This window comes from Diuraphis noxia, unplaced genomic scaffold (assembly GCF_037042655.1).
Source record: "Diuraphis noxia isolate RWA-SAM2 unplaced genomic scaffold, SU_Dnox_SAM2 contig0002, whole genome shotgun sequence".
NCBI lineage: Eukaryota > Metazoa > Arthropoda > Insecta > Hemiptera > Aphididae > Diuraphis > Diuraphis noxia.
The window spans coordinates 10,926,038-11,057,193 of NW_028301712.1; the positions used below are offsets into that span (position 1 = coordinate 10,926,038).

Below are 131,156 nucleotides of genomic sequence, written 5' to 3' on the forward strand. Positions count from 1 at the left end.
TTAATTAATATGCAAGCTACAAATATTTGTAATACGATGTGTTTACTGCTATAGTGGACTAGTTAATGCAGATAATTGACCTGAGTTAAGTAAAGAGAACACAAGATCGATAAGTTAGAAATAATAGAAGTTAACTGTTAACAAATCATAAATTTAATAGACTAGTTTAATTAGCTATAAATGTCATAAATATATATTTTACTGCAGCCAATTAAAAGGTCTATTATATATTTTTTACGGGATATCTTTTAATCTTTTTTATTGTTACAGCATCGACATCATTATGATTATTAACTTACAATTATATTAAATAGTTATTTACATAAGCAATTTTTACAATGAAGTTTAAAAATAATGTAAGTTAAGTTAAATTAAGTTGTACATTTTAATTTTTTTTTTTAATGTGATTAGGTACTTTTTCTGTTTCAGCATAGGGTACCATAGCTTCGTATAGATTGTCTGGTATTTCGAATTTTTTTCTGGCCTCCGTGAAGATTTGGCAGATTTGGATGATGATGTGTTTGACTGTAATGATAGAATTTCAAAAGTGGCATGAGCAGCATGAGGTTCGGTCTTATATCTGTAAATTATATTAATGTAATAGGTATGGTGAATTATTTTTTTTTAATTTGTATTAGAGAACATACAATCTATATTCTGTACATAAAGACCTAATGTGAATATGTGATATAATATAATTTAAGGAATACACGAACAGGGTGAAGAAAGAAACCATCGAGTGATCGCACTCCCTTTTGCTTAAATATACCTATAATTTATATGCATATATTATTTTTTATGATGCATTTTTAATAACAAAAATATAAACGTATTATAGTAAATTATATTTTTTAAATGTTTCTACTCGCGATAGCTGCTGGTAAATGTATTGCTTATATATATGAATCTAATGGCTATAACACAACTTTATACTTATAACCACAGATTTAAAAATCATAATGTATGTAAAATATACATTTAGCTGCGCATTAGATATTGGGTATTAGATATGTTAAATGCGACGTATACGACATAGTAATATTATTCGACATAGATATACAATTGTATACAACGTATAATATATATTTTTATGTTTATATAGAACCACACTAAACCCCGATTTTTATCCGTCACCTGCAAAATAGAGGCGGGACTACGGTAGAGTAGCAGCTGCAACTACATATTATAATAATGCAGCCTCTTCTTCCATTTCCGAGAGGGCCGGTCGAACGTAGAGAAAAAAACGTTAGACATATACTTAATGTTTTTAAACCTATGGTATTTGGGCGCTACGGTCTGTTGATTTATTTTCGTATAACATTTTATGTAATATTGTATTATGGTACCCCATCATATTGTATAAACCAGCGATCGGCCATTACAACGAGCCGATAAAAGATTTTTGTTCCGATAGTTACATACAACTTTTACCAGTCACTGTGTATTATTATTGTTGTTATTATTATTATTTTTACTTATATGATAGAACAATAATTTCACAAGTTTACTGCATAGTGCATACTATACGCAAATGTCACCAACAGAGATATAAATTATTGTGATCGGTATACCAGTATTTACCAGACATATTATTGTTATTTTGACTAACGGCATGTGGTGCATATTTAAGTTCCTACCTACCATTTTTATTGGAGCAGCAAATTTATAGTTATGCTACCCTACCAACCAGTACGAAGTACGAGAAATATATGAAAAAAATACAATTTTCTTGTTTTTTTCTTCAGTAAATCACTATTTTTATATTACTACTTTAAAAAAAAAAAACTAGTTCTACAATAGAACAAAATGGTTATGACTAATTTATTGATTTATTAGTTTAATTGTTGTCTTGATTAATTTAATGTTGAAAAGTTTTTTTAGATTTCACATGGATAATGGGGAGAGGGGTAAAGCTCATTAGCTCTTCCGCTCTGATGGTTTTCTACTGTTGCTACCCCATGACTTTACTCCAAATTACGCCCCTGATTAAGCTTACATTTTTCTATGTGGTAAATTGGTCACGGGTACTTATTACGTTTTTGGTGGTATTGGTAAAACCACGTAAAACGAAGAATTTTCGTCTTAACATCTCTGGATATAGCTCGGATAGCCCTCTATTATACGCCTGTCGGTTTAAGTAACCGTTGTACTCATACATAACTAAGGTGTGTAATATAAATTATGTTATACATGAAAACAACTGTAGGTACTTAAATTTTTCTAATAGATCCATCTAAATATTTTAGTTATCGGCCCATACCATTAATTTATAAATTAATCAATAAAAAATATCAATGTTATCTAAACTACAGTTTACACAGAGAGTTGAAAATATTTCAATACACCTGATTTGTTTATAATGTTTGATTTGAGTCTGTACATATAAGTTCAAACTTTAATATTTATTACTTATTAGTGTTAATACAATTGTCAATAGAAAATAATAGACGCATTACGCAATGAATTAATTCAATCGATTAGAAAAATTACATGAAAAATTAATAGTTAATAGCCAATTGTTAAGATTAGTATACCTATACACAATTTAGATACCTTTAGTATTTTTTAGATTCAGAAATGATTTTTAAAACAATTGAAACAAATTTGTTTAACGTTTTATCCAAAATATATCGATTATCATTAATTAATAGTATTTATACGTTGATACAAAATTGTAGCTTCTTAGATAATAATTGTTATTTAAAACTTAATCATATAGGAACCTTCTGACTTATAAGTTGTGTAGACTCAGATAAATAATTTATTAAATTTTTCAAAACTGTTATGGTTTTTTCCGAGTGTCTGATATTAAATGTAATTCACCGACCGTGATGTACGGTAGTCAATATCAAATATTTTAATAAACACGAAACATGAATAATAAAATCGATTTTTAAAAACATTTTAGGACGTACGTTATATATATATATATATATATAGTTAGAGCAATGTTAACATTTGAATAAAGTCGACATTATCCATTCGTTTTGGCTAATGTATAATTTTTCGTTTATAAACATGAAATATCAACATTATCCAAACGATGTTAACTTTATCCAAAAGTTATATATTAAATAGAGTTGTTAGCATTATATACAACAATCTATAATATCTTGATTAACCTATAATCGAGTTTAGTCGGTTATCTTACCCATAAAGTGAAAAATATAATATAACATAATACATATGGGTTTAATATTTTTTTTATCTGAAGAGGACGCCTACACCCGCGGGTGTGGTTTCCATCATACAAATGTAAAACATTGCGAAAAATATTTTGCGTGGAAAAGAACCACTCAAGCTGTAATCCAAGCTAAGTAACCAAATTTTAACACTATAAAGAGGAGAATGTTTACTGTGCAACGATATTTTTAATTTTTTGATATAACAAATACGAAAAAAGTTATTCAAGTTTGAAACACTCAAAAATAATGAATTCTTAAACAAGAACTTTTTTTTTAGTTCTGATATCAAAATATTAAAACAGTGTTGTACTGTACAAATTCTTCTCTTTATGGTGTGAACATTTGGTTGCTTCACTCGGATTGCAGCTTGAGTGGTTCTTTCCCGCACAAAACAGTTTTCGCAATGCTTTGCATTTGTAAGACAGAGACAACACTACATACGAATAGTGTAGCCATTTCCTCTAAATTGCACGACGCTTTCGTTATAATTTTACATGCTATACAAAACGCTATAAAAAAAGAAAAATAAACTCATATTAATAATTTATGCATTTTATGGTGATTACTAATTGTGTTTTAAATATATTAAATATTGTTAATAATTTAAAATAATTTTATGCATTTGTATGGTTGTTAAGACATTATCCAAAAGTTCTTGGATGATATCATATTATCTGGTTAATGTCAACAATAGCATTTAATAGCATTTATTAGCATTTAATAATATCTATGACGGGTAATGTTAACGGTTGGCTGATGTTGTATTATCCGGTTAATGTCAACTTTATCCAAATGTTAACATTACCAGTATCAAATATATTTATATAGGTACATAGCCTTCGATTGTTTTTCAATTAAGCAAGTACTTTTCACACATTATTAGTTATTACACACAAAACATGAACTTTTAAATATAACTCTGACGTCTGAACTCATAAATATAAACGTAGTATAATAATAATATTATAATGCTCGTTAATTGTTGAAAGTTACAAATGCCTTTTTATTAAACACATAAATAATATATAAATGTCTTATGGTATAGATTATAGGTATTTAGTCAAATTATTATTAAATGCATAAATTATATACAATTAAAAAAACAATAAACAATGCATTTATTATATTATATTAATCATTAATAATGTATTGATTTTTCTGACTTATTTATTTTTTGTTCGTTCCATAGTCTGGGGCCTATTCTTGAAGTAGTATAATTATATTTTGTATAAGAGAACCGTTCTACTGATTCGAATGGTTGGATGGGCAAAAATTCATATTATGTGCACACATAGTGAAAATTCAAAATATATTATAATCATTTCCTGCTCTTATAGTATTTTTACTACGGTTGGTATTTAGTATTCAACATTCAATATAAAATATTGTAATATATAATATTTAAATATAATATTAAAATATATTTTTTCTGTGTTCTCTTATTCCCATTGTCTTTGAGATTAAATATCATTTGTAACGAAGAGAACGTAAATTAAATCGTCACAAAAAGAAACTTTGGTGGAATTTATGAAAAACTACTCCGATCATATGAAAACCAAGTTTTCCACGCATTTGACTACGACCATTTCGAAACAAATATATGTGGAAAAAATGTCGATAATTTTTTAACAATATTATCCCTAGACTGACCAAATAACGGCACGAATGGCCAAAAGTAATAATTAATAGTTAATATTTCAAGTTTATGTTATAAAAGAATAAAATTAAAATATTGATGAAACAAACAGAAATTTTAAAATAACATGTAAAGAGAACATCTGAAATAAAATAAAAATTATGTATCCCTATACAATTCAAATTATTCTAGACATGTTTAAGAAAATAAGTATCAACACTATAGTGTTAATTTCAATAAAATTAAATAAACAACTGCCCAAAACAATATTTACATTTATTCTGTATTGGAATAGTTACCTATTTAGCGAATTAAATCATAATAAGTTTCAAAAGTCATAGCCATAGTCATAGTCGTACCTTGATGTCTGCAATAACTAGTTCATTCACCGGTACTATTGTAGAGACTTTGGCTTTATAAATATTAATAACTATAAAAATGTACTATGAATATTTGTATTTAATTGTCTTATAAAAAATGCATTAAATAATGAGTAAATGTTTTTGCAGGTTAAGTGAGATATCTATTATACATATAAGATATAAAATCCAAATATCACTGACTCACTGATCAGTGATCACTGTATCTCAAAAACTACTCAACGTACGAACTTGAGAATTGGAATAGTGGTTTCTCTAATACTTTATTCTGCAATAAGAAGGTATTTTTCAAAATTTTGATTTAATGGGATTGAAATCGGCATAAATAAATTTATACCTGTGAATTTTATATTTATATACATATTGTGTATTTATATAACAAGTTATTAAATATTAATATTAATTGGCTGATAACGGTTGGTGCACGTCGGAACTCGGAACACAGAATTGTCAACTATTATTTTACATATTATTTTTCATATAATTATTGTTTTTTCGGTTTAATCTCTGGAACTACTTACATTTTTATTTACAATCAAAAAGCTACAATAAGCTACACGCCTACACTATCCCATTGATCTATTGGCTATATTTTATCTTGATAAGTGGTCTTTAATTTTACTATCGCAAACTTGAGTTTTTTTTATAGAAATAATAGATATATTTATAATAATAATAAATTTAAATATAATTTTGTTTATTATAGGGTGCTATTGGTTTTAAAATTCAGTATGCATGGATGAATAAGAAATTATCAATTCGTTATTAATTACCAATTTTAAAAATTGTTTCACCTTTACAAAGCAACAAATGTGATAAAATATTATGATCACGGGTAGTTACGCCGGGTATTAATCGACGAATGAAACACAAATTTTGAATCATATAGATATATATCATATCGTATTTTTAAAGTGGCAACGAAGTGCAAGAGGATCAGCTAATAATATATATTATATATATATATATACTTACATGTAGTGTATCATTCATTTTATAAAAAAATTTAAAAAAAAATTATAGTTTAAACCAAGAACATTTAGTTATATTATTAAAACGGTGAACTAAATAACATTTTATGAAACATACATTTATGATACATTGAATCGTAACTTTTCTGATACAGGAATCACGACCTGAAATAAAACCTCGGAGTCAATATGCTAAATTTATGAGAAGACCATTCCTAGTTAAAACCAACTCTGTGTAAATATATAATCAGCACACTCTTCTCAAAGAAAAATCCTGGATACGCCACTGATTTAAATATAATTATTTATATTTGGTACTTATAAAATAATAAATAACGAATTTCATATAATAAATATCGGTCACCGTTGCAGTACGTTTATTCGTGATTGGATGGTATAGGATTCTTCTACAACCCCTAAGTCGCGCGCGTAGAAACTAGCTTTCCAATCTTGCAATTTATCTGCATTCTTATCTCTAGTGGACAAGAAAAAAGCATTATTCGAATTAAATATCGTGGGCTCGTGTTCCATGAGATATTCAAATATTTATTTAGTTTTAACAACCACTGAAAACCGAAATTCCTACCTGTTTAATAGTTTGAAAGGGTCGTTTTTCAGGACATTAATTTAGTTTAATATCCATTGAAAACAGTATTTCATACCTGCGTTGTAAGTAATCGAGTCGGTATTTGACAAAGGGAAAAAAGGTCACTTTGGGACGCATTCCAGTGAATATGACGAAACCCATTTACAAAACACAATGGAGCTGGCAGGTGCAGTCACGATGACAGTGATGTGGGTCCCGGATGTGCCTTGGGGTAGGTACTTTTAGTAAATCCCATGAGTTAGGTACTCGATCCTTATCTTTTGTTACCGACAGCGCACGTTTACTGAAAATAAAGAAGATATTTTATAGTAAGAACATTCCATTGTCCAGACTTCCAGAGTTATTATTTGTTTATTTTCACAGGTATAGCAATATAGGTATACCATTGGAATTCACTAGATTTATAAATCTGACCATGAAATTTACGACTAACTACCTTGAAATTGGTGAAATTCATATGCTCCCAAATTCGGTTACGGTGTTTTCTTTGTAGTCCTAAACGATATACTATTATAATATAGGATAGTTTAATATACTATAATATCGATATTATAACGAAGTGGGTTAAGTTGTATAAATAATTATCCCTGTAATATAAATATATAACGCGTGTTATAATCTATTATCTAATCATTATTACTGCAATCGTCTATTATATTGTTTGTATTTGAGACCCATGTATTAGCTCGTGTATATAATTAACATGAAAGCAGACCGATCAAAGCATAATTATTAATGCACACTAGCACGCTTTTTAATATGTATTATTAGCATTGTATAATATCTATATATGCGTGTGTGCGTTTATGTACTTACAATGCAATTAATGAAGCACGTTAATTGGGTCAAAGTCAAAATATAGTTATGATACAATGTATATTGTTAACTGTATTTAAATCAAATATACGTGCTCTTGGCGTGGGAGGCAAAGACTGCTAGTCGTTCAATTAAAAGTTATAGTTGTATTATAATTTATAGTTATAAGAAGATGTGTTCTCGAGTCATTAACTTTCCGTTAAACGGAATAAGTATAGACAGTATCATCTCAACACGATGATCAGAGTCCAAATTCATTTGATTTACATTATTTACATTTAGAAGTACTTACTTTTATACATGTAGGTACCTACAATTTACTTTCTTAAAAATATCACATTATGCACAATCATAATTAATTAACACGTACACATACAAGTATACACACTTGGACTTTGGTCCATCCTTCCCCAACCCTCCAAATGACCTACTGATAAGTTCATTCATTGATTGTACTTCGTGTTTTCAATTCTACCTAGTATATATTTTAATATTATTCAACGGTTGCATAATATACGCTTTCGCTTTATAATATTATGTATTTTTGATTTTTTTCTTCAAAAAGTAATTACAAACAGAATACGTCAGTTTATTTTATGTATATATGTATATTATTATTATATATAAACATGATTTGTAACCATCACCGATAAATATGATAACCTTACGTGCAAAAAAATATTTTAGCCGATTAAAAATAGTAGGTAAATTCTTATTATATTCTGTTAATTGTTATAAGTCATCATCATTCATCTTGTATGAATAAAAAAAAAAAAGTGAAATTGATGACATTTTATTTTTTATTCACATTTTAATCAGTACAGCAAACTAATGTGTACATTTGAGTAGGTTCATATATTATGATAATATATTAAATAACGTTGTTTACCATACTACCTGTAGTTATATTTTTAAATGTCACTGTATTGACTATAAAATTAACAAATCTGCATTATGTATTAAATATTTACAATTCGATCATTTTATATTTCAAGTCATTGACTGCATATTTTTTTTGCAATGAAGTGCAATGGTTTGCGAATTTTTTTTATAAATATTAAATACATTGGAGTTTAATATCTGTATATATTTACATAATATATAGGTACCTAAGTAACTGAAATATTGAATTAATGTAAGCTACATCCTATTATATTTCAAAAGCATTATTTTATATAACAACGCAAAAAAACCGTGTTTTTATAAATAAAACATTGTAAACATTGTATTTTAATATTTTCTAATTAAAAATTCGGTTTCAGATTTTTTACATAAAAAAAAATTTGTAGAAATGTAATATGGCTTGCATTTATTCGTTATTGCAACTACTTACCTAGATACACGGTTATTCAAACTGCGATTTTCTATTTTTTTATTTATTTATTTAATCAGCGGTTCCCAGACTGTGGTCCGCAATGGCTTACCAGGGCTCCCTTCGTTACACCAAAAAAAATTTAAAAATTGTTCGTTATTTAAAATGAATATATTTGTATATTTTATTAAGACTTGAATGCCATAATTCACAGATATCTACACTGCGTAAAATATCGGTACTAATACTATTGATTCATCTTTATTCATAATTCATAAATATCATTTTATTTTGGCTGCGGCCGTATGTATACAATTCAGATTTATTATATTTCATAGGACATAAAACTATTAAATCTAAGACAGATATGAGATAATAATTGACGTTAAATATTTCTTGAGGACTCCGTGAGAAACTTCTACTTAAAAAAAGGCTCCGGCTGTCCGGTTCTCAGGCTGAGAAAATTTGAGAACCACTGCTTGATAGTTTTCAAGTGATAAAAATAATACGGACACTTTTTAATATCTATTGTTTGTGATGCATACCGTGGACTTTTTTTACAGTGAAAATAAATTCGTAAAATTCGATCGCGGACACTTTGTACGGTATAAATAAAACGGGAAATTATTTTACAAGATGAGATAAAATCAAATTGCTCAAAACTTTAGATTGCAAATCATGATCGCGTTTGGTAACACAATAGATCCGTAGAACATAATCTATACACTCTAAAATACACCAGCAAAAACAAACTACAAAACTAAATCAAAAAATGTTAAAATAATAGTATGACTATGCCATTTTGAGAATAAATAAATCAACTATTCGTTGTAAGTGTTCAAAAATGACTTTAACGAGTAAAGTTATAGGTACTACAAACCATGAACCGATAAGTTATAAATAATATTATTTTAAAATATTTTAAAATATTTTAATTTATATTATAATATGAATTATTTTGTAATGGACTGATTATAACTACGATTTGAGTGAAAAAATATTAAGGCTGAAAAACCTTGCACTAACCAATACAAAAAGTCAAGTTATTAATTGTAGAGGATCAAAAAATAATATTTTTCTGTCTGTAACTCATGAAAAGAGTTCGAGCCGGATTTGAAGAAAATTTACGAAACATAAATGTATTAAAATAACTATTATTAATAATTTTATTTATGTCTCGTAACTGTAACCTGTGTTTTTTAATAACAAATTATGTGGTATGCATAATTTTTTTTCTACCTGAAATAGTACAAACTGTCTGGAATTTTAACTTTTCATAGGTGACCGTACAAAGTGTCCTAAAACCAAAAAAATAATACACAATATATAGTACCTAAATAGTGCACTGCTCAATGCTCAACGCATGCCCATAAATGATAACCTCTTGTCATTAACCGATATTAACTATCGAATTCGATTATTACATACTAATTATATTGTATAGAGTGAAAAAAACTTGCAGGCGAGAAACTGCCGTTTATATTTTCTTCCCACAAATGTCTATAATTAAAATACCTTAGGTTTTAACATTCGTCCAGCCTTATAATCCTATTATAGGTAGTACGCGAGTTGGGGCAATTGTATAAGTATAATATTCACCAACTGCAGTTGATCAGGAATGCAGTGTGCTTGGGGCTAGTTCAACGTCTGCATCGGGTTATTAATAATAAGTACATAATTCAGATAAATCTCTATCATATTTTGTTAGTGATTATTTACGAAACCGTTTTCTTATAATTGAAGAAGGCTTTTCTAAAAGAAAATATATCATTTTATTTAAAAAAAATTACTTTATTAATTTTTTTGTTGAGTTGGAGTTGGAATAGGGTTGAAATATGATTTATAATGACGATTAGTCGTCGTGCAATGTCCCATTTCTAATTCTGCTTTGGGGTATCTTGGCGGCTGGGTCTTTGTTAATTTCAATTTAAAATGTATTAGTTTGTTTATATAAAGCATAATTATATATTTATATATTTCAAATAACCATAAAGTACAAAATAAAAAAAAATAAAAAAATATATAGTGTTAGAGAATGCTATAAAAAGTTATAAAAATGGATTTATATTAGATTTAAAAGTTAGTAAAAAATATACTACATTTTAGTTCACAGTTCTGAATCTTATAACGTACTTACCTTAGACACTATTTAATGATTATTAAAATTATTGATTATGATAATACACTTTAAAATTTGAATGATTTATTTGGACAATTATTATTTTTATTTTTAAGTTTTAGTATTTTACGGGTAACTTTAAGGAGAACGGTTATTATCATAAAAGTTAATATGAATTTTTTCCTTTATTAATAATAGATTTATTAATTTTATACTGTTAGCTGATGTTTTTCACAAGCGGAGTTGACATAAACCAAATTTTACCTCTTTTTTTCGTCTTGTAGTTTACACTAAAAAAAGGTACATATGGCGCCATGGCGGAGTTAACATGTGTCCTATATGTTCAATGTACATCATATGAAAGTAAATGGTTTCAATTATTTTTTTGAGTACAATATATATGGTATCATAATTCACAACGCATAATAATACGACAAAGAATTGCTATGCAATATGGTATAGGGATTAACAACTGTGAATAACATATAAATCATTTTAGATGACAAAACGATTCTGAGTTGAGAATGTGTCAGCTACAATTTCAATGGATATATTGTATTTATATTATTTTATTTTTTTACCCCTCTAGCCGCTTGCCTGCTCACAAAACCACCCGTGTGTCAAGACCACCTGGTCGGCGCATACCAAACCTTGCGGGGTTTCTATTCAACGACCCAAAAGACAGGAAATTCAACATAAAACCAGTTTTCAATTGATATTATGTTTTGTTGAAATTCAAAAACCAATAATCGTCTTAGATATTATAAATTTGCATATTAACCTTTTTGTTTAGAAGGTATGATTTTAAAAGTATTTTCATTATGAGATATTTATAGACATTGCAAAATCGCAGGTAAGAAGCTTGAAAATGAGATTATTTATTGTAAAACTATAACAGTTGTATGAACTTTTAAATTTTGAAAATTTAACGAAATTCGATATTAATATCAAATATTAATTTCTGATCAAACTATTTTAGTTTTAGTTGTTGTAATAAAAACAATTTTAGATAGATAAATAAAAAAGTAGAAACTTGAAAAATTTAATTGCTACATAAATTATCTTTTTTTCTAGATCAATTACATTTTCAAAGCATTTAAATTAATTTAATGTTATCGATAAGCATATGCAATTTTTGAGTTTTTAGATTTTTTTATTAAATTGCAGATAAAAATGCTTTAGCTCAATAAAAAGTTTAAGCTATGAATACAATAAATCTCATAAGTTATTCGTTTTTTTTTATTTAAAAAAAGTAACAAATATTAAATCCCATTTTTTAAATTATTATTTATGTTATTGCATTATTGAAATAACAATATATTTAACCATATAAATTAATTGATTACGAAAAATAACAATTTTAGTTTTTTTTGGTTATAATAAAAAAGGTTGTGGGAATTTGAACTTTAACGCATAACATTATATTTTATAATACACACAATGATATTTTCAAAAGATTTCGATCAGTTTTTAGATTTAGAACGATATTTATATATATACGATACAATAAATAAATAATTATATATATATATATATATACTATTATAATAATTTATTATAAAATAAACACAATGTTTTAATAAAACAAAATATAATTCGACTCATCATATTAATAAATAATAGTAGTGATTTTAATAGTGACTTTACTCGATGACATGATGCAATCGACACCTACATTATAGCCGAGTTAGCGGTCAGTATAAGCGGGCAAATACCGCTTTTAATTTTTTTTTTCAAATAATAATTATTATTAATTTTGGAATATTTATATAATTCGTACAATATGTGTACAATAAGCATTATTAAGATTTTTGCGTAATTAAAGAAGAACTAAGAAACGGCCCGCATCGAAGTCACTTCTTATATTTTTTACTTCCGTAAATGGAATAGAATACTTTTTTAAATGGCCGAGTATAACACAGTGTTTCATCTGAGCATTTGTAGAGAATTAAAAGTGGGTATGTGTTTCTACGAAGCATGTAATATGTTACTAACTATAGTTAATAATTTATTTTTATATCCTCAAATTAGTAAAATATGCAGTCTTAGCGCATAGCTTACTAAACGAAAAACATGAACAAACGTGAAAGCATCGAATTCAAAACTATTATTATTACTAATCACTTAAACTGCATTATCTTAAAAATAATTTTCTTTAACAAACAGACCTTGAAAATTGAGTTAGAGTTGCCATTAACGTATTAGTAATTATTTTGAAATTAGAAGTTTTAAATAAACCATTAAGATAATCAATCTATTAATGTAAATTCAATGTTATGTAATATAATATATACTAGGGGCAATAAAATAATATTTATAAAATGTTCGGTTGCAACAGGTGGTATTCTTCAAAAAACTACGGATTTTCAATGGTTATATACTATATGTATATAAAAAACTGAATATTATTAACTTATCTTTGCCATAATTTATTGGTGTAATAGCGTTAGATATTAACATATTTTATTTTATCAAAAATGTAAGTAATGATAAAACAGTGTTGTGTTTAATTTTATTATACATTTGAAAATAATCTGACGACAATACTGTATTACTGTACACTATATTTATAAACATTTTCAAAATTCAGCACAATACACATTATTGTATATGCTTGATATCATTTATAATTGGGAGAAATAATGTTCTCACAATCTCATCGGTGTTCTGAAAGAACACGTTTGTTGTATTACATTATTATATTTATTAACCATTGTAATATATTAATGCAATATGTTCTTTGTATAATTTTTACGTATATTAAAGTATAAACATCATTATTTTAATTTTTAAACAGTGGCGAACTATACCAGTGGCCGGTGGGATATCGGAATTTTTTCCAGTGGGCCGCGGCTGGTAGTGGGCTGTTCATACAAATAATAATTAGAAGCATTACCATTTATGGCTCCCGAGAAAAAATATATTGATTAATATCGATATTAAAGGCATAATTTTTAAAAATAAAAGCGATTTATTAAATAAATAAATTATGCACATTTTTATTAAATTTAATATTATACACAGTTTATTATAGAGAGCAAAATATGAGTAATTTTGTTTAGTACCTAATTATTAATTTGAAGACATGAAGACAACAAGATCTATGAAACCTCAAAAAATCATGCATTTATACCACACAAAAATCACTAAATATAATAATATGCAAAACTAACAAATTTTAAGGTCGGTAAAATAGTTTTTCCGGGTCAAATATTTTTCAACGTCTACTACTGTGTAATGTATGAAAGCATTATCTAACGAGTGTTGTACTACATAATTAAAAAAAATAATTTATCTTGTATTTTTTTTCACAAATATTTTACTTATTTTAAACTTAATACGTCGCATATGTTTTTATATTTTTAATTACAAATTAGTTGTAAGCATAATGTAAAAATTGTTCATTTATTAGTAATAAATCTCGTGTGCATACATATAAGTATAAAACATAACATCATACATAATATGTTTTTAAAATTTTAAATAATAATATTAATATATATACATTTAATGTTTGCATAGTTTCTTATTAAGATTTGACTATTCATAGTTTTGCTATGGAGCGGTCTTTCATTTACTTCTTGTAGTCAGATAAGTGTTGCTTATCAGTATAGGTACATTTCTCGATTTCACCTTTCTATCAAATTAAATAGATAGAACTATTATTATCAAATTTTTATTTTTATTTTTTTTTTTGTTAAGAAGTACTAGGTCTAATTAATGGCATAATGATTTAGAAATTACATATTGGTGCTATCTATTTTTTTTTTTTTTTTTTTTTTTGTAATCAATTCATGAACGTAACTATAACATCAAAATTATAAGTATAAGCAGGATATAAATTATAATGTCTTAATTAAGGACCATTTTATCAAATTCAAATAAATGGAAGCAATAAATTAAAATAAATACCTACACGGTGTCGAAAATGATGCCGAATAGAGTTTTAGAATACGAATTTATTGAATTTTCAAAAGTGATTATTACTCGCCATTTTAATAATTTTCTCACATGTTCTCTCACAGCAAAAAAAAAATTTCTATTTTTGTTTTTATTAAAATATTTACAATTAATTGTCAAAAACACAAATTTAAAATCTTTAGATGCATTATGTTCAAATGACGCTACATATCCATTTGTTGTCTCCGTCTGACAAGTGCATAACATACCAAATTTACGCTCAGCAGATCACGTTTAGCTCCGTTAGTTTAAAAACTAGAGTAAATCGACTTATTATGAAACTTGATGTTAAGAACATTATTTGTATTTGTATGTGGTCTTTCTACGATAGTTCAATTTTGTAGCAATAGTTATGCGTGTATAAAAAAGTATAAATTAAAAACGCTCATAACTCACTTAAAAACTAAGTTATCGTAAAAAACCCATATAATGTTGTTACCGTCAAGTTTCATAATAGGTAAATTTACTATAATTTTTAAACTAACGTGATCTGCTAAATTTAAATTTGCTAAGTCACGCATTTGTTGAGACGGAAACAAGTATGTGTGCACTGTGCAGAGCCGTCGTTTTAAGTTTCTAAATACTTAATACATTATCTACATAATAACATACTTAAAGTTAACATAACATAAAGTTTATAAAATAAAACATTAAAATAATATTTATTCAAGAATATTTCATGACTTACCAATTAAAACCAAAAATATTTAAGCCATCTAGCTATTATCAACTAGAAATGACACCTTATTCAAACCACAATTTATATGTATACTAAGAAAGAATTTTTTAAAATTAGCATTTTAAAGACGTGTTCTTCAATCCACAATGATTTTGTTTCGGCTCAAAATAATCAAATATATTTTTGTTTACATATTGAGTTTTCATTAAACATTATATTTTATATAAATACAGATGATAAAATAGTTATTATGATTGGATATAATAGTCTGTATCATTTTTTTCTATTTAGGTTAATAGTTGTTCTGTGTAAATGTAAAATTAAAGATAACAACTTTTTTATTCGGTATTAGAGTCAAAGTGTATGGTGTTAAAGTTAAAATAGTAAAAAATCGAACGATTTTGATAAAAAAAAAAAAGATTAATTGAGAACATTTAAACTGAAGCAAAACGGTTTATGATGGATGGTTTATTATTGGAAGTCAGCTAATTTAGATATTACAAATCACGACTCTCGGGTTATATCTAAATGTTATGTATGCAAATACACAGTTTTTGAACAATTACCACAACATTTTGCACACATATTCTTTTGGATTCCGGTAGTAAAAACAATATCATAGAAAATGCAAAGTGAAGTTAATAGAAACAAAAACATATTTTTGATGGTGTGCACTCCAACGATTTTGGCGATACAAAGGAGCTTTAGATAAAATAATTAATAGATAAATGGATTGAACCATTTATGGATTATAATGTTATGCATTTGGGTTTTTGAGATTTTTAAGTTAATTAAATAGTTTTAAAATGTTCATGATTTTGATCAATTGTATTTACATATTTTTAACCAGAAAAACTTATGGAAAAAATTGTCCGAAATACGAATCTGGAGTACAGATTCTGGACCGCGGAAGGCACAAAAGCTGGACCGTCAACATGTCTTTATATATATTTTTGTCTTCATGTTACTATTATAAAAATACACAGATTTGACAAAAACATTTTTCATTGGACCTCATTTATTTATTATTTTAAACTTACGGACCTCATTAGAAATTACTTGCTGACCCCTGATTTATACAGTACATCAATGGCTGAAAAATTACCTATTCTTATAACTACTGCATAGGTATTCCAATTATTCACTTGAATTAATTTTTATATTTACAGTTTAAATATAATTATTAAATAGATAAATTATTATTACTATAATTATTATTGGTACCTACTTTATTCTATGTTATGGCCTACAATCTACATGGTAAGTTATTGTCATTATTAATAATAATTATATATAAATACCATACTTTATGATAAGCAAATCACCAATGTGTTGTAAGACCTATTCACAGCATTAATACTTATGTCCAATGATCCAAGGTATTAAAAAAACATTAGAAATCTGTGAATTGTGATGTTGGGGATCGCCGATTGTGTCCCAAAGTGACCATTTATTTTCCTTTTTCGTATCCCTACAGTGCGGCCCGTATATAATAGGTAAAAAATACAATGCGTAATAACGTTTTCCGACTTCTATTGTATAGTTTAAAAATAAAAATATATTGTTTTGAAGTTATGAAAATCAACCGATTGATATAACATCGAAAAATTAATTATAGCCTGTATGTACATATTATAGGTATCGCGTTTTTTAAAAATTAAGTATTACACTGTAACATTGTAGATAGACGTAACAACGATATAAAAGTAACATTTTTTTTTTTAAATATTTCAAATTTATAATTTTTTACAATAGTTCCCTATTCTGATGCAGGTGATTGCGAGTCTTGTTGTTGGTTGAAATTAGTAGGAGTGCAATTTTTAAATTTTTTTGAGTTTATTAGATGTTGGTATTGAATTCCAATAATTTTACGGAGATGAGAGAATATTTCATTCATATAATTTTTAATGTCGTTAGTGTATTTTATTTATTTTGAGATTTACATAGGTAGGTACGTTTTATTTGATTATACGAACACAATAATATAAGGATGCTATTCGAAGAATTTTCTTCGATGTCCAACAGGTATTAATAATTATATTAAAACAATTTGGATGGCTTATATAAATAATAAAACGGAAAATGAGTTTACCACTATCGTAGATGATGAGTATATGATGTATACCCAAAACGTGTCTTGTTTTTGTCGCGAGTTTGGATAATACCGAATACTACTCTCAGCCCTCGGGTAAAGAATATTCGTGTGTCTATTGATCGACTTCCGGTTAAACGCTCTAAGTGGACTTGTAGATGACTCATGGAGTGCATTTTCATTTTAACGCAAGCACGTGGTCACGTAACAACGGCATAATAATACCTATATAGAAGAGAATAACACACCTGTTGGGTGCATATTATTATATAGTTATGTACTTATGTGTAACATTATGCAGTTTCACTCCGTACAATTTGACTACCTACAATATTTCTATACAATTCAGTAGGTATAGACATTGTTTAATTGTATTTACTGAATAGTCCCATATAGGTTTAACAATGATCATCATTCTTGTCTTCGACTATTTTTTTTTTTTTTATTATTAAACACACGCCCGTATATTTGTCTTCTGAAAATTGCTTAGAAAATAACCACATAGATATATGACAAAAAATGTTGATACATCAACACGCAGGTATATTTTAATATGCAATATATTTACCCATAAAATCACAAATGTCCTGAATCGATGAGAACGTCCACAATAAAAGTATAAAAATATGTTAAATGTGTTAAAATATTATGTCTATTGATATTAATATTGTTTCCCTGTGTTTCATAAATGCTGATTCAAAAATCAAGAGATCTCATCAAATCGAATCAGTATTTTAGAGATATTTTGTATAATATGTAGATTTATTACATACACATAACGTCATGATATTTAATATTTTCATAACACGTAAACAATATTAAATATTTTATTATTATACCCACTTGGTGTTACATACACTTATTATTGGTATCATGCACCAAGACTGTTAAAAGTTAAAGACATATTAGTTGTATAATACCTCAATAATACAGTATAATTAATATTCTTCTAATAAGTAATATAACATTAATAACATTAATAACTACGAATATTTATAGTTATACTCACATAATATTAAGTTAGTAATATTTTTATAAATTAAGGATGGTTCAATACCTACGACCTACCTAATTTATTTATTAGTATGGGAAAAAATATTTATAATATAACGAATATTAAAATCAGTGCTTGTTAAATGCAAAAATATGTCTTTCAAAAATAAAAATCTAATTCCCTGTAAAATCGTCGAATTTCGTTATAGGTCAAATCAAAGCCCGATTTTCAAAATTATAAATATAGATTCTAAAACATATTGCATTTGAATGATGTACAATACTAGTAATTTTTCAAACATATTTTTCTAGTGGGTACTTCTTTAAGTAAATTGAAAATGCAGGTTTAGATCTGACATGAAAAAAATTATAATTTTTCAAATAAAAAATTTATTAAAATCCGAAATATCGATGAAGCTTGAGAATTTTTCCTGCAAATAGTCATTATTGCTAATATAGTACAGTTCAACCCTCCCTTAATAGGTAAATAGATTAATGGAGAAATATTTTAATTAAAATAGTAACTAAAGTTTTAACTAGTTAAAATGTATCCACTAAATAATGTACAGTAAAAGTGGGAAGGGAGTATCATTTAAAAAAACAGAAGTTTGTATTGCCACAGGTAACTTCAACAATTAAAAAAAAGTCCAAGTATATTTGAAAATTCTAAAAATCAGAAAGGAAAAAGTTGGATTGATTATGTTTGTGTGAATCACTCTGTATATAGACATATTTTTTTATGTTTGGTTTAAGCTGAAACAGTCAATGAAATGTTTTAAACCTTTTTAATGAAAGCTATGATTTTTTTTTACTCCATACAATACATACATTAAAAATAAATATGTGTATGGTTTAATTCATGATATGTGCCTATAACCTATGCGAGTATCATTAATTATTATTAAATAAAAATAGAAACTCATATAGGTGGTTTTATCATAAGGGTAATATACAGGTATCATTGACCATTGAGTTTGTGATGTTTGTATATGGGATAGATATTTAATATGTTCTCTATAATATATTTATTGATTTGGTACATAGTCATAATCTTTTTTGTTACTCAGATAAAACCAGTGCTCAATTATTCTATTTAACAAATATACTGTAAGTAATTCAAGATAAGTCAAGATTATTAAGGCGAAAAAAAGATTCTTAACCGTTAAAAAATATAAACCGGTTCTGTGGTAACCAGTGTCAAGGTCCAGTATGAAAAAAAGTAAAAGTATAATAAATTACAAATTACATCAAACGTTTATAATAAAATTCATTCAATAAATGTTTAATGAATGAATCGGAAGTAAAATTTTATGTTTTATATGAAACGATAAAATGGCAAAGAGGCTATAAACGCAGTTTATAATAGTTCTTATATACCTATATAACTGAACAAGTTAATTAATTTTAAGCTGAATGACAAACGTGCTTTTTCTAATTTTATATTTGAATATATCTATTTTCAACCACTATAGATGTTTGAATATGGTAAAAATGTCTATATGGGAATAGTTATTGCCAGTTTATTTTTTTAAATTCATAATATAAAACAATAACTTCTACTGATCGTATCGAACTCAGTGGCTGTTGTCACAAAATGTGTATTTTTATTACCAGTTCTAGGATGATAATATATATTATGTTGATCAATTAAACAATTTTTTTTATACTTACATTTTAATTTCACAATCTATCGCAATAATATAAAAATATTAATTGAATGTGATATCTACGAAGAAAAAATATATATTTTATACAGAATAATGAACTGTCATTCTGGAAGAACTTTGAATATTATATTGAATTTAAAATAAAACCGTTCAATTTTTTGACAGCTTATTGATTCTAATGGACACGATCATTATTGAATGTGAGGTGTGAAGTGTTATCTTTGAACAAAAATTATACATTGGAAAAATATTAATTTAATTGTTTTGCGAGTAATAAATAGGTAATTATAATTCATGAAAACAAATTCTATAGGTTAGGTATTAGTTTGGTATAACTTAAAAATCGCGTCTGCATGCGAACTATTCGCCTGGTGTGCAAGGGCCTTAATACTATATTTTTATACCACAATATGATAAAATAACGAATCGTATTCATTTGAATGTATAATATAATTTTAAGATAACGATTTATTTTGTAACTAAATAATAATTGGTTATATATTTTCAAATTAATTTAACACGAATTATTTGATTATTGATTCAGAAATTGATAGACATGTATAATGAATATAAAATAATTTCCGCAACTGTGATATTGTTAAAATATTAACCTTATTAAAATTTCACTTTGATTATATAATTATTAATGGTATATTGTGTATTAAATAGATGATTATAAATGTCTTTCAGACATTTTGAATGACTTTGTATTTAATCAAAAATAATAATAATTATAATAAGGTATAGATAAATGACAATATTTATTTAAGATATTGAATGAAATTATACAATATCTTATATTTAATTAAGTGACAGAAAATACATTTTTTCAGTATAATATGAGTAGCACATCTATAAGGCGCTAAGTCATTATTTTAATTCTTAATCTAATACCTACTATGTAATTTAAAACAAATATTTAAAAAAGTATTAAATTAAGATGTATTAAAAAATAATGTATAAAACGTAATCAGGATTTTAACCGAAATAGCATGCTACAATATATTTTTCTATACCCTTTTTAAAGTCTGGTAAATTATTAAGAATTTATTTTTTTTATTTTTTTTTATTGGTACCAAATTTCTTATTTTTTCGTTGGGTAAAAGTGCTTGAAAATGTAAAACAAGTTTTCTCTTGAGTTATTAAAATAGCTGTTTACAATAAAAAGTTAATTTTTTTTTTACTCAACTATTAAGAATAATCCATCAAGTTAAAAAAATTTTAAAATTTTTCGTTTATACGTAAATATTAATGTAAAATATAATAATTATCCAATACTATAATAACACAATAAACTCTGGTATTTTTCTTGATAAAATAATTTTGTATACTGGCTTATTTTATCATAGATTAGACAGACTACATGATCACTCTTTAAGTGTTTTACAATATTTACATACCTACTAATTTTAAAAAACAGATTAACTTTTTTTAAACTGAATTAAGTAATAGTTTCTTCCATATTAACTAAAAACTCATCGAATTAAATTCATATAATTTGTTAAATGTTAACTTTTAAGTATTTTTAACTTAACTATCATCATGTGTCCTCTTAACTTAACTTGAGTTAATTGCTTTCATTAACTTGCCCGCCTTTGAAGAAGACTGCGCAAATTATATGCACACAATATACACGCTCAAGGCGCGCGAACACACACTCATACACACGCGTAATAGAGTACATAATATGGTATGTATATGCTACACACGCACATACGCACGTAGTGTAGTATACAATATATATAATATTATATACCTATAATAACACCTAAGTGACAAATGTAAGTATATCACGACGCCACGTGCGGTCATTCAGGTATATTTCTTTTTACACACATATACATATATAATATAATGAATCCTGGTGGAATACGTGATGGTGACCACGTGAACAAACTTTACGCTGGCATAAAAATAATATTACATGTCGTACACGCGTCGTGCCGCATGCGGTGTACGACGTTGTCCCCGACTTATTAACGCATTATGTTACAACACGTGGAAAACTTTAAGTTCAGAACAATTTATTTTACCAACCGTGTTATTTTTTTTTTTATACTGCAGACCTACGAGGAAATATTTAATGGCAACGATATTTATACGATCTGACACACCACTACCAGCCGTCCTGCATGATTTCGCGATATTTTAATTCTGAAGGGAATTATAAAACGAGCTTTTTTTTTTTTAATTGTCTATATTTGATTATAATTGAAATTCCCACAACTCGTTCCATCGTCACAACTGAAACATCATAACAAATCTACGCAGTGCAAGTGCTCTTATATTCGTAGCTTTAGATTTGATGATAAGTTTATTCTCACTCCAATACGTTACAATATCGACAGTGTGAAGTAGATTGAAACTGAGCGTAAAGTTTGCTATTCGTTGGTAAGACAGAGACAGCGCCGCGTCGTCCTCTTAAAAATCCTATATATACTTACCTAATCGTCGCCTCAAACGCACTTACACACGCAAAAACGATCTCTCTCTCTCACACACACACACACACGGCTCATGAGCTGTTTATTTGGATTCGCTGAATGTTTGAATGTTTCGCCGCGCGTAGTATAATAATATGCAGTGCGTAAAGTGCTGGTTCATCGGCGCCTCTCGCACTCTCTCCGTCGATTCCATTCATTGACCGCTTAGAAATATTTTACCGACTTACTACGTCGTAGTAAATATCGCTGGCACGGCGAACGAGTTTTTCGTCGTTATTATTATTATTATAAATTAATATATAATGGTACGATATATATTTTTATTTTTTTGTTTTCCTGACCGCCGTACGCTGGTCTGGCCTGGTGTCGGTCAGTCGCGGGCCAGCGATACAGGGGAAGAGCGCGGTAGTGGTGCGCCGTCGCGGCCGCGGCGGACGGCGGGCAGGAAGCCGACGAATAAAATATGACCGTAAATTACGCGTCGCGCGCACGCTCGGATCGCATGCCAACAAATTGTGTCGCGCCCGACATCATAACACCGACCCACCATAATGTACGTAATACGGCGCAATATTAATTAGGTGCCGGACCATCACGGCGACGATATTATAATGAGCACGCCGAAGACAAATCAGCGACGAAAACGCGCGAATACTATTATTATGATATTATAATATAATTGTGATAAAACTGTACGCACGTCGTCGTCGTTTACGTGACATCATAACTGTTATTTTCTCTAAAAGTAGACCGTACTATACCTATACGTATAAAAATTATTATTATTTCATCGCCAAGTGGTCGTAATAATCATTTTTATTACTACTTTATTATATTTTGAAAACCGGACGTTATAATAACTTACATGATTATACAATATAATATATTATATATACATAGTTTTCAACAATGTTTTGACTTGCCAGAAACCTAAACAACAAAAGCCGTATTATTTTGATTGCCACACAAAAGTCCGTGTAAGTCTGCGTCACGCAGTATATGTATCGCCAGTACAAACGCATATATTTCTATAATCGGTAAAATTTTTTACAACAATAATTACCGAAATCACATAAAAAGGTACATTTTATTATGCGTATTTATGTCATATAATATTATTTTAAGAATGGCTAACAAAAAGTCCGAGGTACCTACATAAAGTACAGTACATAATATATAATTAGGTAAAAGGAAAAATATTCCAATGAGTATTAATATACATTTTATTATTAATATTTATTATATATAATTATACACCGGACTTTTTATGTTTCGAACATTATTTTCTAGAACTTTTTTATCACAACTCATTATTTAAAAAGTACAAAATAGTTACTTGCAATGTACACTATCTATGAATGTATGAATATATAATAAAATATGTATTCAATATAATAAATAACGGACGTGTGCACGGTGTGTATTAGCCTAATGCAAAACCCATACAAATTTTTAGATTTTTTCCTAAAACTGTGTAATGTAATTTATTTTTAAGTATTACTATTTAGTATTTTTTGTTGATATCACAACCATAAAAAATAACGCACTTGATAGTAATAATTTTCAAGCCTGGTCTAGTGGTCTGCTGTTTAACGACTTTAATATAATACAGTATTACTGCAGTATATAATAACAGTATAACGTCAATATTGGACTTTTAAAAATCGTTTTTTCTCTCTTTACATTATAATCATAAGACATAAATATATATACCAACTTAAGTACTAACATAAAAACTCGTGGTGATATAACGTTGATTTTCCGCCAGAATATAATATTATATTTGTGCGTTTGTGTGATGATTGAATAATGACGATAATATAAGTGTCTTCGGCCACAGTTGTGCTTGCTTTGGACCTTGACAGTTGATAAACTCCCTATTCCAAAATAATATATATATTATATTGTATGTATATACATATACACAACGTTTAAACGTCATCTCATTCGTTACCCATTATATTATATTCTAGCCATTATATTATATTGGTTATTATATGCCTTGCAGTATAATGCAGTAATATATAGGCCATGCGTATATTCATCATTTTATTATCACTTTTTTTTTCGTCATAGATATTTCAACCTTTTGAAAACCGTTTGACGTTCTTTTCAAGTCCTTCTATAACACGTGTTTAAAAATAAACGACCATCAAACTTGATTCTTTGCTATATCTACAGTTCGAAAACGTCAATTAATATAATTGTCAACTATACATATTATAATATATATATATATATATATATATATATATATATATATATATTATAATTTGTAGGATTAAATAAACCTTGTACCTATGTACATTTCAGTTCTTATATATACTGCCTACTGCTACGAGTGCAACACGCCATGTACCTATCTACTTGGTTATCTAAATAATATAATATTGAAATCACAAAAAAAAGCGATCGTGATGATTTCATGAACAAATTTTTTTTTTTTATTGATCTTAAGACCATAAACGTATTGTTGCCTCGCATATAATGTTTTATAGGATCAATCATTTTTTCCATACGATTGCAACATACCACAATCGTGTCCGTTAATCCTGTAAATTTTTAAACGGACGCATGTTTAATTTTGAGACGAAATTTTCGTTTTATTCGCATATTATTTTTACATAGTTTTGTCTCTATTCTTTTGTCTATATATTAATGTTTTTTATTAATCAATTAGCAATACTCATTTTGCAGATTTTACGCCACGACATTATAATGTTTATGTTTCATTTCAATTAATATTCTATATGTTCCAATGTTCTATATATTCGCACAATTAAACTGTAATTTAAGTAATTTAACTGATTATTCGATAGTTATCGCTGTATCAATACATATTTTTTTAAATTTTAATTGTATAAGTCATTTTTGAATGTAAGTTGATTACACAGTTATTGTCATTATTCTATTTTAACACACAAGTATACGAAAGTTAGTCTAGTAAACTAAAATGGTCATGCAATTACTTATTAAATAATATGTATTATAATTATCACAAAATATCTATACTATTATAGTGTCATAGGATAATGCCTAAAGTACATTATTGGTAGTCGGTAATAGTGTACTGTGTAATAATTATTCATGTATTGCATGTATTGCATCTTGCATGTATTACGTGTACGAAACGGTTTACCACGTTTAATCATCAAAGTATGCAAATAATAAATGATTTATAAATAAAATTAACATAATATGATTCATCAGTTTAAAGTACTTATTACTATTGCGACTTGTGTCGAATATTTTAAAGACATGCATACAATACCAATATTACACCATTATAGTTTTGTGCTTTTATAAGATTTTCTTAAAAAAAAACTTTGGTTTACAACGTTAGGACATTATACCAAATCAATATATTTAATATTTTGGAAATCGTGTTGTAACTTTTAAGTTGCTAGTTTGTTAACATGCAAGTTATTTTCAACTACTCCATAATACTGTAGGTAAACATTTTCCGGGCGTTAGTTGAACATCATCCGTTGTGTTATAGTTTAGCTGTACTATATAGATATTATATTATACGCGATGTCGTTTGACTTTGATATTATAACAGTAAATATGCGACACAAGGATAATTATATTCGTTTATACTGCGTGTGTGATACAAAAAAAGGGAAAATTTCATCATGCTCTGGCCGGAAGTCGTTACTCGTTTGATATATACATGGTTTATACGTATATTTTATATTATACACGTCTACACAATGTATATATATATATATATATATTGTATATAGACCTGACACCATTATGATATACACATGTTCTCCAACCAAACCGCTGCGTATATACGGCGGCCTTACACATTATTATTATTATATTTTACCGTGAAGGGGAGTGAGCGTGATGTGCGTGTAGGAACGAGGGAGTACGCGTCAAGAAGAAGCAAAGCGCTATATCGTTGTGATCCTTAAACAAGGGGTGCGTGCTATATATATAATATTGTACCTACTTTTTCTATATAGTACCTAAATTATATAGCCTATAGACATGTAGTCGAGGCATGGTCGACGTCATTGAAGACTTAAAATAATAAATCATGTGATGCATATATAGTCGTGTGTGTGAACAAAATATGTGTAGGTACTTATATACTATATATAATATATAGTAGTATATGATATTCTACATAATATAATATATTTCTATATGTACATATGTAATACATGCTCGTATGTGTAGACGGTAAGAGGACACGGCCGAAGAGATGCGACCTGCAAGAATGTGGCGTCTAAAAATAATACGCTCAGACATACACAGACAAAAAAAAAAAAATTGTGACCCGTCGTCGCGCGAGCTAGTGCCACACATCGGGATTTGTCCGTCGTCACCAGGTAGCCTATATTTAAAGAGAGGGAGCGAGAGGGGGTGGCAGGGAGACAGAGAGAGGAAGAGAGAAAAAAAAGTGGCTGATGAAACACCTTCGGAACGTTGCACGAGATGCAACCCGCGGTGCATTTGTATACTCATTCACTTGGCGACGACCGCGTCTCGGAGGCGGTGCCGCACGCCGCGTTCAAGGGCCCCCAACGTGGTTCACCCCTTGTATACTACCTATGCTATAATATATTTTATTATAAAACGACGCCAACCAATAAATAAATTCCATTCTCTATAGATGTATAGTGGGAACCGAATACAAACGTACTATTATATTATACATTAGAATACCCATTATTATGTATTATATAGGCATAATATTACATGGGTTTATTATATAGGCACCTACCATTTTATATTGGATGCCTCATCGAATATAATAATTGTAGGCGCGGCGAAAACGGTTAGTTGAAATTATTTATTATATTGTTCTCACGAAACCCACCCACCCTTTTGTAATTAATTATTATACCTGCATATAATGTGTACCTATACGGCTATATATTTATTATGAGAAAGTGTGTTTTCTACACCCTCTTTTCCTTTCCCGAATTCAATTCTATTCATTTATAGGCATTGTCGTATCTTGTGTCCAAGTGTATGTTCTTGTATCAAATTAGTATCTTTGTTTAACCGATCCAATTTATTTAGAAGAGAGATTCACTTGATACATTTCAGAACACTATCACTATAATAATATGTTGCTATATATGCATTTTAGAAATTAATAAATAATAACTATATAGATATTACTTACGGCTCGAGTAGTTACGAGTGTTATAAATGCATATAGGCAAGTGCGTAATAATATTATGACAATGATTGACCCTTTCATGACTGCAGAATATCCATCTATATACTAGATACCTACAACGAAATTCACAACATTTCTTTCTGATCTTCTAAACACACTGTCATTTATCACACTGATGAATTAGTCATAAAACAACTAAATCTACACTTACACCTAATAATAATTAAATATAGGTAATATCTATTTGTGTGGCTATCACTGTACATTATTGTTGAAAACACATATGGCGTACACCTAATATATATTTAGTACGCATAGATTGCCATTAAACTATTTTATTAATAAAAAAGCTAAGACAAAAGTGAAATACGGTTAGGTATTATATAGACCTGCTCTGCATTTCAAACTTTCGGAGTTCATATAATAATAATATATGTGTAGGTATCTATATAAATATAAACAGTTAATAATGTTTTTATTGAGACATATTATGTAAATAAGTTATAATCTTATAAAAAATTAGTCAAGTATTCTTCTTGGAAATGATAAAACATTAATTTATAAATACACATATATTGTGAATATTTGTATATTATAATGTCAGGTTAATGTTGCATTATAATTATTCTGTTAATTTAATAAATAATATTAAAAATTAAATTAATATATATTCTATATCAATATCGAAATTATGATTCTATACTTGCGTAGTTTTATTAAAACTACGCAATTAACTTAATTATTCCAATTAATAATAAGAAAACGGTTTATGAACACAATTGATTAAAATAAATATCTACTTCTGAAATTCCGAGTATTAGCCAAAATAAATGCTAAAGACCTTTACCATCAACTTTTATATCGCAATATTTAATATACGTTATTTGTAGTTTCCGGCTAAGATAATAATATATAATTATAATTATTATATTCGTATAGATATCATATATCTATAAAACATTATAATGGTGTTAAAACATTATAAGTTTAATCGTACATATTGTACGTATGAACGTGTTATAAAAAACCTTTACTCTAGCTGGTATTCATATTTAACTGAAAGTTTTCAAATTAAATACAAAACTTAACCTACAAAAATAATGTAAATATACTAACATACTAAATAAGTTTTATTAAGTCGTATTTGATATTACACGAGCTTGTAACGAGTTGTAAATTATACCGATGATCATATTATATTATTACACCTATATTTTTTTTAACACAATACATAAATTATACTCCTTCACATTTTTTTTTTTATTAAGATACTAGTGAATTCTTCTAGTATAGTTTAATTGTTGATCTGTAAAAATAAACAAATACTCTACCAACATGTGAGCCTAAATAAATTATTACCTACTTATTTGTTTATTTCATGATATTACTGCTATTAAGCGATTTACTGATATTTATAAAAAAAATCTAGTTTCAGATATCTAATTAATAGCTAAAAAAAAATTCAAAATATTTTGAAAATGATAAAATAAACATTTGTTTAAAAAAGTTTCAAGTACTTACGGATATTTGTTACAATAAAGTCATAAAATTAGATGAGAAATCCGGTAAATGTAAAATTATACTCTCGTACAAAATTAATGTGACTTTCCGGTCATTTTTATTTTTTTATTTTTTTTTTTTGTATTTTAGGCAGAAGTAAGTATGTAAAATCTTGTATCTCATTTTCAAATATTAGTAAGTTAATAAAAAATATTTTTATATAATTATTTTAACTTAAAACTTCAAACACTCTTAAAAAATTATTGTGGATTTACGCTCGACTTATTATTTTAATAATTATATACTAATAATATTTCACGTATAAAGAACATCGTATTTATTTAAATTGCCAGTTTTATTTTTGTTTTCCCATTATTCTTAAAAATTACATACATAGATTTACTAATCACTTATACCTACCTACCAGATACCACATTCAAAATTTATAGTTAAAACTCAAAAAGATAATGACTAATAACACACACACAAAAAAACACAGATCATTATCATGACCATGTAGCAATATGCTGGTGCATTCAAAGCTTGACTCATAAAAGTTATTTTCAAAAATATAAAGTTTTTAGATAATTCTTATTGTCCTAGTAAAAAAGTGAGTTACAAGTGGGTTACTGTAACGGATGGAATTAAATTTGAATCCAATATGATATTATAATATAATTATATCAGTGTATAAGAAAAACGATTCTGAGCGGAGGCGGTTTATCTGTCTAGGATATATTATAGATTATTAAAAATGTTCAAATCTTAGATTTAAAAAGAAAAATTTTTATGAATTTCTACCTTAAAATAGTTTGTGAATTTTCGTGATTTTTACGTGTGTTGTAAAAATTCAAACTTTGAATGCTTATAAAAAAAAATTGTGGCAATATATTCCTTTTAATTTTCAACTTCTATTGTAACAATATGTTAGGAACCTTGAATTAAATTTTCAAGCTTTTCTACCCTACAAATACATTTTTATCGATATTAATTTAAAAAAAAACTAATAATGATCGAAAATTTCATATGCCTACAAATAGTTCAACTTCAGTCGACATTTTTTGAAAATTGCATGACGGATAGAATATACTTATATAAACATTCTTTGAAAATTTCATGTATATATGGTCATTTGTTTTATAGTTACATCAAAAACCAAAATCGATTTTGTCGAAAACTGATTGTGCGTAAAATTTCCCGTTTTTCCCTTAATTTTTAGTTTGTTTATCCCGATCAGAAAAATATTGAGAATATTTTACTTTTGACCCCTCAAAGTATCAACTAGATTCACTTTCTGATCGAACGAGGTACTGAAGTCAAAAATCGAAGCACTTTTACTGCCCCAAAAAGTGATGACAGACACAAAAAAAACACACACATCATCTCGCTCCGCTCAGAATCTAAAATATGGAATTAGGCTAAAAAAAATATGTGTTAAAAAAATAATAATTTTATATTCGATGAAAACTAATATAATATTAGTTATAATAGTAAGTAATAATTTTAAGTAGTAAACTTTAAAAAAAAAAATGGGAGAAATGTCCTACTATTATACGAAAACGGTCAGGGGCGAATGTTTATTTATAACAACAAAAACTTATTAGTAATAATATAATAATTGTATTATATTTTTAAGCTTTTCGACCGAACGATTAATTAATTATTGACAATTTTAGAAAAAAAACTAATATTAATCAAATATAATCCAAACGAAAACCATCTAACGGTTACTAAATATTTTTAAAAAGTTGCAATTTATCGATTTTTTTTTCCCAATTATTTTAAAACTTAGATACTGATAATTTATAATTTTGACCTCCAAAAGTACAAACTAATAAAATTGTATTTTTCAAGTCTCCTACCCGTCCCTCTCCCAACTGGTAACTCTAACAACTGGTACTTCAGTACCATATGGTATAGTATACGTATAGGTGTTATATTTTTTAATAGTACTAATAACTACTGTGTTTAATTTTCATACATATACTATAAATTATTGTAAACAAACATTTTAGAGAATTATTCCTTTCAAAAATTAAAATTCTAGCACTGTAAAAGTTTTAGTTAAAGATATTCCACCACTTTTCCACATTCAGCCTTCTATATTACATTTTTCAAATGAAATAGAAACTTAATAATGACTCCTGCAAGTATAGCAGTTAGGTATATATATTATATTTATTCAATGAATATATTTAATTCCTTTAAAATTTGCTACAGTACGGAATGTGGTAGACTATCTGTATTATTAAATAATCAAAATTAAGTAGATTATTAAGGAAAACACATGTTTTAAATTTAAGTACCACTTTATGCATGTTCTTGATTAGAAAAATATGTTAATTTGGTTTTTTAATCAAGTATAAACTCACGTAGTATTAATCGTATAAATAATATACTCAAGTACTATTATTTTTTGATTTATGACTTAATATATTACGATTATGAATGTGTATACAAATGATTGTACAATAATAATTATTATTTGCGAACCACAACAATTGTCAATATTACATTTTAATTGAAGGAACGTTTCAAATGCAAATTTCGTAATATAATTTCATAATTAATTTTATAATTTGTATCGTACATATACCTAAAATCTAAATGCAGATTCATTTTTTTGGTAGAATGAATTTACTAGTATGATTATTATACATACGTAAGCATTGCGCTTTAAATATTAACTATTTTTTTTTTAAATTCTTTGTCATTTTAATTTAAATAACTATTCTATAAGTTATGAATAATTTTTTAGATTCTGAGCGAAGCAAGGAATGTATTGATTTTACTATGTGTGTTTTTTTATTTAATTTTTTTTTTGTATGTCATCACGTTTTGGGGCAGTAAAAATGCTTCGATTTTCGACTTCAGTACCTTGTTAGATCAGATAGTGAATCTAGTTGGTACTTAGGGGGGCCAAAAATTATAAGTAAATATTTTTCTAAACAATCGGGATAAAAAAACTAAAAGTTAAGGAAAGAACGGGAATTTTTACGCACAATCAGTTTTCGACAAAATCAATTTTGGTTTTTGATGTAACTATATAAAACAAATGACCATAGATATATGAAATTGTCAACGAATGTTTATATAGGTAAGTATATTCTATCCGCCATGCCATTTTCAAAAAATGTCGACTTAAGTTGAACTATTTACTAAATACTTAAAAATTACGGCAATGTTCAAATTATCTTAGATAGAACATAAAAGTTTTTGTTTTTAAATCTAAGATTTGAAAATTTAATACAAGACTCCTAAAATATTTTTACAATAGCAGTTGAAAAATACATTGACAAAATTTTTTTTTACAAGCATTCAAAGTTTGAATTTTGACAGCATAATGTAAAAATCACGAAAATTCGCAAATTATTTTAAAATAGAACTCACTTGTATAGCCTTAAACTCCAAGAATAACTATTGAAAACTTACCTATAACTTTACGGACTTCAATAAAATTGTTCGTATTGAGATATACAACGAGAAAGTGTGAAATCAATATTACACATACATACAATGACATTTTCAAATGTCACTTGCGAAAATAAGTTTAACCTACCTACTGTAGTACTACTATAGTAAATTAAATAACTTTAACAACAATAAAATCATCAAAAATACTAAGTTACATTACAGGCTGACAATCATTTTTTGTGTACAATGATTTTATATATTTGTATTTAAATTTAATACATTAATTATAGGGTAACTTACTCGACAGCTGATAAATAGGTACAGCAGATCGGTACTCACTTTTCGAGGTATAGTGCTCGTCTGCGCCTAATATACTGCAAAGTGATTTCCCCGGTTTTTTTTAAATATTAAACATTGTCACATAAATCATAATGTAAAATTATTTTAAGTTTAAACTTAAAGTTTAACACAAAGTTCAGCATATTATATAAATTCTAATACTTATTTATAATTTATTACACGTTTATTTAAAACACAAATTTTCTTTCTAAAATATGGAATTTATTTAAGTGTTATAATTTTATCAGAGCAAATATAGATATCGGCAGAAACAGGAATAAATCGGATAAACGGAAAAGAGCGATGGTGGAAACGGTACTTGCCCGATATTTCATTACCCAGAGTGTTAGATCGGGTCAAGTTTTACGGTCTAGTAAAATTCAATATTTAAACACTAGTTTAATCATAGATCTGTAATAATTAATGACAAACAAAATTTTTTAAGAATTTCAATTTTATTTTTTGAGATTGCACGTATATACATGAAACATAGATATTATATACATTTCATTAATAAACAATAATATTATGTATATAATAACTATAACAAGTATATTATGATTATTATGTATTACCTCGAAAACTATCAGATGATATTATTATGATATTTGAATAGTTGAATACTTTCTGTATTATATTATAATTTAGCTCATATATTAAGTAGACGGAAATACCACTTAAGGATTTAAGAGGATGTCAGTGCACGTTTTCTCTTCAGTCCACGCGCACATGAACAATGTATTTTGTACATTTGCACAAAATCACGTTTTTTACTCTAAATAATTTTTTAGAGTAAAATCACTAATAACAAAATTATGGAGGATAATATTTATGATGGTACAACGTATGGTGCAACGATTTGTCTAAATATTGTCTTAAAACAATTCAATATCCATTTAAATGTAGGTATAACATTTATATTTTAAAACTGAATATAAAGTAAAATAATAACGACTATTAAAACCAATAATATGTCAAACCCTCAATAATATTATCTTCTATGCTCTTGGTGATAAATTATTTTATTTTAAGGTAACTCGAAAATTTCAAAAAACAGTTTAAAATGTACCAAAAATTTTTCATTTGAAAAACGAAAAAGTAGCTTTTGAGTACCGCTCTGATACGCCTGTACAGTATGCGTGTCGATTATCGAGCATAGGTATATCACGTCATTGAGTAATTCATTGTAATCTATTTGAATTAGATAAAAAAATCGTTTGCATTAAAAACGATTCTAATTTTTAAGAGAGAACGGTCTATCTGAAATCTGCAGTCTGTAGTTAAAACTAAGTATGTTTAATGATTTATTTATATTTGTATTAGATTAAGTTGTTTTATGACCATGGTAATAGGGTTGGTTAAATTTGTTTTTATCGACATTTTTAAATAATATTGTTAAAAATACAGTAAAATATAAAAATAAATACTACTTAGGTACCTACATAATTAAGAAGACTACATTTACTGGATATATTGATCAAATTATGTTGATTGAAATTTATAAAATATATAGAATTTTATGCGCTCTACAATAATAACTTTTGTTTGTTTCAAACTTTTAAATAGTGTTTTATGATTAACAATATGCTAAAATGATTTCTATAATATATAATTAGTAATCCATTCTAAATGCAATTTTAATTATATATTTAATTGAATTTTAATTTAATTATAATTAATTGTACCTACCTATTAATTGTTATAGGTATAGAATATCGATTGTGTATACAGTATATATACTAAATTAGTAATTAGTTAATAATAACTTCTGAATGATATCATAATTCTTTTTTTCAATAGGAAAATGATATCATATTTATTTAAGATACTTTCACAGGATAATAATTTATGATTCATCATATAATGATATGGAATCCTTTAGACAGTTTCCAGGAACGGAACCAACAAACCGAATTGCAGTTGTCGGGTCTTTGTTCGATAACAATCTTTTGTTGTGGAAAAGGAATTCAAGAGTTTAATAGAACAAGTTATTAGGAATTGGGTTGTATAAGGTTACCTTCCCATTAATAATGTAACATGTTTCATCCTGTTCGTCCTGAGTGGATAGAATATCAAAAAAAAAAAATAATAAAAAAATAGCTAGACCGCAATATACTTTTATGGGCTTGTTCGAGTATTCTGTATTAATCCAACAAACTATACAAACGTTTATAAACGACTAGGAAGGAGTCGAGGGACCAGCTCGTCATACATATAATGTACATACATATTATATATTATAATAATATATATGTATGCTATGCTTGTGTAGCCTGTAGGTTTCTGGCCTTCATTTTTAGAACCGTTTCGATCCCTCGAACCGACGTGTGTGTCATCGGTGTATACATAGTACGGTTTAATGGTCACGCCATGCAGCGATCGATAAATCCACGTGAATATAGGTAAAAAAAAATCAAATAAAAATCCGGATTCCGGACGCCGCGACGCCACTGCGGCGGGGATAATCAATTTGGTGAATCACGCGTAGAAAAAGAACTCTCATCGACGCTGCCGTGTAATATAATTATTACAATAACGTAGCACGTCTGTGCCGGTTTTTTTTTGTAAACGACCGGTCGAAACAGGTATACAACGGTTGTGGCGGCGAACAGGTTGTTTCGTAAGTAATTGATTGAAGAAAAAAATCGTGGAGTCGACCAAACGTGTGTGTAGTGTTATACAGGGGGGTACCTGTGTATACCTACCACGGTTTAGGTAATACGATGTTTTGACAACTGAGTTTGTTGTTCCGTTTTCACCTCGCCTTTAAAAGCTACCCAAGTCGTTTTTCAAAGCGCGTAACCATATTATAATATGCTATAATCGGCTCCCCCGACCGCCCAGTATACCTTTTTTAATCTGTATCTACTAAACGTGTATACGACGCGCGACGTTTCACACAGGTTTTCCATTCCGTCATGACGTCATGATCGTAACAGTGTGTCAATGTATAATGGTGTATACGTGGGTGGTAGGTATATTTGATGCTCGGTATAGACTACCTAAAAGTCCTAGAGAAAAAAATCGGGTACCTAAAGATTATTTAAAAGAAAAACATGATGTGATGCATAATCAACGTTTTAACGTTTCTATTAGAATAAAAAAAAAAAAAAAAAAAAATGGTACTAAGTGACTTGCCTGTTAAAATTAATCAATAATTGTGCCGGTATCAATACCGGAAAGATCTCAAATTGTTAGAAGTAATTTTAATTTAGTATAAGTATAACTACTTTTTTGAACTTTGAACATTGCTCAACTTTTGGAATAATCAAATTCCACATTTTTTTCTACATTATTTATTTTTTCGAGTTTCACTCATATAAATATATAAAATCCTATATATTCGATATAGTTAATTGTATATATAGAGATATTTATAGATATTTGGTAAGTCACATTAAATTTAAGTATAACTGAGCAGTTTTTATCGTTATCAGCATGGTTAGATATTTTTTTAGTAGATTTGTTTCTATTGAAAAAAATGCAGAAATCGTATAAGATTAAATGAAAAAATGACCAAAATAGTTTTGTGGTTAGTAAAAAAAAATAGTATGAAAAATAATTAAAATTTTCCTGGAATACTATCTTCGTCGTCGGAGTTCATTCATTATAATAATATTTATTTTTATGAATCATAACTTCGATTTTTTTACATAGCCAAATATTAATATTATAATATTATTGCATTTTTAATTATGTTGTTATATTATATATATTATATGCCGGAATTAATTTTTTAATGTATTATTTGTATGACGATAGTAAAATAAACTGAGAAATAATTATAATACATTATATTGTTTTTGTATGCCTAATAATTTCGTTTTTTTTTAAATTATAATGATTGTATCTTTTTATTTAAATTACAGTGGAACCTCGATAACTCGAATCAGTTTAGGCCGTTTAGGGCGAAAAAAATAAATAGATTTATGGAAAATTCGACTTATAGAAGTTCGAATTATCGAGTTTCTACTGTATTTTATATATCGTTATATGTGTGGTTTATATACTGGACTTTTTAGACTTTGATCTTATCTACTTCGAACTTTTTTAATGCGATTCATAACATTCAGTCGCCCAGATAAAGTGATCGAAGACCTAGTATAATAATATACTTGCAGCAATTTTGCAATAACGTATCAATTGTTCAACTTTAGTAATTAATATCGTAATATAAAAGTGATTGGCATTTACGCCGTCATGGTATAGTTATTTCAATTTTCCGTGTCCAATAGACCATTTCAATTTTCAGGGTGTCTAGAGACAGATTATGCGAATCTTGCAAACTTCACAAGTTCTTTTCAGATCGGTTCTATTCGTAATTGCCTTGATTCAATCGTCGAATCGAATCTCTTATTTTACGGAGCTAAATCTTCACTCTCCCAATCGTAATATACTCACCAGGTGTTCGAAAAACTGTGATAAATGACTTGAACTCGACCATGGTATGTATAAGTATTATTTTTCTCGCGTATACCTCCTATACGCGATTGGTACACTTCGCAACAATAGCAAGTGATCGACGATCATTGCACAATAGTTTTTAATATATTATGTATTATACGATAATTAGTGTATTACGCGTGTTTGGCGGCGATGGTGATTTCAGTAAAAGTTGAGAAAGTTTCGGACAATAGAACAAAAAGTCCGAAGTAAGTTAATTATTTATCAAACGTAGGTTAGGTTATCTAAAAATATTATTAGGTAATAATAGCTATTAGATATTTTTTGTCTATTGGGGAAATAAATCGGATGTGATCATCGATCATAGTGATTTTTACCCCGAGATCGTGATTTTGTGCGGTGTAAACGTCCGCTATCTCTATATAAATATATAATTAGCGGGTGTGTACGTCATAGATAATATATACATGGATAGGACATACCATGTATTCAAGTGTGATCGAAGAGCATACTAGTTACCAAAATGGTTAATTAAAATTAAGGTGTGGTATCAACCATAGGTGATAACGAAAACGCAATTTTTGGCGCACATCGAAGGGAAAAATCTAGAAAGTGATATTATTTATTATTCGTATTTTGTATTAAGTTGCTTATAAGTTATTACATGTTCGATAGTTTACATTTAATTGGTCAAAGAAATGTTAAAAACCTCAATGGTAAAAAACATTATTGGTGTCTAAATAAAATTAATTTGGTGAACTTTGATCTAATTTTTGATTTTTCGTTCATTTTTTTATTTCGTGAAACATTCTGATGTCCAAGTATTTGTATATCACTAAATTTGTTAACTGGTCTCTATGAGAATTTTAAATAAATAATGGATTAATATGAAATTAATAATTGTATTGATTCAAAAATTGGCACAAATCAGATTGATAAAAATGTTATTTATCATAAACCAGTATCTGTAACCGCATATAACCAATATGGTAACGAGTAGACTCTTCGCTCACAGCATATACCGTGTATAAATGTATAATAGGTATAGGGATGTCCTATCCATGTGTATATTGTCTATGGTGTATGTGCGCGTCGCAGTTATACGCACGTCGCGTTTTTTCTTCTCACATTTTTGGCGGGAAAAGTTCTCAGTTTGGTTGCGTCACGCTGACAAATTCGGCCGATTAAAAACGACCGCGATCGCGGCTGATCAAGAGGAGCGGGACGTACGTGCAACTCGAAATACATCTGTTGGACGGTCGATTGTTGTTATACGGTACTAACACACACATACACACATAACTAACTTACTATATATGTTATGTATACATAATCATATTGTTATTGTTATATGCGTCGTCGTTTATTATACGCTGCAAGTAATAATAACAATAATACATAACGCAGTACAATGGGGCACATGTGGTGTCGGCGTGACGGCGTCGTCTTCGTTGTCGGCGGCGGCGGCGGCGGTGGTGGTCCTCGTTAGAAAGGGGGAGACCCGCGTTCCGAGAAAACGGGACGCCGCGGCCGACTGTAAGGTCTTCTGCTCCGGTGACAGCGGACGGGCCGATAATCTTTTCATTTTTTTTTCCTGGCACGCATTCCGCACGGCGTTAGTCACACATCGCACGCACGCAACTCGTGGACGGTACGTGTGAATCACGTGCACGCGGTGTAGTCGTCGTCGTCGTCGTAGTCGTCGTTCAAAGGGCCCGACGCGTACGCCGACCGACCGACCGACCGGCTTTTCGTGTCGCTGGCACCCGACCCCGATGAGTCGTCGACGCCGCCGGGGTCCTCGACCGAGTGCGAGCGAACAGTCTAGACTATATATGTATATAACAATACTATACCTATATGGTTGTACGTATTATAACGATTTAGTGTTTGGAATATTTTTTCCCCAAGTCAAACACACGCACACACACTCACCAAACAATGGTATTAATATATTTTTATTAATATTATACGTACGTGCGCCGAGCAATCACCCTCGGAGTACACTATATATTATATTATTATTACAACCGCGTGTATACTCGATCGCCGAAGAGTCCATCAGTTTCGTAGAGCGTAATCAAGACACTTACAATAAATACATTAGGTACCGTTTGATCGGTGCTGTGTTTAAATACGAACACAAATCCTCTGAAATCGACTTCGATGATTACTATCGAAATATTCAGCATAGCTACATCACTTCTTCCATAGCCGTCAGGCTTATATAGGTCTTGAGGTTTAACCTCATTTTTATATAATAATATGATTCGGAATTATAAGTATTATGGTCGTCGGTGAATTGGTGACTGCCTATCTCGTATATATTATCTTCGTATAGGTATCTTAATTCGTTAATCTGCAAGACACGGTTTATTGCCAATTTATTTAGCATGCACTGCACATAATATATTATAATAGAAGTGCGTAAGAAAATTAAAATGAAGGTAAAAATAGAATTACAGTAGACATAAACTTCAGCATACCAAATAGATAATGCCAAATGTCAAAAACGAGAAACTAAAAATTTCGTTCAAAAATACCAGGAAGAGTATTTAAGAAACGTCTCACTGCTTGGTCATTTGTAATTTAAGCTTACTCATTACCCTTCAAACTTTTAAAATACTCTCGAGTCTCGAATTCTGAATATTGTTTTATAGAAATATCTAGTCAGAAAACTAATAAAATAATTTAAAATTCAAATACCAACATCACTAGTTTTTTTTTTGTATTTGTTCATTGAAACGACCTCTAGGTCTTCGTCAATGCTTATCACAAGTGGGCTATAGTAGGGAGATCATGTGATCTATTTATCTATCTATTTATCACTATATATATGATACTACCCCCCTTCTTCAATAGGAGACATGTGCGGTCTTCACTACCAGTGGAGTGAGACCTAGTTGGAAACCGGATGACACAATCGGACGACCGTGTGGCGATTTGGTGATCACGTAGAACCACACAAAATTTTTTTTTTGCACTTTGCTATGTATTGAACCGACGAATCTCTATGGTTATAAAAATATTTTAATATAGTATTTTAGTCCACTGCAAATCGAATAACTCAAAGTATTCTGTAATTAGCTAAGATTACGTCTTACCTGTGTTTTGACTCGATCACACTAATAATAACACATGAAATACCATATTGTACTTTAAAAAAAAATCCATTTTACTTTAATACTTTTTAATATTTGAGTAAATGATCTATGTATATAAAAATATTATCCGGGGTCTCAAGTATGATTTTTTAAATATTTTAAATGTTCGTCATGTTGTCTATATTAATTAATAAAAAGTAAGTGACGCACTGCCATACAGTATAGGTTACAAGTGGGTCATTGTAATGGATGGTGTTAAATTTGAATTCAATAATATGATAACATTGTACCTATACGAAAACAAATTCATAGTGGAGACAGTTTGTCGGTCTAGGATACTTTATATTATATATACCTATATATGTTGTTATTATAACTAATGTTACCGGTATAGATGAACTTAATATTATTTGCATACTGTCACATTTGTAGATAATAATATGCTTTAAAAGTTCCAAGTACCCACGAATAATATTTTTTAATTACAACAATATAACTAAAATCGGTTGTCTATTGGTTATTTAATATGCAATCTTGTTGCCGCGACTTACTGTTTATTGCCCTTTTATTGTTATATTCAACATTGTATATTAGAATATAATGTATATTAAACCCTCTATAATTTTAAAAAACATTCATCACTCCGTTCAGAATCTAAAAAATAAAAATAAAGAATAAAGAGTTTTTATGTTTTTTTTTTTTTTAAATATATGGTTTAAAACCTGTATATTGAGGTTTGAACACTATATCTAAAAAACATAATCTTAGCTATGTTAACAATTCATAGTCGTGCAGCAAAAGGTTTAGCTTGAACATATTTCATTTAGGTAATCTTCTAATAAATAAATAAAATGTATCTCAACTAATTTTTTCAATATATAATTTGATGTTTTGTATCATATACATCTATAGTTTACAACAAATAGGTAGGAACCTAGTCAAAATTACCAATTATATATTATTAAACATAGCATTTGACGTATGTTGTAAGAATAACACACAAAATATCCGTGTATCATTAAATAATTAATAAAAATAGAAATAATAATAAATAAATATAATTAAACTTTGCTGTCCAAAATGTAATAGTCCGATTTCCGATTGTAAAAAAAAGTGACACTATTTATTTTGTATAATGCTGCATCTGCGAATTAAATTTTATACACTCCTATGATTTTACTACCTATAAAATAATTACTAATAAATATTTTGATTTCACCGATGTCTATAATTTACAACCTTAAAGGCATGCGCGAATTTATTAATTACTAAAATGTATCACATCGTCATAGGTATTAACGTCCTAATAAATTTACTTAAAAAAATTAAATGTAAGCCCACACATGAATGCATGTTCAAATAATTAATTTACGCGTCGTATACTTTTTTATAAGTGTAAAACGCTTATTAGACACGCAGGTGACTACTTTAATATATTATCAAGAAGTATGTAATTTGTTTTGTATTACGTCTAAATTCAATAATATTAGTTTATTCGATTTAAATTAACTTTAATGCTGAAACGATTTTTTTTTTTACTCATATCCGTTTTAATAATTAACACTAATACATTCATTACATTCCAAGCTTTTTGTATGGACTGCTCTATTTTATATTTTTTACCCAATTGGAAATTAATTATTTTAAAAAATCCAGGTAAAAAATAATAAAATATATTTATGAACGGTAAATTAAATTTTTAGAAATTATTTTTTTAGCAAGAATATAATATTGCTTATATAAATTCTTTAAAAAAATGTATATTTCCTTAACGGATAAGCATTTGAAAAAAACGGTCGAATTGATTTATTTAACATTACGAAACCCGATAATGATGTTTGAAATGATAAAATGTGTAGACACACTACATAGTTGTATATATCTAAGACTAACACACTTAAACACACGTGCACGTACACCGTACACGTGAATATTTAAATCATCAAATTCATTAATAGTTTACCGACTTCATTGAACTTGATCTCATTCATTCATGTACAATTTATTGATAGAGCATGCCACATACGATTATGTGAATGTTATATAGGTACGAGTGTTTATACTATTATATACTATACTTACTGTACACTTGTCTGATAATAATAATAAATACATTATATTATGTATTATGTCACACAATATGTAAATATATATTATGACATAATTACATCAATTACATAACTGTTTTTGACGATTGGGATTTGGAAAACGTGACTGCACACACATACTATAGGCGTCTAATTCTCAGCATATAAATATAGTTTACACTATACATTATATAGATTTCGGCTCTACGCTGGTGGTGAATATTAAAATACCGCGGAAGTCATCGGTGTGAATGAATTGATTCCGGATTTCATTTTTAGAACGTATGAATTGACTCCCATCAATTTGATCCAAAAACTTTAAGACACCATCACTATAGGAGGTTGGCTGAAAGTCTCCCAAGTTATTTTTTAGTTATTAAATTCGGTCATCATAAATACTTTTTTTGCCCTCGTTTTCAACTAGGTAAAAACAAAAAGGAAAACACGCTTTAAATTTCCCCGGAATTAATTATTAAACGGTTTCCTGGTGAAACTCATGTAGGTATCTTCATGAGAATCAATTCGTACGCAGCCGAAGTTACTTGGCCCAGCTTAATCTAAGCGCAGACGGCCGGTGCACGTGAATTGTAACCCCAAAATTGAGAGGCCTTCATTTTTTAAAATTATATGTCTATATTTTCGAATAGATATTAAATTAATTTTTTTTATAATTATTATAGTTATAAGTTAGATAAATGAAAAAAGCATTAATATTATCAGATTATAATTATATCCTATACCTTGGTAACATATGTTTTACATACATTTCGTAACAGTATTATATACGAAATCATGAAAAGTTTCAAGGCCCTACCGTTTTATACATTTTTAATTAGAACAAATCAACGTTCAAATTTTAATAATTTCAAATTATGAGAAATATTGAGTAAAATGTTCAATCCATTGGTATTAAAATTAACAAAAATTTACACATCAAATAATTTGAATAACTTGGTCAAAATTTAGATACTTAAGTACTGTATAAACACTATAAACAACTAACAATAAGGAACCTTGTAATCAAATTTTAAATTTTTGACCCACAACAATTTTTGATTGATATAAATTGAAAAAAAAAACTATGAGAGGATACAATTTCAAATGTCTAAAAATAACACAAAAAGAGATAATATATTTGAAAATTATATCATAATTATATATGTATTTTTTTATTTAGTTAACCCTCTGCAAAATAGGCCATCGGGTGTAGGAAGGGTACTGTAGGGTTTTAAGTTGAATAGGTTTTTGGTACACATGTGTGTGTGTTTTTGGCAGAATTTTTAGTAGGCACCCGCAGGTTTCTACCATGCCCGTGGGAGAGGGCGGCATAATTATATATTATATTATAATAGGTATCTGATAGGTACCTAATAAAGATACGCTTAATTAATTTTCGTTCCAGTTACGATTCGGCGTGTATCGACTGTATGAGTCATCAAAATATTTTGAATAATAAATTGCCGTTTCGTTAATACCTTGTCCGTACCAGCCACTTATGTAAAAAAAAAAAAAAAAACTAAGCACCAGTTTAACTATAATAAAGTCAAATACTTATTAGATTAATACCTCCCAATAATCAACTTGCAGTAAAAATACACCAGCTAATAAAATTGAAATAAAACTAATAAACATTAATGTATGTAATAAACACTTTAATGGACATCATATAATATGACACAATGATTAATCCCAATAAACTTACAGGTAAGTATACATACGACGTGACTACGTGTATTATTGCATGTGAATGTTCGTACGAATAATCAGCTAAGTCTTACTTGTTTTTTTTTTTTCCGTTGAGTATTTGGTTTATCCATTTTATATACCTATACCCAATTATAATTTATGGCTTTCCTATCTTCTACTCATTATAAGTAGGCGTACAGTTGACTTTCGATAAACTCTAAAAGTTCAACAGGAACGATAAAGAATTCAAATTATAGGTAATCTAGAAATGCGAATGAATAGTAACGAAAAACTTAGCGTGTGTTTGTTCAGCGCGAAGGAGATTATTTCCATTATGATATAATCTATCAAGTCGAGTTATAACTTTAAAAGTCATCGAGGTTCGAGTTACCAATAACCGATAATATTTATATTAGATATTTTGGTTTGTGTATATATGAGATTATAAACACTCGTGTTGAGATGTCTATAAACTATGCATAGTTTATTATAGATTTCCGATTTATTGTGTTCCATACACTTCCTGACACGTGCCCGCTTAAGAGGTCAGGACGATAAGAGTGGACAGATTAACTCTGAAATTATCGGTTGTGATTGTGATCATCAATTATTTAATTACCTCCTAATTTTTAAAATCATCCTGCAAGTCATTAATAAACATTAAATATATATTTTGTTTATTTATTTTTAATTTTTTATCATTATATGTTCATAAAATACATTGATAAATAAGCGAATGTACTGATGACATGATGTGTATAAAAAATTTTTTATACACATATTATATTCGCTGAATATAAAGACTCGTTATTATTTTAATACTAATTATTAAATAGGAAAAAATATAACCTCCACCCTATTTCATAATAATATGACTCTAAAGTCATAGATATTATAGGTGGAAATATTGTATTACATCCAGTATTGACTCTAATATAAATTTTTAATTAAACCAACTATAATAAATTATATTCAAAAAAAATAAGGCTGATAAACTTTATTTTAACATGATCCGTGTATCATTTATATTTAAATTAAAATATTACCTACTCTCGTATACGGGTAACATCATATTGAAAAAAAATAGTTTTAATAAAGGAAATTCAAAAAACACGTTTTCATTAGGTACTTTTACTATAGTAAATAGTTTATCAAATATCATAAATCTTTCTTTTTTCTTTACCGACAACATAAAAATTCCAAACATGCTTTCATTCGAAATAATTTTATCTTTTATCAAATGGGTGGGTCAGGAAACGGTGCCCCGGGTAAAAACTTTATTTTCCCATGTCTCTATAATAGGCCTACTCATTATCCATAGGTACATATAAATTATAATAATATACTATGTAGGCATGGTACTTATATAAGTTGTAAATCCATAAGACATTTTTTTTTTTTTTAATGCATAGTTATGTTTTTTTTAAGAAAATAATGTCTGCTGTCTGCTCGCTCAATGGAAAAAACCTAGCGGTCAATAATGTATTCTTTTTTGTATTTAATATATTCAAACTACTAGTGTGATTCCATTGGTGCAGCAGCCATGCAACAAGGATGGAATATAAGTCCTCGTAATGAATTCAGAACCATTAATACAGCTGGAGATCATAAAAATGTATAATAATAAGGAAATGAAATGTGTTTTCAGTTCCATTTTTTATGTGCCCATATTTCATGCAGTAGGTATAGTATACAAAAAATAAATAAATAAATTAGTATTCATGATTACAATCTGATATAGTGACGGGCCTAAGCTGACAGCCAATTTAAAAAAATACAATTTCTTATTAAACCCATTAATTTCCATCGTATGCATTTAACGAGAATAACTAAATACAATATTACATCATCGAATACAAAATATTATACGAATTTGAAACTACGACTGACAATAATTCGTCCATGAATAATTACAATAATACTATTAACCGTGTAGATATATTTTATTTAACATGTCTATAGTGGGTATAAACTCTCAAATATTTCATTGCACAATACACATTACTTAAAGAATATAATATTCTAATATCTAATAGGCTGTATAGTATTCAATATTATATGCTTATCATCCGGCTCAATATATGCTGCACAGAGTTTGTGGTAGGTACCTACCTAATTATAGTGAATTAGAGACTGATACAAAGTATTCGAACGGGAATATATAACGTACCTAATTAATAAGTATATACCTAACCTAATACATAACTAGTGTATTATATAAATACATTAATATAATAGCCATAAGTTTTTAATTTTCCTAATGTTTAGCTTAATATAATATATATATATAGGCAATAGGTATTTGTATGAAATGTTGAGCGCATTAACTAGTTCAAAAGTTATTGTGAATTCTGAGCGGAGCTAATCATTTTACAATGATTTTTTTCTGTTCATCTTTGATTTAAACTTTTAACATAATCTGTTAAAGAATTTATTTTCTTTAATTAGCCTAATAAATGAACTAGGTATTATAATAGTCCGTCGTAAATTGTAATAATTAAAAGCTTATAGCTATTTTTAGTCAAATTTATCTTGTTTATACATACATATTTATTTATGGGTAGGCAACAGTAATTTAGTTGAAAACCAAAAATGCATCTAATACTGTTTAATACGACCACTTACATATTAACTACGATGATTTTAAATAAGAATAAACCAATATTTTTGATTTTTTTTTGATTTATTAATTCAGATTATCAGACACGATGGATAACCCATGTGATAGTATAAAATAACCAACTTTCTATAATCGAGTTAAATTAATATTTGTCTCGATATTAATTCTAAATTCTTAAAGAGTTGAATAAATTATTTGACAAAAATTAACTTTTGATTTAACGTTTTTAACCAAACAACAAAAGTGTAATAGTCGTCGTTTTAAAAAAAATCTAAATTATCAAGACATTTATTATTTTGATTTTCCGTTAGCAAGTTTAGTAAATGTACCCACACTCGATACCAGCTACTACTATATTGGTTTTGGCATAATATCAATTTCCTTGCTGTTAAATAGGCGCAAGCATGTCAAAACCAAATAGTACAACCATGCGCGACCAGATCAATTTAAATAAGGGGCCCAATTTAGGAGTTTAAATTGGAACTATTCTCGTCTTATCGATAATTATTAATTTCATAGTATTACCGAGAAGGTCTTAAGGTCAAACCTTACTGGAAACTACGGAGGTTAATTATTTTTTAGATTACTTAACTGTAATACATATTATTATAATATTATACGGTATAATGCGACTTCCAACTACAAAGTATATTATATATATATATTACACCTATTTGTGATCGATTTATTATATGAATACATTAATATAATTTGCTGCTTAAAGTAATGACTAATGAGTCATTCATGGAAAAAGATTTATAGTTTTTTCAACTTTCTAAAACGATTCAATTTTAAACATTTATTGGAATCATAATAAACTACATCACTATACTATGTAAATATTTGGTAACATTTTCTAACATTTACCTACTATTGTTAATATCATAGGTAGTAAGCATAATAACAGCACAAAGTTAAATATGCAAGTTTATTCACATCTTACCATCTCGGTATGTTTATGCAGAATGTTTTCAAGGTTTTAAATCATATACCTATACATGATGACTACTGGCCACATAATGTTATAATCACGTGGACACATCTAAAGTTGAATGTGTGTAATAATGATAATAATAATAATTGTTATAGGTAATTGGAATAATATGCCGGAAATCGAATCGCCCAGAGGCTGGAGTAGTGGAATGTTTTAGATCCATTTAATATATAATGTCATCATGCGTGTAAAAACTCAAGGTCTTGGAAACGGATTTATGATGTTGTGCCATTTCGAAAAGTCGTTCTCGACCTATCAAAAAATATAAAAATACAATATACATAGACGTATAGTATCAATACACTCAAATTTTAAGTACGAAAAATCCGTGTTTCTATTTAATGCAACAAGTGTCAGTTGTCGGGGTCACGGGGGTAGCGCGTGATAGGTGTGCGGTCGATTAAAAAAAAAAAAACCGACAACGATCAATACGGCAATAATACAATATTAATATGTCATAATAATTACAAATTATAATATGAATTGATATTGTGCGTAATTGCCAATAATTTTATTGTCCCTCCTAAACCGTCGTAAACGACGAGCAGCATCATCGCTAACGTCACGATAGTGCAAACGTTTAAATAAACAACAATATCGCCCACGTGTTGGACGTGCACCGATGCAGTTGCAATTAATTAGTCTATGAAATAATAATGTTTATATACGCGTGCATGGCCAGTGCACGAATCTAAAAGAATTACAACAATATAGATGTGCAATACGATGCAGCGTGACCAGAAAAATCACGATTTATGATGAATTATGATGCACACGGCGACGTGCTGCTGGACCAAAAACCTACTGCGAATGAAAATTGTCACAATTCTTACGTTACCGACGTAGGTAACATAACCTACCGCCAACACATTATTATGTAAAGGCGTGGCGAACTTCATTAAGTTATGACTTATGAGGCACAAATTATATTGTCAGACCGACCACCCACTCCACCCATCACAAAAAAACATTAAAAAAATTTTTTAAGATAAAATATATTTATTCATTTAAATAATAATGCTTTCTTAAACACATCAGATGATCTTTGAGGACACCCACCACCCCTCAAACGGAGGCACGTGCCTCAAATATAGTCCTTCGTCACGCCACTATGTAAAGGTACAATATCCGTATTGGGTGTACATCATATTATTATAATAATATTGTCGTACGTATTTTAATTATTATACCATCACGATAATAATATTGAACACGCTTCATATTTTTATATGCGCACGGTAATCATATAATTATCATTAAAACGATACTATTACTGTATGTAGTTATGTTGTGTACCTAGATTATACGACTCAAAATCGAATAACCTTCTAGTGGTCGTTGAACTAAGAGCTCCATAGTCTTGTTGGCGCGTGTATATGCACCTAATATTGTATGTACATATATAATATATCATCGATGTTTGTCCGTCTCATATTATAATATTATTATGAACGGCCGAATAACATTATTATTATTACGAATTTTGTCGACGAATATGAAATTCTTTAACACACAGCACATATACGCGCGTGAGAGCGCTTTAGTTGCACATATTTATAATGGTTTACGTCCATATAATTTTATGACCGTGTATAGGCCAGCTATTGTGTGACAACAAACCATACACAGGGAAAGGTTCGCATAATATTATGTAGCGTAATGTGCATTAACCGGAGTGATATGGATGAGGTACGCTATATACTACTCTCATTCATGAATTCTAGCCTACAGGCGAACTGAACGCAGCGGCACGTACGTGATTACTAATTATTACTATTCGCGTGTACACGAACGCTTTACGATGACGTCGATGGCATATTATATTATTATAGATACATTTTGATATAATTTCTATATTTTATATTGTATACGTCCTAATAGGATGGCGCCCGAGTATACATACCTATGGGCCGCGCGTTTCAGAAAATGCTGGCAGGCTTGCGTGAGCATTGACGAAAACCGTATAGAGGTACTTATTGCCTTATAGGTAATGGGTACCTACCTACTATTTTATAATATGAAGCGTGTTATAATTTTATAAATACTATTCGTGCGTACCTACTGATGATCATACTAGGTATAATAATGCAGGTATTTATCATTATGGTTAGTGACTTTCGATGTATATAATATAGGTATACTTACGTAATATAAATACGTATACGTGCGCGTTAAATACTACACAGCGTAATGCAATTTATGTTAGCATGTAATCTGGGTGACACTGGTTTCATTATTTTTGAAGTACCTATTACGTTTTTGGGAGTATTTTCAAACATAGGTCTATTATAGTATTAATCAAAACCACATTACTATTCATTACATTTTCTATTACTCTTTGTAAAGACTTAAAAATTAATATTAATATCTTCAAAAACTGTAATCATTTTAAATATACTATATTAACACTACTCTAAGTTCTAACATATAAATTAAATCTATGCATTGTTTTCATTTATTATTATCATATAACTTTTATTTTTTTCTTCCGCTATTACCATATTGTAACTATAATTTTTGTTTTTTCTTTCTCTCTCACATTAATCTATTCTTTTCTGTTTAAATCTACTTATAATTAGTTTAATATTTATAAATTTCTTTATTAAGAACTCATCACCTTCAATACAAGCACAGCTTATAGAAGGGTGAGCAGATGATATATTTTGTAATTATATTTCAAATGTATTAATTGTATTAATTGTTTTGTTTGCAAATCAAATCAATAATAATAAAAAAAAAAAACCATACTGTAACCATCCCCCAAAATGTGTCGGCTGTGGAGGAAACCATCCAGACAGTTATCGATGATCTATTCATAAAGAATTTCAATCGTCGCTTGAATCAAAAAAAAACTTATGATAACCGTAAAAATGTACCCCACCCCACAATCGATGTAAAACGAGACACTACTTCAAAACACAAATCTAAATTCTCAAATACCTAAGTCTTATGCCCAGGCAACAAACTCAAACAATCACTCCTCTATCCCTCCTTCCGACCCACAACTAATTTAAATTAAACTGTCTTCCTTCCTCGATGACTTCAAATCCTTAATAAATCCCTTAATCTCGCTTTTAACCACCGTCATCAACAAACTCATAAAATCTAATGACAAATAGATCAATGATCAAATAACATTCATCGTTCAATTTCAATCCTTCTTTGGAACGCTAATGGACTTATCCATCAAAAACTATAACTTGAAGCATTTATAAGTAAAAATTCTATACACGCCCATTTAACCAAAAATTCACATTGTAACATTCCAATGTAGTCATCCTGATGGGACTGCACATGCAGGCTTACCAATATTAATTAAAAATAACATAATACACACTTCCCTTCCTCCTTACCAAACTGATAGCTTCCAAGCCACAAACATAAGGTTAATTCTAAATAATATTCCAACTACCATATCATCTATCTACTGCCCACCCCGTTCAAAAATAAATACAGCAGACTTCAACAAATACTTTTCGTTTTTAGGCAATAACTTCATTGCCTGCGGCGATTTTAACTCTAAACGCCCATCATGGGGTTCTCGAACAACTAACACTATATGGGTCGTGCACTGAACAACCTCATTCATCAAAACATCAAACAAAGAAAATATTTTATTGTTGTTGATAAAAAGAAATGGACTATCTTCTGAAAAATTTAATGGTTTAAAAGTGCTTTGATTATTTGTGCCTTCATCGCAAACTATAACTTTGGGACACAATCCAACCTCAAATAACTTTTGTAAAATACCAATTATTACATTTTTTTAAATAGTTTTGTTAACTCTAGAATAAGCAAGAAAATATGCAATTGGAAATTTCCGTGGAGAGTAAATACCTCGAGTCATAAACACTAAAACACAGTTAGCACTTTTATTGGTCCTCCCATAATGATCCAAGTCTTCGAAACCTTCAATAAAATCAAATTCTTTGGAATACTCTATAAATTCTTTTATGTAGGTACATTTCATCAAAACAAACAGTGCAAGCTTTTTCTTTGTAATCAGATAACTCAATATTTTTTGTATATGACTGAAAATTAATTTACTAAATCCTGGTAAGAATTTTGATTGACCAATCCAACGACAACTAGTTGATTGATGGCTTGGGGAAATTAACTTTTTATGATTGTAAAAATGTATATGCTGTTAGTGATTTATAATATAAATTTAAAGCTAAATTTTTTTCATTTAATGTCCATGGACGAGACACCTATCTTTTAATTGTATCGTTACCATTACCTTAGAATTAATTGATGGAAAGTTATGCATATTTATTGAGTTCTTAACATAATTATGGGTTTTAAAAGTATCAACTCTTTTTATAATTTTGAAATGTGAGTTATTTTACTATGGATTAATTTTTTGTTGTTGTTTTAAATTGATTTTTCTAGGTGTATCTATTTCTACCAAACCAGATTTCCTTTTTAAATTTGGGCTAGGCAGGTCTATTATATTTGTTATTTTAATTTTTTGAGGTGTAGAAAAAGTTGAAGCGGGGCTCGGAAAAACTAACTCTACAATAGTACCATCATGTCTAATTTTGAATGTGTATATGTTTTAGTTGGTGTTGACATTATAATATTATAGGTACTCCTGTTCAGATTCATTATTTTGGTTAATGCCTGATGATGTAGATGGCAGTGTTTTAGATTGATAATTATAGGGAATAGCGGTATCTATCAAACGATTTTGAGTAAAAGTTTGTACAAAGCTTTCGGGTGGGAAATGTTCTTGACAAATGTAGGTACCTATTATGGAGTTTATCTGGATCGACAGAAAACAAACTTGTTTCCTGTGTACATATAAAAAAACTATAATTATTTGCAATAATATAGAAAAATTTTAATTTTAAATTAATTACTTACCTGAATGTATTATCCATATTTCTTTTCTTTCTTCTTTTGAAAAACGATACGTTTTTAAATTTGGAAACATTTTCTTAGGTTTTCCAGAATTTAAATATGTTGCAGTACTTGTTTCCAGGCATATTTCAGAATTTGTAATTTTTAATGAAACCATAAACTCGAAAAATAAGAAAATTCGGATAGCAGATGATTGCTCCACGGTGAACAAGATAGTAATTAATAACGAATTTAATAAAATAATATTATTAATTCCAATAATTTTAGTATATCTTGAGTTTCTTATATTAGAGCCAAATATTTACATTGTAAGTGCTATCTGTCTATTCTATAATCAATGGTAATACTAGCTAAGATATATTATGTCAATACAGATATGAACACGGTACTTGTACTAATATAAGAAATCATGTAAGAATACATTATAATTTACTTTTGATTTAATCTGTGGTTCATTAACTTTTATATGTTGGAATGCAATCCTATTTTAATGGCGTTACAACGGTAAATAATATGCAGTATCCGACCAGATAAATAGTTTGGACAGTCATCAGTTGAATATAATATATTATCTGAAAGACCACAACATAAAACGTAACTAGATATAATAGATATGTATATACAGATATGTCAGATATACTTTACAGAAATTGAACATTTTTCGTTCGAAATGCACTTTCCATCGTTTGCAGATCTTAATGAAACAAATAATCATTCTAATTACTAATTAGGTGCCTATACAGTATAAAATTGAATGTATAACCTTAGTGAAATCACTAAAATGTTCTTTCATTAACTTGATTCATTTAAGATTAAAATGTTCGTAGGCCATGGATTTGGTCTCAAGTAATTTCAGTAACTACCTACATGCTACATTGAAGTAACTATTAAAAAAATAATTAATTTACTAACATTGGTTAAGTTAAAACATGATGTTGATGAAGCTTTGAACTCAATAGAGCTTTACAATTTACGTAAATTACCATATTTTCAGAACTTTTTATTTTAGCTTCATAAATTAATTAATATACAAGATTTACATATATGTACAGAGGGATTCACTAAGCTAATCCTTATTTATTTTATATTTTAATAATGCAGTTATATTAAAATCTGATACTTGAAATTTTTAACATGTATATTAAAGAAATATTTTAGAAACGCATATTTTCGATTATTTTCTATTCTTTTTTCTAATAAAGGAGTGTCCTGTGGCCCACCTTTATTTATTTTTAATTATTCAGTAGATTTTTGTCAGAATTTGTTTCTTTTAAATTTAATTTAAATAACTATAGTTTCAGACTTATTACACTTTATATATTTAAGGATAATATTCCATGATACTAGGCTGGGCTAGATAACTCAATATAATTGAAAGAATCAAAATGATAATATTATTAATGGGCGATGAGGAAACTTCCCAAATCCTTATTAAATAGGCATTTTTATTTATTACGTTGTCTATTGTCTTACTTTCTATGATTAAATTGGTTCTGAATTTATTTGGGCCTTGTGGCTTTCAAATTTCAATACTATGCAAATGTGAAACATCATTATTTTAATGTGGGCATACGTCATATTAATAATTCACAATATATTAGGAATACATACCGAAAAATTTAAATTATAAAGATAACATAAACAGTGACTTGCTGTATACTCTAAAAAAATAAAAGTAAAGCGCGAGTTAAGTTATTAATATGATATTTTTACAGTTAGAATACAGATTAATTTTTAGTATATTATAGAATTTTATACTCAGATATTGGTAGTGCAAAATGTTCTGATTTCAGATAAATACTTTGCCTAGGTATGTGTTAAATAAACCAGAGTATAATTATATAGACAGTAGTTATAGAACTACTATAGCGATAAATCCACTTGTCATGTTTATAATAGTTTCGAATGGTCCAAATAATTAGTATATAGCCTACAGCAGTGGTCTCAAACACGCGGTCCGCGGAGCACAATTATGTGGCCCGCAAACCCTCCTTTCGATGTTGCCCACAATAGTTCAAAACATTTTAATATTTATTAATATTATTAAACGACAAAAATTTTAGTTTTTATTTAAACATTAATAATTGTCAGTATAATATGACATTCATAATGTTTTATTTTTACATTCCTCGTTAAAAATAATCTTATTGGTAATAAGATTATTTTTATTTTTATCATACGTTGTCATCGAAATGCGCTACAAATCACCGAATTAGATGATTTTTAATCATTGGTTGTATACTAAATGGTAAGAAAAGTCTAAAAAAAAAAAAAAAAAAAATGTTTTGCCAGCGAACTTTTGATGTATATTTATACATATTTATAACCATAAATATATGGTTCGTTTATTATTTTAGTTTGAGACTAATGACTTATATAGTAACGAGGTTTTCATTTAAATCGAAAAAGAAAAAATAACAATTGTTTTTATATCAGATATAGGCAAAACTCACTAATCAAAGACATTCATCCCTTTCTTTTCAGACATAAATGTATAGTCAAAACCTGATGGGTTATTTTATACGGAGTTTGCAAATTTCACCAAAATAAAGATATGTAATTTGTACCACTGCATATAGCCGAAAATAGTGTTTGTAATAATTTATTTTTAGCACATAAAAACATTATTATTACACATATATGGTTACATCTTACAATTTCTATAAGCTCAGCTTGTGTTGAGAAAGTTAAATTCTAAACAGAATCGTGATTATATTATATTTAAAGTATTCTTTGTAATAACTAATAAGCTTCTCAAACTTTAATATAATTTATTCTACTCGTACTATTGAATCCTGTACTATCGATGAAAAATCGATTTGAATTTTAGTGTAAATTATAAATCCTATTCCTTACTGTTTGAGACGGAGAAAATTACACATTTTGCAGGTATATATTTTGGGTGAATTATGATATAAATTAACTGCAACATTTTATATGAAGTACATGCCTACAGCTAAGTATTAAACAAACATGACAACTGTTTGGTTGCTCTATATTGTACGAGTTATAAAATTGATATTTTATCTTTATTTGTATCTCATATTATGTTTATATATGTAAAATACAAAATGCTGAATAGTAATACAGACATTTTATGTTCAATAATAATATTATGGTGTGTGTATATAACGAGAATTATATATTATACGATAACAATACATGTATACTAGTAGATACTAGTAGATATAGGTGCTATATGATGTGTATCGGCTAAATTAAATAAACTACACGAATTACCTTTTTACGTTAAGTATTACACTGACGTAACAATATTCATAAAACTACTCATTATTCTTTAAGAATGAGATAGGTTGGACGAATTATGGATACATAGTACCTAGGTACACAGTAAGAAATATGAATTGGTTGTTACATTATGGTGTATTAATGTAATTATTAGAAATATTGGTTATTAATACAATAAGCTATATACTTAATCAAACCTATATAAACATACTTGTATCAGTTGTATCTAAAAAACCGACTGCGGCATTGATTCATAAATAAACAATAATGTGAACTATTAGGTAAATTTGAAGATAAGGCTCTTTAATTTGAAGCTGATCAATCAATTTTCAGAATACGACAACCGTATAATATAAACAAGAATCTTTTCAAGGTTTGTAAAATACATAATAGTTTATGTACTTATGTATTGACATTTTATTTGTAAAGAATAGATACATTTTATTGAAATTCGAACACATTCGTGGATCGTGCGTCAATTTAACAGATGTTTGGTTCTATATAGTATATACCTATTGTATATATACGTATAGAATACAATAGGTGGGACCAATAGAATTCATGGGAATTGTATTTGCCTACTGGATGAATTTAGTAATTTTTGTAATAAATCATTGGGTTGTTTGACGTATAATCTGATATATAATATTAAACGTGTACTGCGCAGTAAAAATATAAAAGGAAATTATTATGTATAGCCGTATAGGGGACCTACCCTTCGAAAATAACCCATGAGAACGTTTCTTTATTATAGAACTACGACCATGTATGTATATATATAACATTTTACACTCTGTAATAATATATTTCAATACGCATTATATACCTATCTATATTATTTTCATAATACATCCCATCGCAGGTGCTTGAATTATTAAACTTGTTATGTACGCAATACTTATTTTTTAATAACGACCAAACTTCTCTTCTTCAACGTATTTTTTAGGTAGATAAAATATTTATTTGGAAAATTTTGAATGAGGGAAACGACAATCTAGAACATGGTGAATTCACAATTAAAATATGGTTATAACATATTTCACTGTTGGTATTTCGTGCAAGTAATTATTATTGGTACAGTATAATAAAAAAATATGTACTACTATGTAATAGTCGTATAATAGTACTACTATGTAGACAACAAAAAAAGAAAATACAGTTCAACTCAAAGCAGTTTATGTAGTTACCTATCCAAAAAATTTTCACACTGAAGATAAATACAAAAAAAAATGTATGACTAGTTCTATAAAGTGTACGAACTTAAAATAAATTTAGTTGTTATTCAAGCATCATATTATATTTTATTTTTCTTAAGATATCCTTAATAATTTATCTCTACTCACTGTCCTTATCTATTTATATAATTTATTGTGTTGTAAATGTATGATATGCTTGAATTAACCTATCCTCATACAACAAAATTATTTATATTCTATATGGGTAGTAACGTTTGACCATATTTTTCTATTACACGTTGAGACCATCGACGCCATGCGATATTCAAAAAATGTCAAAACAAACAGATATTTTATAAAGATGCAATATTATTGAGTTTTAACAAAAACATCCACTAAATAAATAATACAACATGATTTCACTGATTCTAAGAGGATGTCAGCGCACTATTTGTTTTCTCCCTCTGGCCCACACTCAACATAGATATAAAGAATTTACGCAGAATCATTTTTTCTATGTTTTTAAGTAATCTTAAAATAAAATCACCCATTACAACATTTTATATTCGAGATTCAAAATAAACAACAACATTTTGTTAATTTAAATGATGTTTAAATTATTTTGAGACAATATTTAGACAAATCGATATGTCATTCCCTCATTAATATTATTTACTATCTTTTTTGTAATGGGTGATCTTACTCTAAGATTACTTAAAAACATAGAAAAAATGCGTTTTGTCTATGTTGAGCGTGGTCTAGAGAAAGAAAATAAATAGTGCGCTGATGTCCTATTAAGACTAATTATTATCATAACGATTTAAATTTTATTAAGATAATAAAAATAATAATATCCATTGACCTATAGGTATAATAGTTTTATTTTTATAACATATATACAGTAATCGTATGTTCAGACTATTATGTTGTATAGTATACAAGATTTTATTTTATTGAAATTTGGAATTCGTTGTGAGTAAAATATAGGTATAGTATCTATTTCAATTCCCCCCTTGATTTTGTTGGCTAAGAGCCATACTTTTAAACTCATAAATTGTGATTATCGAGGTTACTTACACAAACATCAAAATAATAATAATTTTTTTTTTGGCTCGATTTAAGAGTAAATTAAACTTCAGCATAAAAATATATAGAATGGTAGGTAACTAATTAGTATATGTTATTCCGAGAGGCAAGAATAAATAATTTTAATCAATTATACCGAATATACGTCAATCATAAAAAAGAATCGTCACAAAAACAATTATATTATGAAACATACAATAATATGCCATGAATTAAAATATTTATTATTTTATTTGTATACGTGTATATAATCATATTTATTTATACTATATAAGTATAATAATATTATATTATAGTAATTAACAAATACGAATAAAAAATCCATTTTTATAATAGTTTTTATACAATGTACCTATATAATAATTAATAACCTTAATAAGCACTATACAAATGTTATAACTATACATAAATCAATGCATCATCGTACAATTTAAAATACGCATTAAGTAATAATTGTTGTGGTATACGTTGTAACTATAAGTTATTACTTATTTCATGATTAATAAATTTACAAATATTTTTTCTATTTAAAGGAAATTCTGAGTACAATAATTAATTAATTTATTATTACATACAGAAATTAATATAAATTGTTTTATTTCTTGTATAGGTACTCGTGTAAATGCTATAAATTTAAAGAAAAACAATGAACGTTTTCTAATGAATTTTGATCTATGAAGTCAATTTCAATTAACCATAATTCTTTAAATGATAGGTCATAGGTACATAAAATACTACTAGAAATGAGACTGTGAAGCAAGCTATCTTAATGTAACACGAGAACTCGCACGAAAAAAGCAAAAACTTATTAATAGCAGGTATATCGTTCATTTGCTCTTTTCTTTTAAGTACCCACCCGACCTCATATTATAAGACATAATCGTTTAAAGCGAAGAAAATATGGATATCGCGTAGGTAGTACCTATTGCCAAATTGAAAGATTCTAACCATCTGGAATTCTGGAAGACGTATATATAATGTGAACGAAAATATAGGTATATAGAGATCGAAAAACGTCATAATAGCTAGTGTTGCACTTACACAATTTATATGAGATATATTTTAAATAAAAACTGCAGCGTGAACAATTGAAGGTTAATAATGAATAATGATTATGTATATTATAGACAAATAGTACACAGTACTATATTATTATGTCCGGTGCCCGTATACAAGGTGTAATTTTTTTCATCGTCTACTAAGGTTTATAGTAATTGTATTTGGATGTCGAAAAATTATTTTTCATAAGGAAAATTTTAATATTCAATTTAAAAAAAATAAAACATACTTGATGTTGGAAAAGTTATAGCTCAGTTTGTGACAAAGAAAATTCGATCACTATGTAGGTATCATTCATTTGAGACGATATACTTTCCGTCTTCTTATTCATACCTACAGTAATTACAATATTTTGTAAAACAAAAATATTCATGAATATCACAATTATTGGATTAAAATATATGTTATCTTTTATTGTAATACTATTGAATGTATAATTTACGTTTTAAATACAGAGCTATCCTACCAGGATTTCCTGCTGTGTACAAAAATGCATACAAAATACACGAATCAAATTTTTTATTAATGAATATTATTTAATAGCAAAAATTTTAAAAATTATCGGCAAATAGATCTAGATGATTATATCAATTTGAATTAGTTAAATATTTATTAATATTATGACAAATTATAACATTATATGAAAAAGTGTTTGTTATAATATTTTCTATATAAATAATAATTAGGTGCCTATTCTATACTTTTGTGTTAATATAAAGACATTTTTAAGGAACATCTCAGTTTCGCAAAGAAAATGGTCGTATTTTATTATTTTAATCCTCGAATATCTGTAATTTTTTAACAAGATTTTCTTTTGAAGAATTTTTTGATACCCATATATTATACAATATATGATTAATATAGTACTGCTATTTTACGATTGTGCTATGAATAAAAAGCACAACTACACGAAAATTATAATCAAAATACTTTTAATGCAATCTATTCTTTATTAACATTAAATTTAAAATTAAATAAGATTTAAATGATGTATCTTAAAAAATATTTTTTTTCCTATTCTAAGCGGGTATTCATTGTGATGGAATAATACGAAAATTATTATATGTTGTATAAACATAATAGGTACAGACTCAGATGATAGATTCGTAAAATAATAGAGACATAAGCACAAATAAGGGAGGGGTTCAGAGGTATTATCAACCACAATTTTAAAATTAGCACCCTTAAATAATGTTAATGCTTATGTATCAAAAACTTCTTACAAATAAGTAAAATTAAATTTAAAAATGCATAGCTCAAGCACCCTTAGTTTTTTTTATTGAAATTGCGCCTATGTATAGAGAAATAGAGATGATGGTTATCGTTCAATGATAAGTTATGATAGTATGATAGTTAACAATAACCGTAATATAATCATAGATATTATTATTATTATTATATGATATTATATCCTGCAAATTCCACGATCGATATAAACAACAAGTATAATGATAATATTGGGCGTTATATACATCACATTTTTTGACGTCTACGGTGTAACGTATAGAATACTAAGAAATTAAGAATGCATGTCGGCCATGAAATTTATAAATATTGTGTTGTTAGTGGAGTACAAATTTTATCGTAAATACATAATATATGTTTATGCTAGTGTGATAATGCTAATCTGATAAAAAAAATGTGCACAGTTTAGATTTTTACTAACTGAAATCTTACTATTTTTTTTCTCGCATAATTTGGTATAAAACTAATTTTTTATTTCTATTTTTAGCCAAAACGGCTCTTAGAATACAGTCATATTAATGAAATATACTTAATAACACATTTATAAATTTATAATATTAACTATTATTCGTAATTATTTCATTTATTGGCTATTATATCTATATGTATCATAAATTGAATTTTAAAAATCCAAAGGTTGTATTGAAAATATGTTTAAAAGAAAAATAGATAATTTATGTGAAAAAAACCAAATGACTAGTTAAAATTATATTAAAATAATTATAGATAATAATATGTATATGTACTTAAATCACTTAATCCATCATGAACATATCGACTGTTGAATCCCTCTACTTGATAAGTGATCAAATAAAAATGTGAAAAAATAAACAAAATAATAGGTATAATAATATGATATAATATAATAGTAATAATATTAACTCCACACCGCCGCTGAGGACATATTATTATGCACCTCGAAAGCTCGAAGAATCTGGGGGCGAACAGGACAGGTTGTGAGTGTGCTAACTGGGCCAGTTTAATTTGTGGGCTAAGCGACTATAGAACATTTAATAATATTAACAATTACTCATTATTGGGTACTATTAGTTTATTATTGTAGAATTCTGGGCCGCATAATTCATTGTCCGTCTCTGTTGGCGGCATTTTATTAATTGGTTTTAAATACTATACTGCACAGTAGAATAATATGATTCATAGAAATGTAATTTGCGTCAATATCGACGACCTCAAGCGTAACCCTAACTTCCAAACACCTCTATATGTGTATTGCATTATTATTACTATGACGTATTTCGTATGTTTGTGTGTATGTCAATGCGTGTGTTATTATGATTTTTAAGTGCGTTTTAGTATACGCCCAATCGGACCGGTTAGGTTATAAAAGGGAGATTGCGAATATTACTACCAACGCAAATACGTAGTTTTGTATGCAGTCAGAACTTTTGATAGTCCCACAACTATAAAAATAATATATAATAATAATAAGAAATCTATATAGGTGGAACCTAAACATACGTGTGCAAAAAAAATCACTGAGCGGAAAACTAGGGATTTTGCATACCAAATAATACATAATATTAAGTAGAAGTATAGACGAAAATGCGTAATACTATTGTCGGTTAGTTACATATTATACAAGGTGTCCCGTGAGAATATACCCATTAGCTGTAGAGGGGGACTGGCTGCCAGAAAAAACCAGTTTTTTGTTGTTTTATCTATAAATTAAAAAAAATATTAAAAATCGTGAGGTTAATGAAAATAAAATGTTGAAAGAAGGTCAACATTTTCAGAAAAATAAACTATATAAAATAGGTATTTTTTTTTTAAGTTAAAAATATTTTTTTAAGCATGTAATTAAATTAAAAAATAAAATAAATGTAGCCCTTGTCTATGTGAGTTTAATAAAAAAAAACCGATTTTAGATGTACTAATTATCTCAGGAAATATTGCAATGGGTTAGGTAAATCCTCGCGGGACACTCTGTATAGTAAAATTCTGTTATTGGAGTTTTACAACAAGTAATTACTACACACACACACACACACACACACACGACATAGCAAATTTCGTTAATAAGTTTCAATAGTGTGCTATTAATTTTAATATTAGAGTGAATTGACCTATTATCAAACTTTTAGGTAAAATCATTATGTGTGATTAAGTGTCGGCTATTATCCTATATTCAAGCGAGAATTGTACAGTTTTAATTTTTGATATTTCACATACCCATCTTAATAGAAAATTAAAATACCAAAAAATCACCGACGTTTAAGCACAAATAATTTTCTTACCTAGTTTGAAATGAGTAAATTTATTCTAAAATCAAAACTAACAGCACTTTATTGAAACCATAGTGAACGAAAAACTGCTATGTTCTACGTTTGAAGGAGACAACAAACGCATGGGCCATGGGAAACATTTATATAATTATAATATATAATAGGATCCTTTTAAAAAAACATTTTTTTTTTAAGTTTCAAAATTTTAATATTAATTAAACTATATATTTCATTCGAACAAGTGCAAAATTTGATCTCAAGATCGAGTAGGTACGTTTTATTTTAATAATGTAATTAATATTGTAACAATGTTTTTACAGTAATTTTTAATAGTTTCATTTAACAACTTATGAAAAGCTTTGTAGATTTCACGCTTTGTTCAAACATTTTTACCCCAAAATTATAAAATCGATACTATAAAATACCTGGGTAAACAGTACAAAAAGGGCCAAAATATTTTGAAAATTATTTCATGTCAAGTAAATACAAATATTAGGTATTTAATAAAAATAATAAATAACTGAAATTTTCAATTTATTCAGTTTTAAGTAACATTATCATCGATCTTACCAACAACTATTTTTGCGTAAAAACTAATGTTTCTCTTTTTTTTACATTGGAAATATTGAACTTTCAGAGTACCAAATAGATACAATTTGAAATCACCTTCAAAATGAAAAACCAAGCTAATAAACTGCTCCAATAGATGATGAAAAACACGCAAAAAAACAAATTATGAAATCAAAACATCCATCACTTTCTCCGTAATTTTAAATGATGCTAAACATTCTTGGAAAATCACCAAGAACGACCAGCAAGTATATATTATAATATTACCTTTATTAAGACTTTTATTCATTTAAATTAAAACTACGTTTACGAAAACATCTTTAATAGCGATATAATATTACTACTAAAGTACCAAGGAAGACTAGTTATCTTATAAAACTGTATTGAACAATCAAAATTTATTGGGGAGGGATATAGCTGAGCCATTATTACTTTTTTCGGCACAATTTAATTATAATGATTATTACAAATAATGTTACGATTATTATAATAGTGTGACGTCAATGAAAATAATCACTCTGATTTTATATAAAATAATATATTGCTCCTTTGGGGTTAGTGGGTTAAGACCAAATAGTTGAAACGATAAAAGATTATTATTTACAAAACTAAAAAGAGAGATGTTACAGTAGGTGTTAGATTATTTGAATCATTATTGTTGTTATAAGAGTTAAAAAAGACGTATTTTATGGACAAATTACCTATAACCATTTTTTTTAGCTATTGTTTCATTTTTTTCAGAAACCATAAATAGAACAAAGTCTAATATTTTTTATAACACATTTCCATTAATAGATGCGATTAAAAAAAAAAAACAGGGAATTTCGACACCTTGTTAACTGCGAAATATGTAATGCTAATAAAGTAGTAATAGTAATACACACACGCTTGCTTGCGTCATCAAACTAATTGGTGGAAAAAGGTGGACAATTTACTGTAGTTGATGAGTGAAATTTGAATTTAAAATCATTGTAGGTATAGTGCAGTAATTTCAAACACGCAGCTCGCAAACCCTCTCGATGTAGCTCAAATAGTTCAAACATTTCTTATATTCATTATTGAACGATAAAAATTTTAATTTTTAATTAAACTTCAATAATTAACAATATAATTTCATTTTATTTTTACATCCCCCATTTGTAATCTTTAATTACCTATAGTTTTTATTGTAATAATCGACTAATCGAATGCGGAAAAATAATCACATTAGATGATTTGTAACAATTGGTGTAGAGATTAGAATCCAAAATAGTAAAAAGTCCACGAAAAATGTTTTGTTCGCATTAACCTTGATATATAAATGATTTAAGACCAGTGGTTATGTGTAGTCTGAGAAGAACTCGGCTTAAAAAAGTTAAACTATTTTTTTAATTACCGTGTATCCACATTAAGAGTAACTGTGTTCTTATTTCCTAAATATAATTAACATTTGCATTGAACTTTTATCATAATGTACACTTTACTGTGAATAAACCTTTTTTTATTTTACATGAATATTAAATATTTAAACTATATCTACACATCTCAATTAATATTTCAACGAATATTAATTTTTTATATCAAGTAGAAAATAGAAGGTCATATAATATTATGTTTAATCTAATCTATTAAAATATATCTAAACACAAAATAATTTTATCAAGAAAAATAACAGAAATGTTTGTATTATTTTAGCATTGGATAATTTTAATTTTTAGTGTAATATTTCAATAGCCAAGAGTCACTAATTCAAAACTTTCATGTCTTTTATTTACTCTCAGCATATAAACTTATTGTGCAAAACTGTATAGATTGCTTATATCGAATAAAAAAAAAAAGTTTAATATAAACATTTACGTAGAAAATATCAAAAAACTAAATGAATTGTTTTCTAAATCAATTGAAAAGTCATTTCAATTATTAATTAAACAAGTTAAGTTAAAAAGTTATTTTACAACTTTTTAACTTTTAACTAGTTAATGCCCACGTAAGTAAAATTGGTTTTCGGTATGCTATAAGTTTATAACTCGATAACAATACAATACACACGTGGGTGTGGATCTTTAAAGGAGATACAGACAATTTTTAAGGAGTTCAGTATAGGCAATATCCTAAATGTGTATGACCGTGTATTTATGTCATATTTCGTAGCATAATACAGTAAATAAGTTATGATTATTTATTATATGACTGTAGCATAAAATAAATAGCGGAATGTTTATGTTCACGTACATATCAATATAGTCAATAGCGCGTAGTTCCCAGCTAATGGAAATTAGTATTGATTTTTATTAAATTTTGGATGTGTAGCTAAAAGTATCAATATTTTGCGAATTTCAATAATCAAGATTTTCTATAAAATTTCTAAAAACGAACTTAAATTTATATTTTTTATTAAATTTCGATATTATTGTGATATGAAACAAGGAACTTGGAAACGGGAAAGTAGGTAACGAATAAATCAAAATAAATTTAATTATATACTAAATACTCGAAATAAAAAAATTCAAATGAGCTTAGAAGGGACTAGGGAAAGCGTCATCAAATTGTGTGAGATAGGGTTTATTAAATAAATTTATGGATGTCGATGATTATCATTAAACAAATACATTTGGTTATTACCTGCTAAATAGTATCCAATAGACAGTCTTCAGCCGCCCGTGAGCTTGTGATGTGTATAATATATAATTATTAACCATCCCCAATGACCGATGAATAAAAATGTGCAAGAAATGTTAATTGTAGCAGTGGTGATTTTCTTAGCGTCGATCAGCCAATATCTTTTTTTCAATTTAATACTTGTGACATGTTGATTTTCTTTTTCTATTCAGTAAGTAAAAACAGTACCGATTCATGATTGTCTAACAGCGACTAATGATTGATATTGTAATTTATACAAAAAAATTGCAAACACAAATAAACAACATGGTTAGGGGTTATGAACTTATGGTTTATTATTAATAATTTGTATTGAAATTATTTCAACATTATTGGTTAATCCAATAATAAACGATGCATCAATCAATGTTTGTCATGTGTTCATTATTAACCAATAGTTACATTAATTGCAATAAATGACTGTCATCTAATATCTGATCAACGTTTTTCAGAATTTGAAACTGAAATTACAGGTAGCAGTTTTAAAATCATAAATTGGTACAGTTTTATCTAGTTGATGGTACACAAAAATAATAATTTTAGATCAAGTTCCCAAATATTAATTGAAACAAGGCTCATCTACGGTAAAAAAATCACCCTGTATGGTTTTTTATTAAATGTATAAGTATGATTAAAACTAATAACTTATAATTAGTATGTTTATTATATTTAATAACTAATGATAATACAATGAAAATACTGTGTTTTCCATGTCTTATTTTTATTAGCTTTTTCAGTGAATATTTATCATTGTTTGGTAGTGGACTCTACATGATTATAAGTTTTATGAAACCAAAATTATTTTTGGGTAGGTACTTCAAATTGTTAACACAAGATAAAATGACAGTCTTCCCTTTTCATATATCTTTTTGTACAAATTTTAAAACAGATCAAAGTTTTGTGTAATATTTTTCTGAAACATGAGCTAAAAAGTCAAATACATTATTCATGTTTCTAGAAAAATGATACTCAATGCAAGAGTTAAAAATTATAATTTTAACATTTGAAGTTATAAATAAATTACTTTTATCTACTTATCATAATGGTTTATGGATCATCATAATGTAATTATTTTACACATTCTGATATAATTCTCAACGCTTAAACAACATTTATTAATTATAATGTTTTAGTAGATTAAACATTAATTTGCAACTTTAAATTAAATAATAAACAGACAGTGCAGTAGTAAGTATATTATGGTATAAATACAACTTTGTCTTTCTAATTATTCTGCAAACTTTTGGTTTATTGTTTATGCCACTTAAAGCACTGTTTATGACCAAGTAAATATGGATCACAAAAAATAAAGTAAGTTTTATGTATGGGGTGGTATTTTGTATAATATTGAATAATATGTGAACATACCATAAAAAAAATAAATGAATAAATAAATTATACAGTCAAAATAAAATTGAGATCAAAATGGTAAAAAATAAATCTGAATTAAACCACAATAAGTAAAAAATTACTGAGCAAAAATATAATGTATAAAAGGTGAAAGAATATTAATTATGGTAGTGATAATTAATGTCTTAATTGAAAATGTAAAACAATAATGAAATATAAAATACACATAATAAACAATATATTTTGTTTCAATATTACTATTTGTAATCACTATGAAATAGTTATATATGTAATAATTTCGATATATTATCTAGAATTTGGACATTATATTTAAAGTAATAATGATATATTAAAAATAGTGTTTTATAGATTATTTAATTTAAAATAAAAATCATTAAGTAACATTTGAAAATAAATTATAAATCCAAGTCATGTTTTTCTTAACATGTGTACTGTAGATGACACCAAATGGCTTCATTTAACATCATTTACATATGGTGAATAATACCAATTGGTGTTGTGTACCTTGTTATAAAATTTGGCCGGTAAAATTAAACTATTAGTATTTGTTAGCATCTCTATAAGCATTAAATAATAAGTACATTCAAATTATACATTTATATTTTGATTTTTTGTTTACAAAGTTTTTTTTTAAACTGCAATTTTTTCATCATAACGAAATAAGTATACTCAAATATGAATATAATATGATAATCAAAAAATATTTTAAATTAGGAATATCTACAGATATTGTTTTACTTTTGATGAATATTAATACTTTCAATTTAGAAGAACCTTTTTATGTATGAAATTTTATTTCTATAGAAATTTAAACAAAATATTTAACATGTTTGCGCCTATAACGTTTAATGGTTGTAGTTTTGAACCGCATAATATCATGAATTCATATTTATAAATATCAATTTAATTATGCTAGGCAATGATCATATACATTTCAGCTACACATACAAAATAATTAACAATTTACATCACATTATGTATGTTTGACGCCAAATGGTGTAGTTGAATGTGTCAATGAACAACTCTATGGATGTCAATATGCATCAAAACAAAGTCAACGTGTTAAGCTGTTTAAGCATATTTAATTTTAATAATAATAATTTTAATTTTAAGTTATTAACGTCCAAATTTCTAGTTACAATTTCTAGTTAACAGTTACGTATGGTGTACTGTTAACAAAAACATTTAAAGTTGATCTATTTATAACACACATTCAGATACAATTAACTATTAATTGTAAAATATAATGTGAGGTTTTCGTGTGATATCACATAATGTTTCATTTAAACTTAATACACACTTAATTGTATAATACATACTAAATAGTTATTCAGACAAGATAAAAACAAAAACATAAAACAAAATGGTAATTTTAGTATGATTCAACTTTCAAATTAAGATGTTTGAGAAAATTTGAAAAAAATTGTGAGAAAATAAAATTTTAAATATTGATAAAATAAAAAAAAGATAATCATCATTCATAACTTTTTTATAGTACTATGGGAAATATCAATTTCGTGGAGTTCAACTGATAATATGTTGGAAAAACATACATGGTCACTTTCTATTGGTTCTCCACAGCATTCACAATTTACTACCTACGAATATATATTGATTAATTCAAGATATATTAGTATAATTTTTTTTTAAATATTTTAGATTACAAGAAATCAAATTTTCTTTTGTAGCTATATTTCAACCCAACTGTCTGGCTAGCTAGCTTTACTAATTTTTAAAAAGTTTGGGTTATACTATTTTTTAAACGATCAATTTCAGATAATGGTATATTTATAACATATAATGAATATCTACAAAATTGTTTCTGTTGAAAACAAATTTATTATGATGTATATTTGTACCTTCCTTTAAGCTTTAAACATTAAAAGGATACCATACCAAATGTGTAGTCAATGTCATACAACATAACAAAATTCAGTAATGTTAATTTAGTATTTTTAGTTTGAATGTATAAGGATGAAATGATCAATCATCAGACTTAAAGGTAAGAACTTAATCGTATTAATCTGTTTTTTCCATTTATAAATAAATATTTTTTTAATTATAACAATATATGAGCATTTTTAAATTTTATTTCATATACTTGTCTAACATCTTGTTTTAAAATTTTGACTACTGCATTAAAATAATTAATATCTGGATGTAGGTACTATATTAAGTTGTATAATTAATTAATCATAATATACTTTAAAATGAAATACTTTTTTTGTGGAAATTTCCATTCTATACTGACTCAAATAAAATCAACCTCAAATTTATAACAGCAATATTTGATGCTGTTGCGTATACCTACATGCCAACACTAGTCAAAGGGTTTAACACTTTATTTAATTTGAAATAAAATGTTTTAATTAACAAACAAAAAAGTATATGTGACAGCAGTAGTCAAAGGATTAAAATTAAAGGTACCAATAAAAAAAACAGATAACGATCTTACCTTTATATTTAATAGTAGGTAAATTCACTACAGTATTAATTACACCACAAAACTGTGGCCGCTGAACTCAAATTTGGTACAACGTAAATTTGCTAGTCTGAAATAACACATGGCATTCTCTTAAAGTGTTAAGGAGACAATTTAAAATAGAAACAAATATTGAGACCTAAAAAGAGTTTGAATATGAGCTAATAGAAAAATTAAGAATATTTTCAATTTACCTAAACTAATCTTCCTTAATTATCCTATTAACATTATAGATTATCAATACTTTTTATACTACTGATATTAAAAAACCAAAATATTGTACCTCCAAAGTATAATAACTTTTTTGTCGAGCAATTCTTTTCAATATTCTATTTCTTGCACGTTCTTTAGCACGGAATTCAGGATCCATTCTTCTTTGACGTTGTCTTTCTTTATCTCTTTCTTTTTTTAATCGATTGAGATCTTTTAAACCTATAATATCTTCGTTATCTAACCTAAAAAATATTATATAATAAGTAAGGTAAAGTTTAAATGTAAAAAAAAAACAACTTATTTATTTATCTTACATTGATGTCATTCTACTACAATCAATATTAGCTTCTGAATATAATTTATTAATGTTATCACCATTAAGCACTTTAGATCTAGATAATCTTTTAGCAATTGTGTTTTTTCCTCGTTCAATTGCTCTCAACTCTGGATCTAAACGTCTTTTTCGTTGTCGTTCACGATCACGTTCTAATCGACGTTTTCTAGATTGTTCTCGTTGTTCATCTGTCAATGGTCTTCTGGGCATTTTTATACTATGTGTGAATATGAAAACTATTTAACTTAAAAATTAATTATTAAGTTAATTCAAACACTTACAATCACATAACTATGTAGATGGATAACTTATATTGTATTAATTGTATATTATTTATAAGGACTAGATTAAAAAGTATTGAATTGAGTTTTTGACATAAAATACAACTCTGGAAACATTGTATTTAATTGCCATGACTAAATTTATTTCAATATTCATACATTTTTGTTCAGTCTTGATTAACATTAATCTGAAAAATATAAAAATTTAAGTTATTAATTTAGAATCAAAATTGTTTGTAGTAACACTTATTGTTTAAAGAGACTAGTAAATAGTTCATGGATGAACTTGAATATAAATAAAAGCTATATTTCATTTAAAATAAGAATGTATCAAATTATGCAGGTGGCAGAGACTAGTTCCACAACCAAGACATATGCACCAAAAGGTACTCAATTTCAATCTAAATGGATTATTATGAGAGCAATACTTCTAGCATAATATGTGTTTCAATAAAAATATAAATATACACATAAACTAGCTGATCCTGCGCAATGTTGCCTGTAAAAAATTAAAGGCTTATGGATTTACCCCTTCATAAACCCCATTAAATGTAGGTAAGTGACACAATCTTTTAACACAATTATTTGAGTTATTTTGACCAAATATTAAATACAGGCCTAAATTAAAATGTATACCCAATCATAATAACTATTCAATTATCTGTAACTAATGGAAACAATAAATAATAAAAAATACATGGTTCTTCACGAGGTTTTTCATGAATTGGCTATACTCAACATTTTTATGCGTTGAAAGGTAAAAATAAGTAATAAATAGTAGACTTATATCAAGGACATTACAACAGATCTAGTAGAGTCTATTGATTAACATTTTAAGAAGTTCTTTCAAAAACTGAGAGTTTGCATGAGGATTAAATATTTTAAGCCTTAAAGTAGTATCATATTGTTATATTCTGTGGTACCTTAAACAATTATTCTACAGTTTTGGATGAAATTGTATTTATTTATTTCAACTTCATCTTACAATATACCACATAGGAACATATTATTATGTAATATTTACATATTGTCTTAGAATTGTCTTGAAAGAAATGCCTTAGAATTATCACAGAATAAAATAGTATAGTAATAAAATAATACAAACATAGAATTAATGTACAGACAAACTAAAAATACATGCCTTCAGTAACAAACAACAACAAATTACAAAACTACAAAACAATCTATTGCATCTACCTAATCTTATAATTTTCTTTGAATCAACGATGGCACAAATTGATGTAACCATAGCAACGAAAGTCAATCATGCACAACCAAAATGCAATAGGTACATAACAATTAAGAAAACGAGACATCATATTTAAGCCTAAATAAAATGAAAAGTTCAAATATTTCGATAAATAAAAATATACTATATAAGTACAAATGTTTGATCTGGATTCTTATCGCTATAACGGCATGTACTCCTCTATTCAGTATTCGTCGAATTGCGTAATAATTAATAACAAACATGCTGATGCGGAAAAAAACAACCTGTCAACCTGACCCAGACGTGGTACACCATTTCGAAATCACGTAGGAGGTGCGAGACGAAACAAATCTAACAAATCAATTTTATGGTATAAACGTTAATTACCTGGCATTCGCCCAACTCGACAATGCGACATCACATATTTTCAAGTTTGACGTCGTCGGAGACCGGATGGCGGCATCCGGCGATAAATTTATCGGGTTACTGCACAGCACATATTACAAAAACGGCTGTAACGCCGACGTTGCGGAGTGTCGGTCGTGTCGGATGTCAGACTACGTCGAAAAATCGAGAGACGAGAAGATACAAGTTAACGACTAACGAGTCACTTGACGATGACAACAGTAATATTTACAGAATTATTGTATGTTGTGCTGTCAATAATGTCATCGTCACTCATTGCTCGATCGCCTGCAGGCTGCCGTTGGGTTGAATTTTACTATTTACATGCTAATCGGTAATAAAAATTGTCAATTACTACACCAATTTCTACGCACAGGCATGCGTAGAAACTAATGTGGTTATAATAATGACATAAAAAATAACAACAATTTAATAAGTTAAATGGTAAATATATAATCTCTATTAACGACTCAGCTGGTTTCAGACTCTCCAAAAATCCAGAATAATTCTGGAATCACAATTCACGGCCGCCTTCGCGGACAACACGATGATCGGATGATGTCGACTCGACAAAGACACCGTACGAGTGCTTGCTGCGTTAATATTTACCACCACGGTTATAGTTTTATAGAACGTCCACCGCAACCATGGCTACCATAGCCGAGGTCTAAGATAACAATCATTTTATCTCTTAAGAACAAAATAAAATGCAGAATAACATTACACTTTATGATAAAATATTACAGACAATGGATAATTTTTTTTACAATTTTTAGGTACTCTTCATAGTTTTAGATGAGTTATTAGGTTAATAGGTCTATTTACTATTTAGTCATGAATCTATGGTCAGTGACGTATTTACAGGACAGGTTGTGGGGGAGGGTTGAACATTTCATAATTTTTTAACATACATTTTATTAAAATTTGAATTTTAAATACCAAAAATAAGCTTTTTGACCAATGATACAATTTAATTGATATTTATAGTATGCAAAACAAAAAAACCAAAAGATTGAAAATGTTTAAAAATAACTTAAAACAATGTCTAGAAGTATCTTAAATATTTAATTGTATTAAATCGTATAGAAACATAAATTAAACATTTGATAAAAATTGCAAGTACCTACGGTTAATAATTTTTGAAATACAATAAAATAGAAAATCGTATGTGAATTTGTAAATTTACGGGTGAACATGCAATGCATTAGTCAAACTTCAAACGCTCGTAAAGAATTAATTTGACTCTAGTAAACTTTTTTTTATTTGTTAAATGCAGAAAAACATCAAAGAAAATAATAAATTTCAAATCTTAAAAAAAATTTACGAATTTTATGATTTTGATGAATTTTATCAAAATTTAACTTCAGATGCTAATAAAAAACTACTGGAGATTTTACTTTTTTTTTTAAATTTCTTCTAATAAATCTTACAAGAAGCGTAAGTATTACAATTTCAAGTTTTTTAACTGAGCAAACGTTTTAGCACCACTCAGCTGTACAATAGTTATCAAGCATGTTATAATAGATATTATGTTATATTTGAATTCAATAATAAATTAATACATACAAAAATCGATTCGGAGCGGAGACTTAGTGTAGGTACTATTTTCAGCCCCTATTATACTATAATAGCACACTTATATAAATAATCAAAATTAATAATTAAAAAAATATCTCTAGGCTAAAAGCCTATAAATAGTGTACCTACCTTTTCACTTTTCCAGTGGTTTTTTACATGATACTTTCTAACATCTATTTCCTCTAAACATTTTTTAGCAAACCCCTTAACTTAGTGGTTGTCAATTCTTTATTTATGGTGATCAACAGTCAACACATGATATTACTTATGTAAGATGTTGAATCATTTAAAAATCTTAATTTTAACTTTTAATGAGCAAGAAGCCTAACATTTCTTATGAAGCAGAATTGTTATTCAGATAAGTGTAGAACAAATACTGCTGGGTGCTAAATAAAACAAGGAATGATATTATATATAACTTTAAATAATTCCCAAACAACCTAATATTTTTGTTAGTAGGCAAATATTTTTAAGACTAACTATAAAAAATTGATTTAATCAGTTGAAAGTTATAAAGAAAGTATTGCACAAAATAAATTTCTATTAATTATCATTTTATTTCATTTCATAAACTACATTAATCTGTTTTTATTTATCAAATAATGACAAATTTAAATTTAAACATACGCAAAAGTATACTTAAAACAATTTCAACATATAACAGTTGACATAAAAATATATAATACAACTAAAATATGAAACCTTATGATATTTAGAAGAATATTTTTGAATACAATCAACAATAAAACTTGTAATGATAATTTTGCACCACCTACAAATGTCCCAATCAAAATATTAACTATAAATAAACCATTAAAAAAATAACTTAATGCAACTGTTACTAAATTAATAAAGAAGAAATAAAAGATATCATAAGATAAAAAATATACAACTATTAACATAATAAAAATAATATATGACTGCTAAATTAAGTACTCGTTTAATATATATATAAATCACATATCTACAACAAACAATAATAACTAAAATTAAAATCACAAGTCACAAATCAAATGCATTTTCACAACACAATAAATATAAAAATGTTTCATTACAAACAATTAATCTCGAAAGAAATTGAAAAACAAAAATTATATCACTTAACAAACTATATATGTAAAACATAAAATATGTATATAGGTACTTAAATAAACTATACCTAATCTAATTATTAGGAAAAGGGGAATTTATTGAAATCACTAATTAAGAAGTTTCAAATAATCTTGGCCTTCTAAACATCTATTTTGAATTAATAAGATTTATTTAAATTATAAATTTTAAACACACTAAAAATCCTAAAAATATAAAATTAAGATTTTTAAAAAGAAAAACTAGATGCTTTGATCACTCTGATATGGATCAGTTTATTTTTCAGGTATATTGCACACTCAATTTCTAGAATCCTCAAGTTTAAACCTATATGGATTGATACCCTCTAATTTCTTCCTTATAAATGTTAAATTGTATGGGTGATTTAAGGTTAAATTCATAATACTTAATAAATATAACAATATCAACATAATATGAATTGTTTAAACATTACAGAATATAATATCCAATAACATATAATATGATCTAATCCCTAACTTATAATATTTTGATTATAATATATAACATATGCTGTATGATTTTTTTAATCATAAAACAAACAAATATTTTATTTTAAATTACATGGAAAGGATTTTATTTTATAAATAAAAATATCTTTTAACTTTTAAACAGTAATGTAAAAAATTTGTTTTAGAGATTTTAGATAGGTATATTTTATCATATACTTAACAGTACAGTAACTATAAATAATTTGTTACATATTAATACTACAAAAATATATTTATGCCAAATGTATAGCTATAATGGTGTGTAGATATATTTTTAATAAAATACAAACAATCATTCATAAAACTATATATTGTTAAATAATGTAATTGAGAAACATTTAAGGTCCTAGATATTTAATGTTATAAGGGTGTCTGTTAGGGGTGGTGGGTGGCTAAGTAGGAGAATTGCCCTTGGCTTTTTTCCTGAGAAAATTATTATAATCAATATAAAATAATATAAAAGTAGTTATATAAAATACATTGATAATTCATTAATAATTTGTATAATCTCTACTTATATTATGAAAGAAAACATGTCACAAGAACCATCCATTATTACTAATCGGATACTGAAAAAAAATATTGAAAAATGAAAATATTATGCACCCTCTTGATATATTTCTACAGACACCCTTGGTATGTTGACTCTTTAATGAAAAAGAAAATATGCTTCACATATCAGAACATAGACTCAATAAATCATTAACTAGTTAACCAGTTGTCTGTTTTAAAATATATATATATATCAATCACATTTTACATTGATATTTTATTAAAAATAAGGTCATCTATAATTATTATAAATGTGTATTTTTTTAATTTTATATTTGCATTAATATTTATTATTTACATTATTTACCACTATAAGATAAAAATAAAATTCTTTATTTTGAAAATTAATTTAGTATCTTAAACATAATACCTATTATTATAATTTTGGTTTAGTTAGTAAGTTAGTTAAAATAATATTTAAATATTGAATGTATATTTTTTTTAAATGTAAAAATGACAAATGTTAAATTAATATTAATTAATATTATCCATATTTTAAGTTTAATGAATCAATATAGACAAAGTTTGAATACTAATTTTCAGCTCAATGCAAGTAAGAAATGATTGTACATTTTGTTTATAAATTGTTGTACACACAATTCGTTTTTAGTAACTAAAATGTATATCAACTTTTAAGTGTATTATTTGGATCTTGATTTCAAGACTTAACTCATTTAAATGGAAGGAGCCATAATAATAATATACTAAACAAATATGACTAGAAAATATCAGTTGATTTTTCACAGAAAAAAAGTAAAGGAAAATATTGAAAAATTTAATTTCACTTTTATACTTTACTACTGTAAAGTTAGTACCTATCTAACTAGGTATATTTAAAGTTATACCTAATGTTTAATAATGAACTCTGAGTGCTTCAAGATTGTCAAAAATATATACTTTTCAAAAGTATATTACAATATATTATAACCTACCATCATGTGCATTTATTTTCTAGAAAAATAATTTTTATCTTATAACTTTTAAATTTAAATACATAAATTAATTTTGATTTGTTTTTCAGCTTTTGTTATAATTATGTGTTCAATTTTAAAATTTCATTTAATTTATACATTTTTAAATAAAATATAGTATACCTACTTCATAAATTTGAAATTTCTAGGGATACAATCGTACAAATGAAAAATTATAATTATACTTCTGATTACATAATATTAATAAACTTTATCTTTATTTAAGATCTTAAAGCGAAAAAAATTTAAGGAAAGTTTGCGGTGGTATGGGTACATACAATGAATTTTTATCAACATCCTCAAGTTTTTCCATAAAATGAGGATCAGTGTCTGCAATACATGGATGGCCAATACTATGCCAGAACAAACATCGACAATTTCGGCATAGTTGTATCATTTCAGCATATTCTTCTCGTAATCCATAACACCTAAATTTATATTTTAGTATTTACATAAATTTAATACTTGAAATATTATTAATAAAAATAATATTATAATATGATAAACTTACTTTCTTAACTTGTGGTATACTAGCTGCCAATCTTTACTGGTATTCGGTGAGCTATCAATCACAGACTGTATTTGACGTGGACTAAAGTGAAACTGACATAGCTCACGCCAAATACGTAATTCATCCACTAAACGTGCCATTACTCCCCATGCATGAGCCGAACGCTCCAGATCACGATGATCAGCTAATCGTAACAATACCTCACGAACACACTCCTCTGGAAGTTGTTCAAATTGTGGTTCTTCATCATCACCAGGCTAAAAATACAATTTAACATTTATAATAAGCGTATTTTTGAAATTAGCATAAAAATAAATTTTACTTGACGAATTTCTATTTGATCAGCTATTTCATGAATACGATTAATAGTAGTCAAGTGTTGTTCCCATAATATAGTTGATCCCAATGGTCTGCCCCAACATGCACATTCAACAACCTCACGAAGTTGTCCTAAAAGGCGGTCTAACATATGTTTGTTTTGTTGACTTTGAGATACTAAAAAGCAGTTACATTATTTAACATAATTACATAGAAACAATAGTTTTTAATAAACTCTCACCTTGGTGAGCGACTTCTTCAATTATATTAAAAAGAACCCTTTGAGCACAACCAGACAATGCATTTAGTCTATGAGAAACTAAGAGATCAAGAAGTTTACAAATATAGTGAAAACGACGAACATCATGTACAGCAGAACGAAAGTCTAATCGTTTGAGTGCCTCACTTAAACCATTAAACCCTGCAATCTAAAACATTCAATAATTTTAAATGCAAAACATGAAAAAAAATATTTTGAAGTATTTAAAAAAAATAAGATAAATGAAATATGAAGTAAATTAGGTAAGTTCTTAATTATTTATACTCCAGTAGGTATATACTGTGTAATGCATTGTTACCTCTTTTGTACATTTTATTGTAATGTGGCAATGAGGCTGGATAACACCATCATCTAAAATACAATTTTAGAAATAATAAATAATACATAGATAAATATTGATATTCTACATGTCTACCCAAGTCCCAAATATTTTTGACTGCCTCCTCCCAAGAGCTGTGCCCTTTCCATCTAGCTTTAGATGATATAGATGCTAAATTATTTACGTAATTTATAGCAAAGATGAAATATTTCCTGTTGCCCTTTTCTTACTCTATCTGAGAAATATTTCTGAGAAGGGAATTTCTTCTTTCTCTTAAGTATAAATGTATAAGTGCATATGATTATATTACATATCTAAACATACATTTAAACACAAATTAAATGTCTATATTCTAAACTCATTATTTTAGTTCTAATTTTTTTGAAAATGTTATCTTTATATAATACAACATCTAAATATATTTTGTTGATTTTGGATTTAGTATTAAGATGAGTAAAGAAAAAAAAAATGTTTTTCCTGTGAACATTTAATGTAAAAACTAAAAATATAATCCGTTGGTGATTTGAGTTTGAGACCACTGCCCAAGGCCCTACATAGCTCACATGCATCACTATAACCACGGGTGATATCAATAGCCAATATTGAAAACCTACTAACTACTGATTCTGTTATACAATGATAGGTGCCTACTACCTTACCTAATATCTACGTTTATATTTATATCTTATGGGGATTAGAAGTGTTGATAGAACTGTCTTTGTCTAATTGTCAACACATGTGCAACAACTAAAATAAATAATTGAAAATATACATCAAAGCTGTTAGGTTTGCTAACATAATATTATTGGGCAATGGCAATTGGCAATATACCTACATAGGTAATGTTATATTTAATATTTTTTTACGAAAACAAAATAAAAAATAATCTATGAATACTATGGTTAGGCCATTCACCCAATGAGTCACTTTAGTAGTTTAATACTCTACTTTGTGATTATAACCTCACGTGGTTAAGGTCAAATTGCTTGAATCTATTTTTTTATTATTTAATATTATTTTATTATGTATCTGAAATATTAAAAATGAATATCTACATTAAGTAATTACTTACTAGTTAATAATTAATAAATGTTCAGAATTATGTACCTACTACAATACCTATTTTAATATAATCAAATATATTTCTAATGTATACATATAATATATTATTTACTTGTCTATAATAAACACTTACACTGGCTTTCACTAGAGTATTTAGTTCTGGGACGTTTGAAATGGTTAATTTTGTTTTCTTTTTCCTCAGAACTATCATTTCCATTCCTAAAACACAATACACCAATATAACAACAACAATAACATATAGGTACATACTTAAGAATAAAAATATGTGTATTTTTAACACCAGTCATAAAAATTTTTATTAATCAATTAAAATAGCCTTGTGCCCTTGTAGAATAGTTGAATCTGTCAAATAGCAATAACTATGACAATGATGAACCAATATAAAAGCCCATTGACCATTGTGGATATTTAATATAACATTTTTTATAATTTATAGGTAATACAATTTATTATAATCACATTCAATAAATAAGCCTAGTATTTAAATAACTTATAAATACCCTTCAATAATGATTTTAAATAATATAATTACCTAATTATAAATCTAGCTGCATCGATTATAATTCAAAAATAAGTAGGTATATCATTTACTCATTTAGTAATTTTTATAATGTCTGTTTTGTTGGATAAAAAAAATGTGTTATATTCTTCTTAATGAATCGTATAAAAACATATTATTATATTTATAAAATAAAATTCATAAATTATTATTCATTCTCAAATAAATATTGGAACCCCAGGGCCCAGACCACTCAAAACACCCACTAGTAAAACGTATAAATAAAGGGTTCTACACCTTGAGAAAGAGGTACTTAAAGTAAAGGTTTGAATTTCAAAGTTAAAAAGTATTACAATATATTCATTACAAAATTAAAGATAATTCTAAAGAAACATTATTAAAAAAATTATTTGTATCTATACAAAAAATAATAATAATAAAGTAAATAGTAATAGTGTAAATGAGCTACCGAAATTGAGTGATATATTTTCAAATAAATTGTCAATTGTAAAATAACATATCGCTATGGCTATGTAGCCATGTAGATTTAACAACATTTTACAAATAATACCTAATAATATTCAAATATTCAATTACTGTTATAATAATATATATTACTTTCATTCGCTGTATTTACAATTTTTATCTTTAACAAGTAAGTACCTAACCAAATAAGTACTAACACAAAAGAAATTAAATATATTTTGTATAGTACTATAGTATTCAGAGGATTGTGTTGTACTAATATTTTAATTTAATTTTGAAATTAAATATTATTTAATGCGGAAATTTACATCTTTTGTTCTAAATTTAAAATCAGATTACACTAACAACAATCAAAAACTTCTTACAATATAATTTAATTTTATACGAAAACAAATCTTTGCATACTAGCTGGACATGTTTTTAATTTTTGGAGGTCATCCAAATATTTTTATTACGTCTAAAAAACGCCATAGTTCAACAAATGGCATCTAGCCAATTATACTTTAAATCAAAAGTATAACCGCTAAAAGACTGTACCTAAGTATCAGAAGTTATTTTTGGATATAAATTAAGTATTACGCTTTTAGTAAGCTACACATTTGCTAACACTTTGAACACAATATTTGAATGTTTGATAAGTTTGTATTTAAATATTAAATCTAAAATATTAGTGTAATAGTGTATGACTATACTTCATAAATTTATTATAAATCAAATACGAATTCACGTATAAATAAACTATTTTATAGTGTCTGAATTTGTCTATCGTAGTTAGTCATGTCATAAAATTCACTGTCTTTAAAAATTTAAAATGTATAAATTATATATATATTAATAAATACGTAATAGAACAATTTGACTTGATAATTTTTTAGTTAAATTTCGATTTTTATTTTCTTTAAATTAAAAATAATGTCTAAATATGTATATTATAATTGTAATTTAAATTAGATTAAAATCTTAAATATTAAAAAAAAAAACTATTACATGAATAATTTACACAATAATTATTTTACCTACAAACCGTTAGTTACATAATAAGAACAATCTCTTATATGATATGATTCAATACCTATGTGAAATACAAAAATAATAACAACTAACATTATTGTATGTTGTATGTGTGTTATAAGGACTTGCGTGTACACTAAATGTATAATTCTGTGGCAGGTAAGTTTTGTATGTTACGTATATTTTATTCGTTACGCATAGGTACCTATTTCTCTTCTCGTTTTCACTCTACTGTTTCCATTCTATTTATGAACGTATTTAAGAGATGGATCAGTTCAAATCACTAAATGGTGCAAAATATAATATATATTATAAGAGCACATAATATAATATTTAACACACATTTATAAAAGAATATAGGTAGTATTAATGGTGCATTATATATTATTTTTTAGCAAACACATTTTTTCATACAGAATATAGAAACAACTAAAGATGTTAAAATATTATTGACATGTTGCAAAAAAAAATTGTTAATCGATCAATACATTTCAATCATCAACTAAAATCAAATTAACTAATAATCATGTGTCATTGTCAATACCTACATCACTAAATCAAATTTAAGGGACCATTTTTAGCTCTCTATTGAATCATTATTTGTTCATGCGACCCGGCATATAAGGTAAATATATAACTTATTTGATTTTAAAATCTCTAAAAAAAATGTCATGCACTATTACTTGTCTCTCTCTGATTATAAACGCTGAATATAAATTATCTATATGTTTGTCCGATGTTTGGGTAAATTCTCATACCTATAAATAATTTTTCTTCAGCTTTTTTCCGGGTTATTTTAATATTTGTTGATACAATATTACAACCCTAAATGGATCACAAATTGGACGTTCGGAACAAAAGTTCACGTTACCCCCCCCCTCCCCCCCAAAAAAAAATTTAATACGACACTGCATATGGGTCGCAATTTGAAATCACCAAAACTAATTTTGTATTATCTTTAAAACTACAGTGAATAGATTAACAAACTTAAAGTTAAGAAAATTGATTACATACATTATTAAGGCTAGTTTTTTATGACATTTCAATTTATCTATATACAAGTTATGAGTATATGTATAAAGTATTTTTATAAACTCGCATATTGAAGATAAATTGAAATATCCTAAACTAACGTATATAAAAAGCACAGATTAAGTTTTCAACTTCTAGTTTGAATAGTTTGATAATAGTTCAATTCACCCAATTTCATTTAACGAAAAAATTATTTGGTAGAGATTGCTAGAGACTGTTGCGCACTGCTGCAGTATACTATAATTTCGTCTCGCTTGGATCACTCCAATGTGACGATATACAAGCCATTATAATATTTGAATTTTGAAAGCAATAATAAATCATCACATAAAAAAATGTCACATGAATAGATGAGTAAAGATGATTGGTTTATCAAAAAATAGTCAATGTTTTGCCTGAAACAAGTAATTGTTTCGATATTTTTCATACATTTCCCTATATGACGAAACACTAGGTAGAATAGGTTATAGGTACTTACTTAGATAGTTATAGAAATAGAAGTACTTAAGTGTATAGTTTTATACTTATCCGAAATCACTAAAAAATAAAAATATATCATGATACCTAATTTAAAAGATATTGTTAAAAAACTTAAAAAAAGTGGATACCCCATACCAATATGAGATACTCAGTGCAGCAGTTATAGTATAGCAAAGAATAAAATTCTATAATAGTCACAACCCCTTCGTCTACCCATTAAAGCTTTAAATTAAATTTATTAATTTTATCCACCCTGGATCCTCAAATTCATATCCATTAATTAAATAATTTATGTGAAAAATTTAAAAATACATTGATATACCTACTTTCCAGGCCCTATTTTTTAGTGAACCCCAACACAAAGTGTGTAATCCGAAATTGAAAGTGCACTACGGATTCAAGAAGTGTGTACCTACTAAATACTAATATATATAAGACTACTTGCTAAATAGTAATAGGTAGTACAGAATACATTATACACATTAAAAAAAAATTATATTTGTTTAGCCCCCCACGGGTTCTGTATTATTTCATGGTAGGTACATTAAAAGATGTGTAGTACGAATTTTTGTGAAAAATAGGGGCAGCTACTTTCAATAACAACAAAAATAAGTTATAACTAGCTGTATTTTTGTATCCAATAATATTTTAATATTTAAACAGCTGTAGGCAATATTGTTTATAATTAATAATACCTAGATAAATATATTATATATTATATACAATATACAATACCTATTTATTTATTTTATACGTACCTTTAACTTATTTGATTATTCTTATAATATGCGTACCTATATTAATTTATAGACATATGACGATCCATCAAACATGCTCACTTAAATTTTTTTCAATCATTATTTATTTATGCATATAACATTTGTTTTTTGGCTTAAAGACAGTATTAGATAAAATTATAACCATATTAATAAAGACAAAATTAAATCTAAATATTGAAATAGTGCTAAGGAGAAGACAGATATAACTTCTGTGAAAATATTCATGTATCAAAATTGAAATTCAAACGAGCAAATTTTCAACTTTTTGTATTAAGAATAATAATACGATACGTTGGACTATGATAGTAATATCAGTTAAGGAAGATATATGTTAGCATTTATGAGTCGAAATTATATAGTATTTAACATTAATTTAACATTTTATAATCTGTTACAATTATAAAAGTATAATAAATACAATACATTTTAAACCTATTATATGGATTTTATAATTTTATAAAAATATTTATTTACCTAATTATTATTCTTATATATTTTAATTTTTCAGAAAAATATTGGATATTGTTTTAGATACATCATAATTTTCAAAAATCTTTTGTTTAATAACTTACGTCTTATGATAAAAAATGTTTTTCTTATTTAAAAAGAAAGTTTTTACGGCCCAAATACTCCTTAAAGGTATAAAAAATATCAAAATTTACGTGATTTGAAATATTGAATTTTAATTTTAGCGAAAAAACCCAATAAAAAGTGTACTAAGGTAATTGTCAGGTACTATCAAAATCCTAGCAATTTTCGAATAAAAATCGTTTTAAAATCAAAAATTCATTGCAATCAGAATTAAATCCTGATCACCCATATATAAAACATAAAAGTAATTGTCTTACTATATGCGCCGTGTAGATGAGGTGTGGACATCTCAGAAATGGATTCTAAACGCAGTAGTATCGTAATGTTTGTAACACCTACTTGTCTCACACTGGACCACAATCACATGCCATCGAACTCTTTCGGCGTGGCCCGCAGGCCGCAATAGTATAAAAAATTTAATATTCACTATTATTATTTTTATACCATAAAAAATTTGGTTTTTATTTGAACATTTTTAAAACTAGTATTATTTGACATTTATGATATTTTATATTTACATCACTTGATAGTAATAGTAATTTCTAATTACTTATAAAATAATGTTAATCATTCGTAGGCTATTAATCGAAATGTGCTTAAAATAATCACATTAGGTGACTTGTGACCATTGGTGTATCGCTATTATATTATAATAATAAAAAAAGTCTACGAAAATATGTTTTGACTGTAAACCTTTGATGTATAAATACTCGTATTTATGGCCCGCTGGTATTTTGAGTTTGAGACCACTCAAACTGGCTTATGGCATTATTTTCAATTGTGTTAGGGTAATTTATATTTAAGTTGATTACTTAAGTCCTACTTATCGCTTTTACATATTATAGTGTATGTAATAGTTGTTTAGTTGGCTATTTAAAACCACTTAGAAAATAGAACATTTCGCTACTAAAAAAATCCTTTAGTACATTAATACAGTATATTATTTAGCATATATTTTATTTTTTATTGAACTCGTAAAGGTATTAACTTTTATAAATTCAATATTTTCGATGATGAGAATAAAAAATTCGTTCTTTTTTTTAATTTGTGTGTCATTTTAAGGCAAGAAGTTCCAATAATTATAAATGCCATTGTGTGTATAAAATATAATAACGTTAAATTTTCAAGTACCCATGAATAATAAAAATGAATTACAACACAATAATTACTATTCACTTCATTTAAACCTAGTCATCCAAATTTCAACTTCAAATATCTTTGTTTTTTGTTTTTTTTTTTTTTTATTAGAAATAAACAATCTATGCAAGTATATACAAAACTTCAAATATCAACAAAAAAATTGTACATGTACATTTTTTTGGTTTCAATATAAAAGATCGGGTAAGTCGTGGATGTCACTCTGCTGTACAGTAGGTACGGTAGGAATTAAATTTGAATCCAATGATATTATATCATCGTATACGAAAAACGATTCTGAGCGGAGACGGTTTATCTGTCTAAGATGATATATTATTATAGATTATTAAAAATTTTCAAATCTTAGATTTAAAAAGAAAAAAGTCACTCAAATGTTTTGAAAAATTTATCATATCTAGGAAGGGCGTACGGCTAATATAAGTAAACAACCCAAATTTAAAGTTTTTACGAATCTTTTTAACCAAATTACAACAAAAAAACTCCCAAAATTAAAATGTCTATATAAATAGCTCAAAAATGGCTAAAATTTTCCGAGCTTTAAACCTCAAGGAACAAAATCCAAAATACAATAAAAAAGATCTCTTGTAATTTTTCATTTGAAGCAATATTTTTGGTAGCAAACGACGTCCGTAATTATTTAATATTATAAAATCGTGAAATCGTACGTTTTTTCTCCTTTCACCGCTTTTATTTCGAGTACCATTTCGAAAATCGAAAAATGACCGACTGAATGAGTGAGCAGTTCACTATATTTATATAATTATATAAACAATATTTTTTTATATTTATACATATTCGTTTAAAATTTTTATCGACATATATGGAAAAAAACAACTAGCATTCATAAATTTTAGGTTTCTAAACGCATTTTGTTCATATTTACAATCATAATTCATAACTATATGGTTGGGTTAGGTATCAGCTTTCTGACCTGATGTAGTGATGTTTATAGAAATCTAAAACTAAAATGTAAAATGTCTATAAATGGCTCAAAATAAGTCATAATATTTTAAAAATTATATACCATATAGTATAGAAAATTATAATATAAACATTTGGTCAATATAAATATCTCAGATATATCGTTTTTGCGTTAAGTAAACAAAAAAATATATTTTGTCAAAACCTAGTTTGTGTTAGAATTCTCATTTGTCTTTCATTTTTAAAAATAAATGATAACGCAGGCCGCGTAAAAATTCTACGATTTTATTAAAAAATATTCTTATCTAAATTAAAAATAAATGTATACACATATTTATACAGTTATACCCAGTGCTCGACTTGATGGGGGGGGGGGGGGGCTGTGGGACTAATTATTCAGAAATTTCAGCGTACCCCTACTTTTATTTTTAAGGGGAACGTAAGAGACGCTAAATCATGCCATCATTGCAATCATTCTGAATTTTTAATTTTTCTCAAAATGTACGTGAATAAATGATAACATATATAAATAAGCAAACCTAAATAAATAGTTTTTTTTTTGTTTTGTTTCAATTGTTTTTGAGTTTATTATACTTTATATTATAAGTTAAAAATATAATATACAGTATAATATATTTACATAGTTTTTTTTTTTTTTAATTTAATAATTTATAAATATTTCCCAACGATTTAAAAGGTGTATTAGGGGGGTGTGGCTTTGTAACGTTTAACAAGTGGTGGGGACGCTCTTTTTTTAAAGTTAACAGAGTCCCCCTACTTTAATCTTGTCAAGTCGAGCACTGGTTATACCTATAAGATAACAAAGTAAAACTTAAATACTTAATACATGCAAACTGTTTGTGTATGAATCAGAATATCAGATTGAAAAAAGAAATTAGTCAAACTAGGTCGAAACTGGGTGATAACTGATAAGGTCAATAAATATACCTAATATTATATTACACTGATTCAGTGATACAATATATAATAATACAATTTATAATTTGTAAAATAAAAATTTAATGTGTAATCCTTAATGCCTTATTAGTTAATTCCAAGGCCCTTTGGTCTATCGATTAACACCTCGGTCTATTATTGATAACAATTGCAAGGGGGTGTGAAGCACACCCTACCATCCCATAAAAAGTGTCTCAAAGATATATTATAAATTTGGTTACAGATATATTACACATTAAAAAATCGGCGTACTTAAGGGGATTAGGGGTGTATTAACCCTAATAATCTACTTTTTGTGCTTCCTATGAAAAAGTTTTTGCTTAAAATTTTACGAAAATTATCTTACTATGAATTTTGTTAGGCATCAAGTGAACAATCCTTTTTGACTTTTGAGTACCTATATATAAGATAAAATCCGATAGTGGTTATTGCTAATATTCAGATCGATTTATTTATTTTTTAATACTAAAATCAATTTATCAAATATTATATTATTCTAAAAAAAAATTAAATTAATAAATAATAGCCGTGTGTTATTTTTAATTATACCTACATACCCAATATAACCATAAAAATGGTTGTTACATAAAAAAAATTCCTTAAGATGATTAGTAATCATATGAGATAAGCTGATAAGCACAAATTAAATAATGATTTGAAGGTGTGCGAGGGTATAATTCGAACAAATAATAATATATTATATCTAGTTCTTACCCATTAAATATTTAAGACATAGATATATGAATGAATATTTTTATTGTAGGTAAAATCAATTTTCTTACCAGTTATCAATATCATCAGTCTTCTCTTCATCAGAATGGTCAGAAACAGAATATCTGAAAAATAGTATACCTGTAGTAAATACTGGATTTCGTATTAAAATAACATTATACAGCTAATTAGTAATTAATAATAAGTAGATAAATAACATAAATAAAATATAAATGATATTAATGATTTGAAAAAAATTAGCAGCAGCCCCAGCAACATGATTCGAACAATTTAAGTAGTATAATTAAAGCTGTATAAGAAACTTTTGTAAATTTGAATTCATATAAAACAATGGAAGTAATACAAAAGTTATTCCCGAGGTAGGTTTCGAAATTAAAAAAAAATAAAAAGGTAGCAACTTAATTTAGTCTTATAATGCAATTATTTCTATATTTTTATTGCATAATTTTTTTGGAAATTTAATTAGCGACCTATATAATATAACCATTTGTACCTTAAGGTGCATACCTATATTTAAGCTTTCGTAAAGAAATAAGAAATTGCCAATTTTTACCTGGTCAATAAATTGTCTTGTTGTCCTAGTAAAAAATTGCAGCATTCCAGGATTTTCTTTTTTTCCCATCCTTCTTCTGTTTTCACCCATACTTCCCCTGGAGATCGCCAATCCTTCGATATAAATGGCATTATAATAATACTGAGTAATGGGCAAATATATTTTTTTAAGCGAGTGTGTAAATAAGAATTCAATACTATTATATTTGTATGTTGGGATTAAGGAATAAAGGTAATCGTTTAGAAGAAAACTGAGAATGAACTGCTGGACCGTACGTCGACAACGTACAGAACCAGAACAAAGACTGAATAAAGAAATGAGTGACAAGAAACTCGAGAGTCGAGAGAACTGACAACGGCGCAGTATCAAAATAATAACAAAACATTATTTCGCACATGCGCAGTGTACTTAATAACAAAAATATAAACACAAATCCAAGTGGATCGTATAGGACGTTCTGTCCGTTCTGATAACCACAAGAATTATATGGAATACATTTTTTTATTAATTAGCCACTGTGATTTAAAATAATATACCTAAATATACAATACATATATAACACGTATTACGTATATTGCACTTCTTAAATCATGCTTTCCAGTTTCCACATAATAGATAATAAAATTTAATGATAAACTATGTAACATTATATAAATATTCTACATCATATAATATATTTATAATACATTATAATATTACGACGGTGTTTATTAATCTATGATAGCTATTAGCTATCATCAGTGAGAGACGTGAGTGTTGCTAAATTATTTATTTCCCTAATTAGTAATTACTAATTACGATGTATGTGGTATTGTGGTCCGGTCTCCGGTATTACTGATTACTGAACAGTAAATACTTCTTCTGCTGATATTTGATTTTATAATAGGTACATCGTACATGTATGGCTGTATAACAATAAAAATGTATTTTTTAGAGGTTCTATTTAGAATTTACTGTTATAAAATGGACATTTTAATGAAACATTTATTGTTTGCGAAATAATGACATTTAAAAATAAAGGTAATAAACAGTAAACACTATTAGGTACAGTTATTTTATTCAAAATGTGACAATCGAAATATATTAAACTATTTTATCAACATTTAAATCAACTGCAATTCTGTATGTCTATTACATCATTATAATTTATAATAATCAACTATAGGTACGTCAACAAATACAATATGTGCGATTAAACCTATTTTCAACAGTTAAACAGTAACGACTAATTAATATAAAATATTAAAATTAATATAAATATAATCTGTGGTACGACAGAGTAGACTTAGACTAAATATAGTTATAATATAAACACTATAAATTATATCGTTATTGTTTATTATATCATGCGAATTATCGACTATATACATCATAACAATTACAAAATAATGCAGCATACTAACATAGGTAAATTATACCTACTGTCTTATACTTTTTTTTTTTTCCGTTTTGACGACGCCGCGGGATCTGCTTTCGCATTGCTTCCGCCTGTCTTATACTTATATTAAATTATATTATGATAGCTATATATTCACTTCTCAGTTCTCATCAAACCATTTATTATAACACAGTATAAAACATAAGTCATAAGACTAAAACCTACAAATATCACAACGAATATTCTTTACATATATTTTAGGAAAGTATAAATTAAAAAATATTTTCTGAATCTAAAATAATAAATAAAATTAGAATAAATTGTTTTTAATCCTTATAAAGAGTGTTTTACCGATACATTTGAAATTAAAAATCTAAATAGGTAGGTACTTAAAATACTTATAAATGTACTTTACAATACGACTTTATCAAATATAATATTATGATTTATGAAATACTTACTCTTTCTATCCCAAAAAGTTAGAGTACTAATATAGAATAATATAGATGCTATAATTTTCCAATTTTTATGTTATTAAAAAACTGTCATATTTTGAGACGTGGTAATAAAAAATTATATTCTATAATACAAGACAGATATTTTTCATAATACGATTACAATGTCACAAATTATTAAATTTAAAACCTCCGCATTTGATTTTTCTGTTATTCACTCAACATTACATGAAAATAAGTTTTATTTAGAGCAAGAACGTTAAAAATCGAAAAAGGCTGCAGTGATGGGCAATGGGCATTGATTTTTAATTTCATCAGTAATCAATTAAAGGTTAATTATATTGCATTTTAGCTACCACACATTTTTTTTTTTTTTTGAAACACAAGTTAAGAACAATATATGGTGGAAACAACAATTGAGTAAATCATTATTTTGGAAGTCCGAAATTTGCAATTTTACCTATGTTTTATGATGTACCTATTTACTTTACTGCCACACGCCAAGTTATAATTCATTTTTATTATTTTTTTTTTCTTATTCAAGAACGATGGTGAAATCAAAATTTGAAGCTTGATCATATCTCCACTCTCAATTCATTCTAGCCAATGTTCATATTATATTCATCCATTTCATTTACTTATATTATGATTATTCATATATACATATCGTAGATTTGTAGATTTAGTAGTTTCTTGATATAATAATAATTTATTTGAGTTTGTAATTTATTTTAATTAAAATATAATTTAACGGATATCTTATGATATATGCACACCAATATATCACTATTTATTTATAATTGATTATTACGGATATTTATAGAACAAGACTGCCACATCTCAAAATTAATGAACTTTCAAACATTTAATAAAAATAAGCAAAAATTAGCTCAATAGAATGCAAGAAAGAACAATTGAAATTTTAGCTACCATTCGTTTATTTGTTTTTTTTAAAAACAAATTTAGGTATTAACACTACTAACTTCAGCGAGTTAAGAACGATAAAAAAAAAAAAAAAAAAAAATGAGAAAATCGTTATTTTGAAATTATGTCCTTCTGATGTTTGCAGTTTTTCGTTTTACGAGTAACCGCGATTATGAACGTGTTCAGCTAAAGTATCTCCTATAGTTAATAACAATAATAAAAAAATACAATAATATATAATTAATAACATTACGCACCTAATCCTTTTGTATTTGTATATTATATACTTACTTAGATTTAAATTATAGACGGATCAAATTTAATTTTTCATGAACTCGAATATAATATAATTAACTATTAAAAATTTGCTTACCAAATTTTTGCTATTTTAACATTTTTTTTTCTTTCCAGTAATTTATAATAATATATATAATAAATATTTAAAACTTAAATTATTCCTAATTTAACCTTCAGCACGACGTTATACAACTCTCCTTTCCAGTGCTCGACTTAGCAAAATTAAAATACCCAGAGGAACTCCTGGTGGCTGGGACTCAGTTAATTTTAAAAAAAGAGCGTTCCCATCACTTGTTAAATGTTATTAAGCCGTGAAGACTACACCCCCACACTCCTTTTTGAATCGTATAAAAAATATTTATAAATAATCAAATTAAAAAATAATTACTATAAATATTATATTGTATATTACAGTAATAATTTACAAAATATACCTAATCACTAACTTAAAAATAACTAAGTAAACGCACAATTCATTTTAATTAGGTATTTATTTAAATTGTTCGATATTGACATATATTTTACCATAGGTATACGTATATTGTTCTTTCTTATCTTCCAATTTAATCCTTTTTGGACAACGGGTTTCTTCCGCATCTCTTTACCATTTAATATTCAAGATTTTGCATAGAAAAAAATTATGATATTATCACATGCATTTTTATAAAAATGCATAATAATGCAGCGTCTTGTGTGTGTCCCTTAAAAATAAAATTAGAAGTACACTAAAATTTCTGAAAAATTAGTTGTGATACTCCGTTCCCCTGCGTCACACCACTACCACAAGTCAAGCACTGTTCCTCTTTTGATAAGCCAAATGGCTAATTGAAAATTACATTATTTTTATTCAATTGAGTAGGTACTTTTTACTTGGCCGATGGCAGATTTGAACTTTATGTAAAAAGTAGCTATTGAAAGAAAAGATCTGGATGGTTAGATCATAAATTTTTTTATACATACTACATACTACAACTAAATTCAATAATACTTTACGTCTCATCTATGAAATGTATATATTGTATTTAATATTTTTAAGTATGAAATATAATGTAGTTACGTAATAGATGATTTGCCTAGTAAATAATCCACGAAAAAACAATAGAAATTAAGTCCCCTAAAAAATAACTATAATACAAATGGTATTTACAGTGTAACACCTAATTATAAGTCTGTATTAAAATGTCAAAAAAATATAAAACTATCAATTTTTCAGTTATGGTACTAAATGTATATATTATAATAATAATATAAAATGTCAATAATAGATAATGTTTAAAAAAAATTATATTATTTTACATAATTTGTGGGGATGAGTGGGGACAAAACAATATTGTTCGTATGTAATTATGTACCTACTATATTCATATTACAATATATTTGTAAATTTGTAATACTACTAACATTAAGATAAACTTTAACTTTTACCTATCATGTCTTATATATATTTTTAATTTTATAAAATCTCATTTGGGGTTATTTTTTGCAGTTCCATAATAGATATATCAGAACTCTCAGAACTTGATAGTAAAATAAACATTGAAATATTTAATTTTCATAGAAACAAATTAAGCAATAACAATACTGTAAAAAGTTTTTAAATAACACAGTGTTAACCCATTTAATGAAGAAAAATGTCGTTACCCTGTATTCAAAATTATATTTCATCGATTTATAATTTATTATTATTTTGATTATTGTTACTGTGTTATTTACAACATCGGACAAAGATACCCATATAAATGTTAGTACATGATTACTATATATATGTGACCTGTTATATACAAAATTAAATAAACTTAAGATTATTTCATATTATTTTTAGCTGGCAAAGCCTGATTTACAAATTTTTGGGGCGGGGACTTAAATAAAAAGAGGCCTCATATAAATTTATTAATATTATAATAATATATAAAACTAGCAAAACGTTTGGGGCCGGGTAACTAATCACCCTGGTACCCCCCTAAATCAGGCACTATTAGCTGGGGAAATAATAGCAAAAAACCTAGGTATTTAATATTTATCATGTTGCTCAATTTACATGCATTATTACCTATAGTGTATTATATGCCATGTGGTACAACATCTTTGTATTTATTAATAATTTTTCTTTAAAATAACCAAATTATATTAATAGAATATTGAAAAAACTTTTATTTTTTGCGGGGACATGACGTATTGTACAAGAAGAATGTACCATAAATCATAATGGTATTCTAATTTATAAATTTCTCCAAACTTTAGACTCTTAATCAATAATATCACAATTTATAGGGGATTATGATTTATAACAGAATAGCTTGATTATTGGCTATTAATTGTATTTATAATATGTACACAGGGACGGCGCAAGGGGGGGGGGGGCAATCGGGGCAGTTGCCCCGGGCCACGCAATTTTAAAATTATAATCAAGGCCCCGTAGTTCTTAAATTATATTTTATACTGTTCAGAGATTAGTTAGTTTGGTTAATATGTAATGTGACTGTTATTTATTTTGCCCGGGGCCCCGCAAATCCTAGCGCCGTTCCTGTATGTACATAATAACAAATGCATATTTATGTTATTCTCTTCACTCTTGTTAAACTAAATAAGAACTTTCAAGGATAAACATTTATATACTAATTGTAATAGATTATATTTAATATCCATATATAAATAAAAGATCTATATTACCATTTATCTAATTAAGAAAAGGCTTAGTTATTCAATAATTGATAATGAATGTTTAATTTGTATTTCTTGGGATAAGGTGAGATTATGCTAATACATAATATAATACATTTAACATTCATTGTTATGTTTTAATGCCTATTAGATGTTAGTGATTAGTAAAAATTTATTATAATATTATAAACAAATTTTACAAATGCATAGTAATTTTAACACACACTTTATAAGTAATTATTAAAAAAACCGTGTTGAAGTGACCGATATCATGAATTTTGTAATTGCTGAGTACATTCTCTCTCAATAAACATCAAGTTTATACAAGATTGAACAAAAAATTATATTTCATATTGTTTTATTATTTAAATTAAATACTTATATCAAATTAATATAAACAGAAGGGCTATAAAAAATACTTTTACCTATAATAGTTGTTTTAAAACAAGCAAAACAAAATAATTTATTTACAAGGACTATTTTTACAATACATGTACATTAGTATTTATTTTCTAAGTAATGAACCACCCTGAAATAAACTTTCTAACGCTTTTTGTACATTAGGTTCTTGAAGAATACTTGATGGCTCTTTTTCAGTTTGATTAGATTCAACGGATTGTTGAGATTGAGCACCAGAAGAAAGGGATGTATTCAAAATGTTCAAAATACGGTTTTGTAACTGGGCAGCTTGTGGATTTTGAATAGCAGTTGCTGCTGGAAGAATTGGTATATCTGGTATAGCTAAAATATAAAATTATTTGTTATTAAAAAATTACAATAATAATTATGACTAGGGCTCGGATGTTGTTGCATTTGCAATTTTTTTTCTATTGTTCGGATTTGTTGCTAAGTAAGTTATAAATTTGTTTCAAACGAGTACCAATTAATATATAAAAATTGTAAGTGCAACTTTTTGCAATTTTTGACCTTTCTTCAATTGTATTGCAATTTTGTCGATTGTCATCATTTTCAATACAATTTTATATATTTTTTTATATTTTCACTTTTTTTTGTAAGATTATACAGTGCAATAATTTTTAAGGTAGGCAAGGTTTTTTTAAAAAAACAAATCAAAAATAATTTAAATAAAAAGTTTTAAATTTTGATAAAATTATTTGTAGATTTCTGAAAAAATAAGAAGAACGCATAATTTACCAGATTTTTAATGACAACGTCCCGAATAATACATAATCTACAAATCGTTATATTAAAAAAGCGGGTAAGTGGATGTCGCTCTGCTGTACATTAGGTGGTGGGGTGGACCTCTGATTAGGGTAGGTTAGATTTGAATGCAATGATAGGTATCATTGTACCTATACGAAAAACGATTCTGAACGGAGATGATTTGTCAGTCTAGGATATATTATAGATAATTAAAAAATTTCAAATCTTTGATTTAAAAAGAAAATTTTGTATAAATTTCTAGCTTAAAATAATTTGCAAATTTTCGTAATTTTTACGTATTTAGTCAATATTTGAACTTCAAATGCTAATAAAAAAAAATTGGGCCTACGTATTTTTATAATTTTTTAATTACTATAAGAATAACATATGAGGAACTTTGTATTCAATTTTCAAGTATTTTGATAGGGCCGAAAAAATTTTTTAAAAATTGAAAATTTCAGTTGTCTATAAATACCTCAAAAAAGTCAAAATATTTTGAAAATTAAATCATGTAAAGAAAATGCCAATCTAAATAACTGGTAAAATTTTCAAGTATCTACGACTTATACTTTTTGAATAATAACAAATGTTTAAAATCGTTTGAGGATATATCGTTATCGTAACGATAATTATCGATAATTTCAAAAATATTAAAATTCAAACGCACTTAAAATTTTTCCTATAACGACGCTTCGAGTTTTCTCTATAGCTATTTGAAGGAAAACTTATGGAAAACTTAGTGTTATATTTTTAATCTTTAGTTATAAACAGAAAAAAATTTATGATTTTTAAACTTCAAAATTACTTGCAAATTTTCGCGTTTTCGACATAATTCGTAAAAATTTGAACTATAAACGCTTATAAAAAAAAATTGTGACTAACGATTTTTATTTTTTTTAGCTACAATAAGAACGACTTATAAGGAACCTTGTATTAAATTTTCAAGTTTTTTTAGTCGTCCAACATTTTTTTACCGACACTTCAAAAAAAAAATCGAAAATTTCAGTGGTCTATAAATGACTCAAAAAAAGTCAAAACTTTTTGAAAATTAAACTGTATATATATAACAATAACATAAACATTTGGTGAAAATTTCAAGTATTTACAGTGATTAGTTTTTGAATTACAACCATATAAAAAAATCAATTTGGTCGAAAACTGGTTTTGCGTAAAAATTCCAGTTTTTCTGTCAATTTTTTTTGTTTTTCTCGTTTTTTTTGAAAACTGTTGGAAAATGTTTATGCTTTGTTATAATGCACCAAGGATCTTCAATTTTACATCGGAAACCACCCCCAAAGTTTGAAATCGAAGCATTATTTCGACTAGTTATGCTGTACACAAACACAAAAAAAAAAAAAAAAACACACATCATTGTAAAATCAATACATTCATCACTTCGTTCAGAATCTAAAATAGTTATCAGGCAGTAGATTAGTGAAAAAGTATCATAACGAAAGTAGTATATAAAACATAAAATATTAATTTCAAATTTTATACTACAGAAATTAAACAAGTTGGCTCTGACAACCTTAATAATAAAAAACTTTTTAATTATTAATATTGTAAATTATTTAAAACACAAAAATATATATTTACTTGGCTTAAAAGTTGGCAAGACTCCAACTTCCTCTTTGATATGTTTCTCTTTTTTCTCTTTTAAATATTGTAGTATCTATTTAAAAAAAAAAAAGTAGGTTACAAGTGGGTTATTGTAATGGATGGAATTATATAATGATATGTAATGATATTATATTAATGTATACGAAAAACAATTCTTAGCGGAGACAGTTTATCTGTCTACGATAAATTATAGATTTTTAAAAAATTTCAAATCTCAGATTTAAAAAGAATTTTTTATGAATTTTAAGCTTAAAAAAATTTGCTAATTTTTGTGATTTTTTTTATGTTGTCAAATCCAAACTTAGAATGCTTGTAAAAAAAAAATTGTGAATATGTATTTCTTTAATTTTTCAACTGCTATTGTAAAAATAAGTTAGGAGCCTTGTATTCAATTTTCAAAACTTAGATTTAAAAAGAAAAACTTTTATGAATTCATGTCTAAGATAATTTGAACATTGCTGTAATTTTTACGTATTTAGTTGAAATTTGAACTTTAAATGCTTATAAAAAAAGTCGTGCCTATGTATTTTTCAAACGCTATTGTAACAATAATTTAAGTGTCTTTTCAAGCTTTTTCAAGCTTTTCTACCCAACAAATAATTTGTTATTGATATCTAAAGAAAAAAAAACTAAAAAAATTGAAAAATTAGAATTTCAGTAAACAGCTCAAAACAAGTCAAAATATTTTGAAAATTTTATCAAATTTAGAAAATGTCTATATAAACATTTAGTAAAAGTTTCAAGTATCTGCAGTTATTTGTTTCAGAGTTACACCAAAATAAGAAAATTAGTAAATGAGAAATCTAGTGAAAATCCAATGTTGTAAAAATTTAAATTTCAAACGCTCATATAAAAACTTATTTAACTTTCTGGTGGATATTTATTTTATGATAAACGTTGATAAACTTGAAAGAAATCCTGTATTAAATTTTCAAATCTGAGATCTAAAATAAATTTTTTTATGAATTTCTAGCTTAAAAAATATTTTTTGAATTTTCGTGATTTTTACATATTTTGTAAAAATTCTAATTTTGAATGCTTATAAAAAAAAATTGTGACTATGAATTTATTTTATTTTTCAACTGCTATTGTAACATTATATAAGAAGCCTTTTATTAAATTTTCAAGCTTTTCCACCCAACAAATAAATTTTTATTGATATTAATTTAAAAAAACTAATAATGATCAAAAATTGTATAATTTGCCTAAAAAATAGTTCAACTTAACTTGAATTTTTTTGAAAATTGCATTGTGGATAGAATATGCTTATATAAACATTCGGTGAAAATTACACAAATCATTGTAAAATAATATAAATGTTTGTATTTTTTTTTTTTTCTGAAGAAGAGGTCTTAATGTAAATAATACGAGTATGCCATAAATACGCCCATAGAGGGGGGGGGGGCCTCTAACTCTAAAGATAGCCCTGGTATTAGTTACTTAAATTTTGTACAAAACCTTGACTAAATGCTAAAGCAAAATAAGTTATCCATAGGAGTAAGAGTGTAAGACCATACTTATGAAGATATCAAGTTAAAACATTACAAATATTAGCTTCAATGATAAAAATTTAAAATTGAATCATAAAATATTGAATAACCAATAATTCTATTTTGAAGTTTAAAATATTTTTATTTATCCACTGATTTCAATAATAGAAATAATTTTTATTCTTAAATTTAATTTAATAAAAAAACCACTTAAACTTGTTATTCGAAAAATATTACTCATTTTTTATGAAAAGATCAATTAAAAATGTATACTATAATTTAGATTTAATATTTACCATATCATACTGTAGTACTGTTATGTCTCTTCGATCCTGTAATAAATTCAACAATGTGCTGATTCCTTCAGGATGTTTATCACCTAAAGGCAAGCCACATTCAGATATAGGAATGCCAGTAAGTCCAGGTATAGGAGTCATTTTATCTCCTCTAATGTATGCATCAAAACTATGAACAATAAATGTCAATGCATCTTTATAAGGCATGTTTCTGTGTTCTAGAAAAATAAAAATAATACATCAATAAATATTTGAAAAATATGTTTGTGTTAAAAAAACACTTAAACAAAAATTACTTGATATTTGTAAACATTTATATTTTTAAGGATAAAAATGAAATGTTTTAATAATGGAGCAAAAGTCAGCAAAAAGCTTTACTTTTAAAGTCAGAGCCTTCTGAAATTACCATTTTTTTTTTGCATGCCTAAAGTATTGTCCCCTTGCTTTAGAAACTTAAATGAAAATAATTGTTATGATGAAAAAAAGAAAGTTTTTGTAAAATGTACTCTAAATAATAACAACTCATTTAATCATGTAACATATATTGACGCGGGCCCGCGTAATAGCCGTTTGAATTCAAACGGCCTTTGCGCGGCAAATCGCGCAATTACTTCTCTTTTCAACCGCCAATCGACAACGGACGACACCGACACGCGATAAGCGCGCCTGGAACGGTCGATCCGCCGAGACTCCGAACCGGTTGACAGTAGAGTGAGTTCTCTGACCGACACTGAACGACACACGCTCCTCACCACCCCGCTATTTTGATTTTCGTGTTGATCATTTTCTGGCGGTTGTATTTTCAACCACCACAATAAAAAAATCATTATACCGCGAACTGTTTGTGTTTTTCTTTTCACCACTTCCTACACTAGTGACACCACTGACTCACGCGGTATCCGTCCAGGACCGCCACAATATATATATAAATATATATATATATATTATTTAAAGATTAAAACTTTCTGGGGTGATGTATGTTTGGCATCAAAAGAATTGCCTTAAGGCTTATAAACACACACACACATGTATATTTTATTTATGTAGTCTAGAAATTGCATAATATTTTACCTTCAGGTATACCATGAAGTATATCAACAGTAACGCTTCTATACAATTTATTTTCATCACGTACAACTAAAACATACAATGTCCCTCTTTGTGCTAATGTTCCAAGAACACGATTCATTGGTATATCAGGATTAGGAAACAACAAATCAACTTTCATGTTCATTTTTTTTAAGTTCACTTCTAAAAATTCTGCATACTCTCTATAAAATAAATAATAGATAAAATCACTAAATAAATATTACTTATTTTAATTAAATGTAAGTATAATGTAAAATAAAGTGTATTCTTTAAAACTTACGTTAAAGAATTGTTAGTGACAACAATTTCACAATCATTAGGAGCATTTGGATTCATCACATTAGGATTGAGTCTAACTGGTTTAAAATCATCACTAAAATTGTAAAAACAATATAATGAAACTTCAATAAGTTTAAAATGCATTAATTTCGATGTTTTTACAAAAAATGTTATCACATTAATGCATAATACTATAGTGTTCATTGGAATATTTTTGGGGGATGAAATACATTTATAATAAATCAAACATTTTAAAATATAACCCCCTATATTTAATTGTCTTAAACTCTCGATAAAGTTGTATGTATACAAGGTGAAATAGAAAAACCTGATAAAAAAAAAATAATTAAACCTATGACAGAAATTAATATTATATAAGTAAATAATTTAAGAAATATACTACTTGACTTAGATAAATCTTTTTACAATCAAAATAGTTCTTATAATCAGATTCACAAATAGGTTATTTTGAATTTATCCAAATTTTTTTTTATTAAATTAAAATTTTTTTATTTTCAGTACTAAAAAATAACATAAAAAAAATTATTACACGTGTAGTGTGTAGGCTAACTTAATGAATAAAAAATAACAAATAAAAATTAATTTGATAATTTCAAAAAGTTACTATTCAAATAAAAACTATACTAGTACTAAATATGTATCATATAATGGTAATAAGATTATAATTTATAAGTCTTTTAGTTAATAATAGCATTAATTATACTATTATATATTAAACTAAATTGATTTTTTTAATAATTTACTAATCAAACGTTTTATTGATTTTTATTATATAATTTTAAATACTGCAGCTTGTTCTGATGTTTTTTATTTTTATACTTTTTTATTTGAATAATAAAGTTTGAAAATAATTAGAATAATAAAATTGTAAAAAAAATCATTTGAATAATAATTTATTCGAATAAAATGTTATCTAAATAAAATTTCATTGGAATAATGCCTTACTCTGGTATACGTAAAGGTTGCATTTTAAATTAATAGTTAATACTTGATACATTTTTCTTTAATTATGAATTCAAATACTAAAATCTATTGTTGAGGAGATAAGTGGATTAAACAAAACTTTACTACTCACTGATTATGTTCTGAGATAATGAAGTATGGTGTACCAACGTACAGCATTCGATTAGTTAAATATTATTTGAATAAAAATAATATGCATTTCATTACAGATGTATTTACTGATTTATTTATCATTGAACAAAATTTAAATTCTGAATATAATTAATGGATGCTTGGGAATAGTAGATACTAATAGATTTCCTGCTAAGAGGTTCTGCCCAGTAACGCATTTATTAATCACTTTATCGACTGTCCAAGACTAACATACCACCCGATGGGTCCTTGTCACAACAGTTTGTCCAGACCTTTGAATGTGTTAATTAAGCCTTTTTGGTCACATAAGAACCGAATTGGTTCACACACTCATTATACACTGAGTCAACACATGTGAGCAAGTTCCTTGCACATACATATATATACATGCGATACATATGTATATGTATAATACATACATACACATTCGCATGCATATTATACAACAATATAAATACATTTTTGATTTATATTCTTTAGTGATCAATATTTTGGTTGTGCCCAAAATAAAAATGTATTTACGAAACAATATTTGTTACGTCATATGCTATAAAACATTGTAAACTACAAAAATAATAATATAATGTATTACTTACTAATCTCTTGGTTGATTTCGGTTTTCATTCCTGAAATCATCACGTTATATTATAGTGTTTAATAAGTCTAGGATGATAAGATTTAAGTAATATTCAAGTTATAATTCACTTTTATAATTAGTTAAAAATAATCAATTTTCATAATGAGTATTCTTTAGTATTAATTTCTGAAGTAGCGTAATTTTGGAATAGCCAAAAAACTTTTTATTTAATATAATTGAGCTGCATGGCTTTAAAGTGTCAGATGTCAAAACATAAATAAACTATGCAACTTGCAAATATGATTTAAAATTTTGAAAACAGTACTTTACATCAAATCATTTACATATTATGTACAATATAATATGGTATAATTTAATAAATCAAATATTATATACCTCTTTTCATTAGCATCAAAATTTGCCGCTCTTTCATTTTTTACTAATTCTCCATTTCTATAAAAGAAAGGTCTTACTGGTTTCACATCTGAATATAAAATAGAAACAATTGTAACAAAACTGTCTAAACAAATTGCAATGCATACAAATCTATTTTAAACTAAATAAAAGTAGCATTCATACCAAGCTTCTTGCTCATAATATAATCTGGAGGATTTTGAGCCAAGGCTTTGAGCGCAGAAGACTCTTCTACAAACTGTACAAAAACATGTCTAGTCTGCAGTGAAACATCTGAAGAAAAAATTAGTATTTTTTAATAATTGAAAGACTGGATATCCAATATACCTAGTTATTGACATATAACTTACTATCAATTTCACCATATTTGTGAAATACGGATACAACTTCCTTGCGAGTCATGCCCGCTGCAGGTATGTTTGCCACATATATACGGGCCCTGGCTTTCAGTTCGTGATCAGCTTGATTTCTAGTTCTGTTCATGTTTATGTTTTCGTTACCTGGTTATGGTGTTCAAAACAAATTTTGTGAGTCTTCTAAACGATAGTGGTGAGAAACACACCAGTATTTTAACGAGTAATTGAATAACACTAGTGCGAACAATAGTGATTCAATGAAGTTTACAGTACGAGCAAAACGTATCGATAACCAGAACAAATAATTAACAATAAGGGTAATTATTATTATTATTGTAATTCACTTAGCGTCTTTTGAGTGAGCTCGATTTAAATTCGAAGTGAATGACGATCGTTGCATAATAAATACAAACAAATATTAATTATTCTACACAGGATGGGTTGATTTGATATTGATACTTTAAGACTTTGATAGTAAAGTAACTACCAGAAACAGTAGTAACTAATTATAACTTATAAGCAGAATTAAAGATATATATCTTGAATCGTGTTTACTAGTTTACTACAGCAGGCAGCGGCTATAATATAGTATAATATAGACAATATAGTACTAATTTGTCAATATTGATAGGTAGCTGCAGCTGCATTTATTATTATTTGATTTCACGTGCTCTTATCATAAGACCGGAGAGTGTCGCCACATCGTATGCGAGTATCAGCACAGAATATAATAATCAGCGACGGACGTCTGCGCGGGGCCTAAAACTAAACTATAGTAAACTCTGTACGATGTGGTCATGTGGAGCGGCTAATTTATGGGTAAGGTTGTGGCCCGACTGTTTGACGCCGACGACCAATGGGACGCTACGATATGGGATCCATCATCCATGAGAGAGAATCGGGCCGCGTTTTTTCACTTTGTGGTTTAATATTTTACGTTTTTCTTAATTTCTTCCCTTCCACAGTGCCACTTCCACTATCCACAGGCCACCACAGTCCAGAGAGAATACTATAGAGCATGATTGAGTAGGGCCTACCGTAGGCACTATATAGCATATAGGCCGCTAGTTTCACAGTTATCGAGTGTTATCCATACGTGTTCCCTCGTCACTGTTCGGTGTTTATCTTTTAAAGTGTTAACCGTGTGGCATACTGTCGTAGTGGCGTGGTTGTGCTTACTGGTTTCATTGATTCATTCATTTTCGTGCCTTGTCTGTACATCAGTGTGTTAAATAAGTTGTTCTTGCACGATTGATTGGATTTTAATATCGTCATCTGAATTATTGCTACATCATTATATTACTCTGAAAAATATTGCCGGTATTTAAAAATAATATTTTTAAAAAATCACTACAGTTGAACACCGTCAATAGTGAGTAATTTTTTTCTAATTTTACACGTTTTTAAACATTTAAGATAATATTATTATTGTGTTTGTACGTAACATTTTGTGTCATATACATATATTATACTTCATATCTCACGCTATACGTTCGATGAAAAAACGCGAAATTTCTCAATGTTATTGACCCTTGGGCAGACTGAAATTCGATTCGATTTACCTTCCAAAACGCGCCTTAAAGACATTATAACATCGTTTTCGATTGATTTGCGTTTCATGAACAACGTTATTCCATGCGGTGTTCACTGTTCATGAAGGATTTTTTATAGGCCTACTTTTTGTGCGAAAAACCGGTTTCCGTAATACGTATATATAGGGGCTTAAAAAACAGCACTCAGTTTACAGTTATGTTCTGTTGGGGTATGAAGAGGAGGATACCTAGAATCGTGTTAGTGTGTTAATGTAATTGAAAACAGTATAATATGCGTGCGAGCGTGTTAGTGTATATACACGCGAAACTGTGACATCATTGCGGGGAATATAGTTTTTGTTATTGATAATTTATTTTGTCAATTTTTCGTAGGTGTTTTCAAGTGTTTATATCGAATACATTTTCAAAAAAATACTATAAAATGGCTGGAGACAAGAAACCTTTTGCACGACTACCAAAATCTGTTAAACCAGTGTTATATGATTTATTTTTGAAGCCAGATTTGCAAAATTTCACATTTGAAGGCAAAGAAACAGTGTCTATAAATGTGAGTATTATAGAATCATATTATATTATAATATTAATTTTTAATTTAATTTCCTATTTATAAGCTTAACTTACATTGATAATAATATAATGTACAATAATTAACATACTGTTTATTAGACTACTTAATAATATCTACCTAATAAGTCATTAGGTATTTTTTTTTATTAACTAAATGCTTCCAATTATTATTACTGACATATTTACTAGGTATAGAATTTAACTGTAACGTATTTTGGGTTTATTTTTTTGGTGTTGGGGAGTGTCCTTACTCCTGGGAATACTTTTTCTCCACAAATATTAACATAACTTCATCATAAATTTATAACTACCTGATACAAAACAACTTGATACTTTATAAGTGGTCATTTTTTTGTAAAAAAATCTTAGGACTGCTACCTAAATTTGTGATTATAATCAAATAATTAACATATAATTATGACAAAAATAAATTATAAACAATTTAACTAAATATTATATCAAAACTAATTTAACACTTAAATATAAATAATAATTTTGTATTCAAAGAAAAATAATAAGGCCATAGCCAATATTACTGATGATCTGACATCACAACACGATAATACAATCTAAGTATTATGTATCTAGTAGTTCACCGTTAACTGGAAGTACAAATAACATTTTGCTAATTATAAAATCCATACTGCTTTGTATAAGATGAAAAATACTTTATTCAATTTATAAAGCAGTTTTCAAATATTTCGTCATTCGTCAACTATATTTTGCAATACCTTCTTCAGTAAAAAATAGAACTATCAAAAAGATTAGGAGTTTTAAGTTTTAATCCCCAGGATACCCTCCTTTAAATTTGCAACTGCTATTAAATTATTAATAGTTTTTTAATTAGTAATAGGTACCTAACTAATAACATTATTAGTAGCCAGTATGTTAAAAAAAAAATGGATACCAAATATTATCATCCAAATGTAACATATTCAAAATCTTAACCCTTTAAAATTCTAATAAACTACACAGCACTCATATACATATGTAACTAGAATATAGGTACAAATATTTTTAATTAACCAATAACTTTTATAAAACTCAATTATTCTTATTTTGTAAATGGTTTTAATTTAGAAACTATTTTCCCATCTACTTATATTATACAAAGAAACGTTAAATTAAATTATATGATTCTCTAATAATTTAATTTTAATAGTTACAAATTTAACAGTAAGGTCCCAAAGAAATAATTTCTTTTGTGTATTTTAAGTATCTTAAAAACAAAGAGTCATTGTGTATGAGTCAAGTTTTAATTGTAAATTTATTCTTATAGAAGTATTTATATCCTAACCTTGTATGTGTTAAAAGTATGATCGGTATTTTATTCTTCAAAGTATAGTAATATTATATTTCAAAGAGTGTGGAAGATACTTAGGTCATTGGCGCATCCTAAATTTAATATTATCTTAAGAAACAAAAATTCAAAATTTATTAAGATAAGTAGATCGTAAAAAAAACTTAGTGCCTGAAGTTATTCAAATTTAACTCTAGTTTCGCCTACTGTATTTGTCATAAATTGTTCTAGATTTTGTTCTGTTAAGATTTTTACAATGATTCATAGTTGTTTTGTAAGATTTTATTTAATATATTGATACTTGTTTCTGGTGTGATGATCCATGAGATATCCATGAGTATGCAAGAAGTGTGACCGGCACAGAGTTTCACACTTAATGAGACATCAAAGGGCCTCACACTTTTTTATTGAGATTGAGAAAGGGGCTTGTGCTTGAACCCTGAGAGCTTTGCTGCAAAATAAAATGATGGACCCCTCTCCATGGAAATTGCAGCATAATACCTATGCCTATTTGTTATAACACAATAATTCACATACTATTTGATTATTCTATTAAAAATATTTTTTTGCTTTTGTGTTAGGGATATTGTGAATTCTCTTCTCAATGTTAAGAGTTATGGTTCGTTTCTTTTTCTATGTTCAAAATTAAAATATTAGATAAGCATTCTTATCGACACGAGCATCTTAAGAAATTATTTATTAATTGTAAGTTGAAAAGATTGTTCCAGGAGTCCAGCCACAGTAATTGTAAGCATTGCAATAAAAATAACACAAGTATTAAAACATCTGGAAAACTACTTGAAAAATTGTTGTTTATAATTATAACTATCCAGAATATGTATTAATTTGATTTAATTTGAAATTTTTATATTTTATAACAGTTGTTATAGATATCATTTGTTGTGGTAGGTTAGAATTTATATCATCTATGCTAGTCAAAAAAAAAATCATATGAATAAACAATATGGTTTTAAAAATGGAAAAGTAGGTAAACACTAAGTAGTAAATCTTAAGATGTGTACAATATATTTCAACATTGGATATTAATTAAATAACTGTAATATGTGTTAAATTTAATACAAATTAATCATTTTTGTTCGATGATATAAAAATTGATTCTGTACAAATACAAGCAATCTGTATTACTAAGTTAATTTTATGTATTTATATATTTCTATTAGAGTAATTAATATTACTATTATTTTGAATTAATTTTTGCTAACATTTCATTTGAAAACATTGTTTGAATGTAATATAATAGCATACTAATATACTTAAAAAGTTTCCCATGATTAATAATTTTAAATTAAAACAAAATAATTAAAATTGTTATTCTCTATTTAAATATTTAATTCTTCTCAAATTCAAACTTAAATATCTAAAATATGTAAAGTAATTCTTTGGTTGTACAGTTGATTCTCGATAATTCGAAGTTGAAGGGTCTGTTGAAAAACTTTGAATTACCGAGAGTTCGAATTGTTGAGTAGTTCAAAGTAACGATGAGAGAACAAAAAAAAAAAATTCTTAATAGGTACTGTGAGTTTAGAAAAAAAATTAGTCTGTTTAATTTTTGTAAATAATTATTAATTATTCCAAAAAATCAGGTGGTATATATTAGATTTATATATTGTTTTTAAATTGTAAATTAAATTATATATCTCGGTCCCTAAAATTTTGTGTGTAGGTAATCAAAAATTTATAAGTGTGTTATAATAACCTTTATAATAATATTGAATATTCTATAAAATTTTAATATAACAATATTAATTCAGGATATCAAAAAAATCTAAAAAACAACTTTCAACAAAAATTCTATTTCACTAATTTTTTTTTAAAGAACCTTTAAATTTGTTAAATAGAGGTTCTACTTTATTTAAATAAAATAATTTATTGTAAATACATACAAGGTCTGTTCAAAAAGTACCAGGATTTTATTTTTAATAATTACAAAAATAAAGTTACATATTATTTAAAGATATCGCCTTCAAAATACTCTCCTCCAGACGATATGCAGTGGTTCCAGTGATCTTGCCATTTTTCGAAAGTCCTTTGGAACTGTTCTAAAGTTATAGCTTTGAGTTCTGTTGCCGTATTCGCTTTAATTTCCTCTACATCTTGAAATCGTTGTCCTTTAAGCGCAGATTTTATTCTCGGGAAAAGAAAAAAATCGCATGGTTATCATGTATAATAGATTAGCCGCAATAACATTTGTCCTGGTACTTTTTGAACAGACCTCGTATTATCATTAATTGATAGGTACTATGTATAATTCAGATTTGACTGATTGGGACTAAGTGTGTAGTACGAAAATTTGGATATTTCAGGGATATACCTAATAATTATAGTATGTAAATTAAATTATTATAATATAAGATTATTATTTTTTGAAAAAATCTGTAATGGTTTTTTACTTCATCGAATTTTGTTTAATTTTTTTAATTTGGTGAATATACTTTGTCACGTGTTAGTGTCCAGTTTTCCCGAAATTTAATTTCGAATTACCGAGTATACTTAAATTTATTGTTTTTATTCGAATTATCACGTGATTATCAAGGTACCGAGCATTTACTACGAATTACCCGAAACCTTTGGTATTATTATTGAAGGTTTGAATTATCTAGAGTCGACTGTATCATGAATTTCTTATGAACAATCTTGTTTCAATGTTCAATCATCAATCGGCAATCATTAAACATAAAATTTAAACATTTTATAATTATTATTTAACTACAAAATAATTAGCACAATTTCGTAACTTTTACGATATTCCCCAAGAATTGAATTTTAAATGATTACTAAAAAAAATAAAATAGTCGTGCTTATGTATCTTAAATATTTTTAAACTGCTATTTTAACAAATTATGATGTATCTTGTATTAAATTTTCAAGCTTTTCGATCCCATGAAAATGTTGATTGATTTTCTATACAAGGTTTCTCATTAGTTGTGCTTACAGCTATTAAAACTTACGAAAATCGTTAAAATTTATCAATTAATTTGTTTTAAATTTTAAATTTAAATTCCTAATTTCTAAGGTATAAAAATTTAGTACAATGTTTCACGTTTATATGCTCTGCATAAATTATAACAATTTTAGAATAATCCTACATAAAATTTTTATGAATTTTTATAAATCATATTTTGTTGTAATTCAATATTATTCTGAGGAATTTAAAAATTTTCACCACTAAATTACATCATAATTATTAATTTTATATAATTTAATTTTCAAAATATTTAGATTAATGATACCATTTTACGCTTTTAACAGTACGTTGACCTATAAGTTAATAACATTTTTATAAATAATAATAGTGTTTTTATAATATACTGTGATTTGTTGTTGTAGTAATAAATTAACCCTATAGTATCAATAGTAATAATAAAAATATTAGAAAAATGCACTGTCCATTCATCAGAACCGTTTATCGTATGCATTTATCATTAAATTTAACATATCCGTATTGCGTTGCAGTTTTGTACTCAGACGTAGTACCCTCGACACCTATTATGGGTACGTCTTTTCAACGACTTTCCTGTTTTTTAAATTAAAATAAATCTGTTAATTCTAATTTAAAATTATTTAAATGTAATGTATAAATGTGCACAACGTAATGTGTAATGTTAAATTGTATTATTTTTAAATAACAACGATGGTTACTTTTGTTGATAATTTGTATAAGAGTTGCGTGACTTATTACTTTGTTATTTTGATTTTATATTATTTTGATTACAAAATTAAACATCTCATTTAGCCATTAAGAGAACATTATAACCGCATGCATTGTCTCCGTCTCACAAGTGTGCAATATACCAAAATTTACGCTAAGTAGATCAGGTTGGCTCCATTAGTTTAAAATTTAGAGTGAATTGACCTTTTATAAATATTTAAATGCAAGGGACCAGAGTATTATTTAGATGACCTCATAGTCCAAAGACTTACAATATTTTAAATTTGAAGTGAGTTTTTTTATTTTTTTTATTTATAGCTTCTTGTATACAATTATAGCTCAACAAATGTTGATAATAACCTTGAAGTAAGTTATAACTTATAAGTATTTTAAGATGTACAAAAGATTTTAAATTTTAAAATATTTATAAACTCGCTTCAAAATTAAAATATTGTAAAAAGCCTATGAGGTCATCTAAATAGTAGTCGTATACCTTTAAATTTTATAAGTGGTAAATTCGCTCTAGTTTTTAAATTATCGGGGTAAACGAGATCTGCTGAGCGTAAAATTTATGTTACGCACTTGTAAAACGGAGACAACACAAGCGCATATAACGTCAGTTAGGCCTATCCACCCATGAAAAATACTATCGTTTTTCGTTTGTCATAAATTATATTATAGGGTTTATAGTGAAAATTACAATTGCCCACTTTAATACTTATTACTTTACCAAACGTAATTTACGAACATAATATACTACGTATATTTATATTATTACATAAATGTGTTCTAATCACGGTATTATTACAATTTTATTAATTAGGAAATTGTAATGCATTGGTTTAAGTCGGTAATTGGTATTACCAATATTATATATATTTATCTATAAAAATGAGTGCTAATTAATAAGGTATTTCTCTATAATCACGCTATTCTATGTTATCTATAATAATATGCATTCATTACATAATACAAGTTTAATAATATTATATGGGTCTATTTAAAGTATTTTGTTACATTGATTCTCGAGGAACAGAACATAAACAATAATCGGAAAATTTGATGATTTGATCATAGTAGGATTTATGATTAATTATAGAGATATTCTCACATGATTAATTTTAATGTATACCTAACCAATAAAATATTAAATAATTAATGCGTTTTGTATCCTGAATTGATTTAAAAACTCCTAAACCCTTTAATATCCAATTAGAAAGTGTCCATTTATAAAATAATATATTCAAATATTTTGGTGCTGAAAACCTGAACTTTAAATAATTAAGAGCATTTTAAAACTACTAATCATATTTTATAATAATGGGCTTATGGTGATCAATTCTTTTAAAATATTATGTCAGTTAATGGTTTAAAACACTTCTTTCTTTGACTATCGAGGTCAAGGATACTGTTTATTTAAAGAAAGATGATATAGTTTTATTATGGTATACATTTATTACTTGGGTACAAGGTACTCTATATTATAATATTATACATTGTATTAAATAATAATAAATGTAATATTTCGAAAGAAAAAATTGTAAGCATTGATCATGCAGGTGTCCAATATTATGTACCACACAATAACATAACTGTAGACTCTACCAATGAGAGGCTCTCCGTGCATATTATGCACTTCACTTCTTTTATACACGAATAACTGTACCCTATGAACAGTTATAAACCGACAGATTTATACAAAATTTACATCTGTGCAAGTTATTAAATACGTTCATGGACAATATTTATATGTAAACCTACCTATAGTCTATACATTATCCGTTAAAATTTTAAATTAGAAAGTATATTATTCTCATATTCTATAAGAAAAATTCAGATTTTAATATTATGATATTAATGCTTTATGTCATAAATATGTTATATCAACATTATCGACAATATTGAATAATTTCATATTTTTTTCGTTTAGGCATATAAAAATGTATTAAGTATATTATGAAAGAAGACTATTAAAAATAATTAACCTGTGTTATACTTTTCATGATAAATTGAGTCAGTTGGGCACACATGGGATTACAGTCGGGGGGGCCCCATCCACCGAAATGTCTTCCTCCATGAAAATGTATTTCTACAAAATGTCGATCTTTGGTCTTTTGTATCAATAGAAGGTATATAATTTCATAAAAATTATTATTGGCCCAACTCAAAAGAATCTTTTGAGTACAATTCTAATTGCGTCTTTACATAATAAGTAAATTTTAGAGGTTAAATAAATTATTTTAAGTTGTTAGTTTTTATCTTTTAGTCGTTATTAGTTGATGATATTTTATTGTTTAAGACTTTTGTATGTAATAATGTGATGTATTAATCAAAACCTTTAAAATAAAATATTTAATTCATTACAATGTGAACTTGATACTCGGAAAAGTACTTACTGTAGTTTGAATTTAAAATTAATAATGATTTTTTATGCTGCATGAATATAAATGATAATGTTTAACCTATGATTATCTTTAATACATGCAATTTATTAAGATAACTACTTGTTCGAATTTTGGTTAAGATGCGTCAACATTTTCAAAAGAAATGAGATTGAGTAATAATTTACGAATAAAAGATAAAACAATAAAATACACACATTGAGACATTTAAATAAAAACAGTATGTCCACAGAATTCTTCTTAAATGGTGTATAAAATCGAAGTATATGATAGAAATATTATTAACCCATTTTTTTAACAGTTTATTTAAACAAAATATATTCTTAATTTAACAATTTTAACGTATGTGTTATAAAATGCGTGATAAATTTTAAATTTTAAGTTGAATATTTTATTATTTTGACATTGAATCATTAAAATATTTATTTAAATAATATTGATCATAATCACATTAATAAGAGTCATGAGAAAATAATCTGTTAACCAAACATTATAATATTATTAAAAAAAAATTAAAAATGTATATGCATAGATTTTCTGTAATAATATCTCTGTTGTACTTATAATTGAGAAATAAAATTGATACATAATATAGACTATAGAGTGTGCTATTATTAAATATTAAAAAGTTATTCAAGTATTTTCTATTGACATGGAACTTATGTAAATTATATTGATGACGTATTTAGTTAATATTTCATTTCAATTGCCTGTACTAACAATTAACATATTGTATATTGTGACATATTAAAATTTAATCAATAAAGTTAATTTTTTTAATTTCATAGATTCTGGAATCAACTAAAGAAATTATTTTACATGCATTGGATTTAAAAATTGAAGAAGCCGAACTAAAAGATAGTGATGGATTAATTTACAAACCTTCTGTTACACTATCAGGAGAAGATGAAACTGTTACTTTGGGATTTGACAAAGAACTAAAATTAGGCGAAGCATTTTTAAAATTTATATTTGTTGGTGAACTTAATGATAAAATGAAAGGATTTTACCGAAGCAAATATGTCAGGTAGGCTAAATAAAATAAATCTCTTGTCAGTATTGCTTTGCAATTTTTTTCTTCTTTTTCAAAAAAAATTGCATAGTGTAAATGAAAGCAGCAATCCGGTTGAATTTTACTCAGCTGTTAGCATGTTATGTTCAACTTCTGCACGTAGAATGTTCCCTTGTTGGGACGAACCGGCTTTGAAAGCTGTTTTTGATATATCTATTGTTGTGTGTAACACATCTCATCGAGCCTTGTCTAATATGGTAAGAATATTCAATGTTATGTTAATTTTTGTTTGAAGCCCAAGTGGAGAGGAAAAATACTCTGCTGTTACGCAATTTGAAGCAACTGACGCAAGAAGATGTTTTCCCTGTTGGGACGAGCCGGCAATTAAGGCTGAATTCAACATTTTATTGTCTGTGCCGCAAAACAAAACGGCTCTTTCCAACATGGTACATTTTCATTATATTACTTTGTATATATTTTATTATTTCATAAATTTTTTATTTTTAGCCCGTGATTTCTGATACAATTGAAGAAAATGGAGATCGTTTGCTTAAATTTCAAAAAACTCCAATTATGTCTACTTATTTGGTTGCCGTTGTTGTAGGAGATTTTGATTATGTGGAGGATAAAGATTCAGATGGTGTTTTAGTGCGAGTTTACACACCAATTGGAAAAAGTGAACAAGGAAAATTTGCCTTAGAAGTTGCCAAATGTGCATTACCTTACTACAAAGATTATTTCCAAGTAGCATATCCTTTACCAAAAATGGATTTAATAGCTATTGCTGATTTCTCAAGTGGTAATTTGGTTTATCATAACTCATCAGTATTAAATACTAATAACCATGAATTAATTGATATAATATAATTTTAGGTGCTATGGAAAATTGGGGTTTAGTAACCTACAGGGAATCATGTCTCTTAGTTGATCCAGACAATACTTCAGCGGTTCGTAAACAATGGATAGCTTTAGTTGTCGGGCATGAGTTGGCTCACCAATGGTTTGGAAATTTAGTTACAATGGAGTGGTGGACACATCTTTGGTTAAATGAAGGATATGCTTCGTTTGTGGAGTTCCTCTGTGTGGAACATTTGTTCCCAGAATATGATATATGGACACAATTTGTCACAGATACATATATTAGAGCACTTGAATTGGATGCTTTAAATAGCAGTCATCCAATTGAAATACCAGTTGGCCACCCATCTGAAATTGATGAAATATTTGATGATATTTCATACAACAAGGGTGCTTCAGTTATCAGAATGTTGCATAATTTTATTGGAGATGAAGTAAGCTATTGTTAATTAATTGGAAAGTTTATTATAATTATTTCAATGTTTTTGATTTTTAGGATTTCCGTAAAGGAATGAATTTGTATTTGAATAAACATCAATACAGCAATACATTTACTGAAGATTTATGGACATCCTTAGAAGAAGCCAGTAATAAACCTGTTAAAGATGTCATGTCTACATGGACATTACAAAAAGGTTTTCCTGTAATAACTGTTGAAAAAGAAACTCAAAATCCTGATGGATCAAGGGTTATTAGTGTATCTCAAACTAAGTTTACTGCTAATGGACAAGTTGATAGTAATTTATAAAACATTATTGTTCTTTTTCTTTTTAATAAAAACAAATATATTTTTAGGTGATGGTCTTTTATGGATGGTTCCATTAACATTTTCTACATCCCGAAATCCAGGAATTGTGTGTCATAAAGATATCATGTCTGAAATTAAAAAGGATATTATCATTCCTGCTAATTTAATTTCACCAGGAGAATGGGTTAAAGTAAACCCAAGTACTGTTGGGTATTACAGAACTCGTTATTCACCAGAATTACTTAACAATTTTGTACCATCTATATCGTCAAGAACATTACCACCTTTAGACCGTCTTGGATTACTTGATGATCTTTTTGCTCTAGTTCAAGCGGGTCTCTCAAGTACAGATGAAGTGCTACGTTTAATGTTGGCTATGACAGATGAAGATAATTATTCTGTTTGGTCCTCAATGAGTAATGTGCTAGGGAAATTAGCTATATTATTGTCAAATGTGGAAGGAGAAACAGAACAATTATTTAAACAATACAACAGAATTCTTTTAAAAAAAATATCAACAAAATTGGGATGGACTCCTCAACCTAACGAAAGTCACCTTGAAACAATGCTGAGAGGTTTAATTATGGCCCGTTTGGTATCTAGTGCTGATCCTGATGTTATATCTGAAGCCAAGATAAAGTTTGCAAATCACCTAAGTGGTAAAGAAAATATTGTAGCTGATTTGAGAAGTCCTATTTATAAAGCTTGTTTGTCGTCTGGTGATGAGACCACTTTTAATCAATTACTACAGGTTAACTATAATATTGATTATACATCTACAACACTCATGAGTCATAATTAAGTATCTCTTAAATGTTAATTATTATTTTAGCTTTATAGAGGAACTGATTTACACGAAGAAAAAGATAGAATATGTAGAGCAATGGGAGCATCTAAAAATAAAGATATATTAAAAAAAGTGCTTGATTTTGCAATGTCTGTAAGTTGTTAAGTATTCACAATCAAAATATGATAATATAATTTTCTTTTGTTTTTAGGATGAAGTTCGTTCACAAGATACTGTATTTGTAATAATTTCTGTTGGTGGATCTAAAGTTGGAAGAGATCTAGCTTGGCAATTCATTCAAGACAACTGGTCAAAATTATTTAATCAATACCAGGTAAAAAAAAAAAAATATTGTAGTTTAATTTAGATTAGGCATTTCTGACTAGATTGATTGAAATTATTTTATTTTATTAATATGTTTAAAATGAATAACTTATTTTTCAGGGTGGTTTCTTGTTAACTCGTTTGGTTAAAAATACTACAGAAAACTTTTCTTCTGTTGAAAAAGCTGAAGAAGTAGAGAATTTCTTTAAGCAAAATGGTTGTGTAGGGGCTGAAAGAACAATCCAACAAGCTTGTGAAACTATCCGATTAAATGCTGCGTGGTTAAAGAGAGACCAAGAAAAATTACAAAATTTCCTTCAAAAAGTAGTCCAAAAATAACTTAAATGAATAAAGGTTTGCTCAAAAATGCTCAATAACTGTTCCAGTTAGTCAAAAAAGTAATTATAAATAAGTTTAAAAAAAAAAATATTTATTTATATTTATATATTATACTAACTGACTTCTTGTACTCCATTGCTTGTTACAAATGCCAACTTTATATGATTCAAACTTCATTCAATTTGTTATTTAATTTGTAATGGTGTTCTAAAACTTAAAACTGTTAACTATTGTTTTTATAATCTGTATCTAAAATAAATAAGTTTTTAATTAATTAATTAAAATATAAAAAATTAAATGAAACAAATTATTTATAAAATATTATATTATTGCTATTATTATTATTCCTACTAATACTATTTACCTAATAATATTTTAAGTGAATATTTAATATTAATACATTTGCTGTGGATGACACCAATTGGTGTCATGTACTATGGTACTAAATAAATGCACTACAATTTGTTCAATGTTACGAATACATTTTCTGTTAACATTATTTCTGAAACAAGTGCATATCATACACTTGCACATAATATATTAATTTTTCAATTTAAAAGAATTATTTTTAAAATTCAAATTATTCTGCATTTTAATAAGTATACTCAAATATGACGTGCAACAAACATTTTAATGAAAATTTGGATTACACTATTTTTTCTAATCTAACTTTTAATTATTTAATAACCTTGAACAAACCATTAATTTTCAGGTTTCGACATAATACAAAGAAGCAGCAATTTATTGACGTTTTTTTGTTAACCAACGTCATTTTGGTACATTAATGTATATTTTAATGGCTTAACATATCTTATACTGGGCATATATATATATATATTTTTTTTTTTTGATTAATATAAATTTATTCTTTATGTTACATAGTTTTTTTTTTATACTTAACCTCCTGTAATTGTCCCTAATTATCTATTCATTTATTTTTATTAAACGTGTACTTAATAGTTAATACTTTATTTAATTCATCGGTACCAGGCTCTGTATTCTTGTTGCAATGGTCAGGTGACATCAACTGCATTTCCCCTTTAACTGGCTAAAAGCTAAAGCCATAACATTAGAACTTATCCAACATTTGTACACATAAATTGACCAGGTATTATTTTAAATGAGTATAACCCTATTTTTTCAAAAGAAAGTTAGTTACCTAATACATATTATAAACCTCCAACATGTTATTTATGTCATGAGCCTATTTAAAAATAAAAAAGTAAAATAATAAAGTTTGATGCGTATTATATTTTTGAAGTTTAAAATTTTTACTTATTTAAAGGATTAAATTGAGTACCAGAATTTAAATTCGTATGATCTACAAATAATATGTGAATGGTTTAATATTGTTATAAATAATGAGTCTGCAGTTGAATATAAATTATGGTTACCTACAAATTAAATGTATCGAAAAATGTTGATTTTCTTAATTGACATGAACTAAAACTGGTAACTATTTACCAAAAATAAAATAATTCTTTAGATATTATGAACAATGGCAATTGTATTTGTTTTCAATGTATATTTGGTGTTTTTGTGTTTACTTTTTGAAGTACTAATTTTTTTAACTTTCAGGATGGTTTTTCATAGCAAATTGGATCTATAATTTCTTCTTTGGGAAAATAGTATTATTTACTAAAATAATACTATTTTCCCCAAAAAAAAAATGGATTTTGTTGCAACTCTAAATTAACAAAAAGACTTAAATTTTTTATCAATTATTTATATTACAATTTTCTAATTTTCAAAATATTTTTGTTCTTAGTGTTAATAAACATTTATATTTAATCACTTTTTATGAATGATGAAATTAACTTTTTAAAGTAAAATAGCTTATACCATCCAACTTATTAAAAATACACCAAAGGTATTTTTACAAGCATATTAAACTCATATTTAGGGGAAAATTATTTTATGTTGTTAACATTGGATGTCTATAATCAATACTAACTTTTAAGTTAGCAGATAGGACGGAATATATTCTGTTATACTAAATGAAATAATACCATAGGTTTTTGTCAAAAATTGATTCCACCGGCCATTTTATGAATAGTAAAAATATTACTATATTGGCCATTAGGTACTAATAACAATCTTAATAGGTAGGGGTCGGAATTATATTCTTTTGAAATAGTCAAAATGAGATGCTAATATTCTCTAAAAAAGTTGAAAATATTCTTTAAACATCATAATAAAATATGCGATAAATATGCTTTTTTATTAATATATTCTCTTGAAATAAAAATATCCATTTATATGCAAAATAATACAAAAAAAACTGATATAAATAAGTATATGATAAAAAATAATGTGCAAAAAATAAGCAAAATAATGCATGATAAAAAAAAATTGATTAAATTATATCAATAACAATAAGGTATTTTTAATGACGAAAATTTTTTAGAACAGACAGAACAGTTAACAACTATATTTTGCTCCATGTGTTCTGGTGTCATATTTGTACAGACCGTAAATAATATATGTTTTTATACGTGCTAAATGAACGTTTGACGTCAACTAAAGTTACGGGAAAATGAATCGATATATCCACAAATATTCTTTATTGTACAAAATATTCTCAAATATGCTAAAAAACTTATGCCATTAATTAACCGGTTTCATGGTTTGTAAAGATTTCGAACCCCCGCCTGACTGCATAGCCTCAAAAAAAAAAAAATAATAATATGCAAAATAATATAATTCCAGCCCCTATTAATAGGTAACTATATTTAATTTATATAACAAAATATTCTTAGAAATATACAGGATATAATAAAAACTAGGAATAGGTACCTGCTGAAAAAAAAACATATTTAACTAAACATGGCAATAGCCAATAATTATAATTGCTAGATAGGTATTGATATGACATTTTATATTTTAAAATGGGAATTTTATAAATCAAATTTCATTCAAATAAGTAAATACCTTTAAAATACTTAGAATTATAAAATGTCTAACTGTTGACTATAAGATACTTAATTGATTCCCACAAAAAAACTAAAGTTATTTCTTCTGAAAAGTAAAAATCATTTTGACATTTTTCGCTATTGAATTTTAAAATCGGGGGAATCAAATTCGTGTAATATTTCAGTAAGCCATAAAATTTAAAATTAAATTTAATTGTAACCAAACTTCAAAATTAATTTTTCATTAGCTTGTTAAGATCTATTTAATAAAGTTTTAGAATATTTTTAATTCAAATTATTATCTACGCTTGGGCGAGGATTTTTATTAATTTTCTAAATAATTTAACCAGCTACCGGTACACTATCCATTATCCTATACCTACTCTCGACTAGAAGATTCGACAAAATTTTATGTTTCGACAACGAGTCAACGACGTTGCAAGAGAATATCTGATATCTCTAAATCGTGGCAAGGCAACCATCACCATGACGTACAATTAATATTGTCGACAAGGCGATAGGCGAACGATCATGAAGTCCGTAAATCCGTAATGTAATTCGTGGTCGATGTACTCCGTTGTTTAAATGCTACCCATGCGCAATTCCCTCCATAAACGCACATACCATGTGATCTGGTGGTTGGCCAGACTGATCGACACCTACCATGAAAATGGCGACGGCAGGCTTTGACGTCATTTGCGTCGTTTTGCTTCATTGTACGTATCTCGTTCCGTGAAGGAAAAAATATTTTCATTTCGCTTGGAGATGTAACGATTGTTGTTCGCGTGCCGTATTTTTTTCTCCACCGTATGATACGTCTCGTGCGCATCGGTCCTTATTAATTTTCTTTGGTTTATATCGTGTTTAAAATCATTTTTCCACACTGACGTTTTCGTTTACGCGATAAATTCGCGTACTTGCCACCATAAGAACAATTATAGTTAAACATCTTTCGTCAAGATGAGTATGCCGGAATTAGGAAGCAAAATCAGCCTAATATCAAAGGCCGATATTAGGTATGAGGGTAAATTGTTCACAGTTGACCCACAGGAGTGTACCATCGCCTTGTCTCACGGTAATATACATACAAATATTTTTATGAACTCTTTTATTATAGTTGGTCGAAATTTTTCCCTCTGGAGTCCGGGGTGCTCTTTTCATTGTTGTTCTCAATAAATCTTCGACATACTTGATTTGCCTAACCTATAATAGCATATTCATAATAATCATGCCTAAAATGCTAAATCTCGGGAAGTAATATGATGTGAAGTCAACCCGTTTAATATATTGTAAAAAAAATTTAACTTTCTCAGTTAGATGTCTATCTTACCATGAACAGACGGTATCCTATATTTAGACACCTTATCTTAAAATATGTGTAATTTCCCGTCTTTATCTTCATTTATTTTTTCTTTGGACCTTAACGATTTACTTCAAAGGTATCTTAATGGTTTGTCATCCAATACTGAATTATCGTATTATTGGTAATTACATAAATGAAATCGATCTATTTTCGATCAGGCCCGTTTATTTTTCCCATAGGTATAATAATTTTCCGTCTATTTTCGCATAATATTTCTATCTGTCCATTACCATATATTAGTCATTTTGAAATAAGTATTATTCATAATTTTAAATTGAATTTATATATCATGATGTTTTTATTCAATTTGAATGATACTCAATTATACAAATAGTGAAAATGTTTTAGAATTTTTTTATTAGGAAATAAAAGAAAATTTGTGTATCTGCATAGTTGATAATTTTTTCATAAATACCTATATTTTTTTTAGGTCTGTTATAGGTATTATATTTTAAACTTGTTGTATAACCCCGACTTTTCCAGGGAAAAATAGATGAGAATAAAATAGTACTTCATATATCCATGTATTCTGGTTAAAATCTGCCACACTTTATGAAAAACCTGTATATATATTTTATCACGATTAACCTCGTAAATCTCTTTGTGAATGAATTTGACTAAGATGGATCAATGTATAAATTAGATATATTTTTGATCATAAATAAACTCAAAAATGTACTATTATCTCTAAGAACAATCTTGCAATTTTGATTAAAATTAAATTTTGTGTCTGAAAAGCTATGTATTGTGTCTTATAACTTCCAGCTATTCTCAAACTTTCAGAGTGTTGACTAACACATATACATTTTATTGCTATGAGGGTTGCCAAAAGTCTTGGTGACATTATAGGGTGTCGCAGCCTTATAAATAATGAGAACCGCTTAACTAGTGTGCTATTTTATTTCAGTTCAAAACCCAGTATAATCATAAAAAAAAAAAAAAATGATTTGATTTTCTTGAGCAAAACTGAAATAAATATGTGCACCGCCCCTTAACCTGTATGGGTTGAAAAAGTTCTCTCCCTAAATCTCATTTTAGTGTCAATTAGTTATGTAGTTTTCAAGTCTGTTAGTCCCCATACAACCATGCGTAAGCTTATATATATATTTATATGTGCCCTGTGTCTGTAAAAACAGGGTATGCTGTATAATTAAATTATTCATATTACTCAGTGTCCTGTACATATGTTTGAATTCTGCTTGTGGTTCATGCAATTTGACTACTAAGAAATGTAGATAACTGAGTAATAGAATGTACCCAGTTTTATACACACAGTAGGTATAGATAAGATTTGAAATATATTTTTAACCCGTCAGTAGGCGCGTGTATGTTAGTAACACAGTTAGGCGCGTATGAGCGCGGCGCTCACTTTCCCAGTTTTTACTAATTAATGTTGTAAATCGAACTGTAAATGAGAATTTTATTATGAATAATTAATTAGGATCACTTTATTTATTTATTATTAATAAATGGTAGTTACAATACTAGGTCAAAACGTATTACAATTAAAAAACTAAGATAGAAATCTCTGAAATAAAAATTTAAAAATACATACATAATAATTATTGCAAAATAATAAATCATATTTTGAGTTGAAAAATTAAAATACATGCATTATAATTAATTATAGCTTTAGTTATACTTGGAGATGAAAAAAAAAATAATGTATATACATATAAAAAACTATACGAGAAAAATACATACACCAACCGTCGTGTATGAGCACGCCGCTCACTTTATCAGAACTGACAAGTTTAATCTATTGTCATTTCAACACAAGACTAAGGACCAGGTTATTTTATTTTTAGAAAAGGGCCTAGATAAGATAGCATAAGGTATACGTAGTTTTCAACAATTTAAAAATTAAATTGAAACCAGTGGTAGCTAAACTAATAATGGAATGAGCTCATACGCGACTTCTGACGGGTTAATACTTATATTGAAATTATTTTTAAAAATATTTTAATTTAGTTACCAATTAAAATTATGTTATTTGTATACTTATTGTGTTAACTTTCTTTTAGTTCAATCTTTTGGAACAGAGGATCGTCCAACAGAATTTAAGGTTCCAGCACAAAGTCAAATATACAACTATATACTATTTCGTGGCTCTGATATTAAAGATATTAAAGTTATTACTCCTCAAATAGCTCTCAATGACCCTGCTATTGTACAGGTAACTAATTCATAAACCATAAACTCGTTCTATGTAAACTAATTATTATATCATTATTTATAGCTATCAGTACCTCCAAATACTATGGGTGGCTTTAATCCTAATTATCAGTCTATGGATGAAATTGGTTCAGTCAATCAGGTTGGAAACTCTTATAATCCTATGTCTGGTGTGAACTTAAATGCTGGACCATCACATAAGCAAGCAAGTGAGTCTCCTCTGATTTTAGATCCACAACCAGTTATTCAGCAGAAACAACCGATGACTGCCCAATCTGGTATGTACACGCATACACAAATCCAAATGCTTGGGCATATTTGGCATGCTTGTACATATTGCTATTGGGTACTATTGTAAAATTCTTCCAAAATCTTTATGCATGTCAATCAAATTTCACAAATCGATAAGAGCTTATTTTTATTATTATTGATGTTCAAACAAAAAGAAATTAATTGTAAATAATAGAAAATTAATTTTTTAGATTAACTCAACATATCATAAATTTCTTTAAAGTTTCCTAATTTTTAAATTGATATGTTTAGTAGAAGTTCAGATTATATTTATAACAATTTTAATGTGAATAATTTTTCCTTATTTACTATATAAATATAAGTTAATAAGAACATATTTTAGACATTTAAATTCTTAACCTTGATGCTAAGCTTTTTATTTTGAGCAATTATTATGCATAAACTAAGAATTGTATGTAGTTATATAAATATATTAATAAAATGCATGTTAAGGATCTATTACTTAAGATTGCAAGCGATAAATGTTTAGGTTTTAAAACTTAAGTGTTTTTTGTGTGTAACCTATAGTAAAAAACAATCCTGAAATGTTAAATTTCAGGAGTGGTTGCTGGTCAAAAATTAGATCTAGTTGGTATGTTGATACTTGAACTGTAGGAATATAGCGATTTTTTAAAATTATTAGGAAAAAATCCTAAAGCTTTAAAATTTAGAACTGAGTTTATTACTTATTCTTTTACTAGTTGTATAACTTAATAAATACAGTTAATACTATTTATGAGCATTTAAAAATATCAACAATATTTGTCAAAACTGCAAAATAAAGCAAGTTTTTTTTTTTTTACAATAAAAAAAAAAAAACATAAGTTAAACACACAAGAAACAAACTAATTATAAGGTTCCTCATAAAAAAATTTTATAGGTATAAAAAAACTACAATATAAAGAGTCACATATAATTCGCTTTTAAAGATCAAATATTTATTTAATATGGATCACATACAACAATACACAGATAATTTCAAAATATTCAGATACATTTTAATCAATGAAATATGACACAAAAATAACAAGGATGTCAAAGTTGTTCTCCACTTAAACCCCATTACCATAACTCTGTCATTTTTATTTTTTAAATCGATTGAAAATTTGTTCCTAAATCACAAACTACTTGTAATACAATACAACTGGATAATATATTTGATTTCTTATTGGCTGAAGTAAATTCTAACTACCCTATTTCAAATGGACAGATAAATTACAAATAGCAATAATAATATAGACCTGAAATCTTCTGCTCAGAATCAATTTCTTATTAAAATCAAATTTAATGTATTATCTATTACATGCAGTATACCAGACAACTACAAGGAAATGGACCAAGTTAACTGGTTTTTATTTCTCGTAAATAATGCATACATAATTATGTCTGAGAGACCAGTAATATAACTTTCAGAACATTTTTAGCTATCTAGATTTGTTGAATGTTAAATTATAAAGAATGTACTGTTTATAGACATAATGCTTTTTTAATATGTACCATTGCTTTTTTTTAACATCAAATCATGAAATTCTGATGTTTATTTTATTTTTATATACTTAAAAAACAACCTTTTTAAAGATGTCGTCCTAGATTTGATATCTGGTGGTTCCCGTTCATCTACTCCAGCTCAGTCAAATGTATTTAATGGTCAACGTAGTAGCCCAACTTTCGATCAAACTGTTCAACCAGGAAATCAGCAAAGTCCTGGAACCAGAGGAGGGAGGAATCAGCGTAACAGATCCACATCTTCTTCTGATACTCGTAAACAAGTTAGGCAACAAGGGTAAATATTGATTTTTAAATTAAATTTGAATACTATATAGAGATCAAAACATTGTTATATTTTAAAAGGCAAAATTATCAAAGAAATGATCAACAGCAACATTACCAACAACGTAATGACCAACAGTATCAAAGGAATGATTTTCAACATCAGGATAATAATCAACATTTTGTAAGTGCTATTTTTTTTATTATTTATAACATATATATTTGTTTATTATGGCCTGAATAAAAATATTAATTACACTTTAAGGTTAATCGTCAAGGGGGTAATAGGAATATGAATGGTCGTAATTGGAATAATCAGCAGCAACAACAACAACAACAACAAGTTAGAAGACCAAATCCAGTTCCAAATAATGCTACCGGAGGTCGTTCATTTTATAATAGGTCTACTGGTCTTCCAGCTCCTAGTAAAGCACAGGGACCTAGAACAAATTCGTTGAAGTTTGATGAAGATTATGATTTTGATAAGGCAAATAGTGAATTTCAGGAGATTATAAAAAAACTATCTAGAACAAAGATAGGTAAGTTAACACTAATTTATAAAAAAATTAAATGCATTTATACAAGTCATATGTAACATATTAATGTGAAACCATAACAAATACATTCCCCTTCATGCATAACTTTTTATTTATCCCTGAAAAAAAAATGAGGTTTATAGTAAAAAATTTCGGGATCACAAGAAAAATAGTTAAAAAATATTTGAGTCAAACTTCCCCTTAAAGTTGATCAAAGTTTAATTTGTGCCAAATATGGCACTATATGCACCAAAAGTTTGTTTGTGCTATATTTGGCCATCATTCATTAAAGTATACAATTTTTATTTTTGCCATTTCTGGCCACCATGCACTCAAATATATGCTCTATGATACTCATGCATAACTGCATAAGTCCAATATTAAGTGTGGTATTTTTTATTTTTAGAGCTAAAAAAAATTCAGTTTCTATGTTTTTAATGCATGTTGTGCCAAATATGGCACATACTAAGTTTTTGTTATATTTCAAAAAGTATTATACGTAAAAACTGGTACTAAGTTTTAAAATAAAGCTGACAAACACAGTGGTATTTTTTTTTTTTAATTCAGCAATATACATTTTTTGTTAAGATAGCATAAAATAAGTGATAACGGCTTTTGGTGACAAACATATTTAAAGCTGATTAAATTTCATCTATGTTTCACAATTTTACCGCTAAATAGATGTACCTTACATCAAAATTGTTCGTTTTTTTGTGCCGAATCTGGCCGTATGTGCAGTAACGTCATAGCTATATTTTCACAGCAAAAAATGCATTAAGGGGATTTATTTATTTTTATCTCTGTTGTGACAATTTAAAGAATGATAAAAAGTGTTGTTTTGTCATCTCCACTTGGTATATACTCTTGCTCCTAAATACCTTCTAATTGTGATCTGAGTCAGTGTTTGGAAAGAATGTCGTTGTTCACGCGTGTTCACACGTTCACGTTCATAATTAGTGAACGATACGCAAATGTCGCTCATTTCTTTTAAATAGAACGTGAACAGCGTTTATATTTTTAATGAATTTGAACAATTTTGAAGACGCTCAATTTATTTACTATTTAATAAATATAATATGTATATAATTTAGATACTTAAGAAAATGTATATGCTCTAAAGTCTAAATTGTTTTTATTTTTGGGTTGAGACCTGTATGTTTATGGGTTTTTATACAAACTGCTGGTAAACTATTTATAAACAAAAAATTAAATGAACGACCTTATGAATGCGTTCATTTTTTCAAAGAACGTGAACGAGTTCCTTTTTCAAGGAGTGAACGTGAACGAATTCATTTTTTTAGTGAATGTTCCGAACCCTGATCTGAATATAGATGTATAGTTAAAAGTATATCAAAATCAGGATAATATGCTTTGTAATACCTACCAGCATTTAGGTCAGGCGTGGCAAATTATTTGAATGCTATGTGTCATAAATAACTTTTTTTTTCGAACATGGCATAAAAATATTATACAGGGTGATTTTTTTATCGAAGAACACTCATACTCATACACTCATACTTTTTTAAATAATGAGTGTTCTTCGATAAAAAATCACCCTGTATATTATATTATAATGAAAATATTTAAATTTTTTTGTTATTGCTATCCCTGATTAAAGTAAATTCAACACCTTTGGTGGTGATTGATAGATTATAATTAACTAGTTTCTGGAACAGTAATACCTTGACTTTTTTTTATTGTATAATATATTTATCTTTTTAGATGATGGTTTTGATGATTCAGCTGAAGAAGTAACTGTAGTTAATGGTGCTCCATCAGTAAATGGTGATTCATTACCCCATTTAAATGATGGACAACTAGTTAATGTAAAAAAAACTCATCGTATTGAAAGTGGAAATGAAACCGGTGTAGTAGAAAATGAAAATGAAGGAGATGATGATCAAAAAACGTTTTATGACAAATCCAAATCATTCTTTGATACTATCAGCTGTGAAGCAGTTGAAAGGAGCAAAGGGTAACAACTTAATTATTTATTTAAAACTTCAAAAATAATTATATTTAATTATTATTGTTATTTTGTAGACATTCACAAAGGACTGATTGGCGTACGGAACGTAAATTAAATTCAGAGACATTTGGTGTAGCAATGGCAAGGCGTGGTCAATACCACCGTGGCCGTGGTGGTTATTATAATAATAATAACACTAATTACCGTGCCAACCCTAACGCCTATAATAATGGTAACAATTTCAACAACAATCGTCAAGGAGTGAATTATAACTACCGTCAACAATCAAATAATGGATACATGCGTAATAATCCTGGTAACCGTGGCTATAACTACCGACCAAGAGCAACTAACAAACAAGATCAGCGTCAACCAAATGCAGTATCTCCTCAACGAGTTTCAGGTTTTTATTATTTTTAAATAAGTTTTATATTCTAACATTTTGAATTCACATTGGGTAAAATTAATTTTTAATTTTTTTTTTTTTTTTTTTGCAGTAGCCTGAAGATTTCAAAGTCTCTATTTCAATATTGCTGTATATTTAACTAAAAAAAAAAACACAAAAAAAAGTTTAAAAAAAATCTTTCCCGTGGAAAAATTACTTTGTATATAGTTTACATTTCTTCTCTTTATAAACCCACGATTTTAATTGTTGCCGTGCATAATTTGTGATGAATTCAATTGGTAATTTGGTATATTTTGTTAAATAGTATCCGGTTGAGCGGAAGTTTTTGGCCGCATGCACACTTAAAACTCTGGGTCTTAAGTCATCATATTCCTAAGTATATTTAATTTTAATTTTTTGAAAGAACATAATTATTATTAATTTAAAATTAACTTTCCCCAGACTGTTCTTTATCTTTAGTTTTAGTTCTGTTTAGACAATTTTTTTTAAATAATTCTTTTTTGACGGCTGTTTTTAAAAAATATATTCATTTATGGTTTGTTCTTCATTTCATAGTTTCTGCATTAGGTTTTTTTTCATTAAGGTGATAGGTTTCATCAATAAATATCAAAAACCAGATTCTAGCTTAATAGAACCCAAATTTATAAGAAACTATTAACTAGATGTAAAAAAATTGTTAAAACTTGTAGCTTATGTAAGAAAAAATACAAAGATACTAAAATTTAAAAAAAAAATTATGTGATTTTGTTTGTTTAAATTAAACAAATAACACAAATATATATAATATATATATGTATTAGATTATATCATTTAAAAAAAAATATATGTACATTTTTTTTTTTACCATTAACTGTGCGTTTTTCTTTTATCTATTATTTATTAATCCAATGAATAAAGGTGAAATCAAGTATGAGTGTATTATGTATGACTGAATTCAGTGCTATTTTCCTGAAATAAAATATAATTCCAAATTTGTTCATTGTACACTAAGAATTATATGAATGCAAATATGGATTGCACTTATGAAATAATGTTTTAAATATCATACTACTTGCATTCTGCTTATAGTTAGGAACAGATTTTAATTTTTTTTTCTAAATCCTCCTAGTGACAATCTATACCTCTATTATTTTTTCAGTACTCAACAAACTTGAGCATTGGAGATTCCAATGATTTTCAATAATAATAAAATATCTCATGATTAAAATAAACTAAAAGAAATGTATTTATATTATTAATATACTTAAACTGTAAAACAAATAATATATTATTTACAATATGATGCCTGTCCAGTTTCTCCTGTTTTTTATTAGGTTGATAATGGGCTAATGATTATGGACTATATGGTGCATCTCAGTTAAGTTGTTCAAAGATGGAAGGTTGAATTTGATTTTGAAGCTTTTTGACATGCAAATTAAAATGTTATTTATAAATCAAATATTTATAATAGAATGAAATATAGATGCAATAAAAATTCAGAACCAAAATATTTTTTAAATTACATTTAATGTAACATTTATTCTGTTCCATAACATTCTACCAGAAAAAAAATGTAAAACCATTACCTCCATTGCATTCTCAAATTTATATATGTTTTATGTAGTGTATTATATATTATTTAAAACTTAATACATGAACAGTGATATTTAAATTTCGCAAAGTATCCATTAGCGATTTACGTGTTTAAATTACAATATAATTATTATAATATCGCCCACTTCTTAAATTCATTGGACTGTAGAATAAATAAATTCTAGACATGATCTTTATATTTTTCAGCAAATGATAAAATCTAGATTGAAATTATGCCACTGTACTTGAAACGTTAACGCACTCTGAAAATAATGTGTATTACCTACATGACACGTTTATGTATTATTGTTAGGTACATACTAGTAATTATCTAACATTGGATACTAACTCGGTCTTACCTAGGAAATATATACTAGTGAAAATATTGTTATAGTAATACCTGCGTTGTTTCTAAAAATAAACTAAATTTTATAATATATTCCTACCAATTTTTTGTCTAGTTAAATATGAACACATTATGTTAGTGTAATTGAATTTAAGTCATTTATCAATATCATTTTTTTATATACATTTTAATATACAGAAATACACCAAATCTATATTTTTTCCTAGAATGTTTTTTTTTTTTTTTTAATATGCGCTAGACACAAGTAGTATTAGTAGAAGTTGATTAACTGATTTCATAAAAAGTTATTTTAACATGAGAAACAAAAGATGACAAATTATATCATACTGTAAGCAGAGATGATGATAACAATTAATATTAATAGTTAATAATATATGATGAATCATATAAGACCCGGAACTTGATGCATTTGCATCTTTTTTTTTAATGCTTTCGCTAAATACTCGTCTACATATAAATTTGATTCATAAAGTATATAATTTAATGGTATAATTATTTTACATGTTTAAGTATTTTTGGTGCCTTTTATTGTTTTTTTCACTTATATTTGCATTTTTCTTGTTGAATGTATGCAGTTTCCATTAGCTTGTTGATTATCAATTATCAATATTCATAATCTTTCTATTGTATTGATTTTACCATGTGTGTTTTTTTTTTTTTTGTGTCTGTCAATTGTCATCACGTTTTGGGGCAGTAAAAGTGCTTCGAATTTTGACTTCAGTACCTCGTTCGATCAGAAAGTGAATTTAGTTGGTACTTTGGGGGCTCAAAAGTGAAAAATTCTTAATACTTTTCTAAATAATCGAGAAAAACAAACTAAAAATTAAGGGAAAATCTGGAAATTTTACGCCCACTCATTTTTCGACTAAGTCGATTTTGGATTTTGTTGTAATTTTAAAACAAATGACCAAAGATACATGAAATTTTCACCGAATGTTTATATAAGTATATTCTATCCACCATGCAATTTTCGACTTAAGTTGAACTATTCATAAGCATTTGAAATTTTCGATCATTATTAGTTTTTTTTTAAATTACCATTGATAAAAATGTATTTGTTGGGTAGAAAAGCTTGAAAATTCAATACTAGGCTCTTAACATGATGTTACAATAGCAGTTGAAAAATAAAAGAAAT

The 131,156-nt window shown here is 27.0% G+C and overlaps 5 protein-coding genes across 13 annotated transcripts; 2 read left to right on the forward strand and 3 right to left on the reverse strand.

The window, feature by feature from the left end:
* Positions 1-376: 376 nt before the first annotated feature.
* LOC107173498 (uncharacterized) lies at positions 377-72,698 on the reverse strand. Of its 5 annotated transcripts, none has more exons than XR_001506372.2 (6): positions 72,558-72,698; positions 70,961-71,148; positions 70,660-70,896; positions 70,416-70,587; positions 70,106-70,202; positions 66,921-69,248 (listed from the first exon to the last, which is right to left on the reverse strand). XR_001506372.2 is itself a non-coding variant. In XM_089218643.1 (5 exons), exons 3-5 carry the CDS (start codon positions 70,887-70,889, stop codon positions 575-577), a joined length of 408 nt encoding a protein of 135 aa, XP_089074769.1. In that variant the 5' UTR covers positions 70,890-70,896; positions 70,961-71,148; positions 72,558-72,698; the 3' UTR covers positions 377-574. The 5 variants fall into 5 exon arrangements, 3 of the variants coding, with proteins under 3 accessions (XP_089074769.1, XP_015379547.1, XP_089074768.1); XR_001506371.2 differs by having other exon boundaries at positions 70,106-70,271; XM_089218643.1 differs by lacking the exons at positions 66,921-69,248; positions 70,106-70,202 and adding an exon at positions 377-580.
* A 4,767-nt stretch (positions 72,699-77,465) lies between these two features.
* LOC107173507 (F-box only protein 32) lies at positions 77,466-89,296 on the reverse strand. The gene is made up of 8 exons (XM_015524071.2): positions 88,985-89,296; positions 88,482-88,535; positions 79,898-79,983; positions 78,682-78,734; positions 78,345-78,531; positions 78,108-78,280; positions 77,786-78,042; positions 77,466-77,702 (listed from the first exon to the last, which is right to left on the reverse strand). Exons 1-8 carry the CDS (start codon positions 89,113-89,115, stop codon positions 77,504-77,506), a joined length of 1,140 nt encoding a protein of 379 aa, XP_015379557.1. The 5' UTR covers positions 89,116-89,296; the 3' UTR covers positions 77,466-77,503.
* Positions 89,297-94,846: 5,550 nt separating this feature from the next.
* Positions 94,847-103,816, reverse strand: Neos (nuclear receptor coactivator protein neosin). Its single transcript, XM_015524094.2, has 9 exons — positions 103,095-103,816; positions 102,910-103,017; positions 102,727-102,814; positions 102,350-102,379; positions 100,639-100,731; positions 100,341-100,540; positions 99,270-99,487; positions 97,460-97,535; positions 94,847-95,440 (listed from the first exon to the last, which is right to left on the reverse strand). Exons 1-9 carry the CDS (start codon positions 103,225-103,227, stop codon positions 95,205-95,207), a joined length of 1,182 nt encoding a protein of 393 aa, XP_015379580.1. The 5' UTR covers positions 103,228-103,816; the 3' UTR covers positions 94,847-95,204.
* A 210-nt stretch (positions 103,817-104,026) lies between these two features.
* Psa (puromycin-sensitive aminopeptidase) lies at positions 104,027-117,537 on the forward strand. 3 transcript variants are annotated; one of them, XM_015524093.2, is made up of 12 exons: positions 104,027-104,472; positions 105,026-105,200; positions 113,381-113,619; positions 113,696-113,861; positions 114,112-114,403; positions 114,478-114,896; positions 114,959-115,199; positions 115,258-115,961; positions 116,043-116,150; positions 116,209-116,331; positions 116,442-116,719; positions 117,373-117,537. In XM_015524093.2, the coding sequence occupies exons 2-11, from the start codon at positions 105,075-105,077 to the stop codon at positions 116,658-116,660; spliced, it is 2,637 nt and encodes an 878-aa protein (XP_015379579.1). In that variant the 5' UTR covers positions 104,027-104,472; positions 105,026-105,074; the 3' UTR covers positions 116,661-116,719; positions 117,373-117,537. The 3 variants fall into 3 exon arrangements, with proteins under 3 accessions (XP_015379579.1, XP_015379576.1, XP_015379578.1); XM_015524090.2 differs by lacking the exon at positions 104,027-104,472 and adding an exon at positions 104,661-104,890; XM_015524092.2 differs by lacking the exons at positions 104,027-104,472; positions 113,696-113,861 and adding exons at positions 104,674-104,890; positions 113,900-114,050.
* Positions 117,538-120,278: 2,741 nt separating this feature from the next.
* LOC107173526 (protein LSM14 homolog B-B-like) lies at positions 120,279-128,932 on the forward strand. 3 transcript variants are annotated; one of them, XM_015524101.2, is made up of 9 exons: positions 120,279-120,647; positions 122,960-123,111; positions 123,175-123,388; positions 124,980-125,184; positions 125,253-125,355; positions 125,437-125,710; positions 127,430-127,682; positions 127,751-128,079; positions 128,177-128,932. In XM_015524101.2, exons 1-9 carry the CDS (start codon positions 120,533-120,535, stop codon positions 128,179-128,181), a joined length of 1,650 nt encoding a protein of 549 aa, XP_015379587.2. In that variant the 5' UTR covers positions 120,279-120,532; the 3' UTR covers positions 128,182-128,932. The 3 variants fall into 3 exon arrangements, with proteins under 3 accessions (XP_015379587.2, XP_015379588.2, XP_015379586.2); XM_015524102.2 differs by having other exon boundaries at positions 123,175-123,319; positions 128,174-128,932; XM_015524100.2 differs by having other exon boundaries at positions 120,280-120,647; positions 128,174-128,932.
* Positions 128,933-131,156: the final 2,224 nt, after the last annotated feature.

What these genes read in the sequence shown, in the direction of transcription:
- Psa (XM_015524090.2), top strand. Translation starts at nt 104,850, where the DNA reads ATGTTCTGTTGGGGTATGAAGAGGAGGATACCTAGAATCGT. An exon ending in ATCGAGCCTTGTCTAATATG is followed by an intron (nt 113,862 to 114,111) that starts GTAAGAATATTC and finishes TTTTATTTTTAG; the next exon opens with CCCGTGATTTCTGATACAAT. An exon ending in ATAATTTTATTGGAGATGAA is followed by an intron (nt 114,897 to 114,958) that starts GTAAGCTATTGT and finishes TTTGATTTTTAG; the next exon opens with GATTTCCGTAAAGGAATGAA.
- LOC107173526 (XM_015524100.2), top strand. Translation starts at nt 120,533, where the DNA reads ATGAGTATGCCGGAATTAGGAAGCAAAATCAGCCTAATATCAAAGGCC. An exon ending in ATGACCCTGCTATTGTACAG is followed by an intron (nt 123,112 to 123,174) that starts GTAACTAATTCA and finishes CATTATTTATAG; the next exon opens with CTATCAGTACCTCCAAATAC. An exon ending in ACCGATGACTGCCCAATCTG is followed by an intron (nt 123,389 to 124,979) that starts GTATGTACACGC and finishes ACCTTTTTAAAG; the next exon opens with ATGTCGTCCTAGATTTGATA.
- Neos (XM_015524094.2), bottom strand. Translation starts at nt 103,227, where the DNA reads ATGAACAGAACTAGAAATCAAGCTGATCACGAACTGAAAGCCAGGGCC. An exon ending in TTTGATGCTAATGAAAAGAG is followed by an intron (nt 102,380 to 102,726) that starts GTATATAATATT and finishes TGATGATTTCAG; the next exon opens with GAATGAAAACCGAAATCAAC. An exon ending in CTTGCCAACTTTTAAGCCAA is followed by an intron (nt 95,441 to 97,459) that starts GTAAATATATAT and finishes TTTATATTTTAG; the next exon opens with CTATACCAGATATACCAATT.
- LOC107173498 (XM_015524061.2), bottom strand. Translation starts at nt 70,889, where the DNA reads ATGCCCAGAAGACCATTGACAGATGAACAACGAGAACAATCTAGAAAA. An exon ending in TGTAGTAGAATGACATCAAT is followed by an intron (nt 70,588 to 70,659) that starts GTAAGATAAATA and finishes AATATTTTTTAG; the next exon opens with GTTAGATAACGAAGATATTA. An exon ending in AAAGTTATTATACTTTGGAG is followed by an intron (nt 69,249 to 70,415) that starts GTACAATATTTT and finishes ATATATTCGTAG; the next exon opens with GTAGTAAATTGTGAATGCTG.
- LOC107173507 (XM_015524071.2), bottom strand. Translation starts at nt 89,115, where the DNA reads ATGCCATTTATATCGAAGGATTGGCGATCTCCAGGGGAAGTATGGGTG. An exon ending in ACTGATGATATTGATAACTG is followed by an intron (nt 79,984 to 88,481) that starts GTAAGAAAATTG and finishes ATTGTGTTTTAG; the next exon opens with GAATGGAAATGATAGTTCTG. An exon ending in ATCAAATAGAAATTCGTCAA is followed by an intron (nt 78,043 to 78,107) that starts GTAAAATTTATT and finishes TTGTATTTTTAG; the next exon opens with CCTGGTGATGATGAAGAACC.